Here is a 144,179-nt window from a genome sequence, read left to right on the forward strand (position 1 = left end):
CTAATGTACCTATCACCTTATGCTTAGTACAAGTGATACACGCTGCACTAATGTACCTATCTCCTTATGCTCAGTACAAGTGATACACGCTGCACTAATGTACCTATCTCCTTATGCTCAGTACTAGTGATACATGCTGCACTAATGTACCTTATGCTCAGTACTAGTGATACGCGCTGCACTAATGTACCTATCACCTTATGCTCAGTACAAGTTATACACGCTGCACTAATGTACCTATCACCTTATGCTCAGTACTAGTGATACAGGCTGCACTAATGTACCTATCACCTCATGCTCAGTACAAGTGATACACGCTGCACTAATATACCTATCACCTTATGCTCAGTACAATAGATACACACTGTACTAATGTACCTATCACCTCTTTTTCAGTATAAGTGATACACGCTGCACTAATTTACCTATCACCTTATGCTCAGTACAAGTGATACATGCTGCACTAATGTACCTATCACCTTATGCTCAGTACAAGTGATACGCGCTGCACTAATGTACCTATAACCTTATGCTCAGTACAAGTGATACACGCTGCACTAATGTACCTATCCCCTTATGCTCAGTACTAGTGATGCACGCTGTACTAATGTACCTATAACCTTTTGCTCAGTACAAGTGATACACGCTGCACTAATGTACCTATCACCTTATGCTCAGTACAAGTGATAAACGCTGCACTAATGTACATATCACCTTATGCTCAGTACAAGTGATACACACTACACTAATGTACCCATCACCTTATGCCCAGTACTAGTGATACACGCTGCACTAATGTACCTATCATCTTATGCTCAGTACAAGTGATACACGCTGCACTAATGTACCTATAACCTTATGCTCAGTACAAGTGTTACACGCTGCACTAATGTACCTATCACCTTAGTATCAGTACTAGTGATACAAGCTGCACTAATGTACCTATAACCTTATGCTCAGTACAAGTGTTACACGCTGCACTAATGTACCTATCACCTTATGCTCAGTACTAGTGATACACGCTGCACTAATGTACCTATCACCTTATGCTCAGTACTAGTGATACAAGCTGCACTAATGTACATATAACCTTATGCTCAGTACAAGTGATACACGCTGCACTAATGTACCTATTACCTTATGCTCAGTACTAGTGATACGCGCTGCACTAATGTACCTATCACCTTATGCTCAGTACTAGTGATACGCGCTGCACTAATGTACCTATCACCTTATGCTCAGTACAAATTATACACGCTGCTCTAATGTACTTACCACCTTATGCTCAGTACTAGTGATACACGCTGCACTAATGTACCTATCACCTTATGTTCAGTACTAGTGATACAAGCTGCACTAATGTACCTATCACCTTATGCTCAGTACTAGTGATACGCGCTGCACTAATGTACCTATCACCTTATGCTCAGTAGAAATTATACACGCTGCTCTAATGTACTTACCACCTTATGCTCAGTACTAGTGATACACGTTGCACTAATGTAGCTATCACCTTATGCCCAGTACAAGTGATACACGCTGCACTAATGTACCTATCACCTTATGCTCAGTACTAGTGATACAAGCTGCACTAATGTACCTATCACCTTATGCTCAGTACTAGTGATACAAGCTGCACTAATGTACCTATCACCTTATGCTCAGTACTAGTGATACACGCTGCACTAATGTACCTATCACCTTATGCTCAGTATTAGTAATACATGCTGCACTAATGTACCTATCACCTTATACTCAGTACAAGTGATACACGCTGCACTAATGTACCAATCACCTTATACTCAGTACAAGTGATAAACGCTGCACTAATGTACCTATCACCTTATGTTCAGTATAAGTGATACAAGCTGCACTAAGACACCTATCACCTTATGCTCAGTACAAGTGATACACGCTGCACTAATGTACCTATAACCTTTTGCTCAGTACAAGTGATACACACTGCACTAATGTACCAATCACCTTATACTCAGTACAAGTGATAAACGCTGCACTAATGTACCAATCACCTTATGCTCAGTACAAGTGATACACGCTGCACTAATGTACCTATCACCTTATGCTCAGTACAAATTATACACGCTGCACTAATGTACCAATCACCTTATGCTCAGTACAAGTGATACACGCTGCTCTAATGTACCTATCACCTTATGCTCAGTACTAGTGATACACGTTGCACTAATGTAGCTATCACCTTATGCTCAGTACAAGTGATACACGCTGCACTAATGTACCTATCACCTTATGCTCAGTACAAGTGATACACGCTGCACTAATGTACCTATCACCTTATGCTCAGTACTAGTGATACAAGCTGCACTAATGTACCTATCACCTTATGCTCAGTACTAGTGATACACGCTGCACTAATGTACCTATCACCTTATGCTCAGTATTAGTAATACATGCTGCACTAATGTACCTATCACCTTATACTCAGTACAAATGATACACGCTGCACTAATGTACCAATCACCTTATACTCAGTACAAGTGATAAACGCTGCACTAATGTACCTATCACCTTATGTTCAGTATAAGTGATACAAGCTGCACTAAGACACCTATCACCTTATGCTCAGTACAAGTGATACACGCTGCACTAAGTGTCATTGTTGATGAGGATAAGGCTGGAGACCACTCTGTCATGCTGATTGAGTTAGAATAACAAACTGGAAGCTTTAAGAGGAGGGTGGTGTTTGAAATCATTGTTCTTCCTCTGTTAACCATGGTTACCTGCAAGGAAAAAGCGTAACCATTTATCGAATCATCAAGAACTTCAAGGAGACAGCTTCAATTGTTGTGAAGAAGGCTTCAGGGCACCCAAGAAAGTCCAGCAAGTGACAGTACCATCTCCTAAAGTTGATTCAGCTGCGGGACCGGGGTGAAGTCATTTTCTCTGATGAATCCCCTTTCCAATTGTTTGGGCATCCGGAACAAAACTTGTCCAGAGAAGAAAAGGTGAGCGCTACCATCAGCCCTGTGTCATGCCAACATTAAAGCATCCTGAGACCATTCATGTGTGGGGTTGCTTATCAACCAAGGTAGTGGGCTCACTCCCAGTTTTGCCTAAGAACATAGTCATGTATAAAGAATGGTACAAAAACATCCTCCAAGAGCAACTTCTCCCAACCATCTAAGAACAGATGGTGACAAACAATGCCTTTTCCAGCATAATGGAACACCTTGCCACAAGGCAAAAGTTTAATCTATGTGACTTGTGGAACAAAACATCAAAATTTTGAGTCCATGGCCAGGAAACTCCCCAGACCTTAATCCCACCGAGAACTTGTGCTCAATCTTCAAGAGGCGGGTGAACAAAACCCACCTCCCCCAAATTCTGACAAACTCCAAGCATTGATTATGCAAAAATGGGCTGCCATCAGTCAAGATGTGGCCTAGAAGTTGATTGACAGCATGCCAGGATGAATTGCAGAGGTCTTGAAAAAGAAGGGTCAACACTGCAAATATTGACTCTGTGGGGCCAAATTATCATGCTCCGAATGGCTCGCCGGAAACAGCAGTTATGAAGCAGCAGTCTAAAAACCGCTGCTCCATAACTTGTCTGTCTGCTCTGAGTCAGTGGACATCAATCCACCCAATCCTATACGATCTGGCTGATTTACACCCCTGCTAGCAGCGGATTGGACGCAAATCTGCAGGGGGCAGCATTGCACAAGCAGTTCACAAGAACTGCTTGTGCAATGATAAATGCTGACATCGTATGCTGTCTGTGAGACTATCTTATAAACAGCAGCTTTATACAGGAGTCTGAGAGACTATCTTATAAACAGCAGCTTTATACAGGAGTCTGAGAGACTATCTTATAAACAGCAGCTTTATGCAGGAGTCTGAGAGACTATCTTATAAACAGCAGATTTATACAGGAGTCTGAGTGACTATCTTATAAACAGCAGCTTTATACAGGAGTCTGAGAGACTATCTTATAAACAGCAGCTTTATACTGGAGTCTGAGAGACTATCTTATAAACAGCAGATTTATACAGGAGTCTGAGTGACTATCTTATAAACAGCAGCTTTATACAGGAGTCTGAGAGACTATCTTATAAACAGCAGCTTTATACAGGAGTCTGAGAGACTATCTTATAAACAGCAGCTTTATACAGGAGTCTGAGAGACTATCTTATAAACAGCAGCTTTATACTGGAGTCTGAGAGACTATCTTATAAACAGCAGATTTATACAGGAGTCTGAGTGACTATCTTATAAACAGCAGCTTTATACAGGAGTCTGAGAGACTATCTTATAAACAGCAGCTTTATACAGGAGTCTGAGACTATCTTATAAACAGCAGCTTTATACAGGAGTCTGAGAGACTATCTTATAAACAGCAGCTTTATACGGAAGTCTGAGTGACTATCTTATAAACAGCAGCTTTATGCAGGAGTCTGAGAGACTATCTTATAAACAGCAGCTTTATACAGGAGTCTGAGAGACTATCTTATAAACAGCAGCTTTATACAGGAGTCTGAGAGACTATCTTATAAACAGCAGCTTTATACAGGAGTCTGAGAGACTATCTTATAAACAGCAGCTTTATACTGGAGTCTGAGAGACTATCTTATAAACAGCAGATTTATACAGGAGTCTGAGTGACTATCTTATAAACAGCAGCTTTATACAGGAGTCTGAGAGACTATCTTATAAACAGCAGCTTTATACAGGAGTCTGAGACTATCTTATAAACAGCAGCTTTATACAGGAGTCTGAGAGACTATCTTATAAACAGCAGCTTTATACGGAAGTCTGAGTGACTATCTTATAAACAGCAGCTTTATGCAGGAGTCTGAGAGACTATCTTATAAACAGCAGCTTTATACAGGAGTCTGAGAGACTATCTTATAAACAGCAGCTTTATACAGGAGTCTGAGAGACTATCTTATAAACAGCAGCTTTATACAGGAGTCTGAGTGACTATCTTTTAAACAGCAGCTTTATACAGGAGTCTGAATGACTATCTTATAAACAGCAGCTTTATACAGGAGTCTGAGTGACTATCTTATAAACAGCAGCCTTATACAGGATTCTGAGAGACTATCTTATAAACACTAGTGATGTTGCGAATAGTTCCCGGCGAACATAGCGTGTTCGTGTTCGCTGCGGTGAGCGAACATATGCGATGTTCGATCCGCCCCCTATTTGTCATCATTGAGTAAACTTTGACCCTGTATCTCACAGTCTGCAGACACATTTCAGCCAATCAGCAGCAGACACTCCCTCCCAGACCCTCCCAGTTCCTGGGCAGCAGCCATTTTAGATTCATTCTGATCCTGCATTCTTAGTGAGAGGAGGGATAGTGTAGCTGCTGCTGATTTTATAATGAAATTGATAGCTAGGCTAGTGTATTCAGTGTCCACTACAGTCCTGAAGGACTCATCAGATCTCTGCTGTAAGGACAGCACCCCAAAAAGCCCTTTTTAAGGCTAGAACATCAGTCTTTTTTTTTTATTATTCTTTGTAATCTAATTGCATTTGCCTGCCTGTCAGCATGTGTCAGGCTCACAGCATATACTGTGCCTACTTGCTCACTGCCACCACTCATATCTGGTGTAACATTAGTGTAAATTTAAAAAAAAAAATTTTTACATCAGTCTGCTAGTGTAATCTAATTTCAGTTGCCAGCAGGCCAGCCTGCCACTGCCAGCCTGTGTGTCAGGCTCACAGCATATACTGTGCCTACTTGCTCAGTGCCACCACCAGTCATATCTGGTGTAACAGTAGTGTAAATTTAAAAAAAAAAAAAACTTTTACATCAGTCTGCTAGTGTAATCTAATAGCAGTTGTCTGCCTGCAACTGCCAGCCTGTGTGTCAGGCTCACAGCATATACTGTGCCTACTCGCTCAGTGCCACCACTCATATCTGGTGTAACATTAGTGTAAATTTAAAAAAAAAAACTTTTACATCAGTCTGCTAGTGTAATCTAATTTCAGTTGCCAGAAGGCCAGCCTGCCACTGCCAGCCTGTGTGTCAGGCTCACAGCATATACTGTGCCTACTTGCTCAGTGCCACCACCAGTCATAGCTGGTGTAACAGTAGTGTAAATGTTAAAAAAAAAACTTTTACATCAGTCTGCTAGTAATTTTATGCAAATTAGGCTAACACTCGTAAAAATGAACTGCGATTTCATATGAAAATGTGACACGTAATTCAAAATTCATATATAAACCCATATATAAAGAGATGAATGTAATAGAATTATGATTTCCCATTGTTCTCTCCTCCAAGTATTGTTGATTGTTTTTAGAACAAATTTAAAGTAAATAAGCAAGTATAAAAAACAACTTTATACGGGAGTCTGAGTGACTATCTTATAAACAGCAGCTTTATACGGGAATCTGAGTGACTATCTTATAAACAGCAGCTTTATACAGGAGTCTGAGAGACTATCTTATAAACAGCAGCTTTATACAGGAGTCTGAGACTATCTTATAAACAGCAGCTTTATACAGGAGTCTGAGAGACTATCTTATAAACAGCAGCTTTATACGGAAGTCTGAGTGACTATCTTATAAACAGCAGCTTTATACAGGAGTCTGAGTAACTATCTTATAAACTGTAGCTTTATACAGGAGTCTGATTGATTGACAGCATGCCAGGACGAATTGCAGAGGTCTTGAAAAAGAAGGGTCAACACTGCAAATATTGACTCTGTGGGGCCAAATTATCAAGCTCCGAATGACTCGCCGGAAACTGCAGTTATGAAGCAGCAGTCTAACAACCGCTGCTCCATAACTTGTCCGTCTGCTCTGAGTCAGTGGACATCAATCCACCCGATCCTATATGATCTGGCTGATTGACACCCCTGCTAGCAGTGGATTGGACGCAAATCTGCAGGGGGCAGCATTGCACAAGCAGTTCACAAGAACTGCTTGTGCAATGATAAATGCCAACATCGTATGCTGTCTGTGAGACTATCTTATAAACAGCAGCTTTATACAGGAGTCTGAGAGACTATCTTATAAACAGCAGCTTTATGCAGGAGTCTGAGAGACTATCTTATAAACAGCAGCTTTATACAGGAGTCTGAGTAACTATCTTATAAACAGCAGCTTTATACAGGAGTCTGAGTAACTATCTTATAAACAGCATCTTTATACAGGAGTCTGAGAGACTATCTTATAAACAGCATCTTTATACAGGAGTCTGAGAGACTATCTTATAAACAGCATCTTTATACAAGAGTCTGAGAGACTATCTTATAAACAGTAGCTTTATACAGGAGTCTGAGAGACTATCTTATAAACAGCAGCCTTATACAGGAGTCTGAGAGACAATCTTATAAACAGCAGCTTTATACAGGAGTCTGAGCGACTATCTTATAAATATCAGCTTTATACAGGAGTCTGAGAGACTATCTTATAAACAGCAGCTTTATACGGAAGTCTGAGTGACTATCTTATAAACAGCAGCTTTATACAGGAGTCTGAGCGACTATCTTATAAATAACAGCTTTATACAGGAGTCTGAGAGACTATCTTATAAACAGCAGCTTTATACAGGAGTCTGAGAGACTATCTTATAAACAGCAGCTTTATACGGAAGTCTGAGTGACTATCTTATAAACAGCATCTTTATACAGGAGTCTGAGAGACTATCTTATAAACAACAGCTTTATACAGGAGTCTGAGTGACTATCTTATAAATACTACAGCAGCTTTATACAGGAGTCTGAGTAACTATCTTATAAACTGTAGCTTTATACAGGAGTCTGAGAGACTATTTTATAAACAGCATCTTTATACAGGAGTCTGAGAGACTATCTTATAAACAGCAGCCTTATACAGGAGTCTGAGAGACTATATTATAAACAGCAGCTTTATACAGGAGTCTGAGAGACTATCCTATAAACAGTAGCTTTATACAGGAGTCTGAGAGACTATCTTATAAATAGCATCTTTATACAGGAGTCTGAGAGACTATCTTATAAACAGCAGCCTTATACAGGAGTCTGAGAGACTATCTTATAAACAGCAGCTTTATACTGGAGTCTGAGAGACTATCTTATAAACAGCAGCTTTATGCAGGAGTCTGAGAGACTATCTTATAAACAGCATCTTTATACAGGAGTCTGAGAGACTATCTTATAAACAGCATCTTTATACAGGAGTCTGAGAGACTATCTTATAAACAGCAGCTTTATACAGGAGTCTGAGAGACTATCTTATAAACAGCATCTTTATACAGGAGTCTGAGAGACTATCTTATAAACAGCAGCTTTATACAGGAGTCTGAGAGACTATCTTATAAATAGTGATGTTGCGAACAGTTCGCCGGAGAACAGTTCCCGGCGAACATAGCAATGTTCGATCCGCCCCCTATTCGTCATCATTGAGTAAACTTTGACCCTGTATCTCACAGTCTGCAGACACATTTCAGCCAATCACAGCAGCAGACACTCCCTCCCAGACCCTCCCAGCTCCTGGGCAGCAGCCATTTTAGATTCATTCTGATCCTGTATTCTTAGTGAGAGGAGGGATAGTGCTGCTGCTGCTGATTTTATAGGGAAATCGATAGCTAGGCTAGTGTATCCAGTGTCCACTACAGTCCTGAAGGACTCATCTGATCTCTGCTGTAAGGACTGCACCCCAAAAAGCCCTTTTTAGGGCTAGAACATCAGTCTTTTTTTTTTTTCTTTCTTTGTAATCTAATTGCATTTGCCTGCCTGTCAGCCTGTGTGTCAGGCTCACAGCGTATAGTGTGCCCACTTGCTCAGTGCCACCACTCATATCTGGTGTAACATTAGTGTAAATTTAAAAAAAAAATACTTTTGCATCAGTCTGCTAGTGTAATCTAATTTCAGTTGCCAGGCCAGCCTGCCACTGCCAGCCTGTGTGTCAGGCTCACAGCATATACTGTGCCCACTTGCTCAGTGCCACCACTCATATCTGGTGTAACATTAGTGTAAATTTAAAAAAAAAATACTTTTGCATCAGTCTGCTAGTGTAATCTAATTTCAGTTGCCACGCCAGCCTGCCACTGCCAGCCTGTGTGTCAGGCTCACAGCATATACTGTGCCTACTTGCTCAGTGCCACCACTCATATCTGGTGTAACATTAGTGTAAATTTTTTTAAAAAAAAACTTTTACATCAGTCTGCTAGTGTAATCTAATTTCAGTTGCTAGCAGGCCAGCCTGCCACTGCCAGCCTGTGTGTCAGGCTCACAGCATATACTGTGCCTACTTGCTCAGTGCCACCACCAGTCATATCTGGTGTAACAGTAGTGTAAATTATTTTTTAAAAAACTTTTACATCAGTCTGCTAGTGTAATCTAATAGCAGTTGCCTGCCTGCCACTGCCAGCCTGTGTGTCAGGCTCACAGCATATACTGTGCCTACTTGCTCAGTGCCACCACTCATATCTGGTGTAACATTAGTGTAAATTTTTTTTAAAAAAACTTTTACATCAGTCTGCTAGTGTAATCTAATTTCAGTTGCCAGCAGGCCAGCCTGCCACTGCCAGCCTGTGTGTCAGGCTCACAGCATATACTGTGCCTACTTGCTCAGTGCCACCACCAGTCATATCTGGTGTAACAGTAGTGTAATTTTTTTTAAAAAAACTTTTACATCAGTCTGCTAGTGTAATCTAATAGCAGTTGCCTGGCTGCCACTGCCAGCCTGTGTGTCAGGCTCACAGCATAAACTGTGCCTACTTGCTCAGTGCCACCACTCATATCTGGTGTAACATTAGTGTAAATTTTAAAAAAAAACTTTTACATCAGTCTGCTAGTGTAATCTAATTTCAGCTGCCAGCAGGCCAGCCTGCCACTGCCAGCCTGTGTTTCAGGCTCACAGCATATACTGTGCCTTCTTTCTCAGTGCTGCCACCAGTCATATCTGGTGTAACAGTAGTGTAAATTTGAAAAAAAAAAACTTTTACATCAGTCTGCTAGTGTAATCTAATTGCAGTTGCCAGGCCAGCCTGCCACTGCCAGCGTGTGTGTCAGACTCACAGCGTATACTGTGCCCACTTGCCCAGTGCCACCACTCATATCTTGTTTAATAGTAGTGTAAGTGTACATTTAAAAATAAAAAAAATATTTTGACTGTGAAACATCAGTCTGTTTTTTGTGTCATACTCACAGCGTATACTGTGCCCACTCACAGTAGCTTGCACGCATAGTAGCACTAATTGAAAAAAAAATGAAAGGCAGAGGCAGGCCAACCCACAGGGGCCGTCATGGTCGTGGTGCTGTGATTCCCTTTGGCCATAGAATAATGCCCAGTGTTAGGCCACGTACCATGAACACGAACGTTCTGATGAAATAGTTGACTTTATAACACAGGACACCCAATCTTCTACAGCTTCCGCTCGTAACCTTGACGCACCATCCTCCTCCTCTAGCTTAGCTTCGGGCACCTCTCAACTTACCACTCGCCCGCCTGCCGCCACCACCGACACTAGCACCACAGCCGCCTCACTTGATCTGTCAGAGGAGTTATGTACACCTCAGTGTGAAGAAATGAGTGATGCGCAACCATCATTGACAGAGGATGTAGATAACTGTGATATGTCTCAGTCAGGCAGCATTACAGACATGGACGATGCACGGTGTGATGATGATGATGATGTTGTACCCGCGTTGCTTCTATGGTTGAGTTGTCAGATACAAGTGAAGGGGTTGATGATGACGATGCGTCCGTGGATGTCACGTGGGCGCCCTGTAGAAGAGAAGAAGAACAGGGGGAAAGTTCAGATGGGGAGACAGAGAGGAGCAGGAGGAGGAAACGAGTTGGAAGCAGGGGGAGGTCGTCGCAAGGAGCTAGTGGCACAGTCAGACAGCATGCATCGGCACCAGTGTTCCCTCTAAGGACAGTTTTGTGTGCAGCCCAGCAGTGAAACAGTTAACAAGAGAACCATGCCTTGCCATCTGCATTGTGCAGTGTTTGCTAATTACAGGGTGTGGTTACCTAATTAACTGTTTCACTGCTGGGCCGAACACAAAACTGGCCTTAGAGGGAACACTGATCGGCACTCGGGGTCAGCCAGACAGCACGCCAATCAAAGCATGCTGTTGCCACCACCAGAATGCCGTCATCGCAGAGCTCAGCAGTGTGGCATTTTTTTTATGTGTCTGCCCCTGACAACAGCAATGCCATTTGCAACCTGTGCCAAAAGAAACTGAGTCGTGGGAAATCCAACACCCACCTAGGTACAACTGCTTTGCGAAGGCACATGATCTCACATCACAAACGCCTATGGGATGAACACATGAGGACAAGCAGCACACAAACTCAAATCTGCCATCCTCCTCCTGGTCCAGCATCTTCAGCCATGTCAACCACTGCTGTGCTCCTTGCCCCCTCAACCATCCGCCAATCCGTCTCTCTTCCGGAGCAGTTCCTGCTCATCTGCCCACAGTCAGGTGTCTGTCAAGGACATGTTTGAGCGTAAGATGCCAATGTCACCAAGTCACCCCCTTGCCCGGCGTCTGACAGCTGGCTTGTCTGAACTCTTAGCCCGCCAGCTTTTACCATACAAGCTGGTGGAGTCTGAGGTGTTTAAAAAATTTGTAGCTATTGGGACACTGCAGTGGAAGGTAACCGGCCGAAATTTCTTTGTACAAAAGGCAATCCTCAACCTGTACTCGATTGTGCGAAAGGAAGTAATGGCATATCTGGCACACAGTGTTGGGGCAAGGGTCCATCTGACCACTGATAGCTGGTCTGCAAAGCAAGGTCAGGGCAGGTATATCACCTACACTGCGCATTGGGTAAACCTGCTGATGGCTGCCAAGCATGGACTGCCTGGCTCTGCAGAGGATGAGTTGGTGACACCGCCATGACTTGCAGGCAGGCCTGCTGCCACCTCCTCTACTCCTCCTACTCCATCCTATTCCATAACCTCCTCGGCTGAGTCCTCTTCTGCTGCTACGTCTTGCTCCACATCAACGGCACCCCCCAGCTCCCCAGGTACTATTCCACATCCCGGATACGGCAGTGTCGCGCCATCTTGGGGTTGACTTGCCTGAAAGCAGAGAGTCACACCGCAGCAGCATTCCTGTCCGCCCTGAACGCACAGGTGGATCAGTAGCTGACTCCACACCAACTGGAGATCGGCAAAGTGGTTTCTGACAACGGAAGTAATTTGGTGGCGGCATTGAAATTGGGCAAGTTGACACATGTGCCGTGCATGGCACATGTGTGTAATCTGATTGTACAATGCTTTGTGCATAAGTACCCAGGCTTACAGGACGTCCTGAAGCAGGCCAGGAAGGTGTGTGGCCATTTCAGGCGTTCCTACACTGCCATGGCGCACTTGTCAGATATCCAGCGGCGAAACAACCTGCCAGTGAGGCGCTTGATTTGCGGCAGCCCGACACGTTTGAATTCAACACTCCTAATGTTCGACCGCCTGCTCCAACAAGAAAAAGCCGTTAACGAGTATTTGTATGACCAGGGTGCTAGGACAGCCTCTGGGGAGCTGGGAATTTTTTTGCCACGTTACTGGACGCTCATGCGCAATGCCTGTAGGCTCATGCGTCCTTTTGAGGAGGTGACAAACCTAGTCAGTCGCACCAAAGGCACCATCAGCGACATCATACCATTTGTTTTCTTCCTGGAGCGTGCCCTGCGAAGAGTGCTGGATCAGGCCATAGATGAGCGTGAAGAGGAAGAGGAAGAGTTGTGGTCACCATCACCACCAGAAACAGCCTTATCAGCATCGCTTGCTGGACCAGCGGCAACGCAGGAAGAGGATTGTGAGGAAGAGGAGTCAGAGGAGGAATGTGGTTTTGAGGAGGAGGAGGAGGAAGACCAAGCACAACAGGCATCCCAGGGTGCTCGTTGTCACCTATCTGGTACCCGTGGTGTTGTATGTGGCTGGGGGGAAGAAGATACCTTCAGTGAGATCAGTGAGGATGAGGAACGGGACATGAGTAGCTCGGCATCCAACCTTGTGCAAATGGGGTCTTTCATGCTGTCGTGCCTGTTGAGGGACACTCGTATAAAAAAGCTGAAGGAGAACGAACTGTACTGGGTGTCCATGCTACTAGACCCCCGGTATAAGCATAAAGTGACTGAAATGTTACAGAATTCCCTCAAGTCAGAAAGGATGGAGCCGTTCAAAAATAAATTAAAAAGCATGCTTTACACAGCGTATAAGGGTGATGTCACAGCACAACGGGAAACTAACAGGGGAAGAGGTGAAACTAATCCTCCTCCTCCCACCACCACGCCGGCAAGGACAGGACGCTTTCCAGACGTGTTGTTGATGGAGGACATGCTGACCTTTTTAACTCCTATGCATCGCCACAGCCCTTCGGGATCCAGCGTCAGAGAACGATTCAACCGACAGGTAGCAGACTACCTCGCCTTAACTGCAGATCTCGACACTCTGAGGAGCGATGAACCCCTTGACTACTGGGTGTGCAGGCTTGACCTGTGGCCTGAGCTATCCCAATTTGCAATCAAACTTCTGGCCTGCCCCGCTTCAAGTGTCCTGTCAGAAAGGACCTTCAGTGCAGCAGGAGGTATTGTCACTGAGAAGAGAAGTTGCCTAGGTCAAAAAAGTCTTGATTACCTCACCTTTATTAAAATGAATGAGGGATGGATCCCAAAGGGACTGACATTGGGCGATACATTCGAGTAAAAAAGGACTGATGAGATGAGCTGCCTTGGGCTAAAAATAGTCCACACGCTGCTGTATTTTATCTTCGAATGCCAGATGACTTGCGTGACTTATCCGCCAACAACTAGGGTTCAAGCCGGTTCAAGCGCAATGTTTTAGGGTACTTTCTAACTGTCAAACAAATATCAATTTTTCTGGCCGCTGCTACAGCAGCGGCTGCAACAATACCTAATTTTTCAGGCATGTGTACATGCCAAATTTTTCTGGCCTCTGGTGCTGCACTGTGGCTCCAAAACCCAAACCAAAAAAAGGCACATAACAGGGATTAAACTGCTAAGAATAGTACTACTTAACACACCACTCATATCTGGTGGCACAGTAGATTGCACGCACAGTGCCCCAAATTTGAAGTAGGAGGACCGACCAAGCATCTTTTTCCATCTCCCAGTTCCTAAAATCATCTCCGGGTTCCTAAAATCGATGCCATACCTGTACTCGATTGTGCAAAAGTAAGTCATGGCATATGGGGTCTTTCAAACTGTCTGGCCTGTTGAGGGTCGAGGACCCTCGTATTAAAAGGCTGAAGGAGAACGACCTGTACTGGGTGTCCAAGCATCTTTTTCCATCTCCCGGTTCCTAAAAATTATCTCCGGGTTCCTAAAATCGATGCCATACCTGTACTCGATTGTGCAAAAGGAAGTCATGGCATATGGGGTCTTTCATGCTGTCGTGCCTGTTGAGGGTCGGGGACCCTCGTATAAAAAAGCTGAAGGAGAACGACCTGTACTGGGTGTCCAAGCATCTTTTTCAATCTCCCCTTTCTTAAAAATTATCCCCGGGTTCCTAAAATCGATGCCATACCTTAATATAGTTAATATATTATATATATTAACTATATTAACCCTATCTAACTCTAACACCCCTAACTTAATTATTATTAAAATAAATCTAAATAATATTAATAATATTAACTAAATTATTCCTATTTAAATCTAAATACTTACCTATAAAATAAACCCTAAGATAGCTACAATATAATTAATAATTACATTGTAGCTATTTTAGGGTTTATATTTATTTTACAGGTAACGGTATTTATTTTAACTACACATAATTGGCTGATTTGAATAGCCAATAGAATAAGAGCTACTGTAATTCTATTGGCTGATTAGAATAGCCAATAGAATTACTGTAGCTCTTATTCTATTGGCTATTCAAATCAGCCAATAGAATTAAAGTAGCTTGCATCTGATTAGCTGATTTGAATTTGAAGGCCTATTCAGTGTACGGCGGCAATCGTATGAAGAGGATCCTCCATGCTCCGGCTCCGGTCTTCAGTTCCAGCGGTCTTCAGTTCCAGCGTAGTCGATCTTCAGTTGCAGCATCGCCATTCTTCAGTTCCAGATGGACGGTCTTCAGCTCCGCGGTCATCGGTCTTCAACTCCTCCGCTCCGCGCCAGCTGGATCCTGGAAGAAGAAGAGGTCACCACCTGGAAGAAGACTTCTCCGTCTGGAACAGGACCTTCTCCGCCGGTCTTCAGGACAGGTAAGGAGCACTTGGGGGTTAGACTTAGGTTTTTTAAGGGGGGATTGGGTGGGTAAGAGTAGGGATATGTGGTTGGTGGGTTGTAATGGGGGGGTTGTTGTTTTTTTTACAGGTAAAAGAGCTGATTACTTTGGGGCAATGCCCCACAAAAGGCCCTTTTAAGGGCTGGTAATAGAGCTGATTACTTTTGTAATTTAGATTAGGGTAGGGAAATTTTTTTATTTTGGGGGGCTTTGTTATTTTATTAGGGGGCTTAGAATAGGTGTAATTAGCTTAAAAATCTTGTAATCTTTTTTTATTTTTTGTAATTTAGTGTTTGTTTGTTTTTGTAATTTAGTTTAGTTTATTTAATTGTATTTTAGTTTAGATATTTGTAGTTTATTTAATTAATTTATTGATAGTGTAGGTGTATTTGTAACTTAGGTTAGGATTTATTTTACAGGTAAATTGGTAATTATTTTAACTAGGTAGCTATTAAATAGTTATTAACTATTTAATAACTAGTGTACCTAGTTAAAATAAATACCAAGTTACCTGTAAAATAAATATAAACCCTAAAATAGCTACAATGTCATTATTAATTATATTGTAGCTATCTTAGGGTTTATTTTATAGGTAAGTATTTAGTTTTAAATAGGAATAATTTAGTTAATATTATTAATATTAATTAGATTTATTTTAATAATAATTAAGTTAGTGGTGTTAGAGTTAGATAGGGTTAATATAGTTAATATATATAATATAATAACTATATTAACTATATTAACCCTAATGTAATTAGGGCTAATATATTTAATATAGGTGGCGGCGGTGTAGGGGGATTAGATAAGGGGGTAATACATTTATTATAGGTGGCGGCGGTATAGGGGGATTAGATTAGGGGTTAATATATTTAATATAGGTGGCGGCGGTGTAGGGGGATTAGATTACATCACAGGCAAAAGAGCTGAATACTTTGTGACAATGCCCCGCAAAAAGCCCTTTTAAGGGCTGGTAAAAGATCTGGTTACTTTGGGGCAATGCCACGCAAAAGACCCTTTTCAGGGCTATTTGTAGGGTTAGACTTAGGTTTAATGGTAGGGATATTTTAGTATTTTAGGGGTTAATAAATTTAATATAGGTGGCGGCGGTATAGGGGGATTAGATTAGGGATTAATAAATTTAATATAGGTGGTGGCGGTATAGGGGGATTAGATTAGGGGTTAATAAATTTAATATAGGTGGGGGCGGTATAGGGGGATTAGATTAGGGGTTAATAATTTTAATATAGGTGGCGGCGGTGTAGGGGGATTAGATTGGGGGGTTATATAGTTTAAATAGGTGGTGGCGGTGTAGGGGGATCATATTAGGGGTAACATAGTTAATGTAGGTGGCGGTGGGGTAGGGGGCTCACATTACGGGGTAAAACATTTAACGTAGCTAGCAGCGGTGTAGGGGGCTCAGATTAGGGGGTAATATAGATATTGTAGCTGGCAACGGGGTCCAGGAGCGGCGGTTTAGGGGTTAATATATTTATTGTTAGGAGTGAGAGGGGGGATTGCGGATAGAGGGGTATACGTGTCGGGCTATGTTTAGGAGGCGTGTTAGACAGTAATGGGAGATTTAATAACTTAGTCATGTTTTTTATGCGGCGGCAGTTTCTAAAGTGTCGTAAGTCACTGGCGACTCCAGAAATTTGTACTTAAGCAGATTTCTGGACATCGCTAGTTTGTCAGACTTACTGCACTTTAGCATCTGACGGCGCCGTATATAAGATAGCTCGAGTTGCGAGCTCAAACTACGGGTGGCGCAGGTTTCCACACTTGCGCCAAAACCTGCGCCGTATATCGGATCGCGCCCCTGGTCGCTATCAATCAAATTAAATAAATTGCACTTGTTTTTTTCTCTACTTGTAATCTTTTCATTAATGGGACTTCAGATTCAGATAAGCCAAACAATTTAGACTTTCCAATTTACTTCATTGTTTTTGTATCATTTGTTAAAAAGCAGGTATTTAGGATCAGGAGCACTTTATGGCAGCAGTTTTGCCAGAATGCTACATTGTGTTAACACTTGTTGTAGCACTTTATGGCATTTTTTTTTTAACAATGTTATACATTTGCAAGAGCATTAAGCGGCAGCAGTGTTTGTTGCCATAAAGTGTTCCAAACACATGCACGGTACCTAGGTATTTGGTGTGTCATGTTTACTTTAATTAAATAACTTTTTTGTTATTAAGAAAGTGTGGAAATGTTATTTTATCTCTGATTTAGAAGGCCATTATAGTCAAAAAAGTACATGCACGTCACTTTAAGTATACAGACCCTGCAACACCGTGTGTAACCCCTTGAGTGGGGTTAAACACATAGTAGAAACACTGTTGGGACTCACGGTGCACTGCTGGACCTGAGCTGAACTTGCTGCTGAATGGATCAGTGGTGTTTTCTGCTGTGGACCAGCAGTTCACAGAGGGTCGAAAGTTTAAAATTGCACGCTCTAACGGTCGGATTAGAGCATATAATTGTTTAGCAATAATGGCCCTTTAACAATCTATCTAAATTTTAGAAATTAGGCAAAAATGTTTTGTCAGCACTATGCTTTCATTAAATAATGTCAGACAGTCATATATACAGTACTTTCATGGTTCACCAACATGCAAATACATAGTAATTTGTGTATACAGAATTGTAATGTGTGCTACGCTTGCTGTACACTTGCAAAGGAGAAAAATAAAATGCTTCCTGTTAGCTCAGCTACTCAAAATGAAAGTGAAAGGTTTTCTGATTCCTGGAAAAGACAAACTCAGTAGTTAACGCCACCCAGAGAGAGAGATCTCTTATTGTGAGACAGGCATAGGGCTCACAGAAAACTGCTCTGGGTATGGGAGATTCAGTGAATCAGTGAGACAAAGCAGCTGAGAGTGCACTGGAGTGGCAGAGACAGTTCAGAAGACAAACTAGAAGCAGCAGAGACAGCTGAAAGTGGAGAGTCACGACAGCAGAGGCAGCTGAGAGTGCACTGGAGTGGCAGAGACAGTTCAGAAGACAAACTGGAAGCAGCAGAGACAGCTGAGAGTGCAGTCAGAACAGCAGAGACAGATAACAGCAGAGTCAGAACAGCAGAGACAGATAAAAGCAGAGTCAGAACAGCAGAGACAGATCATAGCAGAGACAGCTGAGAGTGCAGAGTGAGAACAGCAGAGACAGATAACAGCAGAGACAGTTAACAGCAGAGACAGCTGAGAGTGCAGAGTGAGAACAGCAGTGACAGATAACAGCAGAGTCAGAACAGCAGAGACAGATAACAGCAGAGTCAGAACAGCAGAGACAGATAACAGCAGAGTCAGAACAGCAGAGACAGATCATAGCAGAGTCAGAACAGCAGAGACAGATAACAGCAGAGACAGCTGAGAGTGCAGAGTGAGAACAGCAGAGACAGATAACAGCAGAGTCAGAACAGCAGAGACAGATAACAGCAGAGTCAGAACAGCAGAGACAGATAACAGCAGAGACAGCTGAGAGTGCAGAGTGAGAACAGCAGAGACAGATAACAGCAGAACTTGTAACAGCAGAGACAGATAACAGCAGAGACAGCTGAGAGTGCAGAGTGAGAACAGCAGAGACAGATAACAGCAGAACTTGTAACAGCAGAGACAGATAACAGCAGAGACAGCTGAGAGTGCAGAGTGAGAACAGCAGAGACAGATAACAGCAGAACTTGTAACAGCAGAGACAGATAACAGCAGAGACAGCTGAGAGTGCAGAGTCAGAACAGCAGAGACAGATAACAGCAGAGACAGCTGAGAGTGCAGAGTCAGAACAGCAGAGACAGATAACAGCAGAGACAGCTGAGAGTGCAGAGTCAGAACAGCAGAGACAGATAACAGCAGAACTTGTAACAACAGAGAAAGATAATAGCAGAACAACAGAGAAAGATAATAGCAGAACAACAGAGAAAGATAATAGCAGAACAGCAGAGACAGATAACAGCAGAGACAGATAACACCAGAACTTGTAACAACAGAGAAAGATAATAGCAGAACAACAGAGAAAGATAATAGCAGAACAGCAGAGACAGATAACAGCAGAGACAGATAACAGCAGAGACAGCTGAGAGTGCAGAGTCAGAACAGCAGAGACAGATAACAGCAGAGACAGATAACAGCAGAGACAGCTGAGAGTGCAGAGTCAGAACAACAGAGAAAGATAATAGCAGAACAGCAGAGACAGATAACAGCAGAGACAGATAACAGCAGAGACAGCTGAGAGTGCAGAGTCAGAACAGCAGAGACAGATAACAGCAGAACTTGTAACAACAGAGAAAGATAATAGCAGAACAGCCGAGACAGATAACAGCAGGACTTGTAACAACAGAGAAAGATAATAGCAGAACAGCAGAGACAGATAAGAGCAGAGACAGCTGAGAGTGCAGAGTCAGAACAGCAGAGACAGATAACACCAGAGACAGCTGAGAGTGCATAGTCAGAACAGCAGAGACAGATAACAGCAGAGACAGCTGAGAGTGCAGAGTCAGAACAGCAGAGACAGATAAGAGCACAAAGTGTATGTGGCAGAGATATAACAGAAAACGTTGATTACAAAGTGAAAACAACAGAGGAAGCCGCTGGCACTAAGTGTGAGCAGAGGAAACAGAGTAACACTCCTGTGTAGGTGAAGCAAAGGCAGACCCCAATCACCTTAGTATTTAGCATTTGTTCATATTTTATAAGCTAAGCCATTGAATGATATACAGTGATCTGAAATAAATAGCACATAGAATGTCAGGCAATAGGGTGATTGTAACTGTGGGAGTTCAGCCGCTAGATCCGGTGAGATTGGAGGATACAAAACTTGTGCAAATGAAAGACAACAAGATCATCCTTCAGCTACCGGACCCATCTAAAGCTGTCGCTGGTAACACAACACATGAATTTACCTATGATTTCTGCTACTGGAGAGACCCTGGTGACCACTGCAAACAAAAAGAGATGCTCAGATCTCTTAATAAAGAAGTTCTGGATAATGTCTCCAAGGGTTACAACTCTTGTTTTCTGTCTTATGGGCATGGTGGATCAGAAACGTCTTCCTTGATGATGGGGACCAATGATCAGCCTGGTTTGCTACAAATAATCAGTTCAACTCTTTTGAGCAAACAGCTGGCTTATGCAAAAACCTTCCCAATAGAGTTCTCTTGTATGGAAATATCCAGTGAAGATGTAAGAGACCTTTTACAACCGAGAGAGAATCAGAAGAATCCTTTGATGAATTCTGGAATTAATAACTTGTCTCGCTATACCGTAAGTGATTATGAAGATATAAAGTTGCTCATTGAGAGGACAGACAAAGCAAGGTGTTTAGGTAACTCAAGGCCTAGAAAGTCTCATATTGTCTATATTTTCTCAGTAACAGCCAAACCATCTTCATCTGACCATGACTCAGAAAAACTGCTCAGTAAAATCATCTTGGTGGACCTGGCTATTAGCGGGACAGCTATACATTCCGGAGAATATCCAACAGAGCAAGACAACCATGAAACTCTACAGTCCATCATATATTCACTGACTGGAAAAACAGAACCAAAATGCAAGTGTCTTGAAGATTCACTTTTAGCAAAACTCCTCCAGACTACTTTTGGAGGTAACTGCAAACCTTACCTACTGGTCACACTCAGCCCAAGAGCAGAAAGATATAGGGAGACTCTGTCCCTGCTGAAACTGATTGACAGTGTGAAAAGTATAGAAATTCAAGTAGAGTCAAACCAAAAAAGCAAAGTTAAAAGAGATTTAAAAAGAAAGCTGCAAGATAATATTCAATGCTATACAGACCATCTTGCAGATATGTACATGAGCAGCAGAGAGAAAGTGCAAAAAACTAAACATTTTCTACTCGAAATTCAGGAGACTAACAAGATGGATCTGGTTAGCAGCCTACATAAACATGACCTAGAACCCCAAAGTCCTTCTCCTCAGCACCCCACAACCAGGTGAGTTCATCAGCACAATGTAACATTCTCTATCGCACTTGTTTTTTATTGAAATCTGGATAAATATTTTTTTGCTGTAAGGGGTTCAGATTTGTTCAAAATTTAGGAGCCAATGCCTCACTTTTTTAGGATAGTGGTGGAATTATATCGGCTTAGGGGTTAAAGTGGAGTTAAGAAGTAGAGTTGGGCATTTCTAGGGTTTTTATGGTCATTAAAGGGACATTCAATTTAAAATATAAATTCACATAGATAAATTACATCTTTAAATAGAAACATATTTGCAATATACATGTATTAGCTAGAGATGGGCGTATGTTTCTAAAAAATCTAAATTTTGATATATTCGTTCGTTTGAATCGAATTTAGAATGTTTATATATCATTAACATTCTATTCTCGAATTTTCGTTTTCAAATTTTTCAATAAAATTCAAAAATATTTGTTCAAATAATAGAATGTTTAGCTATGTATTAAATCTATATTCCTAATTTTTGCCACTGATAATGCTGTATATAAATATAGATAATATTGTAATCCTCCTTACTGGATTGTTGTTAATAGTTATAGGAGTTACTTATGTAGAATATAGATTTAACCTCATATGGTATTGAACTTTCAACATATGTTATAAGCACACCAAGGTGACAAGAATTAGTCACTCCTTAATTAAGAACGCTATTACAGCAATTTTAGTAAACTATACATCTATGTAAAGTAGCACCAATATCTGTGCTAACATCCAATAATATCGTACATTAACCCTTAATATAAAGGGAATTCCGTCTTGACTAGGGATTTTCCATCCTAGGTAAAGAGTTAACCCCTTCAGCAATTTTCTATACCCAGTACAAATACGTTGCAAACTATATCCTCATCAACATTTTGTGTTTTTAATAAGAATTTTTATGTTTGTTTATGGACAATTATTTTAATTTAATTCCTAATAAAGGTTAAATTTTAATTTGCTACGGTTTAGACCGTCGCCTCCCTGGAATGAATTGTTCTAACACACAAGCCACTTTCCCTTAGATGTGAGTGTTAAACAAGTGTACACCTCTTTCAATCTCAGAATGGAAATACTCTTCTCTTTTCAGAATAAACCAGTACACAGCACCTAACTCTGTCTACCACTGCAGGGTTGATATAACCTTTCTTTATTAATTACAGAGCATCTTAAGAACATTTCATAGTAGTGCCATTAGTTTTGGTTTTTCTCTTTTGATGTATTAATACTTGACTAGATTACGAGTTTTGTGGTAACAGGGGTGCGGTACTAACTGGCAGTTTATTCTCACCGCTCACTTACATACAGCGCTGGTATTACGGGTTTTTACAAGTCTGGCGTTAAAAGACAAGAAGTGAGCGTAGAGCAAAATTGTGCTCCACACTTCACTCCAATATCAGCGCTGCTTAAGTGAGCAGTGGGATGGTTGTACGTGCTCATGCACGATTTCCCCATAGGAATCAATGGGGAGAGCCGGCTGAAAAAAAGTCTAACACCTGCAAAAAAGCAGCGTTTAGCTGAGTAATGCAGCCCCATTGATTCCTATGGGGAAACTAAAGTTATGTTTACACCTAACACCCTAACATGAACCCCGAGTCTAAACACCCCTAATCTTACACTTATTAACCCCTAATCTGCCGCCCCTAACATCGCCGACACCTACATTATATTTATGAACCCCTAATCTGCTGCTTCGGACATCGCTGCCACTATAATAAACATATTAACCCCTAAACCACCGCACTCCCGCCTTGCAAACACTACTTAAACATTATTAACCCCTAATCTGCCATCCCTAACATCGCCGACACCTAACTACATTTATTAACCCCTAATCTGCTGCCCCCAACATCGCCGCCACTATACTAAACATATTAACCCCTAAACCGCCGCACTCCCTCCTCGCAAACATTAGTTAAATATTATTAACCCCTAATCTGCTGTCTTTAACATCGCCGCAACCTACATTATACTTATTAACCCCTAATCTGCCGCCCCCAACGTCGCCGCCACTATATTAAATGTATTATCCCCTAAATCTAAGTCTAACCCTAACACCCCCTAACTTAAATATAATTTAAATAAATCTAAATAAAACCAAATAATATCACCTAAATTATTCCTAGTTAAAACTAAATACTTACCTGTAAAATAAACCCTAAGATAGCTACAATATAACTAATAGTTATATTGTAGCTATCTTAGGGTTTATTTTTATTTTACAGGCAAGTTTGTATTTATTTAACTAGGTAGAATAGCTATTAAATAGTTATTAACTATTTAATAACTACCTAGTTAAAATAAATACAAATTGACCTGTAAAATTAAACCTAACCTAAGTTACACTAACACCTAACACTACACTACAATTAAATAAATTCCCTACATTAAATACAATTAAATAAATTAAATTAGCTAAATCACAAAAAAACACACTAAATTACAGAAAATAAAATACAAATTACAAGATAGTTAAACTAATTACACCTAATCTAATAGCCCTATCAAAATAAAAAAAGCCCACCCAGAATTATAAAACCAAATAATATGTGAGTATATGGCAGGGTTATAACTGAATATATTTAACAATCTTTCTTTAAACTAAACCCACAATCAAACATGCATATACTAATACAATACAATTAATATAAATACCTGAATTCTTTATTATTAGTAAATATCTATGAACACATTGAAATATATATATTTGTAAGAATCAGAATATGAGTCAATATTATTCGCGTTTAAAAACTCTATTCAAATATGCTATGCAAAATTCATAAAAGTCTACCCTTAAAATTATAGCAACTGTGACCTAGTCACAAACGAAGGGGTGGCGCTAAATGAGCAAAATACACAAAAATACAATAAGTACTAAAATATATATATAAATAATAAATGTAAAAAAGATTAGTAAGAATTAAGATGGCAATGAGTCCATGAAAAAATTATGTAAGAAATGTCTTTAAGGTGATATAGGTTTTGGTCCAGTGTTGGCCGCCTCCTCCTCACTGGCTGATCCAAGCGAAACTAAAAAAGGCGCCCCTCTGTTTTTCATCTCTTTACCCTTAAATTAGCCTTATTCACAGCAGCCTTTCATTCAATTAAAACAATGAGATTAAAGTATAAACCACTGAACATTTAGACTGATACAATTTTTAACAGTGCTTAGTAAACAATTGGACAATATATATATATATACTCAGCTATTTAGCTGTAATTGATTTTAATATAATTCTAATTAGGACACTAAAAATACCTATATTCTTAATGTGAACAGTTACTTAAATGTCTATTTATTTAAACTGGAATAAATTCTTATTTACTTATAATTAAAACCAATTCTAATATATATATATTATATATATGTATATTTATATATATATTCTATATTTTGCACAGATGAATTATTTAGCATGCAAGAGACACACTTAACTTTATATATAGGACTATTAACACAGTTAAAATACTGAGTGCACCTTTAAATCTCTTTACTATAAATTGACTATGTTTCTACCAATAACCTTTGTTTCAAATATAAAAAATTAGAACAATTATACTTCACAAATTTGAACCGATTCGTAGGGGTCTTTAAATCATCTCATTTGAAGGAAAGTTATCGCATAGATCAAGGATAAGTTTCCAGTTTCTTGCTTAAGTGAAATGTGTTCCCAGGTATGGCCGCCAAATATCAAATCACCAGTATCCAGCAAGTCACAAAAAAAACTGTTCCTGTTTGCATTTACTATTCCTTTTTATCTAATCATTGATGATCTTTTTCGTTCACGCCCAAGTGCTTGTCCCTTCTCATTGGATACTTTTGGGGAACGCTCCCCATTGGTTCAGTATATATTGTCGCTATGGAAACGCATCTTTTAACAGTTAAGTCCCTTGACTCTCATATTGGATTCTGGCCATCAGGGGCAGCAGAAAACACAAACAGATTCATTCTTAACATTTCTAGCATTTAAAAATATTTCTTTAAAATGTGTAATAAATGCCTTACATTAATTACTTACAATCCAAATTCCAGGCAAGATAGCCTCATGTTAATTTTCTGATTATTTTAATATGAAACATCATGTGTCTTTAACATTATATTATATTAAAGTAATTCTACTGCTAATTATTCCAGATTGATAGCATTTAAAATCCTGATATTGCATTCATGCAAATACAGCATGTTTCACATTTCTAACAAATTCTGAAAGCATGAATCTTGTTATCATACGTCTAAAAAAAATAAAAATAAAGAGATACAAGGGTTATTATTCCATACAGACAATCCTGTATTTAGTATCTTTTAGCCCCATCTGGAACACAGAAAACAACATGTTATGTATCATCCAAACATGGGACTATCACAATTGCTATTCAATCTATACAGATTTAAATGTATCTCCCAGATATATATTCAATACAGTCTGGGGCATACATTTAATATGTGTATCTGCAATATTATCAATGTATTTATTATTCAATACAGCCATTACCCATTTAATATAATATGTCCCAGTTCAACATATATATACATATATGGGTTATATGAATTATTTTCAGCACACATGAAAAACTGGCCTCATTCCTTTTTCACAATGTATTTATTTTTATGTTGTCTTTTAACAATGGTTCCAAGAGTACAATTTAAAACATGTGTCTCTGCCAGCCAATTTTTTACTTTCTCAATATACAAACAGAACTAATTAACAAGTCTATGCTAATCACTATGTAGTCAGAATTTTACCTGTTTATCTAGCTTATAAACCCAGGATGTTGTCTTCATAAACAGCAGGGATCATTTTACGAGTAGTTGTAAAAAGTCATAATTTCTTGAACCTGTTTGTAGTTTCAAACATACTCAGATGGATCGGCTACATCTTGGGCAGGAGATCCATATATGGGCATGTATCCTGATTTGGGCACCAGAATGTTGTTTTTGACACAGCAGGAGGTGAGCTTCAAAAGCTATGCTAACTTTCAATTCGGATAAACATGTCTTCACACAGCCAAAACCATCTGGCAAGGGGGGTTGGGATTTACAGTGGACTAGAAACTGTTGTCAATAACCTCATATTTAATTAATCCTGTGGTTTCATCAGCCATATACAGTATATAAAAAACTATACATATATATATATATATATATATATATATATATATATATATATATATAATTTTCATTTATAATATTCATATACTCTGGCATAAATCCCCCTTCCAACTTCAAATAGATGTAGGACACATGTATTTGAATTGGCTTGAAGTCAGTGGTATTTGGTGAGTGTGTTGACGTACACATCATGGACAGTCTTCTATATAGAAAGTCCGTCATTTTTTAGCCTTCATGTTTATCAGCTAGGCATCTTTAAACTACAGTATATTTTTAGTGCATTTGGGGGTATGGCACTTCATTCTCCCTCTATGACTTGTAGTTGGGACCTAGGATGACATGCTCACAACTGATTGATATGGACCCATTTATCTATGAAACTTTCATTTTTGGGGATCCATATTTTATAGGCCACTGGAGATATTTTGTCGGTAATGACAAAAGAACCCTTCCATGAGGGAAGAAATTTCTTCTCCCTAACCTGATCTCTTCCAAAGTTATAAAGATAAACTTTATCATTTATTTAATATTCCTTTTTGGACGTTTTGAGATCGTAATAGGTTTTAGTGGCAGTTGCAGCTTTCTCTAAATTCCTTTGAGCAAATGCAAAGGCATATTGCAGGTGCTTCCTTAGGTTCTCCACATATTGATGTGTATTGGCAGCGTTTATCGAGTTTTGGTCTGATGTACGGTACAGCAGATGCTGAGGTAGAACCATTCTCCTACCAGTCATCAGTTCAAAAGGTGACATCTTGGTAGCACTACTTGGAGTTGCTCTTAATGCCATTAAGACAAGAGGTAGTTTTACATCCCAGTCTTTACCCGTTTCACTCACAAACTTTTTTTAAGGATTTTAACAATGGTCTGGTTGTAACGCTCTACACCACCACTTGAGGTAGCTCTATATGCAATATGGAGCTTTCTTTTAACCCCTAGTATTTTCCACATTTTGGTCATCACTTTGCTAGTGAAGTGGGTTCCCCGATCTGATTCGATTCTTTGGGGCAAACCAAATCTGGAAAACACGTGGTTGATGAGCAATGCTGCGCATGTTTCAGCACTATTGTTAGGTGCACTGATGCATTATACCCATTTAGTGAACAGGCATGTCACGGTTAACATATATTTGTTACCTCTTGATGACCTTGTTACTGGCCCAATAAAATCAATTTGTATATCTGACAATGGCATTACCATCCCCCTTTTCTGCAATGGCGTGCTATGCGTTGGCGCAGTGGGTTGGAACTGTTGACAGATTAAACACCCTTGACAGTAGGTTTGAACATCTTTCAACATGTGTGGCCAAAAAGTGTAGTCATGCAATATTTCATATGTGAGTTTGGCACCACGATGACCAGATGTGGGAGCATCATGGGCATGTTGAAGCATTAGACCTCTGAACTTGGTGGGTACTACCCATTGCTGGATGCCAGTTTTGGAGGTACTAATTAACAAACCATCCTGTAACTTGAATTGTGTTCTGGATTTCATTAAGATTCTAATATCTTCTTTGCCAATACAATCATCTTTTGATATGGGGTTATTTTCAGGATCTTCTATGTGTTTATAGAAGGTGCCTACAACAGGGTCTTCTTTTTGACTAGTGATCAGGTCCTCACTAGGAGAATCCTGACTCCATTGTACCAAATTAGGCTCACTCTGTTGTTTTGCCTGGTTTCTGATAATGGCTTCTACCTGAATTGCACCCATTAAGTGGTCAATATTAAGGAGTTCTCCAGTTATGGCTCCTTGTTTGGCTAATGAATCCGCAAGATCATTGCCTTCCTTATCTGGGCCTAGAACCCTGGAATGACCCTTGGTCTTTTTCCAGTGTATGGTTAAATCATTGGATACCACCAGATTATCAATCTCGCAGAACAACTTGCTATGCTTGACTGGTTTGTTATTGCTTTTCTGCATGCCATTTCTTTTCCAAGTTGGCAGGTATTCAACAAAACTGTCACGCACATAATTTGAGTCAGTTATGATCACAAATTCATGAATACCATGTTCAATAGCCATTTCAATGGTTTTTAGAACAGCAGTGAGTTCTGCAACTTGACTGAATCTTGGTCCAATGCTAAAACCTATAGATATATTTGAGAATCCATTTGCCCAAGTTATACCAATGCCAGCGACTAATCTGCGCTCATTATCAATAGTGGCATGGTAAGAACAACCATCAACATACACCCAAGGTAATGTTTGACAATTGTCCTCATTGTACATTTTATATGGGGAAAGCAATTGTTCCTCCAGGAGATCATCTTCTGATAATTCTTCCCCAGGATCTTTAGCAGTACAGTCGTGGAGCTCAGCAAGCCCCTGTGCGACTGGATTCTTTTTATTCTGCTTGTAGCAAATTTCTAAAGGCCAGCCTTGTAAGGAAAGAGTCCACGCTGTTATGCGGCTATTTGACAAATTCCCATCTCTTATTCTTTCACTTTGCAAATATAGCAAAGGCTGGTGGGCCGTTTCTACAATAATTTTCTCACCCTGTATATAGCTGCGAAAATTTTGTAGAGCCCATACTGTACATAAGAGGACTTTTTCGCAATCGCTAAATTTTATTTCTACTGGGGATAGAGTTTTGCTCGCATAAGCAATGGATTTGCTTAAATTATCTTGCTTTTGGTATAAGACAGCACTCATGCTTACATCCGTGTAACCTGTCTCTAAGAAGAAAGGTTTACCCCCTTCAGGGTATGCTAAGCAAGGTGCTTGTGTGAGTTTTCTCTTCAGCTCTGTAATGGCTGTCTCTTGAGACTCACTCCAGTGCCATTTCACATCCTTCTTTAGAAGAAGTAGTAGTGGTTTAGCTAACTCTGCATAATTATCAATGAATTTGCGAGAATAATTCGTCATACCCAGGAATGATCTCAAATCCTTTAAGTTAGTTGGGTTTTTAGAATTTACTATAGCTTCCACCTTTTTCTTCTGAGGGTTTAGCCCTTCAGAAGTAACTTCATGTCCCAAGAAGTTTACCCGAGTGCGGCACCATTGAGCTTTTTGTAGGGATAATTTGACACCTGCCCTTTTAAGTTGGCTGAGGACATGTTTAAGCTCTGCAATGTGTTTTTCAAAGTCTGTGCTTTTGATTAAAACATCATCAACATAAGATAAGGTCCCCCTTTCCAGTGCATCAGTCATAGCCTTATGCATGAATACAGCAAATTCATGTCCAGAATTTATGTATCCAAAAGGGAATCTCTGAAATGCATATTGGACCTTTTGGAATGAGAATGCCAGCTTATACTTGTTGTCCTTGTGTACTTTTATGGTCCAATATCCCTGTGCACAATCAATGGCAGTGAATATTTTGGATCCATGCATCTGTGCTAGGCACTTGTCAATGTATGGTACAGGTCAGCCAGACATGTACACTCGTTTGTTTAGCTGTCTTAAGTCAGCACACAAATGCCATTGTCCATTGGGTTTGAGAACACCTCGAATAGGATTGTTGTAAGAGCTGTGCACCTTGTACTCCAACAGGAGTTCTCGCAGCTGTTGGCGTTTATCATCGCTGGAACAGCCATTAGCTAAGGATATTTGCTCTTCGACTATTTGCTGAAATCCTGGAAAGATTTCAGGCTGTCCTATTTCATAGGCTTCTTCCAATCTAGAGGTGAGATCCCCTTGATTATAATTTACATTGCCCCCATGACTCTGGGTATTGGGGTAATTTTGCTGTTTAATCGGCTGATCAAATACTAGAGAGGCTTCTTCAACTTTACAGATTCCTTCCTCTGAGCTGAAGGGATACATAGACTGAAGAGTAAATAGACCCTCTGGCATAGAGGCAAAGGATTGTTCTATTAATTGTTCTTCAGTTAAGTATCCTTCAGGTATTAGCCCAATTACATTATTATAATAACTTGATTCCAGCGCATATCATATGGTAGTCCCCTTGGATAAGTTTATATCCTGTGGGGTCATGTTATGCACATGTTATGCACTATAACATGTATTGGAATAGTTCCAATATTTACCAAAGGAGTGTAGGTCATTGTGACACCCAGATTTTGTATTCTATGCGAAAGGCAAATTAGTGTTTCGGAAGTTTTTAATTTCTGACCTCTCTTTACCTGTAAGGGTAAAAGGAATTTATCAGCTCCTGCAGGTATTATAACATCGCTAGACACCTGCATATTCACAGCATATGGCAATTGCTGGTTTGATTTCAGGGCTGCATTTTTATCCTGAAATACTTCAGGGTCCCCCCCTTAACCTGCTCCAGAGGCAAGAGTTATTCAAATCTATTTGTATGGCATATCTATGTAAGATATCATTGCCAATGTATATTTGATTATGGGGAGTATTTAAAACTAAAAACAGGTGTTTCACTGATTTCTTACCTATAGATATAGATAATAAGCATTTAGCTGTGATGTTATAGCTTTCAAACCTGTTATCCAGGTTGTGGACACAGTGTTCTTGGGGAGAAAGATATTTAATCACTTTAGTTTCAGCTATCTGTGCTAACAAGCCTTCGCTTATATAGCTAGCTTCCTGTTTTAAGTTCAATTTGGCATATTTTGTTGTACCAAGGTCATGCACTTGTATAGGGATAAATAGATCCTCTTTAACTCTCTCAATCCCTGCAAGGTATTGAGCGTGCCCCCCCCCCCTTTAGGGATTTTATGATCCCCCTTGTGGAGAGATATGGTTAATTCATCGCCGTCTAAGGAAATATTCGCTATATTTCCAGGCGAAATTTTAAAAGTATTACCATCAGAGCCACTTAAAGGAGTCTGATCATCTATTTGTAAAATAGTGATTTCAGGTACAGAGTTATTCCTGAAATTAATCTACACAGCATCTGGTTTCTCTTCCACCACGTGACAGTTATGTCAGGGGCGAGATATACCAGATTTCTCATAATTGATAGGCCTTTTAACTTATGACCAAATTACATTATTTATGCAATCAATTATAGTGCGTAATCGCTTCAGGAGATCACTACCAATAATTAAACGATCAGTTGGCAGATCCAGTATAATGACAGGGTGTCTTATGACCCTGTTCCCTAATTTAAATTTTATCCAGACCGTACCGTAGACATTTAGAGAGTCACCCCCAACATCTATTAGAGAACCATCAAATTCTTTTATTTTAGGTTTGTGGGGTGTTAGCTCTTTTAGCTGTGTGTAGTACCTGTGGGATAAGATAGTTGCCTGAAACCCAGTATCAATTAATCCCATGATAGGGTTGGAGACTAAATCTTGCAGCTCAGCTAATACATAATATCTCCCTGCAGATTCTACCATTTCACACATAAAATTGGCATTATCATACATCTGTGGGCTTCCGCACGTGTTACCTGAATCCGCCATGTTTTCCGATGCAGAAGGAACTTCATACCTATTGGTCCCCTCTTTGACAGGGTCGGCTGGATTCTGGTGTACTGCATCTGTGGAAATAAGGTTAAGAGAACGCTGCAAAGGAAGAATTTGGTTAATTTTTCCCGGCTGAGGTTGCTCATCATCCCAGCTAAATCGTCCATTTCCGGGCTGTGGGGAGAGAACATGATTAGTACCATTTTTGACAGTTATCATTTTATTTTGCATATCTCTCCCCTCCCTTTCAGGTGATACTGCAGTGTCTATGACTGTGCCTTTAGCCCACTGCTGGCCACTGACTGTACCCCTAAAAAAGTATTGTTCGGTTGCTGAGCCATACATTTTTGACTCATATTAGCAACTTGTTCACTCAACCAAATTAGCTGGGTACTAAGCTGATCTACTTGATTGTAAAAGTTACCTCTATTCCTGGGCCTATCTCTTGATGTCCCATAATAATGATTCTTGGACGATTGCTTCCCCTCAGAATCAGAGCGACTATTTCTATCCTGGCGTGGTTGCCCCTGGGATTCAATTTGTTCAGCATTAGTATTTTGGGTAGCATTATTTACTTGGGGTGTCTGGTTATCCTGAGAATATCTTCGCCATCTATTGTATCTACCTTTGCATGGGTACCAATTATTCTGTGGGTATTCTCTTTGGGAGTAATTATTCATCTGAGTATGTCCCCCGCTTTGGCTATAGTCGCTCTGCGCCTCAGGCCGTGTTGGGGGAGGGGTAGAGTTAAACCTCTGTGGAGATGGCCTGTTTTCTCTGGCCACTTCCGCGTAGGTTTTCTTTTTAGACTCCAAATTTAGGGGGCTAGGTGACACCCTAGTTTCAACCACTATTTTAGGATTGGGCTTTTTCTCCCTTTTATCCCCTTGTTCACTGGACTGCTGAATAGAGTATAACTTTGTACTCTCTTTGAGCAGCCATTCCAATGAGCAGTTCTCATCAAAATCTCTAGCTAAGTTAATTTTGATGGGTGCGGGCAGTGCTTCAAAAAATAGATTCACAAACTCTGAGTTCAAATATGGGATTATCTTCAGCCATACTGTACGCACTTTTCAGTATAGAAAGGAAGTCGATGGGGCTTTGAGTTGCACTCCATTTTAAACCATATACAGCTATTCTCTCCGCAGTTTTAGTGCGATGTTGCCCGAATTCCCTTATGCACTGTCGTTTTGTTTCACTCCAGAAATGAATATTCACATCCTTTAGTGAAGCAAAGAATTTGTGATGTTTACCTTCAAATACCCAGGGTAGAAATTCAATTTTTAACTGCTCACTTGTAACATTCATTATAGATAAAGCATTTTCAAAGGCCTCTAAATGTCAATTATGGAAGTGGCCCCCCCTTTGGAAAATGGGCGTACTGCATTCTTTAGGAATTTAATTATTGTAGGGGTGTCATACACTTTATTTGGTACGTTACTGGATTTCACTGGGGACTTATTGTTTGAGTTTGGGTGCCTTTCATCTGTCCTATCTTTATTTTGCTGAAATCTTACCCGTGTATTTCTATCTGGGCTGTCTGAGAATCTAGCCCCCCTTTTTGACCCGTTATAGTTACTGCCCTCTTCATCTGAGGCGTAATAATCTTCTGGTCCCCCAGAGTTAGGTAATTGCCTAGGGGAAAAAGTTACCTCTGGGCCTGAATTAGGGCTATAATTTGGGTATTTTTTGTCTATCCTCCCACCTGGTATCTTGAAACTCATTTCTGCCCCAGTCCTTATTACTGCTGATTTGTCTCTTTAATTTATTTATTGCCTGTTCATACCCTTTTTCAGCCTCACGATATCTAGCTTTTAAAGTTTTATTTTCATCTTGGCATTTTTCATATTCTTCTTCGAAAGCTTTAAATTCAGCCACTAATTCCTGATTATATTTATTTAAGTCAGAAACCTTTTTGTTAGCTTCGAAAACCTCTACCTTTCCTTGAATAAAAGCTTCTTCAAATTCTTTTAATGAATCATTTTCAACTCTTAGCCGTCCTAATTGTCTGTCCAAGTTTTGAAAATTAATTCACCACGCCCTCTAAATTCCGTGCATTCATTAAGTTGCAGTAACATTTGGTATAATTCCCCATCTTCAAACCACATATCTCTAACTAAAGCCTTAGCTTTTCACCCCTTAATATACATGGAGACATCGTCCCCAATATCAAGTCTAGTCATGATGTGGTTCATGGCTTCTAATTTGAGAGTTTTTTTCCTGGACCACTATATGGACAGAGGATCTTGGGGAGGGCACAATTTCATCTTGTACAGAAACGCTAGCATTACTTTTTGCTGAAGACATCGTTATTTTAGTGTTGTACACTAATACAATTTTGACCAATGAGAGAGAGGAAAAAAAATAATATTTTCAAAATATCAATATTAATTTTTAAATATGACAAAATTAATATTTTTATTAATTTTGAAATATGAAAAATCAATATTTTTATTAATTTTGAAATATGAAAAATTATTATTATGAATTTTGAAATATGAAAAATTAATATTTTTGATTAATTTTGAAATATGAAAAATTTATATTTTTATGAATTTTGAAATATGAAAAATGTATATTTTTAAGAATTTTGAAATATGAAAAATTTATATTTTTTATTAATTTTGAAATATGAAAAAGTAATATTTTTATCAATTTTTCAAAAATTAATTTTTAATAATATTTCTAAATATTAATATTAATCTTGAACATGAAAATCAATATTTTAATTTTTTTTAAAAACTATATCTTCAAAATATTAATTTCGAAATATGAAATTCCTTCTCTTCTAAAAGAATTTCTATTTACCACAAATATATTATATCAATATGATAAATATTTATAATATCTCATGCAATGCCTCCATATAATATGTCAGTATATTTATAAGAATTTTAGCAGTACTCTCCAAATAATATGTGAGTATATGGCAGGGTTATAACTGAATATATTTAACAATCTTTCTTTAAACTAAACCCACAATCAAATATGCATATACTAATATAATAAAATTAATATAAATACCTGAATTCTTTATTATTAGTAAATATCTATGAACACATTGAAATATATATATTTGTAAGAATCAGAATATGAGTCAATATTATACGCATTTAAAAACTATTTAAATATGCTATACAAAATTCATAAAAGTCTACCCTTAAAATTAGCCTTATTCACAGCAGCCTTTCATTCAATTAACACAATGAGATTAAAGTATAATCCACTTAACATTTAGACTGATACAATTTTTAACAGTGCTTAGTAAACAATAGGACAATATATATATACTCAGCTATTTAGCTCTAATTGATTCTAATATAATTCCAATTAGGACACTACAAATACCTATATTCTTAATGTGAACAGTTACTTAAATGTCTATTTATTTAAACTGGAATAAATTCTTATTTACTTATAATTAAAACCAATTCTAAGATATATATTATATATATGTATATTTATATATATATTCTATATTTTGCACAGATGAATTATTTAGCATGCAAGAGACACACTTAACTTTATATATAGGACTATTAACACAGTTAAAATACTGAGTGCACCTTTAAATCTCTTTACTATAAATTGACTATGTTTCTACCAATAACCTTTGTTTCAAATATTAAAAATTAGAACAATTATACTTTACCAATTTGAACAAATTCGTAGGGGTCTTTAAATCATCTCATTTGAAGGAAAGTTATCGCATAGATCAAGGGTAAGTTTCCAGTTTCTTGCTTAAAGGGACAGTCTACACCAGCATTTTTATTGTTTTAAAAGATAGATAATACCTTTATTACCCATTTCCCAGTTTTGCATAACCAACACAGTTATAATAATATACTTTTAACCTCTGTGATTATCTTGTATCTAAGCCTCTGCAAACTGCCCCTTTTTTCAGTTCTTTTGACAGACTTGCAGTCTAGCCAATCAGTGCCTGCTCCCAGATAACTTCTCGTGCACGAGCACAGTGTTATCTATATGAAATACGTGAACTAACACCCTCTAGTGGTGAAAAACTGTTAAAATGCAATCTGAAAGAGGTGGGCTTCAAGGTCTAAGAAATTAGCATATGAACCTCCTAGGTTAAGCTTTCAACTAAGAATACCAAGAGAACAAAGCAAAATTGGTGATAAAAGTAAATTGGAAAATTGTTTAAAATTACATGCTCTATCTGAATCATGAAAGTTTATTTTGGCCTAGACTGTCCCTTTAAGTGAAATGTGTTCCCAGGTATGGCCGCCAAATATCAAATCACCAGTATCCAGCAAGTCACAAAAAAAAACTGTTCCTGTTTGCATTTACTATTCCTTTTTATCTAATCATTGATGATATTTTTTGTTCACACCCACGTGCTTGTCCCTTCTCATTGGATACTTTTGGGGAACGCTCCCCATTGGTTCAGTATATATTGTCGCTATGGAAACGCATCTTTTAACAGTTAAGTCACTTGACTGTCATACTGGATTCTGGACATCGGGGGCAGCAGACAACACAAACAGATTCATTCTTAACATTTCTAGCATTTAAAAATATTTCTTTAAAATGTGTAATAAATGCCATAATTTCTTTACATTAATTACTTACAATCCGAATTCCAGGCAAGATAGCCTCATGTTAATTTTCTGATTATTTTAATATAAAACATCATGTGTCTTTAACATTATATTATATTAAAGTAATTCTACTGCTAATTATTCCAGATTGATAGCATTTAAAATCCTGATATTGCATTCATGCAAATACAGCATGTTTCACATTTCTAACAAATTCTGAAAGCATGAATCTTGTTATCATACGTCTAAAAAAAATAAATAAAGAGATACAAGGGTTATTATTCCATACAGACAATCCTGTATTTAGTATCTTTTAGCCCCATCTGGAACACAGAAAACAACATGTTATATATCATTCAAAATGGGACTATCACAATTGCTATTCAATCTATACAGATTTAAATTTATCTCCCAGATATATATTCAATACAGTCTGGGGCATACATTTGATATGTTTATCTGCAATATTATCAATGTAGTTATTATTCAATACAGCCATTATCCATTTAATATAATATGTCCCATTTCAACATATATATACATATATGGGTTATATGAATTATTTTCAGCACACATGAAAAACTGGCCTCATTCCTTTTTCATAATGTATTTATTTTTATGTTGTCTTTTAACAATGGTTCCAAGAGTACAATTTAAAAACAAAATTTATGCTTACCTGATAAATTTATTTCTCTTGTGGTGTATCCAGTCCACGGGTTCATCCATTACTTGTGGGATATTCTCCTTCCCAACAGGAAGCTGCAAGAGGACACCCACAGCAGAGCTGTCTATATAGCTCCTCCCCTTACTGCCACCCCCAGTCATTCGACCGAAGACAAGCAAGAAAAAAGGAGAAACTATAGGGTGCAGTGGTGACTGTAGTTAAAAAATAAAAAACACCTGCCTAAAAATGACAGGGCGAGCCATGGACTGGATACACCACAAGAGAAATAAATTTATCATGTAAGCATAAATTTTGTTTTCTCTTGTAAAGGTGTATCCAGTCCACAGGTTCATCCATTACTTGTGGGATACCAATACCAAAGCTTTAGGACACGGATGAAGGGAGGGACAAGGCAGGCCCTTAAACAGAAGGCACCACTGCCTGTAAGACCTTTCTCCCAAAAATAGCCTCCGAAGAAGCAAAAGTATCGAATTTGTAGAATTTAGAAAAGGTATGAAGCGAAGACCAAGTCGCCGCCTTACAAATCTGTTCAACAGAGGCCTCATTTTTAAAAGCCCATGTGGAAGCTACCGCTCTAGTGGAATGAGCTGTAATTCTTTCAGGAGGCTGCTGGCCAGCAGTCTCATAAGCTAAGCGTATTATACTTCTTAGCCAAAAAGATAGAGAAGTTGCCGAAGCCTTTTGGCCTCTCCTCTGTCCAGAGTAGACAACAAACAAAGCAGATGTTTTACGAAAATCCTTCGTAGCTTGTAAATAAAACTTTAAAGCATGAATTACATCAAGATTGTGTAAAAGACGTTCCTTTTTTGAGGAAGGATTAGGACATAATGAAGGAACAACAATCTCCTGATTGATGTTCTTATTAGATACTACCTTAGGAAGAAACCCAGGTTTGGTACGCAAAACTACCTTATCTGCATGGAAAATCAGATAAGGGGAATCACACTGTAAAGCAGATAACTCTGAAACTCTTCTAGCCGAGGCGATAGCTACTAGAAACAGAAATTTCCTAGATAAAAGTTTAATATCTATGGAATGCAGAGGTTCAAACGGAACCCCTTGAAGAACCTTAAGAACTAAATTTAAACTCCATGGCGGAGCAACAGGTTTAAACACAGGCTTAATTCTAACTAAAGCCTGACAAAATGCCTGAACGTCTGGAACCTCAGCCAGACGTTTGTGCAAAAGAATAGACAGAGCAGAGATCTGTCCCTTTAAGGAACTAGCAGACAATCCTTTCTCCAATCCCTCCTGGAGAAAAGATAATATTCTAGGAATCCTGACTTTACTCCATGAGTAACTCTTGGATTCACATCAATGAAGATATTTACACCATATCTTATGATAGATTTTCCTGGTGAAAGGCTTTCGAGCCTGAATTAAGGTATCAATGACTGACTCAGAAAAACCACGCTTTGATAGAATCAAGAGTTCAATCTCCAAGCAGTCAGACGCAGAGAAATTAGATTTGGATGTTTGAAAGGACCCTGAAGTAGAAGGTCCTGTCTCAGTGGCAGAGTCCATGGTGGAAAGGATGACATGTCCACCAGATCTGCATACCAAGTCCTGCATGGCCATGCAGGAGCTATCAAAATCACTGAAGCTCTCTCCTGCTTGATCTTGGCAATCAGACGAGTGAGCAGAGGAAACGGTGGAAACACATAAGCCAGGCTGAAGGACCAGGGCGCTGCTAGAGCATCTATCAGCACTGCCTTGGGATCCCTGGACCTGGACCCATAACAAGGAAGCTTGGCGTTCTGATGAGACGCCATGAGATCCAGTTCTGGTTTGCCCCATAGATGAATCAACTGGGCAAATACCTCCGGATGGAGTTCCCATTCCCCCGGATGAAAAGTCTGCCGACTTTAAAAATCCGCCTGCCAGTTCTCTACTCCTGGAATATGGATAGCTGAGAGATGGCAAGAATGAACCTCTGCCCATAGAATTATCTTTGAAACCTCCAACATCGCCAGGGGGCTCTTTGTACCTCCCTGATGGTTGATATAGGCTACAGTCGTGATGTTGTCTGACTGAAATCTGATGAACCTGACCGCAGCTAGCTGAGGCCAAGCCTGAAGAGCATTGAATATCGCTCTTAGTTCCAGAATGTTTATCGGAAGGAGGGCTTCCTCCTGAGTCCATGAACCCTGAGCCTTCACGGAATTCCAGACTGCGCCCCAGCCCAGAAGGCTGGCATCTGTCGTCACTATAGTCCAAACCTGAAAAACCGATGATGATCTCTGTGTATCGGAATGTGGAGATAAGCATCCTTTAAGTCCATGGTAGTCATATATTGACCCTCCTGGATCAAAGGTAGGATGGTTCGAATAGTCTCCATCTTGAAGGATGGGACCCTGAGAAATTTGATCTTGAGATCCAAGATTGGTCTGAAAGTTCCTTCTTTTTTGGGAACTATAAACAGATTTGAATAGAATCCTTGCCCCTGTTCCTCCCTTGGAACTGGGTGGATCACTCCCATGACCAGAAGGTCTTGAACACAACGTAAGAATGCCTCTCTCTTTATCTGGTTTGCAGATAATTGTGAGAGATGAAATCTCCCTTTTGGAGATGAGGCTTTGAAATCCAGAAGATATCCCTGGGAAACAATCTCCAGAGCCCAGGGATCCTGGACGTCTCTTGCCCAAGCCTGGGCGAAAAGAGAAAGTCTGCCCCCAACTAGATCCAGTCCCGGATCGGGGGCTACTCCTTCATGCTGTCTTAGAGGCAGCAGCAGGTTTTTTGGCCTGCTTTCCCTTGCTCCAAGCCTGGTTAGGTCTCCAGACTGGCTTGGACTAGGCAGAATTTCCTTCTTGTTTTGTAGTAGAGGAAGTTGAAGCTGCACCACTCTTGAAGTTCCGAAAGGAACGAAAATTAGTCTGTTTGGTCCTTAATTTGTTGGACCTATCCAGGGGAAGGGCGTGGCCTTTCCCTCCAGTAATATCAGAAATGATCTCCTTCAGTCCAGGCCCGAATAGGGTCTGCCCCTTGAAGGGAATGTTGAGAAGCTTAGACTTTGAAGTAACGTCAGCTGACCAGGATTTAAGCCATAGCGCCCTACGCGCCTGAATGGCAAAACCTGAATTCTTAGCCGTTAGCTTAGTTAAATGAAAAACGGCATCAGAAATAAATGAATTGGCTAACTTAAGAGCTTTAAGCCTGTCTAGGATATCATCCAACGGGGTCTCCACCTGAAGAGCCTCTTCAAGAGACTTGAACCAGAAAGCCGCTGCAGCAGTGACTGGGGCAATGCATGCAAGAGGCTGGAGAATAAAACCTTGTTGTATAAAGATTTTCTTAAGGAAACCCTCAAATTTGTTATCCATTGGATCTAGGAAAGCACAACTGTTGACGGGGATAGTTGTACGCTTAGCTAGGGTAGATACTGCTCCCTCCACCTTAGGGACCGTCTGCCACGAGTCCCGTGTAGCGGCATCTATGGGAAACATCCTTTTAAAAGCAGGAGGGGGAGAGAACGGTACACCTGGTCTATCCCATTCCTTCGTAATAATTTCTGAAAACCTCTTAGGGATTGGAAAAACATCAGTGTAAACAGGCACTGCAAAGTATTTGTCCATTTTACACAATTTCTCTGAGACTACAATGGTGTCACAGTCATCCAGAGTTGCTAAAACCTCCTTGAGCAACAAGTGGAGGTGTTCAAGATTAAATTTAAATGCTGTCATTTCAGAGTCAGACTGGAGTAATGCCTTCCCTGAATCAGAAATGTCACCCACAGATAGAAGCTCTCCTGCTTCGGCTTCTGTACATTGTGAGGGTATATCAGACATAGCTACTTAAGAGTCAGAAAGCTCTGTATTTGTCCTAGCCCCAGAGCTGTCTCGCTTTCCTTGTAACCCTGGCAGTTTGGACAATACCTCTGTGAGGGTATGATTCATAACTGCCGCCATGTCTTGTAAGGTAAACGCATTGGACGCACCAGATGTACTTGGCGTCACTTGCGCGGGAGATATAGGTTCTGACACATTGGGAGAGCTAGGTGGTTTAACCTCCCTTTTGTCAGTCTGAGAAACCTCTGGTGATAAATCCTTAAAACCCATAATATGGTCTTTATAACTTATAGAAAGGTCAGTGCATTTGGCACATATTCTAAGAGGGGGTTCCACAATGGCTTCTAAACATAATGAACAAGGAGTTTCCTCTATGTCAGACATGTTTAACAGACTAGTAATGAGACCATCAAGCTTGGAAAACACTTTAATAAATGTGAAAAAGCAATTAAATAAAAACGGTACTCTGCCTTTAAGAGAAAAAACTACCTCATAAACTGCAAAACAGTGATAAAAAGTAGTAAACTCTACTAAATTTTTACAGTGTGTATAAGAGACTAAAGCAGCATTGCACCCACTTGCAAATGGATGATTAACCCCATAGGCCCCAAAACGGATTAGAAAAACGGAAAAAACATTAAAAAACAGTCAAACACACTGCCACTGCTCTGCTGTGGCCCTACCTGCCCTTAAACATGATTTTTTTCAGGAAAAACACCCTCTATAGTGGTCCTAGATGCCAGAGGACTCCTTTAGGGAAGCTGTATGTCTCAGTCTGAAGATCAACTGCGCATAAAGTGCGCAAAAATAGGCCCCTCCCACCATGCACTGAATGTCAGGGGGCATTTTTTAGGAGTGATTTAACAAGCCATGTGGAAAACTAGGCCCCAAAATAAAGATTTATCACCCTCAGAGAAAAAACGTTTTTACTATAAAACATGCAAACGTTTTTACACTAAGTAATATGAGTATAACATGAATATTACCCTTTTTTGCAAGCATGATCCCAGTTGCTGTTAAATCACTGTATCAGGCTTACCTCAAATATACCAGGCACTGTCAGCATTTTCTAGACCTTATCATCTCTCTAGAAAAAAATATACTGAACATACCTCAAAGCAGGCAATCTGCAGACCATCCCCCCAACTGAAGTTTTCTTTCCATACTCTTCAGTTATGTGTGAGAACAGCAATGGACCTTAGTTACAAACCGCTAAGATCATCAAACCTCCAGGCAGAATTCTTCTTCCAATTTCTGCCTGAGAGTAAAAACAGTACAACGCCGGTACCTTTTAAAAATAACAAACTTTTGATTGAAGGTAAAAAACTACACTTATTCACCACATCTCTCTTGATACTTCCTTTCTTGTCGAGAGCTGCAAGAGAATGACTGAGGGTGGCAGTTAGGGGAGGAGCTATATAGACAGCTCTGTTGTGGGTGTCCTCTTGCAGCTTCCTGTTGGGAAGGAGAATATCCCACAAGTAATGGATGAACCCGTGGACTGGATACACCTTTACAAGAGAAACATGTGTCTCTGCCAGCCAATTTTTTACTGTCTCAATATGCAAACAGAACTAACTAACAAGTCTATGCTAATCACTATGTAGTCCGAATTTTACCTGTTTATCTAGCTTATAAACCCAGGATGTTGTCTTCATAAACAGCAGGGATCATTTTACTAGTAGTTGTAAAAAGTCATAATTTCTTGAACCTGTTTGTAGTTTCAAACATACTCAGACGGATCGGTTACATCTTGGGCAGGAAATCCATATATGGGCATGTATCCTGATTTGGGCACCAGAATGTTGTTTTTGACACAGCAGGAGATGAGCTTCCAAAGCTATGCTAACTTTCAATTAGGATAAACATGTCTTCACTCAGCCAAAACCATCTGGCAAGGGGGTTGGGATTTACAGTGGACTAGAAACTGTTGTCAATAACCTCATATTTAATTAATCCTGTGGTCTCATCAACCATATACATTATATAAAAACTATATATATATATATATATATATATAGATATATATATATACATATATAATTTTCATTTATAATATTCATATACTCTGACATAGTAACCCCTGAAGATCCACTTACTGTTCTGAAGACCGGACATCCATCCTCAAGGAAGGGGCAGAAGTCTTCATCCAATCGAGCCGAAGTCCTCAGCGAAGCCGGGAGAAGTCTTCATCGAAGCCGGGCGAGGTGGTCCTCCAGACGGGCAGAAGTCTTCATCCAGACTGCATCTTCTATCTTCATCCATCCGACGCGGAGTGGCTCCATCTTCAAGAGCATCCTCTTCATCCGGAGTCTTCTTACTGAATGAAGGTTCCTTTAAATGACGTCATCCAAGATGGCATCCCTTAGATTCCAATTGGCTGATAGAATTCTATCAGCAAATCGGAATTAAGGTTGAAAAAATACTATTGGCTAATGTAATCAGCCAATAGGATTGAAGTTCAATCCTATTGGCTGATCCAATCAGCCAATAGGATTGAGCTCGCATTCTATTGGCTGTTCCAATCAGCCAATAGAATGAAAGCTCAATCTTATTGGCTGATTGGACCAGCCAATAGGATTTTTTCTACCTTAATTCCGATTGGTTGATATAATTCTATCAGCCAATTGGAATTGAAGAGACGCCATCTTGGATGACGTCACTTAAAGGTACCGTCATTTAGTGTTATTCGTCAGAAGAAAGAGGATGCTCCGCGTCGGAGGGCTTGAAGATGGACCCGCTCCGCTCCGGATGGATGAAGATAGAAGATGCCGCCTGGATGAAGACTTCTGCCCGTCTGGAGGTCCTCTTCTGCCCGGGGGTTAGTGTTAGGTTTTATTAAAGGGGGATTGGGTGGGTTTTAGAGTAGGGTTGGGTGTGTGGGTGGTGGGTTTTAATGTTGGGGGTATTGTATTTTTTTTTACAGGTAAAAGAGCTGATTACTTTGGGGCAATGCCCCGCAAAAAGCCCTTTTAAGGGCTATTTGTAATTTAGTGTAGGGTAGGAATTTTTTTATTTTGGGGGGCTTTTTTATTTTATTAGGGAGATTAGATTAGGTGTAATTAGTTTAAAAAAATTGTAATTATTTTATTATTTTCTGTAATTTAGTGTTTTTTTTTTTTCGTACTTTTGTTTATTTAATTTAATTGTATTTAATTGTAGTTAATTTAGGTAATTATTTTAATTATAGTTTATTGTTAGGTGTTATTGTAACTTAGGTTTTATTTTACAGTTACATTTATACTTATTTTAACTAGGAAGTTATTAAATAGTTAATAACGATTTAATAACTATTGTACCTAGTTAAAATAAATACAAACTTGCCTGTAAATAAAAATAAACCCTAAGCTAGCTACAATGTAACTATTAGTTATATTGTATCTAGCTTAGGGTTTATTTTATAGGTAAGAATTTAGTTTTAAATAGGAATAATTTAGTTAATGATAGTAATTTTATTTAGATGTATTGTAATTATATTTAAGTTAGGGGGGTGTTAGGGTTAGACTTAGGTTTAGGGGTTAATACATTTAATATAGTGTCGGCAACGTTGGGGGTGGCAGATCAGGGGTTAATAAATGTAGGTAGGTGTCGGCAATGTTAGGGATGGCAGATTAGGGGTTAATAAAATGAAAGTAGTGTTTGCGAGGCGGGAGTGCGGCGGTTTAGGGGTTAATATATTTATTACAGTGGCGGCGATGTCCGGTCGTCAGATTAGGGGTTACAATTTATTTTTTAAGTGTTTGCAATGGGGGGGGGGGGGGCTTGGTTTAGGGGTTAATAGGTAGTTTATGGGTGTTAGTATACTTTATAGCACTTTAGTTAAGAGTTTTATGTTACGGCGTTAGCCCATAAAACTCTTAACTACTGATTTTTAAATGCGGTACCAGGCTTGACAGGAGAGGCTGTACCGCTCACTTTTTCCAAGACTTGTAATACATTAATAAATTAGGATACGCAATTGACGTAAGTGGATTTGCGGTATGTTCGAGTCGCTGAAAAAAAGTGAGCGGTACACCTGTACCTGCCAGACTCGTAATACCAGCGGGCGTTAAAAAGCAGCGTTGGGACCTCTCAACGCTGCTTTTTAAGGCTAACGCAAGACTCGTAATCTAGGCGTTTGTTTTTAACTCACCTGGTGCATAGCCAACTTAGCTTCAGTTTCTCACACCCTTCCCTCTCCCTTCTTTCCATATATACATGTGAAATATTATACTAAATATTTTTATACCCCTGTCCTCTACTCAGTCTGTGTCATGTGACATACTGTCCTCGCTCTACTCAGCCTTTCTGTTTTATATGTCACCTTGTCCTACAGTCCGTCTCTGTGTCATACTGTCCTCTGCTCATTTGCCTGTGTCATATGTCACACATTCCAGTACTCAGCTTGTCTGTCATGTGCCATTCTGTCTATAAGTCTGTCTAATATGTCACCCTGACCCTCTACTAAGTTGCTTGTACAGTTTCAGTTCCAGTGACAACGTTTCTGACAAAGGAACAAGTTTGGGAATCATCTGCTGGGACAGGAAAATCTCATGGCTGCTGGACGAGCTGAAACACTGCAGTGATAACATCAGAGAGAAATTCAAGAACGTAACGTATTTATGTGAGGCAAAGAAGGATGAATGGAAAACTGAAGCTGCAAAATTCTCCTCTATCATCTTTTTTCACTCTGTACGATCAGAGAAAAAGGTGGACGATTTGCAATGTTTTCTGAATCACTTTATCAGCCTACAAGGTATGAGACATGAACAGGGTATCTTACTGTGTGTAATGGTGATGCCTGACGTTGTCACCCGTGTTGTCTTTACATGGGATATTTCATTAAAGGGACAGTAAAGTCAAAAGTAAACTTACATGAATTGGACAAAGCATAATTATTATTATTATTATTATTTTTATCAGGTATTTGTAGAGCGCCAAAAGATTCCGCAGCGCTATAAACATAAGCAGTAAAGAAGATAACATTTATAGGGATCAAATGGGTAGAGGGCCCTGCCAAGAGTTGCACTGTTGTAGTCGGCTCTTATGAACGCGATCTACAAACAGCTGGGCTCATAGGCTTACTTTATAAGGGGTTCAAGGGCAAAGCAATCTGAGTTAGGAAAGGTTAGTGTAGGTTGTATGCATCCCTGAATAGTAGAGTCTTTAGGGAGTGCTTGAAGCTGTTAAAATTAGAGGGGAGCAGTGCAGTGGAGGGCTTTGCATGTCAGAGTGAGTATTTTGTGTTTAATCCTGGAGGCAAGAGGAAGTCAGTGAAGTGATTGGCAGAGAGGTGCAGCAGAGGTGCAGCAGATGAAGAGCGATGTGTAAGGAAGATGAGTCTGGCAGAGGCATTTATCATTGATTGTAAAGGAGCTAGGCGGCAGGTGGGGAGACCAGAGAGGACAGAGTTGCAATAGTCTAGGCGGAAAAGGATGAGAGAGTGGATTAAAATCTTACTTGTGTCATGTGTAAGGAAATGTATAATTTTAGAAAAGTTTTTAAGGTGGAAGCGGCAGACTTTAGCCAAGGGGGCCCATTTATCAAGCTCCGGATGGAGCTTGAGGGCCCGTGCTTCTGGTAAGCCTGCAGGCATGCCAGAAGCAGCATTTAGAAGCAGCAGTCTAAAACCGCTGCTCCATAACCTGTCCGCCTACTCTAAGCAGGCGGACAGACATCGCTGCAATTCAACCCGATCGAGTACAATTGGGTTGATTGACACCCCCTGCTGGCAGGGGGTGGCGTTGCACCAACAGCTCACAAGAGCTGCTGGTGCAATGCTGAATACAGAGAGCATATTGCTCTCCGCATTCATCAAGGTCTGTCGGACCTGATCCGCACTGTCGGATCAGGTCCGACAGACCTTGGTTAAATAGGCCACAAGGACTGAATATGAGGAGTGAAAGAAAGGTGTGAGTCAAGTGTGACCACAAGACATCGGACATGTAGGGTAGGGGTAATGATGGAATTATCAACAGATATAGAAAATTGGGGGGGTGGAGACATTGGAAGAAGGGGGAAAATAAGGAGCTAATTTTTGGAGAGATTTAGCTTAAGGTAGTGAGAGGACATCCAAGATGAGATATGAGAAAGACAGTTAGTGACATGGGTTAGTAAGGAAGGAGATAGGTCTGGTGAAGAGAGGTAGATTTGGGTGTCATCGGCATACAAATTGTATTGAAACCCATGGGACTTTATTAAGGAACCTAGTGATGATGTGTAGATTGAAAATAGAAGGGGACCGAGGACAGAACCTTGAGGTACCCCAACAAAAAGTGGTAACGGGGCAGAGAATGCTCCAGAGAAGGCTACAGTAAAGGTACGGTTAGATAGATAGGAAGAGAACCATGAGTGCTGTGTCACAAATGCCAAAGAGTTTGAGGGCTTGGAGCAAAAGAGGGTGGTCGACAGTATCAAAGGCTGCAGACAGATCTAGGAGGATAAGCAGAGAGAAGTAGTCTTGTAAAACCATAACATTTTAAACAACTTTTCAGTTTTCTTCTGTCATCAATTATGCTTTTGCAACTATGTATAACGTAACTATAAACATTGTTGCACACACTGCTGACAGATGGCTAATAAAATGTGCAAGCTCCTGATTTACGCAGAATTACTATTATTAACTAATAGTACCAAGATAACTCAGCAAAACCAACAATAGAAGTGCATTGGAAAGTTGTTTAAAATTGTATGCTCTGCCATAGTCATGCACATTAATTTTGATTTTACTGTCCCTTTAAGAGATTATGAATCTCACGGTGATGTAAACTGGCACTGTCTTTTTATGGTTTATTTTCCTGCCACACAGTTTAATCATTGTATAGTACATTTCATAAGACAAACCCAACCCCATAGATCCAACAGATTGCAGTGCATTGTGGATCCTGTCTAGGGAAATCACAACATGCATTTTATTCCTGCATCACAATCGTTGGAAATTTCTTATGACCTGTTCTGTTGGTATGCAAAAACCTGCATAAAAATAAAACACACTCTAGAATACTGCTCAGGACTCGCAGAGCACTGCTAGTCCCAAGACATAACTGCTGCTTATCTAATCAGAAGTACAATTCTCATGACTCACCTGTGCACCTAGCACTGCTGATTAGATAAGCAGGTATTTCCACGCAGGACCAGCAGTGCTCTGCAAGTCATGATTGGTTCTTCTACTGTATGTTCCACACAGTAGTGCAGGGTCACTAGTCTTAAAATTACAAGCTCTAACAAATTAGAGCATGTCATTGATTATGGCCATTTAAAAGGACATGGAACCCACATTTTTTCTTTCATGATTCTGATGGAACATTCATTTTTAAACACATTTACTATTTACTTCTATTATAAAATGAGCTTCATTCTCTTGGTATCTTTTAGTGAAAGATCAGCATTGCACTACTGGGAGCTAGCTGAATGCATTGGAAAGCCAATGACAAGAAGCTTATATGTGCCGCCATCATGTAACTATAGATACGCTGTCATATCCATGCAGTCCATCCAGGAATCAGTAGGTAAAGCCAAAGAGCCACTTGCATAAGATAGGATCAGTCTGGGCAGGAATCGGTTAACCACGGCTAACAAAGACAAAGAGCAGAAAGAACTGTAAAGACAGAGCTATGGTCTCAGTGAGGAGCTTGGTGTCTGTATTTGTCACATATGGGATATAACCACCCTCTAGGGAAACTGCTGGAAGCCAGAAGAAAACAAAACCGGTTTCACCAGTAACGGTTATACAGTTTATATTTATTAATACAGAGGATTTGTATTACCTGTTATTTTGTTTTACTTTAATCTTTAGGTCAAGAAAATGTGCACCTGGTGCTCAGTGACCTGAAAAACACAAAGTGTGCGAGGGAATTAAGAACAGAAATGGATGACAAAGGTTTCCCAAGGTGTGAAAAGACGTTCTTCACAGAGGCGGAATTGGACTCCATCTTTCCATCCCATAAACATCACAAGGCAGCAGAGGAAAGCATGAAAAACAAACTAGTCCTAATGTTCGATATCCTAATGTTAAGCAGACACACACCATATGACATGAGCCTTGCGTCCAATGAAAGAGGTAAGTAAAATAATAGGTATATAGGAGAGAGATAAATGAATACCGACTAGTGCAGCAAATACATTTCCCTGAATATTCAGAATCAAAATTTCTTCCAAAATGAAAATGTCTTGGCTGCACATCTCTGCTTTGTAATACACTTGCTAGCATTGTTTTGTGTGTGCTTTTATATCTCACAGTTATTAAACAGAACCAACCTTACCAACCACTATTATAGGAGTTTATAGATGAGATTAATTCTTATAACAATGCCAGTTTTTATTAAAATGGTGAGCCTCGTGCTACTATTAATTGGGTAAAGAAAACTAAATAAAGTTATTTTTAAAATGTATGCTTTCTAGCTATTTAAATGAATCAGATTTACTCCTAATGGTTATGTACACTGTAAGGTATCAATAAGGTTGTAGTATGTGAAATCATTGTATATCTATAAATATTTATATATTGTAAATAGTGAAAGGGGGTACAGAGATCAGACCATAGTTATTAATATATGATCAATCAAAGAGTGAAGTTGACCAGTCAGAAGGTCAGACCAGGGAAGGTGGATGAGGATTCTGGGAACACTGGTTGGAATCTCTGGGTGTGGTTTGAACATTACTGGCAGACAATTGTCAATTGTTTCATTTGTATTGTAGGAATGGTCTGTGCATTTTAATTTTTACGAATAATAATTTTACTCTACTCCATTTACTCCTTACCCTAGGGGGACGAATTATCATTGTGCGAGCGGACATGATCCGATATTGCGGTGCATGTCCGCTGCACATCGATAAATGCCGACAGCATACGCTCTCGGCATTTATCATTGCACCAGCAGTCCAATCGGCCGCTAGCAGGGGGTGTCAATCAACCCAATCGTATTCGATTGGGTTGATTTCTGTCGATTTCTGTCCGCCTCCTCAGAGCAGGCGGACAGGTTATGGAGCAGCGGTCTTTAGAAGGCTCGCCAGAAACACGGGGCATCAAGCTCCTTACGGAGCTTGATAAATCGGCCCCTTAGTGTTAAGGCAGAAAATGCAGAATGTCTGCAGAAAGAATGGGGCACATGTAGGAAATGTTAGCGCTTTTGTTTTGCAGCATTGCTCCGCATCAGGCGTATATATTAATAATGTGTTATACTGTGTATTTACTGTAAATATCTTACATTCCAATGTTCTTCACATATTCTTTGTATTTTTAAATATATATTCCTATATCTCAGTGTTTTTCAACCAGTGTGCCGTGAGAGATCCTCAGGTGTGCCACGGCAGACTGACAACAGTGTGACATATTTTTTAAACTTTGCTTGTTTTTTACTCCCAGTGCAGGGGTAGTTTGTAGGAGGCATGGCATAACAGCACAATACCTACAGTATGTGTGTGTTTGTGTGTATGTGTATATATATATGTGTGTGTTTGTGTGTATGTTTATATATATATGTGTGTGTATATATATATATGTGTGTTTGTGTGTATGTGTATATATATATGTGTGTGTATATATATATGTGTGTTTGTGTGTATGTGTATATATATATGTGTGTGTATATATATATATGTGTGTTTGTGTGTATGTGTATATATATATGTGTGTGTATATATATATATGTGTGTTTGTGTGTATGTGTATATATATATGTGTGTGTATATATATATATGTGTGTTTGTGTGTATGTGTATATATATATGTGTGTGTATATATATATGTGTGTTTGTGTGTATGTGTATATATATATGTGTGTGTATATATATATGTGTGTTTGTGTGTATGTTTATATATATATATGTGTGTGTATATATATATATGTGTGTTTGTGTGTATGTGTATATATATATGTGTGTGTATATATATATATGTGTGTTTGTGTGTATGTGTATATATATATGTGTGTGTATATATATATATGTGTGTTTGTGTGTATGTGTATATATATATGTGTGTGTATATATATATATGTGTGTTTGTGTGTATGTGTATATATATATGTGTGTGTATATATATATGTGTGTTTGTGTGTATGTGTATATATATATGTGTGTGTATATATATATATATGTGTGTTTGTGTGTATGTGTATATATATATGTGTGTGTATATATATATATGTGTGTTTGTGTGTATGTGTATATATATATGTGTGTGTATATATATATGTGTGTTTGTGTGTATGTGTATATATATATATGCTGTATTAGGCTACTACATACAGTATGTGTGTTTGTGTGTATGTGTATATATATATGCTGTATTAGGCTACAATGTGTGATTTTTTTTTAATTTTGGGATGGTGGTGTGCCACAGGATTTTTTAATGTAAAAAAGTGTGCCATGGCAAAAAAAAGGTTAAAAATCACTGCTATATCTATATATATGAATATATCTATACCTATATATAATCATATTGATATATAGGTATAGATATATATTTTAAAAGAAAACATCATATATATATATATATATATATATATATATATATATATATATATTTAAATAATAGAACATTTTCTATTGTATGAAGAACGTTGGGACATAAAATATGTATACCTACCTTCGGGTATAGTGCACTTGGTTAAACGAGGTGTCGGGTTAGCGCACAAGTGATAAGTGTTACGTTTTTTCCTTTAGTCCGCTCCATTGAAGTCTATGGGGAGAAGAAGTTAACGCGGTCGCAGTATCCGAATTCATGAAGTTTGCGCACACTAACTGCAAGCTTACTTCTATCTGTGTTTACACTTGAGTGGGAGCGCTAAATGCCGCTCCACTTGTAATCTAGCCCACTGTCAACATGAAAATGGGCTTTTATAACTCACCATGTACTATATGTTATGTAGCATTTTATACAGTGATTCACAGGAGTTACTATTAATTATTACTTTCCAAAACAATCTGTGCAAGAAACAGACAAAAGTTATTGGAGACTTATAAGATTCCAACTTCATTGGCTTTTCTGCTTTTGAAATGGATTTTATCTCAGATGGTAATTATATAGCAAGTTACCAGTTATACAGGCTGTCATTATATACCACATAATATCACTTGTAATACCAGTTATATGTTGTATGTAATATCCCATATTGGTGTCAGGCGTATACAATGTAATATTCCCTCCCAGGTGGCAGGTATATACCATATAACGCTGTATACAGTGGTAGATACAGTGGATATAAAAAGGGCTGTTTTTCTTCAGCTGGAACTGGGGCCTTAGTCAAGGTAGAGGGAATTATAAACAGTTCCAAATACCAGTCAATATTGGCACAAAAACGTCAGGCTTCTGCTAAAAAGCTGAACATGAAGAGGAACTTCATCTTTCAGTATGACAACGACCCAAGCATACATCCAAATCGACAAAGGAATGGCTTCACCAGAAGAAGATTAAAGTTTTGGAATGGCGCAGCCAGAGCCCAGACCTGAATCTGATCGAAAATATGTGGGGTGATCTGAAGAGGGCTGTGCACAGGAGATGCCCTCGCATTCTGACAGATTTAGAGTGTTTTTGCAAAGAAGAGTGGGCAAATTTTGCCAAGTCAAGATGTGCCATGCTGATATGCGCTCCGCAGCAGGTTGGAGCCCGGTTTTCCTCTCAGCGTGCAGTGAATGTCAGAGGGATGTGAAGAGAGTATTGCCTATTTGAATTCAATGATCTCCTTCTACGGGGTCTATTTCATAGGTTCTCTGTTATCGGTCGTAGAGATTCATCTCTCACCTCCCTTTTCAGATCGACGATATACTCTTATATATACCATTACCTCTACTGATTCTCGTTTCAGTACTGGTTTGGCTTTCTACAAACATGTAGATGAGTGTCCTGGGGTAAGTAAGTCTTATTTTCTGTGACACTCTAAGCTATGGTTGGGCACTTTTATATAAAGTTCTAAATATATGTGTTTAAACATTTATTTGCCTTGATTCAGGATGTTCAACGTTCCTTATTTTCAGACAGTCAGTTTCATATTTGGGATAATGCATATGAATAACTCAATTTTTTTCTTACCTTAAAATTTGACTTTTTTTCCTGTGGGCTGTTAGGCTCGCGGGGGCTGAAAATGCTTCATTTTATTGCGTCATTCTTGGCGCGGACTTTCTTGGCGCAAAAATTTTCTTGTCATTTCCGGCGTCATACGTGTCGCCGGAAGTTGCGTCATTTTTTTGACGTTTTTGCGCCAAAAAATGTCGGCGTTACCGGATGTGGCGCCATTTTTGGCACCAAAAGCATTTAGGAGCCAAATAATGTGGGCGGCTTTTTTGGCGCTAAAAAATTTGAGCGTCATTGTTGTCTCCACAATATTTAAGTCTCATTATTTATTGCTTCTGGTTGCTAGAAGCTTGTTCATTGGCATTTTTTTCCCATTCCTGAAACTGTCATTTAAGGAATTTGATCAATTTTGCTTTATATGTTGTTTTTTCTATTACATATTGCAAGATGTCTCAAATGGACTCTGAATCAGAAGCCACTTTTGGAAAAACGCTTAACTGAGTTTCAGTTCTACCAAAGCTAAGTTCATTTATTTTAAATGTTATAAATGTTTATCTTTAGCTATGGTTTGTAATAAGATATTATGTTATACTTTTACATGCGGAATCCATTAGTATTTATGCTTTATATATTTTCTTTTCTTACAAGAAATATTTAGAAGACTTATAAGAAATATTTTTCTGATTCTATGTTAAAGGCTTTGTCTGACTTCGTGCCTTCTAATAAAATTTTTAGGTCTTTTTCACTTCTTTTTTAATTATTGAAGTTTCAAATGACCAACAACATACTGATTTATCCTTCTCTGATGATGTTTTTTTCAGAAATTTTCTTCATCAGATATTGACACTAACAAATCTACTTTTTTATTTTTTTTCAATTATTAAAGTACATTTGTTCTTTGTTGAAAAGGTGTTGATTATTTTGGATATTAAGGTAACTAGTTCTTTAAGACTAGCTGACATTATTTCTGCCTATTTATTTCATTAGAGGTTTTCTTTCCAATTCCCTATACTAGGGAATGGAATAGGCTGAGAATTTTCTTTTATTCCTTCTTCAAAGGTTTTAAACTATATTCTTTGCCAGCAGTTAAACTCAATTTGGAGGGTTCTCCAATTTATTGGGGCTATCTCTAATTCTACTGATTATGCTATTGTTTCTATAGCAAAATAGTATTTATTTTCCTTTAGATAGTTGTATCTTATTTATGGAAAATTATTTAGTTTCAGGTACTTTTCTTGGTCCTGTGATTTATTTGGATATGATTCACTTACTCTTCAGGACATAGTTAGAGGATCTTCTTTTCTAAAGCTCTTGATTCCTCACACAAGGGTCACCTTTTTTTAGGTTTCCAGATAGTTTGTGTCACTGTCCTTGTCTCTATCAGACAAGGGATAATGTTATTGGGTTCCGTCTATCGGTACCTTTAGTCTCTATTATTTCCTTCAGTTGCTATATATGCATAGAAGTTTTAGGTCTTATGGCCACAGCATTGGATTCAATTCCCTTTGCTCATTTTCTCTAGAAAGAACCTTTCCAGTCTTTTATAAGTGTTGTTTCTTCAAGAACCTGGTTGGAGGATCAATTTACCAAAAAGTTTGTTTGATTCCTCAGACAAGGGTAACCTTTTTAGGTTTCCTGATAGATTCAGTGTTCTTGATTCTGTCTCTGACGGACAAGAGGCGTCTGAAATTGGTTTCAGCTTATCGAAACCTTCAGTCTCAATCATTCCCTTCGGTAGCCTTATGCATGGAAATTCTAGGTCTTATGACTGCTGCATTGGACGCGATTCCCTTTGCTCGTTTTCACATGCGACCTCTTCAGCTCTGTATGCTGAACCAGTGGTGCAGGGATTATACAAAGATATCTCAATTAATATCTTTAAAACCGATTGTTCGACACTCTCTGACGTGGTGGACAGATCACCATCGTTTAGTTCAGGGGGCTTCTTTTTGTTCCTCCAACCTAGACTGTGATCTCAACAGATGCAAATCTGACAGGTTGGGGAGCTGTATGCGGTTTCTGACAGCACAAGGGGTTTGGGAATCTCAGGAGGTGAGATTACCAATCAACATTTTTGGAACTCCGTGCAATTTTCAGAGCTCTTCAGTTGTGGCCTCTTCTAAAGAGAGAGTCATTCATTTGTTTCTAGACGGACGATGTCACAACCGTGGCATATGTCAATCATCAAGGAGGAACTCACAGTCCTCTGGCTATGAAAGAAGTCTCTCGAATACTTGTATGGGCGGAATCCAGCTCCTGTCTAATTTCTGCGGTTCATATCCCAGGTATAGACAATTGGGAAGCGGATTATCTCAGTCGCCAAACACTACATCCGGGCGAATGGTTTCTTCACCCAGAGGTATTTCTTCAGATTGTTCAAATATGGGGACTTCCAGAAATAGATCTGATGGCTTCTCATCTAAACAAGAAGCTTCCCAGGTATCTGTCCAGATCCAGGGATCCTCAGGCGGAAGCAGTGGATGCATTGTCACTTCCTTGGAAGTATCATCCTGCTTATATCTTTCCGCCTATAGTTCTTTTTCCAAGATTCTAAAGGAACGTTCGTTTATTCTGCTGGTGGCTCCAGCATGGCCTCACAGGTTTTGGTATGCGGATCTTGTCCGGATGGCCACTTGCCAACCGTGGACTCTTCCGTTAAGACCAGACCTTCTATCGCAAGGTCCTTTTTTTCCATCAGGTTCTCAAATCCTTAAATTTGAAGGTATGGAGATTGAACGCTTGATTCTCAATCATAGAGGTTTCTCTGACTCTGTGATTAATACTATGTTACAGGCTCGTAAAACTGTATCTAGGAAGATATATTATCGAATCTGGAAGATTTTCATTTCTTGGTGTTTTTCTCATCATTTTTCTTGGCATTCTTTTAGAATTCCTAGAATTTTACAGTTTCTTCAGGATGGTTTGGATAAGGTTTGTCTGCAAGTTCCTTGAAAGGTCAAATCTCTGCTCTTTCTGTTCTTTTTCACAGAAAGATTGCTAGTCTTCCTGATATTCATTGTTTTGTACAAGCTTTGGCTCGTATAAAACCTGTTATTAAGTCAATCTCTCCTCCTTGGAGTTTGAATTTGGTTCTGGGGGCTCTTCAAGCTCCTCCGTTTGAACCTATGCATTCGCTGGACATTAAATTACTTTCTTGGAAAGTTTTGTTTCTTTTGGCCATCTCTTCTGCTAGAAGAGTTTCTGAATTATCTGCTCTTTCTTGTGAGTCTCCTTTTCTGATTTTTCATCAGGATAAGGCGGTGTTGTGAACTTCTTTTAAATTTTTACCTAAGGTTGTGAATTCTAACAACATTAGTAGATAAATTGTGGTTCCTTCATTGTGTCCTAATCCTAAGAATTTTAAGGAAAACTCGTTGCATTCTTTGGATGTAGTTAGAGCTTTGAAATATTATGTTGAAGCTACTAAGGATTTCCGAAAGACTTCTGGTCTATTTGTTATCTTTTCCGGTTCTAGGAAAGGTTAGAAGGCTTCTGCCATTTCTTTGGCATCTTGGTTAAAATCTTTGTTTCATCATGCCTATGTCGAGTCGGGTAAAACTCCGCCTCAAAGGATTACAGCTCATTCTACTAGGTCAGTTTCTACTTCCTGGGCGTATAGGAATGAAGCTTCAGTTGATCAGATTTGCAAAGCAGCCACTTGGTCTTCTTTGCATACTTTTACTAAATTCTACCATTTTGATGTGTTTTCTTCTTCTGAAGCAGTTTTTGGTAGAAAAATACTTCAGGCAGCTGTTTCAATTTGATTCTTCTGCTTATAATTTCAGTTTTTTTCATTATAAGATTTAAACTTTATTTTGGGTGTGGATTATTTTCAGCGGAATTGGCTGTCTTTATTTTATCCCTCCCTCTCTAATGACTCTTGCGTGGAAGATCCACATCTTGGGTAGTCATTATCCCATACGTCACTAGCTTATGGACTCTTGCTAATTACATGAAAGAAAACATAATTTATGTAAGAACTTACCTGATAAATTCATTTCTTTCATATTAGCAAGAGTCCATGAGGCCCACCCTTTTGTGGTGGTTATGATTTTTTTGTATAAAGCACAATTATTCCAATTCCTTATTTTTTATGCTTTCGCACTTTTTTCTTATCACCCCACTTCTTGGCTATACGTTAAACTGATTTGTGGGTGTGGTGAGGGGTGTATTTATAGGCATTTTGAGGTTTGGGAAACTTTGCCCCTCCTGGTAGGAATGTATATCCCATACGTCACTAGCTCATGGACTCTTGCTAATATGAAAGAAATGAATTTATCAGGTAAGTTCTTACATAAATTATGTTTTTTTTTTTCCCCTTGAGCCAGCGCTGCAATTTCCACAAATAGTTTTCCCGGCTGCTTTTGCTTGTTTGTACTTTGCTCCTCTCTGCCCAATTTCACTATGAATGTTGTGGGCGTGCCGTGGGGCTTGCGAAGTTGCGCTGCTAGCCTAAACCTGCCTGCCTATCTGCGCTCACTACTCAGTGATGTGTGGAGCAGTGGAGTCACTCACTGCTGTGCTGTCTCTCTAAACGGGAACTGGGAAATCATGAGGGGGATGCCTGGCACCTGACCGAGTGTTTTTGTGTGTGTGTGTGTGAGTGCTTTTGTGTGTGTGTCTGAGTGTTTCTGTGTGTGTGCCTGAATGTTTTCGTGTGTGTATGTGTCTGAGTGCTTTTGTGTGTGTGTGTCTGAGTGTTTCTGTGTGTGTGCCTGAGTGTTTGTGTGTGTGTGTCTAAGTGTTTGTGTGTGTGCCTGAGTGTTTTTGTGTGTGTGTGTGTCAGAGTGTTTTTGTGTGTGTCTGAGTATGTTTCTAAGTGTGTCTGAGTGTATCGGAGTGTTTGTATGTGTGTGTGCCTGTGTTTTTGTGTTTGTGTGTTTCTGCTTTCTGGGGGGAAGGGGGGTGACACCATAGGTTACCGCACCGGGTGACACCAACCCTAGTGACGCCACTGTGTATGGATTCTTCGCTCCAAGTGACTCGCATATAACCAGTGAGATGCACTCACAGCAATTAGCACTTGCGCAACGGCTAATGTGCTATAACAGCTGTGTGCGTCTCACAGCCAATTTAAAGGCAAATCTTCCGATTTTATTTATGCAACTCCTTGCCCTCCAAAAAGTAGTAGCCTCTGATAGCTGTATATGAAGTCCCCTGCCGTTCCAGTTCTCAAGTTATAAAGACCATGCATTGTGCATGTGCACTTCAACATACTATGTCACACACCAATCCAGGAAAGAGTATCAAGTCCAAAAAAAAAATGAATTTGTTTGCAATGTTGACAAAACAGGATGCAAAAGCATATTCTAGGGGGAATCATGAAGAAAAATTAAGTTTATGTTCAGTGAAGACTGTTCCTTTAAACCTGATGCATGTCCTTACCTGTCCATCATTACCACTGTTCTGCATCAAGGAGCAGCAGACAACAGCATACTCTGGTGCGCTATAGACCCAGCTAGTCTACCTTATCCTATGTACTAAGGATTGATATAGTATGTGAGAACAGATACGACTCTGAGTTTGAGTGAAGCTTCTGCTGACTGATTAAAGCCAGTGGGAATTGCAAGGAAAAATCCAGCAATTCAGAGTGAAGTGTGAAATCTAGAGATGTACATTTGGCTTTGGGTGAATACAAATTTGTCACAATTTATGCCAATTTGGTGAGTCGTCGGATACACAAACAGACAAATATATTATGGGACGAAACAGATGAGGAACAAATAATTGCTTGACCAAATGAATGTCCATTCATTTGGTGCTAAAAAAGGTGCGGGAAGGGGGAGGAGTTATATTGTTTGGCTAATCAGCTCCTTTGTAATGATGTACAGGTGGTCTAACTATTCAGGTGCTAATTGTCTCCTGTCCAATCCTACCATAGTATTACTAATGATTGATGTTAGAGACAGCGAGTAAGGCGCTAAATATTAGATTTTAGTCATACAGGCTTGTCCAATCAAGCCCTAACCTAGCATTGGGTGGTGGGAGACAAGAGGAAGCTTAGACGCTTTATCATTTTTACTAGAGCTATTAGATCTTGCAGCTATATGAGTTCTGTGCCTCTGTGAGCTACTGATTAACTCAAGTTGAATGTACTGTTGACATTGAAAGATAGGTTATTTTAATTGTTGGAATTACATAATGTAAGATTTTTGTAAAACGTAGTTGTATATATTTGCTGTTTCTATTGGAAATAGCAGTAAAGAATCAGATCCAATATTTGGTTGAAACAAATGCCCACAAGAACGAAAATCAGTTAAACTGAACATTCTGAAAAAATCTGAAACAAATCTTTGAGACAAAACTAATTTTTAACCTGTGCACATCTCGAGTGACCTGAACCAATGTACACGGTGTAAAAACTTCAGGAAGCAGTGTCTTATAGGTCTGTGAGTACCAGGTCTGTCTTACAGGTCTGTGAGTACCAGGTCTGCTTTACAGGTCTGTAAGTACCAGGGGTGCCTTACAGGTCTGTGAGTACCAGGGTCTAGATTACATATACGGTGCAGGCTTCAGAGCAATTACTGAAACCCGCACCGCCCGTAATTTTACCTCGCACATCGGGTATTGCATAAACCCCGCCAGCAGTTCATAAAGTGCCGTAAGTCGGATAAACTAGCGATGTCCAGAAATGAGCGTAAATACAAATTTCTGGAGTCGCCAGTGACTTACGGCACTTTAGAAACTGCCGACACCTAAGAAAATAAAAAAAAGTCAAATCTCCTGTAAAAGTCTAACCCGCCTTCCAAAAATAAACCTGTCACGTAAAACACCTATATCCGCCATCAAACACACATCAGAACTAATAATAAAATAATTAACCCCCACAACACAATATGCCTAGTTAAACTATTAACCCCTAATCTGCCATTCACATAGATCGCCATCTACCTAATAAAAGTATTAACCCCTAAATACGCCATTAACCCACAACTCAATAAACCTAATAAAACTAATAACCCCTTATCCGACAATAACCCACATCGCAATAAATCTAATAAAGTATATTGACCCCTAATACACCATTAACCCACAATGCAATAAACCTAATAAAACTATTAACCCCCAATTCACCAAACCCCCACAACGCAATAATCCTAATAAATATATTACCCCTAATCCGCCAAACCCCCACAATGCAAATAACTAATTCAATTACTAAACCCCCTAACCTAACACCCCCTAAACTAACCCCAATTACCTAAATTAAAAAATACTAGGTTACAATTAAAATAAAAAAGCTAACTACTTAAAAATAAAAAAACTACATTTAAATTAATCTAAGATTACAAAAAATAAAAAAAGTCTAACATTACATAAAATAATAAACCAAATTATCAAAAATAAAAAAATTATACCTAATCCCTATGAAAATAAAAAGCCCCCCAAAATAAAAACACCCATAATCTTATACTAAACTACTAATAGCCCTTAGCGCGTAGGTGGGGGGTTTTACTGTTAGAGGTGGGGACTTAGTATTTTTTTTAGGAAAAGAGCCATTTAACTTAGGGCAATGCTCTACAAAAGACCCTTTTAAGGGCTATTGGTAGTTTAGTATTAGATTAGGGGGTGTTTTTATTTTGGGGGGGCTTTTTATTTTCATAGGGATTAGGTTTAATTTTTTAATTTTTGATAATTTGGTTTATTATTTTAGACTTTTTTTATTTTTTGTAATCTTAGATTAATTAAAATTTTTATTTTTTTGTGAATATAAATGGAAAAGAAGCACCTATAGAAGCACCCGCTTATAGAGAGTATTAGGAGGTAGGGACCCCTATCATTTAAAATATAAATTTTAATAACGATAAAGAAAATAAAACTCTGTAGGAGACGGATAACACAAACAACATATATTGTTAAAAACGGTCCAGATGGATACTAACAAGTAACAATCCAAGAAGTGATAATATCACTGATGGTTAACTACTGGAATATATATAGGACCCCCTAATATTATATGCGCATATATTAATCAATATTAAATGGATATTGTCCAGACAAGTGAGAGGGGTAAATCCCCCCGATAAGGGGTGCCTATATAAAGACCCTGAGTAACTGACCTACTCCGAATGTGGAACAATTTTCACACACACGGATATGTAAGTACAATTAAACCACTAAAAAAGAAGAAGGGACACAGTCCCAATTACATATAAAGCAAACAGGTCAGAGATATACACACAGACAGACCCAGTATGGTTAGCCTAATCCGAGTGTGGCACAAATTTCACACACCCAGATAATATTAATGTAATACTAAGTTATAGTTGAGGGAAAAGCCCACAGCAAGAAGTACCAAGTAATTAGTATTAAAGTTAGGCTAAGTAAGCAAATCTATGTGGAACATATTTCACACATAGGGATTGTGTATTGAAGGCAGCAGTTGCCTGACGTACATTTCGCCGTAGCTTTTTCAAAGGCGAACAGGATGTAGGGTTACCTACCCTTATATAGCAAATATTGACCAATCAGAATGGGGTATTGTGTATACACCCATATCTTAGCCTATCCGATAGTTATAAACCCATTGGTCCATTGAGTCACGTGATCATGTCACGTGAGTACAGAGGATAACATCAGTGAAGGGGCGTATATAATGCATGAATCATCAGCCGTCGGTGTGTTAGATTACCTGGTAAACATTAACCAAGCATAGTGAAATGCCTTATAACGATTTACAAATGCTTGGACAAGATAACATAGGTGTAAAATCATTCACATAATATATATGAGAACACGCAGCATAAATTACTGCCCTATGTATGCATTGTGCATGTAACTGATTATATGACATGGTATTAGTAGAAGTCACACATACATGGCTATGGCAAATAATTTATAGCTGTTTCCACAGTAGTGTGAAAGTTACTCCCTGCAAATTTTGGCAGGTATTATGACTGTACAGCATCTATTAAATGTATGTATTTATTCTGTGCAGGGAAACACAACATTATATACACGCCCAACAGTGTGGTAGTATCATGGATAGTTTTTCATAGGAAAGCTCCAAAACCATTATTTTTATTCATGCCATTAGGCGTCATAGAGTCGAGCCAAAATATCCATTGGCTTTCAGCCTGTAATAGCATTTGCTCAATATTACCACCCCGTATCCCTGTTTTAATAACCTGCAGGACAGTCAGTTTGACTGACGGTTTGGCGTTATGATATTTAAGAAAATGTCTGGCTACTGTTGTTAAGGTTTTCCCTTTCTTGCTATCCTCAGTGCTGTTTGTAATGTTGTTAATATGTTAACCCAACCGGGTGTGTACCTCCCTTGTTGTGATCCCCACATAGTACTTATTACAGTCACACTGCAGACAGTGGGGGCTAGTTATCAAGCCGTCTACTTTTCTGGCTTCGCCGGCCCAATACGTCCGCCTAAGCTCGCCTACCTTCGCCGCCGCGGACCTTGAATACGTTCGCCTAAGTTATCAAATAAAGCTGTCAAAAAGCCGCGGGGCGATGAGCAGCGGACTGTGACAGTTATCACTCATCCGATCTCGCTGCCCTTCGGCTTTTTCCCAGCTTTATTGCTAGCCTGTCACTAAGCACTCACACTAAACTGCACTGTTCTGCCCCCTATACCGGCGCCCCCGGAGCCCCCCGCAACTAAATAAAGTTACTAACCCCTAAACCGCCGCTCCTAGACCCCGCCGCAACTCTTATAAATGTATTAACCCCTAAACCGCCGCTCCTAGACCCCGCCGCAACTCTTATAAATGTATTAACCCCTAAACCGCCGCTCCCGGACACCGCTGCCACCTACATTATACCTAGTAACCCCTATCCTGCCCCCCCTATACCGTCGCCCTCTATTATAAAATTATTAACCCCTATCCTGCTGATCCCGCACCTCTCCGCAACTAAATAAATAGTTTAACCCCTAAACCGCCGCTCCATGAACCCGCCGCAACCTATAATAAATTTATTAACCCCTATCCTGCCCCCCACTACGCCGCCGCCACTGTAATAAAATGATTAACCCCTAAACCTAAGTCTAACCCTAACCATAACGCCCCCCTAACTTAAATATTAATTAAATAAATCTAAATAAATTAACTCTTATTAACTAAATGAATCCTATTTAAAACTAAATACTTACCTTTAAAATAAACCCTAATATAGCTACAATATAAATAATAATTATATTCTAGCTATCTTAGGATTTATTTTTATTTTACAGGTACCTTTCAATTTATTTTAACCATGTACAATAACTATTAAATAGTTATTAACTATTTAATAGCTTACCTAGCTAAAATAAAGAGAAATGTACCTGTGAAATAAATCCTAACCTAAGTTACAATTACACCTAACACTACACTATACTTTAATAAATTATTCCTATTTAAAAATAAATACTTACCTGTAAAATAAACCCTAAGATAGCTACAATATAATTAATAATTATATTATAGCTATCTTAGGATTTATATTTATTTTACAGGTTACTTTGTATTTATTTTAGCTAGTTAGAATAGTTATTAAATAGTTATTAACTATTTAATAACTACCTAGCTAAAAGAAATACAAAATTACCTGTAAAATAAATCCTAACTTAAGTTACAATTAAACCTAATACTACACTATCATTAAATTAACTAAATAAACTACCTACAAAGAACTACAATGAAATACAATTACATAAACTAACTAAAGTACAAAAAATAAAAAAAGCTAAGTTACAAAAAATAAAAAATTAAGTTACAAACATCTTAAAAATATTACAACAATTTTAAGCTACTTACACCTAATCTAAGCCCCCTAATAAAATAACAAACCCCCCCAAAATAAATAAAATCCCTACCCTATTCTAAATTACATAAATTTCAAAGCTCTTTTACCTTACCAGCCCTTAAAAGGGCCATTTGTGGGGGCATGCCCCAAAAAGTTCAGCTCTTTTGCCTGTAAAATAAAAATACAACCCCCCCCCAACATTAAAACCCACCACCCACATACCCCTAATCTAACCCAAACCCCCCTTACAAAAACCTAACACTAATCCCCTGAAGATCATCCTACCTTGAGTCGTCTTCACTCAGCCGAGCCACCGATGGAACTGAAGAGGACATCCGGAGCGGAAGAAGTTAATCCTCCAAGCGGCGCTGAAGAAATCTTCCATCCGATGAAGTCATCATCCAGGCGGCGCTGAAGAAGTCTTCGATCCGGCCGATGTCATCTTCAAAGAGGCGCTGAAGAGGTCTTCTATCCGGGCGAAGTCATCTTCCAAGCCGGGTCTTGAATCTTCCTTCCGCCGACGCGGAACCACCTTCTTCACCGACGGACTACGACGAATGACGGCTCCTTTAAGGGACGTCATCCAAGATGGCGTCCCCTCAATTCCGATTGGCTGATAGGATTCTATCAGCCAATCGGAATTAAGGTAGGAAAATCTGATTGGCTGATGGAATCAGCCAATCAGATTCAAGTTCAATCCGATTGGCTGATCCAATCAGCCAATCAGATTGAGCTCGCATTCTATTGGCTGATCGGAACAGCCAATAGAATGCGAGCTCAATCTGATTGGCTGATTCCATCAGCCAATCAGATTTTCCTACCTTAATTCCGATTGGCTGATAGAATCCTATCAGCCAATCGGAATTGAGGGGACGCCATCTTGGATGACGTCCCTTAAAGGAGCCGTCATTCGTCGTAGTCCGTCGGTGAAGAAGGTGGTTCCGCGTCGGCGGAAGGAAGATTCAAGACCCGGCTTGGAAGATGACTTCGCCCGGATAGAAGACCTCTTCAGCGCCTCTTTGAAGATGACATCGGCCGGATCGAAGACTTCTTCAGCGCCGCCTGGATGATGACTTCATCGGATGGAAGATTTCTTCAGCGCCGCTTGGAGGATTAACTTCTTCCGCTCCGGATGTCCTCTTCAGTTCCATCGGTGGCTCGGCTGAGTGAAGACGACTCAAGGTAGGATGATCTTCAGGGGATTAGTGTTAGGTTTTTGTAAGGGGGGTTTGGGTTAGATTAGGGGTATGTGGGTGGTGGGTTTTAATGTTGGGGGGGGGTTGTATTTTTATTTTACAGGCAAAAGAGCTGAACTTTTTGGGGCATGCCCCCACAAATGGCCCTTTTAAGGGCTGGTAAGGTAAAAGAGCTTTGAAATTTATGTAATTTAGAATAGGGTAGGGATTTTTTTTATTTTGGGGGGGTTTGTTATTTTATTAGGGGGCTTAGATTAGGTGTAAGTAGCTTAAAATTGTTGTAATATTTTTAACATGTTTGTAACTTAATTTTTTATTTTTTGTAACTTAGCTTTTTTTATTTTTTGTACTTTAGTTAGTTTATGTAATTGTATTTCATTGTAGTTCTTTGTAGGTAGTTTATTTAGTTAATTTAATGATAGTGTAGTATTAGGTTTAATTGTAACTTAGGTTAGGATTTATTTCACAGGTACATTTCTCTTTATTTTAGCTAGGTAAGCTATTAAATAGTTAATAACTATTTAATAGTTATTGTACATGGTTAAAATAAATTGAAAGGTACCTGTAAAATAAAAATAAATCCTAAGATAGCTAGAATATAATTATTATTTATATTGTAGCTATATTAGGGTTTATTTTAAAGGTAAGTATTTAGTTTTAAATAGGATTCATTTAGTTAATAAGAGTTAATTTATTTAGATTTATTGAATTAATATTTAAGTTAGGGGGCGTTAGGGTTAGGTTTAGGGGTTAATCATTTTATTACAGTGGCGGCGGCGTAGTGGGGGGCAGGATAGGGGTTAATAAATTTATTATAGGTGGCGACGGTGTAGGGGGGGCAGGATAGGGGTTAATACATTTAATATAGGTTGCGGCGGGTTCAGGGAGCGGCGGGTTAGGGGTTAATACATTTATTATAGTTGCGGTGGGCTCCGGGAGCGGCGGTTTAGGGGTTAATATGTATAGAGTAGCTTGCGGTGTGCTCCGGGAGCGGCGGTTTAGGGGGTAATATGTATAGAGTAGCTTGCGGTGGGCTCCGGGAGCGGCGGTTTAGGGGGTAATAACTTTATTTATTTGCGGCGGTGTAGGGGGGGTCAGATTAGTGGTGTTTAGACTCGGGGTACATGTTAGGGTGTTAGGTGTAGACAGCTCCCATAGAAATCAATGGGATGTCTGTCAGCAGCGAACTTGTACTTTCGCTATGGTCAGACTCCCATTGATTCCTATGGGATCCGCCACCTCCAGGCTGGCGCTTTGAAAACCAGGTACGCTGGGCCGTAAAAGTGCCGAGCGTACCTGCTAGTTTTTTGATAGCTAGCAAAAGTAGTGAGAATGTGCCGCACTTGTGTGCGGAACATCTGGAGTGACGTAAGAATCGATCTGTGTCGGACTGAGTCCGGCGGATCGAAGCTGACGTCACAAAATTCTACTTTTGCCGGTCTCGAGCCTTTGATAACTAAGGCGTATCAGCCTCGCCACAAATACGCTGCGGAATACGCAGCGTATTTGAGGTTGACGGCTTGATAACTACCCCCCAGTATATAGCATTCTTAGTTCTGCAGTTAGCAAAATCCGTAAAAAATGTTATACCTTTTGGGAACGTCTGTATTTCTTTGCGGTTATACCTGTGTTTGCAGAATGAGCAGCACCCACAGCCGTGGGTTCCTGAGAAAGCTTTTTCTGTTTTTTACGTGTGAAGTGACTTCTCACTAATTTGTTGCTAATAGTTGGAGCTCTTTTCCAACTAACTGCCACATATTTCCCAATCAGATCTCTATAGGAAACCCACGGCTACCAACTCTATACTTGAGTTTAGTAGTTGCCATTCGTAGCACACTAAAAAGGCGATACCTGTCGAGGAATTCCTGAGACTGAGGAGAAACTGCTCAGATCTCAATACATTTTTCTTATGATCCAAAGAACTAAGAGCCAGACTTAAAACCAGAGGTTACACTTGTAAGCTTATTAAAAAAGCGTTTCATAGAGTGCTACACACGAACAGAGGAAACCTACTGGTACTAAAAATAAAACCACTGGTTTTGATCAGAAAGTGAGGTTTATAACGACATAATGAAAAACACAAAGAAATCAGGAATATTTTGAATAAACATTCTGATATCCTCAGAACTGATGAGCACTTGAGAAATGTGATTGGGGAATATGTGGCAGTTAGTTGGAAAAGAGCTCCAATTATTAGCAACAAATTAGTGAGAAGTCACTTCACACGTAAAATCCAGAAAAAGCTTTCTCAGGAACTCACGGCTGTGTGTCCTACTCATTCTGCAAACACAGGTATAACCGCAAAGAAACACAGACGTTCCCAAAAGGTATAAAAAAAACTGACGGATTTTGCTAACTGCAGAACTAAGAATGCTATATACTGTCTGCAGTGTGACTGTAATACGTACTATGTGGGGATCACAACAAGGGAGGTACGCACCCGGTTGGGTGAACATATTAACAACATTAAAAACAGCACTGAGGATATCAAGAAAAGGAAAACTTTACAACAGTAGCCAGACATTTTCTTAAGTATCATAACGCCAAACCATCAGTCAAACTGACTGTCCTGCAGGTTATTAAAACAGGGATACAGGGTGATAATATTGAGCAAATGCTATTACAGGCTGAAAGCCGATGGATATTTTGGCTCAACTCTATGGGGCCCATTTATTAAAGGTCTTGCGGACCTGATCCAACAGTGCGGATGAGGTCCGCAAGACCTCGCTGAATGCGGAGAGCAATACGCTCTCCGCATTTAACATTGCACCAGCAGCTCAGAGCTCACAAGAGCTGCGGGTGCAACGCCGCCCCCTGCTGACTCGCAGCCAATCGGCCGCCAGCATGGAGGTGTCAATCAACCCGATCGTACTGGATCGGGTTGATTTCCGGGGATATTAGTGTTACATTAATATTATCCGTGTGTGTGAAATTTGTGCCACACTTGGGTTAGGCTAACCATACTGGGTCTGTCTCTATGTATATCTCTGACCTGTTTGCTTTATATGTAATTGGGACTGTGTCCCTTCTTCTTTTTAAGTGGTTTGATTGTACTTACATATCCATGTGTGAAAATTGTTCCACATTCGGATTAGGTCAGTTACTCAGGGTCTTTATATAGGCACCCCTTATTGGGGTATTTACCCCTCTCACATGTCTGGACAATATCCATTTAATATTGATTAATATATGCGCATATAATATAAGGGGGTCCTATATTTATTCCAGTAGTTAACTATCATCACTTCTTGGATTGTTACTTGTTGGTATCCATCTGGGCCGTTTTTAACAATATATGTTGTTTGTGTTATCCGTTTCCTACAGATTTTTATTTTCTTTATCGTTATTAAAAGTTATATTTTAAATGATTGGGGTCCCTACCTTCTAAAACTCTCTATAAGCGGGTGCTGCTATAGGTGCTTCTTTTCCATTTATATTCACTCATTACTTTTGGCACTCAGCACCCTCCATAAACTTCCTTTGTGGACTAATATAGGATACTTGTGTTACACACACTCTCCTTTTTCCCCTTTTTATTTTTAAGTAGTTAGCTTTCTTATTTTAATTGTAACTTAGTATTTTTTAATTTATGTAATTGGGGTTAATTTAGGCGGTGTTAGGTTAGAGGGCTTAGTAATTTAATTAGTTATTTGCATTGTGTGGGTTTGGCGGATTAGAGGTTAATATACTTTATTAGGTTTATTGCGATGTGGGTAAATGGCAGATTAGGGGTTAATATACTTTATTAGGTTTATTGTGTTGTGGGTTAATGGTGGATTAGAGGTTAATATACTTTATTAGGTTTATTGCGGTGGGGGATTGCGGTTGACAGGTAGATAGATATTGTGCATGCGTTAGGTGTTAGTTAATATTTTTAGGCAGTTACGGGAGTTACGGTGCTCACATACTCAGAGCAAGTCTTGCAGAGCCTGTCTATGTGTGGCGAGTAGAATTTCTCCATTTTCGCCGCGTAAGTCCTTGCGCTGAATACGTGATACCGATTTGCGACATGGTGAAATATACGTACCGCATTTATATGCGGCACTGTATATGTGATACCAAAATCGCACAAAAGCCGGCGACACGTAATCTTGCTCCAGGGGTGCCTTACAGGTCTGTGAGTATCAGGTGTGCCTTACAGGTCTATGAGTACTAGGGCTGCCTTACAGGTCTTTGAGTACCAGGTCTGCCTTACAGGTCTGTGAGTAACAGGTCTGCTTTACAGGTCTGTGAGTACCAGGTCAGTCTTACAGGTCTGTGAGTACCAGGTCAGCTTTACAGGTCTATGAGTACCAGGTCTTCTTTACAGGTCTGTGAGTACCAGGTGTGTCTTACAGGTCTGTGAGTACCAGGTCAGCCTTTCAGGTCTGTGAGTACCATGTCTGCTTTACAGGTTTGTGAGTACCAGGTCTGCCTTACAGGTCTGTGAGTACCAGGTCTGCCTTACAGGTCTGTGAATACCAGGTCTGCCTTACAGGTCTGTGAGTACCAGGTCTGCCTTACAGGTCTGTGAGAACCAGGTGTGCCTTACAGGTCTGTGAATACCATGTCTGCTTTATAGGTCTGTGAGTACCAGGTCTGCCTTACAGGTCTGTAAGTACCAAGTCTGCCTTACAGGCCTGTGAGTACCATGTCTGCTTTACAGGTCTGTGTCTGCCTTATAGGTCTGTGAGTACCAGGTGTGCTTTACAGGTCTGTGATTACGAGGTCTGCTTTACAGGTCTGTGAGAACCAGGTGTGCCTTACAGGTCTGTGAGTACCAGGTTTGCTTTACAGGTCTGTAAGTACCAAGTCAGCCTTACAGGTCTGTGAGTACCAAGGGCGAGATTACATATACGGAGCAGGCTTCAGCGCAAGCGCTGCAACCCATGCCGCCCGTAATTTCACCTTGCACATCGGGGTATTACATAAACCCCACACGGCAGTTCATAAAGTGCCGTAAGTCGGATAAACTAGCGATGTCCAGAAATGAGCGTAAATACAAATTTCTGGAGTTGCTAGTGACTTTCGGCACTTTAGAAATTGCCGGCGCCTAAGAAAAGTAAAGAAAATATCAAATCTCCCGTAACAGTCGAACACGCCTGCCAAAAATAAACCCGACACGTAAAAAACCCTATATCTCCAATTCCCCCTCTCACTACTAATAATAAATGTATTAACCCCTAAACTGACAACCCCCCACAACGCAATAAGCCTAATTAAACTATTAACCCCTATATCCGCCATCAAACCCACACCGCAAGAAATAACTAAATTATTAACCCCTAAGTCCGCCAACCCCAACATCGCAAACTACCTATTTAAACTATTAACCCCTAATCCATCATTAACCCACAACGCAAACTACCTATTAAAACTATTAACCCCTAAACCGCCAAAGCCCACAACACAATAAACCTATTAAAGTATTAGCCCCTAAACCGCCAAAGCCCACAACACAATAAACCTATTAAAGTATTAGCCCCTAAACCGCCAAAGGCCACAAAGCAATAAACCTAACCCCTAACCTAACACCCCCTAACCTAACACCCCCTAATTAAACCCAAATTACCTAATTTACAAAATACTAAAGTTACTATTAAATTAAAAAAAACTAACACTACTTTAAAAATAAAAATAAACTAAGTATAAATTAAAGGGACAGTCTAATCAAAGTTCTGGAGTAGACTGTCCCTTTAAAGCTACAATTACAGAAAATAAAAAAATCTAAGATTACATAAAATAAAAAAGAAAATGACCAAATTTTAAAAAATTATACCTATTCCCTATGAAAATAAAAAGCCCCCCCAAATAAAAACACCCCCTACTCTAATAAACTACCAGAAGCCCTCTTTTACAACAAAATACACAAAGCCCCCCCTAACAGTAAAACCCCCACTCACCAACCCCCCTAAAATAAAATAACCTAACACTAAAAACCCTAAACTACCCATTGCCCTGAAAGGGGCATTTGTTGGGCATTGCCTTTAAAAGGGCATTTAGCTCTTTTACTGCGCACCCTATCTAAATAAAATAAAACCCCTCCCAAAAACCCTTAAAAACTTAAAAGACTTAAAAGTCTAAGCCCCGGGTTGCTACTCACCGTTCCTGAAGTCCGGCGGAGAAGGTCCTGTTCCAGTCGGTGAATTCTTCTTCCAAGCGGCGACCTTTTCTTTCTTCTTCCTGGAACATCCTTCGCGGAGCGGAGCTGAAGACTGAAGACCGCAGAGCTGAAGACCGGCGACCCTGGAACTTAAGACCGGCGACCGCGGAGCCATGGAGCGTGGATGATCCTCTTCATAAGATCTTCGCCACACACTGGATTTAGAATTCAAGGGATGCAATTGAAAATGGCGTCCCTTGCATTCCTATTGACTGATTTGATTCTTCAAATTCAAATCAGCCAACAGGATGAGAGCTACTGAAATTCTATTGGCTGATTTGAATTGGCGGATTAAGGGTTAATAATTTTAATTGGTAGTTTGCGATGTTGGGGTTGGCGGATTTAGGGGTTAATAATTTAGTTATTACTTGCGGTGTGGGTTTGATGGCGGATATAGGGGTTAATACACTTTATTAGGTATTGCGGTGGGGGATTGCGGTTGACAGTTAAATAGACATTGCGCATGCGTTAGGTGTTTATTTTTGCAGGCATTTTCAGGAGTTACGGTGCTCCCATACTCAGTGCAAGGCTTGCTGCGGCTTCCTTTGTGTGGCAAGGTGAAAATGGAGTAAGATTTCTCCATTTTCACCTCGTAAGTCCTTGCGCTGAATATTGGATACCTATTGCGACGCAGTCCCATGTTAGCCTATGGGAGTAAAAATTGCGGGCGACGGGTGAATATACGTGCCGCATTTATATGCGGCGCTGTATATAGGATACCAAACCCGCGCAAAAACCAGCGTCGCCGGCTTTTGCGGGCGACGCCACATATGAAATGGGGCGCCAGGTCTGCCTTACAGGACTGTGAGTACAAAATAATTTCTTGCTGCAGTATGAATGTAAAAGCTAATTCTGCAGTCAGGTGACCGTCTACATGAAGGTGAGATCAACTTCTGCAGTTAGACAAGTGTTTTATTATGTGATTAAAGGGACACTGAACCCAAATTTTTTTTCTTTCATGATTCAGATAGAGCATCCAATTTTAAGCAACTTTCTTATTTACTCCTATTATAAATTTTTCATCGTTCTCTTGCTATCTTTATTTGAAAAAGTAGGCATCTAAGCTTTTTTATTGGTTCAGCACTCTGGACAGCACTTTTTTATTGGTGGGTGAATTTATCCACCAATCAGCAAGAACAACTCAGGTTGTTCATCAAAAATGGGCCGGCATCTAAACTTACATTCTTGCATTTCAAATAAAGATACCAAGAGAATGAAGAAAATTTGATAATAGGAGTAAATCAGAAAGTTGCTTAAAATTGCAAGCTCTATCTGAATCACAAAATAAAAAATGTGGGTTCAGTGTCCCTTTAAAATGATGTGTCCAATTTAATAATACTGATCTCTAGTCTGAAAACTTCATCTATTTGTGAATTTTATTTTTTGCAGATGACACTCCTTGGCACAAGACTTCCCCTCAGGTAAAAAAACAAACACACAAACACTGATAAAACCAGCTTGTTATTGGACGATTACAGCTGCAGTTGGGGATTTGCTACCACAATATTTAGGCTAATACCTGCTGAAATGATAATTACGTGTCAATAAATAAAAACAATTGATCAAATCTGCTATAAATTATATAGAAGAGATTATAATCCATGAGTATCACAGCATCGTCACACCTTATTTATGACAGGAGCAGCTCCCCGTAATGTCCAGTTCAGCCACAATTAATGCACTAAACTTGTACATACAAACACACATGATAAATAATTTAGTTATACAACTTACACCATTTGTTTTGAAAATATATTGACACCTCATCAATCCTCTGTTTATTCTTGGGCAGATATAACTTTATTAAAAGTCAGCAGCATTCTGTGGTTTAAATAAGCTTAAAACTTTACTAAGTGTAAAACAACTGCTGCAATGTTTTAAATCCTAATGCTGTAAACTATAAAAAGAGACTCTAGCTTGTTGTGAATTGTGCAATTTTAGATATTAATGGATTAAAACAACATCTCTGTGTAGGGTGTGATAGATAATAAGATAACATTTATTGTATGTGAATCATGTTGCATTAGTCTTTATATATGAAGGTTCTATGGGATTTGGTTTTTTTCATTAAAATTTATTTGAGCCCTCGTGTTAACACAGAATAAGAGGTGAATTCCTGTTCTATATTTCATAAATTTACCCTATGATTTTGTTGTATTTGAGTGTATTGCAGCGACACATTTTGTGATCATTAGCTGTTAATTAGTCAATATAAAATAAAATCAATTCTTTGTTCTATAATCACAGCATTTTTTTATATGCTACCCTTGTTGTCATCTTCTAGTTGTAACAGTGTTTAGGTCTCTTTATACAACAGAAAGGGAAACACAAGGTTGGAATCTTCACAAGGTGCGCAAGTGAACGTTACAACTGGTTGGAGACACTGCTGAAATCTGAGAAGTTCAGCGAGAATGTTCAGGACGTCAGATCTTATCACAGTCAGTTAACGGAGGACGTCTCACACTGCACATTTGGGATCCTGTATTACGCCGAAGACTATGGAAAGGTCAATATCACTCCAGAGCTGAAAAATCTGTCTGATAAACTGGGTAAGAGACACGAGTTTTATTCAGATGGATTTGTTCTTGTAACAAAAAATCTTTGTATACGGCATTGTAAATTATTTTATCTTTTACACATTCAGCTAGATTACAAGTGGAGCGCTAAATATCAAGTATTACAAGTAAATCACAATGTGAACGAAAGCTCCCGTTCGCATTGCTAGGAAGGATTGCGCTCATGAGAGTGTGCTTCCATAGGCTCCTATGGGAGTCCAATTCTGATACCATCAGAGATGGCATCAGAACCTCGCAAAGCGAAGGGGTAAAGTAGCGCAGCGATGGCAGCATTTGTATATAAGCATATAAATATATATTTACAGGGAACACACATTTCCCATAAATCGCAATGTGAAGGCACTTTTCAGTGCCGTTTTTTTTTCTAACACCTCACTGCCACCAACTTTAAAGAGACAGTCTACACCAGAGTTGTTATTGTTTAAAAAGATAGATAATCCCTTTGTTACCCATTCCCCAGTTTTTCATAACCACCCAGTTATATTAATATACTTTTTACCTCTGTGATTACCTTGTATCTAAGCCTCTGCAGACTGCCCCCTTATCTCAGTGCTTTTGACAGACATGCAGTTTATCCAGTCAGTGCAGACTCCTAAATAACTCCACGGGAGTGAGCACAATGTTATCTAATGAACTAGTACTGTCTAACTGTGAAAAACTTTCAAAATGCTCTGAGCTAAGAGGCGGTTTTCAACGGTTTAGAAATCAGTTCGAGCCTACCTATGTTTAGCTTTTGAAAAATACCACCAAGGGAACAAAGCAAATTTAATGATAAAAGTCAATTGGAAATTTGTTTAAAATGTCATGCCCTATCTGAATCATGAAAGTTTAATTTTGACTAGACTGTCCCTTTAAATCCCCAAAACTGCTAAGTGAAGTTATTTTTTATTTAGAAAAATGCTATATTTTATTTTTATATATAAAAAACTATGATGCCCTCTATTTTGAGGGCATTTGGGCACTTTGGTTAACTCTGGTTAATTTTCTGACTGCTAATTGCTAGTGCAAGCTTGCAGAAGCAATAACCATCCACTTGTAATCTCGATAATTTAGTGCTCCACTTGTAATCTAGCCCATTATCGTCTAGATTATGAGTGGTGTGCTAACTGTTACGTGAAAGATATAAGGGGTTTATCGCTTTGTTGCACACTTTATTATTTTATTTAAAAATGTCAATAAAAAGAAATAAAGGCTTAAAGATATGAGGTCTAAGGTGTAAGGGAAAAAAAAGAACTGCAAAGGGCTTTAAAGTGATGGTAAATTTCAGACTTTAAGAATGTTGCAATAAAAAACATATTTGTGTACAAGCAAAACCGCATAATTATTTTTTTTAAAAAAGTGTGTGTGTATATACTGTATATATTAATATTAGATTTATAATCCTACTAGGTATCTTCTGTTCCTCTGCCCTCTTCATTTCATATTTTGGGTGGGCTATGACATAAACAGCAGTCCCACCCACTCTCTACATAGGCTTCCTAAGGGCTGGACCTTAAGAATGTCATATGGCACATGCACTGATTGGATATTCATTGGAATTGTCATAAAATAATTTAAAAAAAAGTTCATCCCAGTGGGCCGGTAATAGAAGCATTAGTTGATGGGAGTTCTAGAGAAGAGGATAACAGAAGTAGAGTGGGAGTTCTAGAGAAGAGGATAACAGAAGTAGAGTGTGAGTTCTAAAAAAGAGGATAACAGAAGTAGAGTGTTAATTTCTATCATTTTAATTGGAAGAACTCTAATTCTAAAGCACTGGAAATCTAAAGAAACCTAATCTAAAAGAGTTTATACAGAACATAAAGAATCAATTGACAGTGGAGCAATTAGATGTATCTGTAAACTCACCAGCTAAATTTAAACTTTTTTTAATAAAAGGAAAATGCTTATTTTATCATATCCAAGAGATAGTTGATGGGAGTTCTAGAGAAGAGGATAACAGAAGTAGAGTGGGAGTACTAGAGAAGAGGATAACAGAAGTAAATTGGGAGTTCTAAAAAGGGGATAACAGAAGTAGAATGGGAGTTCTAGAGAAGAGAATAACAGAAGTAGAGTGGGAGTTCTATAGAAGAGGATAACAGAAGTAGAGTGGGAGTTCTATAGAAGAGGATAACAGAAGTAGAGTGGGAGTTCTAGAGAAGAGGATAACAGAAATAGAGTGGGAATTCTAGAGAAGAGGATAACAGAAGTAGAGTGGGAGTTCTAGAGAAGAGGATAACAGAAGTAGAGTGGGAGTTCTAGAGAAGAGGATAACAGAAGTAGAGTGTGAGTTTTAGAGAAGAGAATAACAGAAGTAAAGGATAACAGAAGTAGAGTGGGAGTTCTAGAGAAGAGGATAACAGAAGTAGAGTGTGAGTTCTAGAGAAGAGGATAACAGAAGTAGAGTGTGAGTTTTAGAGAAGAGAATAACAGAAGTAGAGTGGTAGTTCTAGAGAAGAGGATACCTAAAGTTGATGGGAGTTCTAGAGAAGAGAATAACAGAAGTAGAGTGGGAGTTCTAGAGAAGAGGATAACAGAAGTAGAGTGGAAGTTCTAGAGAAGAGTATAACAGAAGTAGAGTGGGAGTTCTAAAAAAGAGGATAACAGAAGTAGAGTGGGAGTTCTAGAGAAGAGGATAACAGAAGTAGACTGGGATTTCTAGAGAAGAGGATAACAGAAGTTAATGGGAGTTCTAGAGAAGATGATAACAGAAGCAGAGTGGAAGTTCTAGAGAAGAGGATAACAGAAGTAGAGTGGGAGTTCTAGAGAAGAAGATACCTGAAGTTGATGGGAGTTCTAGAGAAGAGGATAACAGAAGTAGAGTGGGAGTTCTAAAAAAGAGGATAACAGAAGTAGATTGGGATTTCTAGAGAAGAGGATAACATAAGTTGATGGGAGTTCTAAAAAAGAGGATAACAGAAGTAGATTGGGAGTTCTAGAGACGAGTATAACAGATGTAGAGTGGGAGTTATAGAGAAGAGGATACCAGAAGTAGAGTGGGAGTTCTAGAGAAGAGGTTAACAGAAGTCGAGTGGGAGTTCTAGAGAAGAGGATACCAGAAGTAGAGTGGGAGTTCTAAAAAAGAGGATAGCAGAAGTAGAGGGGGAGTTCTAGAGAAGAGGATAACAGAAGTAGAATGGGATTTCTAGAGAAGGGGATAACAGAAGGTGATGTGAGTTCTAGAGAAGATGATAACAGAAGCAGAGTGGAAGTTCTAGAGAAGAGGATAGCAGAAGTAGAGTGTGAGTTCTAGAGAAGATGATACCTGAAGTTGATGGGAGTTCTAGAGAAGAGGATAACAGAAGTAGAGTGGGATTTCTAGAGAAGAGGATAACAGAAGCAGAGTGGAAGTTCTAGAGAAGAGTATAGCAGAAGTAGAGTGGAAGTTCTAGAGAAGAGGATACATGAAGTTGATGGGAGTTCTAGAGAAGAGGATAACAGAAGCAGAGTGGAAGTTTTAGAGAAGAATATAGCAGAAGTAGAGTGGGAGTTCTAGAGAAGAGGATAACATAAGTAGAGTGGGAGTTCTAGAGAAGAGGATAACAAAAGTAGAGTGGGAGTTCTAGAGAATAGGATAACAGAACTAGAGTGGAAGTTCTATAGAAGAGGATAATAGAAGTAGAGTGGGAGTTCTAGAGAAGATGATAACAGAAGTTGATGGTAGTTCTAGAGAAGAGGATAACAGAAGTTGATGTTAGTTCTAGAGAAGAGGGTAACAGAAGTAGAGTGGGAGTTCTAGAGAAGAGGATAACAGAAGTAGAGTGGGAGTTCTAGAGAAGAGGATATAAAAAGTAGAGGATAATAGAAGTAGAGTGGGAGTTTGTAGAGAAGAGTATAACAGAAGTAGAGTGGGAGTTCTAGAGAAGAGTATAACAGAAGTAGAGTGGGAGTTCTAGAGAAGAGTATAACAGAAGTAGAGTGGGAGTTCTTGAGAAGAGTATAACAGAAGTAGAATGGGATTTCTAGAGAAGAGGAGAACAGAAGGTGATGGGAGTTCTAGAGAAGATGATAACAGAAGCAGAGTGGAAGTTCTAGAGAAGAGGATAGCAGAAGTAGAGTGGAAGTTCTAGAGAAGAGGATGCCTGAAGTTCATGGGAGTTCTAGAGAAGAGGATAACAGAAGTAGAGCGGGAGTTCTAGAGAAGAGGATAACAGAAGTAGAGTGGGAGTTCTAGAGAAGTGGATAACAGAAGTAGAGTGGGAGTTCTAGAGAAGAGGATAACAGAAGTAGAGTGGGAGTTCTAGAGAAGAGGATAATAAAAGTAGAGTTCGAGTTCTAGAGAAGAGGATAACAGAAGTTAATGGTAGTTCTAGAGAAGAGGATAACAGAAGTTGATGTTAGTTCTAGAGAAGAGGGTAACAGAAGTAGAGTGGGAGTTCTAGAGAAGAATATAACAGAAGTAGAGTGGGAGTTCTAGAGAAGAGGATATAAAAAGTAGAGTGGGAGTTCTAGAGAAGAGGATAATAGAAGTAGAGTGGGAGTTTGTAGAGAAGAGGATAACAGAAGTAGAGTGGGAGTTCTAGAGAAGAGGATAATAGAAGTAAAGTGGGAGTTCTAGAGAAGAGTATAGCAGAAGTAGAGTGGGAGTTCTAGAGAAGAGTATAACAGAAGTAGAGTGGGAGTTCTAGAGAAGAGTATAACAGAAGTAGAATGGAAGTTCTAGAGAAGAAGATAACAGAAGTTGATGGTAGTTCTAGAGAAGAGGATAACAGAACTAGAGTTGCAGTTCTAGAGAAGAGGATAATATAAGTAGAGTGGGAGTTCTAGAGAAGAGGATAACAGAAGAGAAGTGGGAGTCCTAGAGAAGAGGATAACAGAAGTTGATGGTCGTTGTAGAGAAGAGGATAACAGAAGTTTATGGTAGTTCTAGAGAAGAGGATAACAGAAGTTGATGGTAGTTCTAGAGAAGAGGGTAACAGAAGTAGAGTGGGAGTTCTATAGAAGAGGATAACAGAAGTTGATGGGAGTTCAGAGACCCGAGGGAGTCTTTTTTTTTTTTTAGCTATGGGCATTGCTATACATTCATGAGAATTATTTTTAAGCTGGTAAAATGTCAATATAGTGTCATATACTTCTTTGGATGATTTGCAATATATGTTAGGACACAAGAATTGATATTTAATTATGTTTTGAAACATTTTTTTGTAGGATTGATATATATTGAACCTGTTCCTTTTTTCTGTCTATTTGGTTTATGGTATCTAAGAGCGCTGATAAATAAACATTATAAAAAAAAATGTCTGCTCTTGAACTCTCCTTCACCTCATAGATGCAATAATAATATTACTAATATGTCTAGGCTAATTGACAAACTCTCCTCTCACACATCATGTTACCAAGAGCAGGGGGAGGACTGGTGTTAGGTTATACTTGTCATTTCAAACATACTGTCATTTTTTAGGGTTCTTTTTAACTTATTGGCAGTCACAATAGTTTAAATGTTTTATAGAAGTTTCCATATTATTTGTTTGATTCTTAGCAGAACTTGATTGGCAATCAGTTAATTAGTATTATTGTTTTGTCTCTCTTGGAGTATCTGATTCTCATACACATTTTTAAGTGACATTTTCATATTTACCTCTTGTCTTTGTCATAAATAAACAATGCTAAACCAGTGCATGAGTTTCTTTTTCTCAATATGTACACATTTAATGACCCACACAATGTATTTGTTTAATTTGGCATTTGAAAGCTATTTCTACAAAAGGACTAGTTATAGTCAAACAGCTATTAAACTACAGCTTAATACCTGCAGCTCACTAAATAATAGCCGTAACTGATTGCTCATCATTATTCCCAGCCTCCAGGAAGTTTATAACTCAAGTAATTGTTACACCAGTCCCTAAACTCAGAATTTAATTTTTTTTATTAATGTATTGGCTTCTATTTCCCATCTAGCGTGACATTAGTACATTAGTAATCTAGTTTGAGGTAAATGACAACTGTGTGAGCTTAATTCTAAAGAAGCGATAACGATAACTGACTCACAGCTCTGGGAACCCTCATAGTCACTTATTCTTAAGGTTAGTTCTTCTGCTGTCACTGATGAGGTTTCTATGATTTGTGCAGGGAAAACAAATGTGATAGTTGTGATTGATGACGTTAAGGACAGCAGCAAGGACAAGAAACAAAGGATCCTGGAAGAACAGCCCAGCATCAATGACCTGGCAAACGAGCTGCTTTTGTTTAATGAGGGAGAGGTGTCAGAGTATAAGATGTACCTCGCGTCTGTATGTGAAGTGGATGAAACGGAGCTTAAGAGGAAACTAGAGAAGATAAAAAAAGGTGCAGTAACCTCAGCAGGTCCTTGTCACTAATGTCCTTCATATGTTCCTTGTCTTATTATTTGCCGTTACTTTATCTACACAACTTATATTACACAGGAGAATTTAATCATCTATAAGCACCCAAGACAAACACGATTACTTTAGAGACCATCCTGGAGTCATTTGATGATTATCAAACTACTTTAGAAGTCATTTGCAAATCATCAGGCTTATAAAGTCATCAGCTAAGATAATACAATTTACCTTACTGATTACTACAGAATGATTAGCAGATTACTTTACTGATTACTACAGAATGATTAGCAGATTACCTTACTAATTACTACAGAATGGTCAGCAGATTACCTTATTGATTACTATAGAAATATTAGCATAATACCTCATTTATTACTACAGAAAGATTAGCAGATTACCTTACTGATTACTACAGAATGATCAGCAGATTAATTTATTTATACCCTACACAATAATTAGAAGATTACTTTACTGTTTACTTCAGAATGATTAGCAGATTAATTTACTGATTACTAAATAATGATTAGCAGATTACTTTACTGATTACTACAGAATGATTAGCAGATTACCTAACTGATTACTAAAGAACGATTAGCTGATTACCTTACTGATTACCACCAAAAGATTAGCAGATTACCTTACGATTACTACAGAATGATTAGCAGATAACCTTACTGATTACTACACAATGATGAGCAGATTACCTTACTGATTACTACAGAATAATTAGCAGATTACCATACTGATTACTTTAAAAGTATGAATAACCAGTGAATAACCATAGAGTCATCTAATTTACATATATTGGCCTGTGGGCTTACTTCATTATAGCTGCTGATGACTAGTCTAGAGTCATTGATTGGCTCCAGGAAGATCATCCTTTTTGAATAGGGCAGATACAGAGAGAGCAAACTACCCAACAGGAAACAATTTAACATGTAATTGATAGAAACAAAAATGATATCAGCATAAGGCATATGACCTGCATTTGGATTTTTCATGACACCCTCAAGGTTAGGTGCGCTCAACGGTGTAGAAAAAACAACAGCTTTACTGAGGTTTACAGTCATCTGAAGATTGAGATTGCCAGCCTGCTATATATGCACTAATCCATTAATGATATTACATATTGTCACCATTCTGGGTTTAAGCCTTGTAACTTTTGTGACTGAATTACGCTACAGGGGGTACCTTTGTACGTGTAAATTACAGATTCTGATCCTGTCATTTTCCAGAAGAGGAGCTGCCTATAGTGTGCAATATGGTCTACCATGACTGATACCACCTGGACATTAGTGTCATAGAACCAAATTATCAAAAGTTCTCTTTTCAGGAGAGATGATGTCAGTAATACAAATGTTATCATGAGAGATGTTTATATTGTTATGTAGTGAATGTTGTAGATGGGGTGCACTAAGCGCCTGCCTAAAAATGACCTTGGCTTCGGAAATTGACTCCTAGTAGTCAACAATTTAAATGAATTAGATAAGGTGGGTACCAAAGCGCCAAAAAAAGGCTGGGTCTGAACTATGAGAGCTAGAGCACAAATTGATAAAATAAAATTACACTTTATTTACAAACATGCATGGATCCATGTGTTATACAACTTAAATTCAATAAAACAATAAAACAGTTTCCCAGCTGTTCACTTATAATATGTTTTAAAATTGGGATTCGAAGTGTCCTTCGGCTATGTTGAAACTTTGTCAATTTGTTGAATGAGTTCAAGTTCGATGGCAACTATATATTAACAAATAGTAATCCTAAAAAACAATTTAGCGACAGAATATATCCACAATCCTACAGATGTATCTGTGTATAAATTCAGTGTATCAGTGTAAAAGTAGTTTGCACAACTAACCTGAAAAGCAATATGGTGATAGGTTATATCCACTATCCTACAGATGTATCTGTGTATAAATTAGATGTGTCAGTGTAGAAATAGTTTGTACAATTTGATATGACTGTGTATATCTTTGTGTTTCAGTATGTGCACAAATCAAGGACTAAAAATAACCTCGAGTGGGAAATAATGCAGTCCAAATACTGTCTATATAGGCGACTATCCTTAATTAGTGGAAAAATGCGCAAAAAAGCACAAATTAGGAGTGAAAAACGCGTCTGTGAGTGTCCAAACTAAATGTCAATATTCAAAATAATCCTAAATACAATAATATGGTCAAATGATAAAGCTACAGCATTCAAAATATAAGTAACATAAAATATCAAAACATATCAAAAATCTGTGTAACGTGAAAAAATATGTAGAAAAATCAACAGATAAAGTCAGCAGAAAAAATCAGTGGCCACTGTTTAAAAGATAAAAGTTATGCAAACAGTCAAATCCAACATACAGATCTTCCTAAAATGTAAGGCTCTCTTTGTAGAAAACGTTCCTGCATATATGTTTTGATATTTTATGTCACTTATATTTTGAATGCTGTAGCTTTCTCATTTGACCATATTATTGTATTTAGGATTATTTTGAATATTGACATTTAGTTTGGACACTCACAGACACGTTTTTCACTAGGATTACTATATGTTAATATATAGTTGCCATTGAACTTGAACTCATTCAACAAATTGACAAAGTTTCAACATAGCCGAAGGACACTTCGAATCCCAATTTTAAAACATATTATAAGTGAACAGCTGGGAAACCAGCAAATTTGGGTTCATCACACTAGTCATTGGGTAGAGGACAGTGTTTCTGATTTTAATATTTTATAATTTGTATACCATTGTTTTATTGTTTTATTGAATTTTATCGCCTAGATTTAGAATTTTGCAGCCAAAGGGGTGCGTTAGCTACGCGTGCTTTTTTTCCCCGCACCTTTTAAATACCACTGGTATTTAGAGTTCAAAGAATGGCTTGGTTTTCAGTGCGTTAGGCTCCAAAAAGGGAGCGTAGAGAATAATTTAATGCCACTGCAACTCTAGATACCAGCGGTGCTTATGGACGCGGCCAGCCTCAAAAACGTGCTCGTGCACGATTACCCCATAGGAAACAATGGGGCTGTTTGAGCTGGAAAAAAAACCTAACACCTGCAAAAAAGCTGCGTTCAGCTCCTAACGTAGCCCCATTGTTTCCTATGGGGAAACACTTCCTACATCTGCACCTAACACTCTAATATGTACCCCGAGTCTAAACACCCCTAACCTTACACTTATTAACCCCTAATCTGCCGCCCCCGCTATCGCTTGACCCCTGCATATTATTTTTAACCCCTAATCTGCCGCTCTGTACACCCCCGCCACCTACGTTATCCCTATGTACCCCTAATCTGCTGCCCCTAACATCGCCGACCCCTATATTATATTTATTAACCCCTAATCTGCTGCCCCCAACGTCGCCTCCACCTAACTACACTTATTAACCCCTAATCTGCCGACCAGACCTGAGCGCTACTATAATAAATGTATTAACCCCTAATCCGCCTCACTCCCGCCTCAATAACCCTATAAGAAATAGTATTAACCCCTAATCTGCCCTCCCTAACATTGCCGACACCTAACTTCAAGTATTAACCCCTAATCTAATTCTAACCCTAACCCTAACACCCCCCTAAATTAAATATAATTTTATTCTAACAAAATAAATTAACTCTTATTAAATAACTTATTCCTATTTAAAGCTAAATAATTACCTGTAAAATAAACCCTAATTTAGCTACAATATAACGAATAATTATATTGTAGCTATTTTAGGATTTATATTTATTTTACAGGCAACTTTGTATTTATTTTAACCAGGTACAATAGCTATTAAATAGTTAATAACTATTTAATAGTTACCTAGTTAAAATAATAACAAAATTACCTGTAAAATAAATCCTAACCTAAGTTACAATAAAACCTAACACTACACTATCAATAAATTAATTAAATAAAATACCTACAATTACCTACAATTAAACCTAACACTACACTATCAATAAATTAATTAAATACAATACCTACAAATAAATACATTTAAATACACTAACTAAAGTACAAAAAATAAAAAAGAACTAAGTTACAAAAAATAAAAAAATATTTACAAACAAGAAAAATCTTACAATAATTTTAAACTAATTACACCTACTCTAAGCCCCCTAATAAAATAACAAAGCCCCCCAAAATAAAAAACTGCCCTACCCTATTCTAAATTAAAAAAGTTCAAAGCTCTTTTACCTTACCAGCCCTGAAAAGGGCCATTTGCGGGGCATGCCCCAAAGAATTCAGCTCTTTTGCCTGTAAAAAAAACATACAATAACCCCCCCCCCCCCAATATTAAAACCCACCACCCACATATCCCTAATCTAACCCAAACCCCCCTTAAATAAACCTAACACTAAGCCCCTGAAGATCTTCCTACCTTATCTTCACCTCGCCGGGTATCACCGATCGGTCCTGGCTCCGAAATCTTCATCCAACCCAAGCGGGGGCTGGCGATCCATCATCCGGCGGCTGAAGAGGTCCAGAAGAGGCTCCAAAGTCTTCATCCTATCCGGGAAGAAGAGGCGATCCGGACCGGCAACCATCTTGATCCAAGCGGCATCTTCTATCTTCATCCGATGACGACCGGCTCCATCTTGAAGACCTCCACCGCGGACCCATCTTCTTCTTCTGACGACTTCCCGAGGAATGATGTTTCCTTTAAGGGACGTCATCCAAGATGGCGTCCCTCGAATTCCGATTGGCTGATAGGATTCTATCAGCCAATCGGAATTAGGGTAGGAAAATTCTGATTGGCTGATGGAATCAGCCAATCAGAATCAAGTTCAATCCGATTGGCTGATCCAATCAGCCAATCAGATTGAGCTCGCATTCTATTGGCTGATAGAATCGGATTGAACTTGATTCTGATTGGCTGATTCCATCAGCCAATCAGAATTTTCCTACCTTAATTCTGATTGGCTGATAGAATCCTATCAGCCAATCGGAATTCGAGGGACGCCATCTTGGATGACGTCCCTTAAAGGAACCGTCATTCGTCGGGAAGTCGTCGGAAGAAGAAGATGGGTCCGCGGTGGAGGTCTTCAAGATGGAGCCGGTCGTCATCAGATGAAGATAGAAGATGCCGCTTGGATCAAGATGGTTGCCGGTCCGGATCGCCTCTTCTTCCCGGATAGGATGAAGACTTTGGAGCCTCTTCTGGACCTCTTCAGCCGCCGGATGATGGATCGCCAGCCCCCGCTTGGGTTGGATGAAGATTTCGGAGCCAGGACCGATCGGTGATACCCGGCGAGGTGAAGATAAGGTAGGAAGATCTTCAGGGGCTTAGTGTTAGGTTTATTTAAGGGGGGTTTGGGTTAGATTAGGGGTATGTGGGTGGTGGGTTTTAATGTTGGGGGGGGGTATTGTATGTTTTTTTTACAGGCAAAAGAGCTGAATTCTTTGGGGCATGCCCCGCAAAGGGCCCTTTTAAGGGCTGGTAAGGTAAAAGAGCTTTGAACTTTTGTAATTTAGAATAGGGTAGGGCATTTTTTTATTTTGGGGGTCTTTGTTATTTTATTAGGGGGCTTAGAGTAGGTGTAATTAGTTTAAAATTGTTTTGTACTTTAGTTAGTTTATTTAATTGTATTTATTTGTAGGAATTGTATTTAATTTATTTATTGATATTGTAGTGTTAGGTTTAATTGTAGATAATTGTAGGTAGTTTATTTAATTTGTTTATTGATAGTGTACTGTTAGGTTTAATTGTAACTTAGGTTAGGATTTATTTTACAGGTCATTTTGTAATTATTTTAACTAGGTAACTATTAAATAGTTATTAACTATTTAATAGCTATTGTACCTGGTTAAAATAAATACAAAGTTGCCTGTAAAATAAATATTAATCCTAAAATAGCTACAATATAATTATAATTTATATTGTAGCTATATTAGGATTTATTTTACAGGTAAGTATTTAGCTTTAAATAGGAATAATTTATTTAATAAGAGTTAAATTATTTTGTTAGAATAAAATTATATGTAACTTAGGGGGGTGTTAGGGTTAGGGTTAGAATTAGCTTTAGGGGTTAAAAAATGTATTAGAATAGCGGTGAGCTCCGGTCGGCAGATTAGGGGTTAATGTTTGAAGTTAGTTGTCGGCGATGTTAGGGAGGGCAGATTAGGGGTTAATACTATTTATTATAGGGTTATTGAGGCGGGAGTGAGGCGGATTAGGGGTTAATAACTTTATTATAGTAGTGGTGCGGTCCGCTCGGCAGATTAGGGGTTAATAAGTGTAGGTAGGTGGCGGCGACGTTGTGGGGGGCAGATTAGAGGTTAATAAATATAATATAGGGGTCAGCGGTGTTAGGGGCAGCAGATTAGGGGTACATAAGGATAACGTAGGTGGCGGCGCTTTGCGGTCGGCAGATTAGTGGTTAATTATTGTAGGTAGCTGGCGGCGACGTTGTGGGGGGCAGATTAGGGGTTAATAAATATAATATAGGGGTCGGCGGTGTTAGGGGCAGCAGATTAGGGGTACATAAGGATAACGTAGGTGGCGGTAGGCAGATTAGGGGTTAAAAAATTTTAATAGAGTGGCGGCGATGTGGGGGGACCTAGGTTTAGGGGTACATAGGTAGTTTATGGGTGTTAGTGTACTTTAGAGCACAGTAGTTAAGAGCTTTATAAACCGGCGTTAGCCCAGAAAGCTCTTAACTACTGACTTTTTTCTGCGGCTGGAGTTTGGTCGTTAGATTTCTAACGCTCACTCCAGCCACGACTCTAAATACCGGCGTTAGAAAGATCCCATTGAAAAGATAGGATACGCAATTGATGTAAGGGGATCTGCGATATGGAAAAGTCGCGGCTGGAAAGTGAGCGTTAGACCCTTTAATGACTGACTCCAAATACCAGAGGGCGGTAAGAACCAGCGTTAGGAGCCTCTAACGCTGGTTTTCACGACTACCGCCCAACTCTAAATCTAGGCCTAAGTTTCTATATCACATGGATCCATGCATGTTTGTAAATAAAGTGTAATTTTATTTTATCAATTTGTGCTCTAGCTCTCATAGTTCAGACCCAGCCTTTTTGGCGCTTTGGTACCCACCTTATCTAATTGTTATGTAGTGATCTTTATGTAAAGGTGTCTACTACATTATAATATAACTAGTACTAAAGCCTGTGTACACGGGCCATTTTTTTCAGAACAGCGGTCCCACCCCTTGCTCTCTCCCCCCTTTCTTTTGCTCTCTCTTCCCCCCTCTCTTTGCTTTCTTTCCCCCCTCTCTTTTGCTTTATCTCCCCCCTCTCCTTTGTTCTCTCTCTCCCCTCTTTTGCTCTCTCTCTTCCCTCTTTGGCTCTCTCCATCCTTTCTTTTGCTCTCTCCGCCCCCCCCTTTGGCTCTCCCCCCCCCCCCTTTGGCTCTCCCCCCCCCCTCTTTGGCTCCCCCCCCCCCTCTTTGGCTCTCCCCCCCCCCCTCTTTGGCTCTCTCCCCTCTTTTGCTCTCTCTCCTCTTTGGCTCTCTCTCTCCCCTCTTTGGCTCCCCCCCCTTTGGCTCTCTCTCCCCCCTCTTTGGCTCTCTCTCCCCCCTCTTTGGCTCTCTCTCCCCCCTCTTTGGCTCTCTCTCCTCTTTGGCTCTCTCTCCTCTTTGGCTCTCTCTCTCCCCCCTCTTTGGCTCTCCCCTCCCCTTTGGCTCCCCCCTCCCCTTTGGCTCCCCCCCTCTTTGGCTCTCCCCCCCCCTCTTTTGCTCTCCCCTCCCCTCTTTGGCTCTCTCCCCCCTCTTTTGTTCTCTCCCCCCTCTTTGGCGCTCTCCCCCCCTCTTTGGCTCTCTCCCCCCTCTTTGGCTCTCCCCCCCCCTCTTTGGCTCTGCCCCCCCTCTTTGGCTCTCTCTCCCCCCTCTTTGTCTCTCTCCCCTCTTTTGCTCTCCTCTTTGGCTCTCTTTCCTCTTTGGCTCTCTCTCTCCCCCCTCTTTGGCTCTCCCCCCCCTTTAGCTCTCTCCCCCCCCCTTTGGCTCCCTCCCCCCCCCTCTTTGGCTCTCTCTCCCCCCTCTTTGGCTCTCTCTCCCCCCTCTTTGGCTCTCTCTCCTTTTTGGCTCTTTTTCCTCTTTGGCTCTCTCTCTCCCCCCTCTTTGGCTCTCCCCCCCTTCTCTTTGGCTCTCCCCCCCTTCTCTTTGGCTCTCTTCCCCCCTTCTCTTTGGCTCTCTCTCCCCCCCCTTCTCTTTGGCTCTCTCTCCCCCCCTTCTCTTTGGCTCTCTGCCCCCCCCCTTCTCTTTGGCTCTCTGCCCCCCCTCTCTTTGGCTCTCTGCCCCCCACTTCTCTTTGGCTCTCTGCCCCCCCTTCTCTTTGGCTCTCTGCCCCCCCCTTCTCTTTGGCTCTCTGCCCCCCCCCCTTCTCTTTGGCTCTCTGCCCCCCCTTCTCTTGGCTCTCTGCCCCCCCCTTCTCTTTGGCTCTCTGCCCCCCCCTTCTCTTTGGCTCTCTGCCCCCCCTTCTCTTTGGCTCTCTGCCCCCCCCGCCTTCTCTTTGGCTCTCTGCCCCCCCGCCTTCTCTTTGGCTCTCTGCCCCCCCCCTTCTCTTTGGCTCTCTGCCCCCCCTTCTCTTTGGCTCTCTGCCCCCCCCCCTTCTCTTTGGCTCTCTGCCCCCCCCTTCTCTTTGGCTCTCTGCCCCCCCCCCCTTCTCTTTGGCTCTCTGCCCCCCACTTCTCTTTGGCTCTCTGCCCCCCCCCTTCTCTTTGGCTCTCTGCCCCCCCTTCTCTTTGGCTCTCTGCCCCCCCCCTTCTCTTTGGCTCTCTGCCCCCCCCTTCTCTTTGGCTCTCTGCCCCCCCCTACTCTTTGGCTCTCTGCCCCCCCTTCTCTTTGGCTCTCTGCCCCCCCTTCTCTTTGGCTCTCTGCCCCCCCCCTTCTCTTTGGCTCTCTGCCCCCCCTTCTCTTTGGCTCTCTGCCCCCCCTTCTCTTTGGCTCTCTGCCCCCCCCCTTCTCTTTGGCTCTCTGCCCCCCCCCCCTTCTCTTTGGCTCTCTGCCCCCCTTCTCTTTGGCTCTCTGCCCCCCCCTTCTCTTTGGCTCTCTGCCCCCCCCTTCTCTTTGGCTCTCTGCCCCCCCTTCTCTTTGGCTCTCTGCCCCCCCCCCTTCTCTTTGGCTCTCTGCCCCCCCCCCCTTCTCTTTGGCTCTCTGCCCCCCCCTTCTCTTTGGCTCTCTGCCCCCCCTTCTCTTTGGCTCTCTGCCCCCCCCCTTCTCTTTGGCTCTCTGCCCCCCCCCTTCTCTTTGGCTCTCTGCCCCCCCCCCTCCTGCTCCCTCTCTGGCTCTGTCTTCGCGGGACCCCGCCCGGCCACGCCCCATCGCGGCAACACCCGCCTGGCCACGCCCCTCGCGACGCCCGGCCACGCCCCTCGCGACGCTCCCGTCGGCCACAAACAGCTGTGAGGTCTGGGGAGCGCGTTGCCGCTTCTCACGCAGCAGACCTCACAGCTGTTGAGTAGCTCGCGCTCCCTATCTCACAGCTGCTTGTATGCTGTGTACCTCGCGCTCCCATTCTGTCAGCTGTCAGCTATGCAGAGGTGCGCGAGAATAGAATCTAAGGCCAAGTGTTTGTCTGTACTGCGCATGACGGCTTCAGACAAACACTTGTCTTTTATAATATAGGATGGGGGATATCTATCAAGCCGTTAACCGCAAATACGCTGAAATTCCGAAGCGTAATTGTGGTGAGTTTGATTCAATCTAGTTATCAAACCCTACAGACTGGCAAAAGTTGAAATCTGTGACATAACATACGATCCGCCTGTCTCAATCCGACACAGATCGATGCTTACGTCATTACAGATGTTCGGAATACACATTCGGCACTATTTGCCACTTTTTAAAAGTTATCAAATAGTTAACCAGTACGCTCATGGCTATTCCGGCCCAGTGTACCTGGTTTTCAATCCGCCACCCTGGAGGCCGCAGATGCCATAGGAATCAATGGGAGTCTGAAACAGCGAAAGCTTATGTTCAATGCTGCCAGATATCCCATTGATTTCTATGATAGAAAACCAGTAACTTTTACACTTAACACCCTAACATAAGCCCTGAGTCTAAAAAAAACCCTATCACGTCGCTCCCCGACCCCACCGCAACTAAATACATTTATTAACCCCTATCCCCCCACTCCCGGACCCCACCGCAACTAAATAAAGTTATTAACCCCTATACCGCTGCTCCCGGACCCCACCGCAACTAAATAAATGTATTAACCCCTATCCCGCCGCTCCCGGACCCCACCACTACTAAATAAATGTATTAACCCCTATCTCGCCGCTCCCGAACCCCACCGCAACTAAATAAACGTATTAACCCCTAAACCTCGGGTCTCCCACATCACTACCACTAACTAAACCTATTTACCCCTAAACCGCCAGCCCCCAAGATCACCATAAAGTAAATTAAGCTATTAACACCTAAAACTAACAACCCGCTAACTTTACATTAAAATTACAACATCCCTATCTTATAATAAATTAAAACTTACCTGTAGAATTAAATTAAACTATATTAAACTATTAATTAACCTACCCTAACTATTATACTAAAATTACATTAAACTACCAATTAAATTAACTATATTACATATTTAAAAAAACTAACCCTACTCAAATTATTTAAATCTACAATTAAAAATTACTAAACTACAAAACAAAACGCTGTTACAAAAAATAAAAAACACTAAATTACGGGGAATAAAAACACTGCATCAAAAATAAAAAAGAATTACACCTAATCTAATAGCCCTTTCAAAATAAAAAAGCCCCCCAAAATAAAAAAACCCTAGCCTACAATAAACTACCAATGGCCCTTAAAAGGGCCTTTTGCGGGGCATTGCCCCAAAGAAATTAGCTCTTTTACCTGTAAAGAAAAATACAAACACCCCCCAACAGTAAAACCCACCACCCACACAACCAACCCTCCCCAATAAAAACCCTATCTAAAAAAACCTAAGCTCCCCATTGCCCTGAAAAGGGCATTTGTATGGGCATTGCCCTTAAAAGGGCATTTAGCTCTTTTACATGCCCAGACCCTAATCTAAAAATAAAACCAACCCAAAAAACCCTTAAATAAACCTAACACTAACCCCTGACGATCCACTTACAGTTTTTGATGTTCCGCTTGAAGGATCCATCCAGCCGGCAAGAAGTCTTCATCCGGACGGCCTCTTCCATCTTCATCCAGCTGGCGAAGTCTTCATCCATGTGGCCTCTTCTATCTTCATCCATCCGGCGTGGAGCGGGTCCATCCTGAAGACATCCGGTGCGGAGCGGGTCCATCCTGAAGACATCGGACGAGGAGCTCCTCTTCAATCAGCCAATAGGATGAGAGTTCAATCCTATTGGCTGATTGGAACAGCCAATAGAATGAGAGCTGCTCAAATCCTATTGGCTGATTGGAACAGCCAATAGGATTTTAGCGGCTCTAATCCTTTTGACTGATTGGAACCTTTCAGCCAATAGGAATGCAAGGGGCACCATCTTGGATGACGTCACTTGCATTCAATATCCAGTTTACGGTGGAGACCGTATTGAAGAGGAGCTCTTTGTCAGAAGTCTTCAGGATGGACCCGTTACACGCCGGATGTCTTCAGGATGGACCCGCTCCGCACCGGATGGATGAAGATAGAAGAGGCCACATGGATGAAGACTTCGCCGGCTGGATGAAGATGGAAGAGGCCGCCCGGATGAAGACTTCTTGCTGGCTGTATGGATCCTTCAAGCGGAACGGAGTAGGGTCTGGGCATGTAAAAGAGCTAAATGCCCTTTTAAGGGCAATGCCCATACAAATGCCCTTTTCAGGGCAATGGGGAGCTTAGGTTTTTTGGATAGGGTTTTTATTTGGGGGGGATGGTTGTGTGGGTGGTGGGTTTTACTGTTGGGGGTGTTTGTATTTTTCTTTACAGGTAAAAGAGCTGATTTTTTTGGAGCAATGCCCCGCAAAAGGCCCTTTTAAGGGCCATTGGTAGTTTATTGTAGGCTAGTGTTTTTTTTATTTTGGGGGTCTTTTTTATTTTGATAGGGCTATTAGATTAGGTGTAATTCTTTATTATTTTTGATACAGTGTTTTTTTTCTCGGTAATTTAGTGTTTTTTATTTTTTGGAACAGCGTTTTGTTTTGTAGTTTAGTAATTTTTAATTGTAGATTTAAATAATTTGAGTAGGGTTAGTTTTTTTATGTAATATAGTTAATTTAATTGGTAGTTTAATGTAATTTTAGTATAATAGTTAGGGTAGGTTAATTAATAGTTTAATATAGTTTAATTTAATTCTACAGGTAAGTTTTAATTTATTATAAGATAGGGATGTTGTAATTTTAATGTAAAGTTAGCAAGTTGTTTAGGGGTTAATAGCTTGTTTATGGTGATGTGGTGGGCTGGAGGTTTAGGAGTTAATAGGTTTAGTTAGTGGTAGTAATATGGGAGGCCAGGGGTTTAGGGGTTAATACGTTTATTTAGTTGCGGTGGGGTCCGGTACCGGCAGAATAGGGGTTAATACTTTTATTTAGTTGTGGGGGGGTCAGGTAGCGGCGGGATAGGGGTTAATACTTTTATTTAGTTTCGGGGGGGGTCTGGGAGCAGCGAGATAGGGGTTAATACTTTTATTTAGTTGTGATGGGGTCCGGGAGCGGGGGGATAGGGGTTAATACTTTTATTTATTTGCTGTGGGGTCTGGGAGCGGCGGGATAGGGGTTATAACTTTTATTTAGTTGTGGTGGGGTCCGGGAGCGGAGGGATAGGGGTTAAACATTTTAGTAAAGTGGCAGCGTTTAGTGACAGGGTATAAATAAAGTTAGTAAAAAGCCGAATTGTAGCGAGATCGATGACTGTTAGTTAACAACAGTCCGCTGCTCATCGCCCTGTACTGGGTGCGCAGCTTTTTGACGGCTTTTTTTATAAATATGGAGATCGTATTCAGGTCCGCGGACGCGATTTTAGGCGAGCGTATTGGTGCCGTTGAATGCAACAAAGTTGACGGCTTGATAGATATCCCCCAAAGTCTGAAAAGATTTTGTGTAATTTCTCTCTATGCTGGCAAGTTGTGTTCATTGCGCCTAATGTCTGTACTGTAACATTTTATAGCACTATGTGGGATCATTTCACATATAACTCTCTGTCTGTAGAACCAAACATTTATGTGTTAGAAGACTGAGACTTTATCCTATACATTTATGTTTTGCAGTACTTGAAAATGAAATTTTGATACCTAAAGTTGCAGAAAAGGTAAGAAGCATAAAGCTCTTGGTGCTCATTTCAAAACCTTCATTATTCATCTGTTTGTTTTTGTTTTTTAGTTTTTTGTTTTCTTAAAAGTGTAAATTGCTTGCTGGTTAACACCCCTTAAGTAAATTGTACAACTAATAACTAAAACACTCATATGTGTGCTTGTTTGTCTAACACTCATATGTGTGCTTGTTTGTCTAACACTCATATGTATGCTTGTTTGTCTAACACTCATATGTGTGCTTGTTTGTCTAACACTCATATGTATGCTTGTTTGTCTAACACTCATATGTGTGCTTGTTTCTCTAACACTCATATGTGTGCTTGTTTGTCTAACACTCATATGTGTGCTTGTTTGTCTAACACTCATATGTATGCTTGTTTGTCTAACACTCATATGTGTGCTTGTTTGTCTAACACTCATATGTATGCTTGTTTGTCTAACACTCATATGTGTGCTTGTTTCTCTAACACTCATATGTGTGCTTGTTTGTCTAACACTCATATGTGTGCTTGTTTGTCTAACATTCATATGTGTGCTTGTTTCTCTAACACTCATATGTGTGCTTGTTTGTCTAACACTCATATGTGTGCTTGTTTGTCTAACACTCATATGTGTGCTTGTTTGTCTAACACTCATATGTGTGCTTGTTTGTCTAACACTCATATGTATGCTTGTTTGTCTAACACTCATATGTGTGCTTGTTTGTCTAACACTTATATGTGTGCTTGTTTGTCTAACACTCATATGTGTGCTTGTTTGTCTAACACTCATATGTGTGCTTGTTTGTCTAACACTCATATGTGTGCTTGTTTGTCTAACACTCATATGTGTGCTTGTTTGTCTAACACTTATATGTGTGCTTGTTTGTCTAACACTCATATGTGTGCTTGTTTGTCTAACACTCATATGTATGCTTGTTTGTCTAACACTCATATGTGTGCTTGTTTGTCTAACACTCATATGTGTGCTTGTTTGTCTAACACTCATATGTGTGCTTGTTTGTCTAACACTCATATGTGTGCTTGTTTGTCTAACACTCATATGTATGCTTGTTTGTCTAACACTCATATGTGTGCTTGTTTGTCTAACACTCATATGTGTGCTTGTTTGTCTAACACTCATATGTGTGCTTGTTTGTCTAACACTCATATGTGTGCTTGTTTGTCTAACACTCATATGTGCGCTTGTTTGTCTAACACACATATGTGTGCTTGTTTGTCTAACACTCATATGTATGCTTGTTTGTCTAACACACATATGTGTGCTTGTTTGTCTAACACACATATAAGCGCTTGTTTGTCTAACACTCACATGTGTGCTTATTTGTCTAACACTCATATGTGTGCTTGTTTGTCTAACACTCATATGTGCTTGCTCATATGTGTGCTTGTTTGTCTAACACTCATATGTGTGCTTGTTTGTCTAACACTCATATGTGTGCTTGTTTGTCTAACACTCATATGTGTGCTTGTTTGTCTAACACTCATATGTGTGCTTGTTTGTCTAACACTCATATGTGTGCTTGTTTGTCTAACACTCATATGTGTGCTTGCTTGTCTAACAATCATATGTGTGCTTGTTTGTCTAACACTCATATGTGTGCTTGTTTGTCTAACACTCACATGTGTGCTTGTTTGTCTAACACTCATATGTGTGCTTGTTTGTCAAACACTCATATGTGTGCTTGTTTGTCTAACACACATATGTGTGCTTGTTTGTCTAACACTCATATGTATGCTTGTTTGTCTATCACTCATATGTGTGCTTGTTTGTCTAACACTCATATGTGTACTTGTTTGTCTAACACTCACATGTGTGCTTGTTTGTCTAACACACATATGTGTGCTTGTTTGTCTAACACTCATATGTGCGCTTGTTTGTCTAACACTCATATGTTTGCTTGTTTGTCTAACAATCATATGTGTGCTTGCTTGTCTAACAATCATATGTGTGCTTGCTTGTCTAACACTCATATGTGTGCTTTTTTGTCTAACACTCATGTGTGCTCAGGGCCGCCATCAGGGGGTGACAGGGGTGACTCCTGTCAGGGGCCCAATGGGCCAGGGGGGCCCCATGAGGCAAGAACTAAAAAAAAAAAAAAAATTATTTTTTTTTTACAAATTTTGGCAGCCACCAGTGGGTACTACAGCAGAGTGCTAATTGAGCATGGGAAATGTTATTACAAGGAGTAAAGTATTAACATTTGAGAGGATTTCTGAGTGTGCACTAAAAACTATGCACAGTGTGAGACAGACTTGGCACTTTGTCTCTGTGAGGGTGTGTGTATGTTTGTCTTTGTGCATTTTCTCTGGATGCCTATGTGAGGGTGGGTGTGTATGTCTGTGTTTTCTGTGTATGTCTCTGTGAGGGTGTGTGTGTGTATGTATGCATGTCTGTGTTTTCTGTGGATGTCTCTGTGAGGGTGTGTGTTTTCTGTGGGTGTCTCTCTCTCTGTGTGTGTGTGTGTGTGTGTGTATGTCTTTGTGTGTTTTCTGAGGCTGTCTCTGTCGGTGTTTCCTTGAGTGTATGTGCAAATTTGTGTGTGTGTGTGTCCATTGTCTGTTCCTTTTAGGACATTTTGACCTTACTACTGATTATTCACATCTTTCTACAGGCTTTGAGACTGAGACCTTTTCCGGAAGTCACCAATCCAATTTAATCTTTAAATTATTGTTTGGGCAGTTCAGGACCCTTCCTTTCAGCCACTGCATGCTGTTGTCATCATTTAGTTGGCATCTTCCTTTACAAAAAGATAATCAGAACTCCATATTTTATTTTCTAAATCTCCTTTTTTTACAAAACTGTAGTGTACCTCATTACTTGTCAGGTCAATGTAAACAAGTGCTGAGTGTCTGTTTGGGTGTCTGTGTCTGAGTGTGTTTTTTTTGCGTGTCTGCTAGAGTGTCTATATGTGAATCCTTATGTGTGTGAGTGTGTGTGTGTGTGTTTCAGTGTATGAGTGTGTCTGTGTGTTTGTGTGTATGTTACTACCTTTACAACATTTCCAAGTTTAAATAGACACTTAAAGGAGGAGGGGGGGGCCCTGATCAATAGTTAAGTCAGGGGCCCCAAAATTTCTAGTGGCGGCCCTGTGTGTGCTTGTTTGTCTAACACTCATATGTGTGCTTGTTTGTCTAACACTCATATGTGTGCTTGTTTGTCTAACACTCATATGTGTGCTTGTTTGTCTAACACTCATATGTGTGCTTGTTTGTCTAACACTCATATGTGTGCTTGTTTGTCTAACAATCATATGTGTGCTTGCTTGTCTAACACTCATATGTGTGCTTGTTGGCTAACACTCACATGTGTGCTTGTTTGTCTAACACTCATATGTGTGCTTGTTTGTCTAACAATCATATGTGTGCTTGCTTGTCTAACAATCATATGTGTGCTTGTTTGTCTAACACTCATATGTGTGCTTGTTTGTCTAACACTCATATGTGTGCTTGTTTGTCTAACACTCATATGTGTGCTTGTTTGTCTAACACTCATATGTGTGCTTGTTTGTCTAACAATCATATGTGTGCTTGTTTGTCTAACACTCATATGTGTGCTTGTTTGTCTAACAATCATATGTGTGCTTGTTTGTCTAACACTCATATGTGTGCTTGTTTGTCTAACACTCATATGTGTGCTTGTTTGTCTAACACTCATATGTGTGCTCGTTTGTCTAACACTCACGTGTGCTTGTTTGTCTAACACTCATATGTGTGCTTGTTTGTCTAACACTCACATGTGTGCTTGTTTGTCTAACACTCACATGTGTGCTTGTTTGTCTAACACTTATATGTGTGCTTGTTTGTCTAACACTCATATGTGTGCTTGTTTGTCTAACACTCATATGTGTGCTTGTTTGTCTAACACTCATATGTGTTCTTGTTTGTCTAACAATCATATGTGTGCTTGCTTGTCTAACACTCATATGTGTTCTTGTTTGTCTAACAATCATATGTGTGCTTGTTTGTCTAACACTCATATGTGTTCTTGTTTGTCTAACAATCATATGTGTGCTTGTTTGTCTAACACTCATATGTGTGCTTGTTTGTCTAACACTCATATGTGTGCTTGTTTGTCTAACACTCATATGTGTGCTTGTTTGTCTAACACTCATATGTGTGCTTGTTTGTCTAACACTCATATGTGTTCTTGTTTGTCTAACACACATAAAAACTGTCCCCAGCCCAAAGTCCCCAGATAAAACAGCATTCCTACAATATTTCAGGAGTAATGGTGGGGAGTGCATTAAATAGACATGAAACCCCACATTTTTATTTTCTGATTAAGATAGAACATACAATTGTAAACAATTTTGCAATTTACTTCTATTATTAAATTTGTTTTATTCTCTCAGTATCCTTTGCTGAAGGAGCAGGCGTGCACTACTGGAAGCTAGCAAAACACATTAGGTGAGCCAATGACAAGATGCTTATATGTGCAGCTATCAATCAGCAGCTAACTTCAGGTTGTGCATTGGTGCTCCTGATCCTACCTAGGTTTGCTTTTCAGCAAAGGAAAGTTGTTTAAAATGTCATGTTCTATCTGAATCATAAAAGCGTCATTTTGACTTTACTGTCTCTTTAACTTCTTAGAGTGTTAGACCGGGGTGGAGCAGTAGATAATGATATAATGTAAATAGATTTCACTGTCCCACATAGTAAACTAATTCATAAACTGTATTGCCTTAGTCTAGGTTCACAAACTGTTAAAGGGACATAATACTCATATGCTAAATCACTTGAAACTGATGCAGTATAACTGTAAAAAGCTGACAGGAAAATATCACCTGAGCATCTCTATGTAAAAAAGAAAGATATTTTACCTCACAATTTCCTCAGCTCACCAGAGTAAGTGCTGTGTAACAAGTTATACTTCAGCTGCTGCCCAGCTACAGGTAAAAAAAGAAAAAAGAAAAAGAAGAGGAAATTAACAGCAGCCAATCAGAATAAACAGAGCTGAGGTCATGAACTTTTTTACTGTGATCTCCTGAGATTTCACTTAACTCTCATGAGATTTCATAGTAAACTCCCTTAAACTGAATAGTGAAATAACATGAGTGTGCATGAGGCTCACTCCCTTGCCTGTCCCGGGACAGACATACTGATTTGCTGCTTAAATTCCTTAACAATGGGGTGTGAACACAGGTAGCCCTCAGTTTACGCCGGGGTTAGGTTCCAGAAGGAACCGTTGTAAATTGAAACCCAGTTTATAATGTAAGTCAATGGGAAGTGAGGGAGTTACTCTCAAAATTGTCATAAGTAACACCTAATACATTATTTTTAAAGGTTTGAAATGAAGACTTTAAATGCTAAACAGCATTATAAACCTAATTAAATAATCACACAACACATAATATATAATTAAACTAAGTTAAATGAACAAAAACATTTGCTAAAACAGCATTATAAACCTAATAAAATAATCACACAACACAGACTTTACTTGCATTTTTTTTTAAACAGTTCTTTTTATGCATTCCAATCTGGACTGATTTATAGACAGGAAGATCTTGTTTCTTTGAAAGCTGCTCAATAGCTCAGGTCTAGCTAGCTACACTGATTCATTTCAGCCTGCTTGTGTGCTTGGCTTGCATATCTTTGCTGCAACACAAGCAGACAGCTCCACCTACTGGCTATTTTAATCAATGCACTGCTTCTTAATGCTTTTCAATAGCAGTCACATGACTGAAAAAAAGGTTGTTATTCTGAAACGGCGCAAATTGAGCCGTTGTAAACCGGGGGCCACCTGTACTTAGGACATTTTGAAGTGTAAACATAAATTTTGTTTCCCCATAGGAATCAATGGGGCTGCGTTACTGAGTTTTACGCTGCTTTATTGCAGGTGTTAGACTTTTTCTCCGCCGGCTCTCCCCATTGATTCCTATGGGAAAATCGTGCACGAGCACGTTACACCAGCTCACCGCTGACTTAAGCAGCTTGTTTGTCTAACACTCATATGTGTGCTTGCTTGTCTAACAATCATATGTGTGCTTGTTTGTCTAACACTCATATGTGTGCTTGTTTGTCTAACACTCATATGTGTGCTTGTTTGTCTAACACTCATATGTGTGCTTGTTTGTCTAACACTCATATGTGTTCTTGTTTGTCTAACACTCATATGTGTGCTTGTTTGTCTAACACTCATATGTGTGCTTGCTTGTCTAACAATCATATGTGTGCTTGTTTGTCTAACACTCATATGTGTGCTTGTTTGTCTAACACTCATATGTGTGCTTGTTTGTCTAACACTCATATGTGTGCTTGCTTGTCTAACACTCATATGTGTGCTTGTTTGCCTAACACTCACATGTGTGCTTGTTTGTCTAACACTCACATGTGTGCTTGTTTGTCTAACACTCATATGTATGCTTGTTTGTCTAACGCTCACACGTGTGTTTGTTTGTCTAACACTCATATGTGTGCTTGTTTGTCTAACACTCACATGTGTGCTTGTTTGTCTAACGCTCACACGTGTGCTTGTTTGTCTAACCCTCATATGTATGCTTGTTTGTCTAACGCTCACACGTGTGCTTGTTTGTCTAACACTCATATGTATGCTTGTTTGTCTAACGCTCACACGTGTGCTTGTTTGCCTAACACTCATATGTGTGCTTGTTTGTCTAACACTCACATGTGTGCTTGTTTGTCTAACACTCATATGTATGCTTGTTTGTCTAACGCTCACACGTGTGCTTGTTTGTCTAACACTCATATGTGTGCTTGTTTGTCTAACACTCATATGTGTGCTTGTTTGTCTAACACTCATATGTATGCTTGTTTGTCTAACACTCATATGTGTGCTTGTTTGTCTAACACTCATATGTGTGCTTGCTTGTCTAACGCTCACACGTGTGCTTGTTTGTCTAACACTCATATGTGTGCTTGTTTGTCTAACACTCATATGTGTGCTTGTTTGTCTAACACACATAAAAACTGTCCCCAGCCCAAAAAACAGCTTTTCTACAATATTTCAGGAGTGTATTAAATAGACATGAAACCCCACATTTTTATTTCATGATTAACATAAAACATACAATTATAAACAATTTTCCAATTTACTTCTATTATTAAATTTGTTTTATTCTCTCAGTATCCTTTGCTGAAGGAGCAGGCGTGCACTACTGGAAGCTAGCAAAACACATTAAGTGAGTCAATGACAAGATGCTTATATGTGCAGCTACCAATCAGCAGCTAGCTTCAGGTTGTGCATTGGTGCTCCTGATCCTACCTAGGTTTGCATTTCAGCAAAGGAAAGTTGTTTAAAATGTCATGTTCTATCTGAATCATAAAAGGGTCATTTTGACTTTACTGTCTCTTTAACTTCTTAGAGTGTTAGACCGGGGTGGAGCAGTAGATAATGATGTAACTTAAATAGATTTCACTGTCCCACATAATAAACTAATTCATAAACTGTATTGCCTTAGTCTAGGTTCACAAACTGTTAAAGGGACATAATACTCATATGCTAAATCACTTGAAACTGATGCAGTATAACTGTAAAAAGCTGACAGGAAAATATCACCTGAGCATCTCTATGTAAAAAAGAAAGATATTTTACATCACAATTTCCTCAGCTCACCAGAGTAAGTGCTGTGCAACAAGTTATACTTCAGCTGCTGCCCAGCTACAGGTAAAAAAAGAAAAAAGAAAAGGAAATTAACAGCAGCAAATCAGAATAAACAGAGCTGAGGTCATGAACTTTTTTACAGTGATCTCCTGACATTTCACTTAACTCTCATGAGATTTCATAGTAAACTCCCTTAAACAGAATAGTGAAATAACATGAGTGTGCACGAGGCTCACTCCCTTGTCTGTCCCGAGACAGACATACTGATTTGCTGCTTAAATTCCTTAACAATGGGGTGTGAACACAGGTAGCCCTCAGTTTACGCCGGGGTTAGGTTCCAGAAGGAACCGTTGTAAATTGAAACCCAGTTTATAAGTCAATGGGAAGTGAGGGAGTTACTCTCAAAATTGTCATAAGTAACACCTAATACATTATTTTTAAAGGTTTGAAATGAAGACTTTAAATGCTAAACAGCATTATAAACCTAATTAAATAATCACACAACACATAATATATAATTAAACTAAGTTATATGAACAAAAACATTGGCTAAAACAGCATTATAAACCTAATAAAATAATCACACAACACAGACTTTACTTGCATTTTTTTGCAAACAGTTCTTTTTATGCATTCCAATCTGGACTGATTTATAGACAGGAAGATCTTGTTTCTTTGAAAGCTGCTCGATAGCTCAGGTCTAGTTAGCTACACTGATTCATTTCAGCCTGCTTGTGTGCTTGGCTTGCATATCTTTGCTGCAACACAAGCAGACAGCTCCACCTACTGGCTATTTTAATCAATGCACTGCTTCTTAATGCTTTTCAATAGCAGTCACATGACTGAAAAAAAAGGTTGTTATTCTGAAACGGCACAAATTGAACCGTTGTAAACCGGGGGCCACCTGTACTTAGGACATTTTGAGGTAAAATATCTTTCTTTTTTACATAGAAATGATCAGGTGATATTTTATATTCAGCTTTTTACAGCTATGCTGCATCACTTTCAAGTGTTTCAACTAACACCCATAAATCGGAATCTAAGGGACGCCATCTTGGATGACGTCACTTAAAGGAACCTTCATTCGTCGGGTAGCTGTCGGAAGAAGAGGATGCTCTGTGTCGGATGTCTTGAATATGGACCCGCTCCGCGCCTGATGGATGAAGATAGAAGATGCCATCTGGATGAAGACTTCTGACCATCTGGAGGACCACTTCTCCCGGCTTGGATGAAGACTTCTCCCGGCTTTGATGAGGACTTCTTGCCGCTTCGCTGATGACTTCTCCTGGCTTCGTTGAGGATGGATGTCGGCTCTTCAAAACTGTAAGTGGATCTTCAGGGGTTAGTGTTAGGTTTTTTTAAGGGTTTATTGGGTGAGTTTTATTTGTAGGTTAGGGCTTTGGGCTGCAATAGAGCTAACTGCCCTTTTAAGGGCAATGCCCATCCAAATGCCCTTTTTAGGGCAATGGAGAGCTTAGGTTTTTTTAGTTAGGGTTTTATTTGGGGGGTTGGTTGTGTGGGTGGGGGGTTTTACTGTTGGGGGGTTGTTTGTATTTTTTTACAGGTAAAAGAGCTGATTTCATTGGGGCAATGCCCCGCAAAAGGCTCTTTTAAGGGCCATTGGTAGTTTAGTTTAGGCTAGGGTTTTTTTTTATTTTGGGGGGCTTTTATATTTTGATAGGGCTATTAGATTAGGTGTAATTAGTTTAAATATCTTGTAATTTGTTTTTTATTTTGTGTAATTTAGTGGGGGGTTTTTTTGTAATTTAGGTAATTGTATTTAATTAATTAATTGTATTTAATTTAGGTAATTTATTTAATTGTAGTGTAAGGTTAGGTGTTAGTGTAAGACAGATTAGGTTTTATTTTACAGGTACATTTGTATTTATTTTAGCTAGGTAGTTAGTAAATAGTTAATAACTATTTACTAACTATTCTACCTAGTTAAAATAAATACAAACTTTCCTGTAAAATAAAAATAAACCCTAAGCTAGATACAATGTAACTATTAGTTATATTGTAGCTAGCTTAGGGTTTATTTTATAGGTATTTTAGTATTTAGTTTTAAATATGAATTATTTAGTTATTAATAGTAGGTTTGATTTAGATTTAATTTAATTATATATAATTTAGGGGGTGTTAGGGTCAGACTTAGATTTAGGGGTTAATAAATATAATATAGGGGCAGCGACGTTGGAGGCAGCAGATTAGGGGCTATTAATTGTAGGTAGGTGGCGGCGATGTTAGGGACAGCAGATTAGGGGTTAATAATATTTAACTAGTGTTTACGAGGCGGGAGTGCGGCGGTTTAGGGGTTAATATGTTTATTATAGTGGCAGCAATGTCCGGAGCGGCAGATTAGGGGTCAATAAGTATAATGTAGGTGTCGGCGCTGTTGGGGGCGGTAGATTAGGAGTTAATAAGTGTAAGATTAGGGGTGTTTAGACTCGGGGTTCATGTTAGGGTGTTAAATGTATAGTAAGAGCAGGTGAGATTCGCACACACTTCCAATAGGAAAAACTATTTTTCTGTGTCTGAGGAAAGGTTTAAAAACCAGTGTTCTATACTGACTGACGGAGTTATTATAAAAAAATGTAAATAGATTTTATTCAGGTTCATTTCAAGGCACACAACATTATAAGAATAGTTCCTATTAAAATGTCAGGTTTACATTGGATATATACAACAAAATGGAATAATGAAAAATATAGTTAGGGGAATACAATTATCATGTGAACAATAGAGAACGAGCATTCCAACCCATCTAAAGACCGCCCAGATGACGCAAAAGGACACTCTCTAACCTCCAAAAATAGCAGAAAATGTTAAAGCTACAGGGGTCATATGAGAGTAAGGAGACCACTCTTGGGTCTCAAATAACAAACCTCTTTTTTTAATATTGAGAATTAACATCACTTGTTTTTGTAGATGAAAGGTTAAGTTAAACCAAAATAGATTTAACAAGTAAGTATAAGCTCCATCATTTTATATGATTACCTGGCATCCCATAATAGGCTAGGAAAGAGAGGCGTTAAGAATATCGAAGGTTTTGCTATATCTTACATCAACCATGAAGTTTTACACCAGCTATAAAGGTCAGCAATTAACAACAAGAAATCCAGGATAAAAACAAACATATTTCTGAGAATGAGAATACAAATTGCAATATAAATCAAGATATATATAGGGAAATGGTTTGGTGCTTGCAATATACTGTAATGCTATAGATCGGAAGTCTGCTCTTTTAAGTAATGTGTAGTGCAAGAGGGGGTAATAGTCTGAGGCCCCAGGTATTAATTTAGTAAAGCAACATCTGTTGTACAAAGAACAATAGCCTCATTGCAATTATAGTTATTAATATGTTGCCCCCAGAGGTTCAGTATTTATTTTTAGAAACTGTGTAGATAACAATAAAAGTGCACAAGCTGACGAAATAAGATAGACAGCATAACAAGCTCTCTGCCTGCCAGGAGCTCCGTGATATAGTGAGTGATCTGCCAGGGTCCTCCATCGATGCCTACGCATCTATTGATAAGCTGGCTGTGCTTCATATAATGATCCTCAAGTAATAGACATACAGAGGGATATTTATCAAGCCGTCAACCGCAAATACGCAGGAATTCTGCAGCGTAATTGTGGCGAGCCTGATTCGACCCATTTATCAAAGCCTACAGACCGGCAAAAGTTGAAATTTGTGACGTAACATACGATCGGTCTCAATGGACACAGATCGATGCTTACATCATTACAGATGTGCCGAATAAAAATGTTGCCATTTATCAAACTTCTAACAGGTACGCTCGCCACTATTCTGGCCCAGCGTACCTGGTTTTCAATCCCCCCACCCTGGAGACCGTGGATGCCATAGGAATCAATGGGAGTCTGAAAGCAGTGAAAGCTCATGTTCGATGCTGCCAGATATCCCATTAATTCCTATGGGAGAATAAAAGTTATGTTTACACCTAACACCCTAACATAAGCCCCGAGTGTAAACACCCCTAATCTGCCGCCCCCTACACCGCTGCCACCTACATTATACTTATTAACCCCTAATCTGCCACCCTCTACATCGCCGCCACCTACATTATACTTATTAACCCCTAATCTGCCATCCCGACACCGCTGACACCTACATAAAGTTATTAACTGCTACCCTGCCGCTCCCGGAGCCCACCGCAACTAAATAAATGTATTAACCCCTATCCCTCTGCTCCCAGAGCCCACCGCAACTCTAATAAAGTTATTAACCCCTATCCCGCCACTCCCAGACCCCTCCGCAACTAAATACATGTATTAACCCCTAAACCCCTGGTCTCTCACATCACTACCACTTACTAAACCTATTAACCCCTAAACCGCCAGCCCCCCACATCGCCATAAACTAAATTAGGCTATTAACCCCTAAACCTAACAACCCGCTAACTTTATATTAAATATTAACTCATCCCTATCTTATAATAAATTTAAACTTACCTTTAGAATTAAAATATATATTAAACTACTAATTAACCTACCCTAAATATTATACTAAAATTACATTAAACTAACAATTATATTAACTATATTACATATTTAAAAACCTAACCCTACTCAAGTTATTTAAATCTACTATTAAAAATTACTAAGTTACAAAAAAAATAACTACTAAGTTACACAAAATAAAAAACACTGTTACACAAAATAAAAAACACTGTTACACAAAATAAATAAATTATTAAATATTTAAACTAATTACACCTAATCTAATAGCCCTATCAAAATAAAAAAGCCTCCCAAAAAATAAAAATAAAAACCTAGCCTACACTAAACTACCAATGGCCCTTAAAAGGGCCTTTTTCGGGGCATTGCCCCAAAGAAATCAGCTCTTTTACCTGTTAAAAAAAAATACAAATACCCCCCAACAGTAAAACCCACCACCCACACAACCAACACCCCCAAATAAAAACCTATCTAAAAAACCTAAGCTCCCTATTGCCCTGAAAAGGGCATTTGTATGGACATTGCCCTTAAAAGGGCATTCAGCTCTTTTACTGCCCAAAGTCCCTAACCTAAAATTAAAACCCACCCAATAAACCCTTAAAAAAACCTAACACTAACCCCGAAGATCCACTTACAGTTTTCAAAGACCGGACATTCGTCCTCATTCAAGCGGCAGAGGTCCTCAGCGAAGCCGGCAGAAGTCTTCATCCAAGCGGACCAAAGTCTTCATCCAAGTGGGCAGAAGTCTTCATCCAGACGGCATCTTCTATCTTCAACCAATAGGATTGAGCTTTCATCCTATTGGCTGATTCAATCAGCCAATAGGATTGAGCTTACATTCTATTGGCTGATTGGAATAGCCAAAAGAATGCAAGCTCAATCCTATTGGCTGATTGGATCAGCCAATAGGATGAAAGCTCAATCCTATTGGCTGATTGCAACAGCCAATAGGATTGTTTCCCCTTTAATTCTGATTGGCTGATAGAATTTTATCAGCCAATCGGAATGTAAGAGATGCCATCTTGGATGACGTCATTTAAAGGAAACTTCATTCTTCAAGAGACATCGTAAGAAGAGGATGCTCCGCGCCGGATGTCTTGAAGATAGAAGATGCCGTCTGGATGAAGACTTCTGCCCGCTTGGATGAAGAATTCTGCCGGCTTCGCTGAGGACTTCTGCCGCTTGAATGAGGATGGATGTCCGGTCTTCGAAAACTGTAAGTGGATCTTCGGGGGTTAGTGTTAGGTTTTTTTAAGGGTTTATTGGGTGGGTTTTATTTTTTAGATTAGGGGTTGGGCAGAAAAAGAGCTAAATGCCCATACAAATGCCCTTTTCAGGGCAATGGGGGCAATGGGGAGCTTAGGTTTTTTAGGTAGGTTTTTATTTGGGGGGGTTTGGTTGTGTGGGTGGTGGGTTTTACTGTTGGGTGGGTGTTTGTATTTTGTTTTTACAGGTAATCTTATTTTCAAAATTTGGAGATCTCAAAACATACCACTTATAGAAAACTAGTCCTAAAGCCCGTGTACACAGGACATTTTCTGCAGTGCAGTGGTCCCACCCGGCCCTGCCTACTCCAGCAGGTCATGCCCCACCATGCCCGCTCTGCTAACCACGCCCCTCGCCATGTCCACTCCCCGTTCATTCCTGCCGCTCCCACCCACCCTCTCTACTGTCTGTTCCTCACGGCCTTGACTGATCCTTCCTTCTGACCAGGTATGTTTGTCTCATGCTGCAGTCTCTACTGCGCATGACTGCATCGGACAAACATACCTGGCCTTTTATAATATAGGATATTAAAAATAAATGATTTAATATTATTATATTTGAACAATATGATTAAGATATTCATTAAGTCAGTGGTTAGAAGATTACTTTTCACATGGGAGTATTTTACTAAATATTACCCAGTGAGGATACAAAAATAAATACTAAGAGGCATATTTAAGAAATGTCTTGCGGACCTGATCCGACAGTGCGGATCAGGTCCGCAAGACATCGCTGAATGCGGAGAGCAATACGCTCTCCGCATTTAACATTGCACCAGCAGCTCACAAGAGCTGCTGGTGCAACGCTGCCCCCTGCAGACTCGCGGCCACTGGGCCGCCAGCAGGAAGGTGTCAATCGTACTCGATCGGGTTGAATTGTTGCGATTGCTGTCCGCCTGCTCAGAGCAGGCGGACAGGGTTGTGGAACAGCGGTCTTAGTGACCGCTGCTTCATAACTGCTGTTTCTGGCGAGTCTGAAGACTCGCCAGAAACACGGGCCATCAAGCTCCTTTCGGAGCTTGATAGATAGGCCCCTAAGTCAATTTAGAAATTCATCGGTTTTGTCAGAAGACCCGTTTAGTCACAAATGGTCAGAAATTGTATGAATGGCGGGGTATCAGGGGAGAAGAGGGAAAGGGAAATCTTTGTGGTGTGTGTGGGGGGGGGGGTTTGGGGAGGGAAGGGAAACAAATTAAACAGACACAGGAGAAGTGAGAGTTGATTAGGGTCTGATAGCAAACTGAATATGAGAAACTTGTACATCATTATATTGCGAATTTTAAGAGAATAAATAGGATTAAAGCAATTTTTGTTTTATCTGAAAGTTTTATGTGACATGATTAACAGATAAGATATGTACTAGATATTTAATCCTATAATATTTTATAATGTCAATGCTAGTTGATTACTGTACACATATTCATACTCTTATTCTAGAATTATTGTTATTGTGCTATAGCTGATATTATTTACATGTATAGAAAGCAATACTTAATGACAGAAACTGCAAGAATTATTTTACTAATTATTTCAGTTTTTATTTTTGAAAGTGATTGTAAGTTTCTTACAGTATTGTTCTTTCTCTCTTTTTCTGATTGTCTATACAAATATATATATGTATTTGTGTCTCTAAATAAAATAAAATAAAAAAATAAATAAAAAAACAGGGGTATGGAGATGCCCTAGACCCATGAGCAGAAACAAAGGCTCATAAAATAAAGAATCCTTATCAATATTGTGTACTGGGGACAGAGATAAATACAAACCCTTTATGTATCTGAACAATGTTGTATATAATTTGTTTTCCATTTAAAATCTGCATTGCTAGAACCTTTAATAATCTTTAAAGCTCATTTCATACAAAACATAAGGTACTTCAGTCTAAAAATATTCTGGTAATTAGGTACCAAGAATTTGTTTACTTTATTCTTCCTCTGCTGTTAATCATATTCTATGAGACTTACAATCTGTAACATTAGTCCTATAACAACATTATATTCATGATAAAACATTGTGGTCTCTTTGTGCAGAAAATCATCAGACACACTATAGGGATATTTACGCGGGCAGGAAACGAAAGTTTTGCATGGCTTCAGAATTTGCTGTCATCTAAGAACTTCAGAAGCTGCATTCAGGAAGTCAGAACCTTTAACATCTCGAACACTAATCGCTATCAGTTCATACAGGAGCTTTCTCAGTGCACGTTTGGGATTCTATATCACACCAAAAATCATGGGAGGCTCAATATTACTGATGTCACAGACTCCATGTATGACACAGAACTGAGAAGAATGTCTACTCAACTTGGTAAGTAATAACCAGTATGTTTTCTTGACTTGATCAGTATGATGTGCGCTACAGAATGACCCTTGATATAAAGGATGACATTGTCTTAACTGCTCCTCAATCCTTTTGTTCCGGGTCTAATCCTTAGATTACAAGTGGAGCTCTAATTAGCGCTAACACTGCAGAATTAAGCTTTTTGCACGCATCGGATTGCGCACGTATTAGAAGTTGAAAGTTAAAACTTTGTGCACATGGGAAACCCAACGCACACTAACAGCTTGAATATTTTCTGCCATGTAGTTCTCCAGGTACTACCTAGGTATCTCTTCAACACACAGACACTATTATTCACAGCAGCAGAATAAATAATGATTGTATATTACAATAACGTTATACTTTTAGTTATGACGAATGTTATGTATTGATAATGTGTTACCTTTCATGGTCCTTTAAATGCTTAGCTAGTGATGGTGACAAAACAAAGTCATTTTGCATTAAAATTCTGTGATAAATATTATCTGTTATGTAAAACTTATTCAAAGATGGTAAAGTGATCAAGTTCTGTGTCAGGAATTAGCACCACAATATACAGAGCACAATCTGAAGGGTGAAGGTAGAGAAGAGTAGAAGTAATATGACTGACATTACATACAGGCGCACCTCGGAGATATTGCGGGCTCGGTTCCAGACCACCGCATTAAAGCAAATATAGCAATATAGTGAGTCACGCTCATTTTTTTGTTTCCCAGTGTATATAAAAGTTATATTTAAACTATAATTTAGTCTATTAAAGGGATAGTAATGTCCAAATTAAACTGTCATGACTTAGATAGGGTATGTAATTTTAAACACTTTTCTAATTTACTTTTATCATCAAATTTGCTTTGTTCTCTTGTTATTCTTAATTGAAATCTAAACCTAGGAAGGCTCATATGGTAATTTCTGAGCCCTTGAAGGCCGCCTCTTATCTGAATGCATTTGGCAGTTTTCACAGCTAGATGGCGTTAGTTCATATGTTTCATATAGATAACATTGTGCTCATGTGCGTGAAGTTATTTAAGAGTCAGTCAAAAGATCTGAGATAAGGAGGCAGTCTGCAGAATCTTAGATACAAGGTAATTACAGAGGTATAAAGTATATTTCTATAACAGTGTTGGTTATGCAAAACTGGAGAATGGTAAATAAAGTGATTATCTATCTTTTTAAACAATAGCATTTTTGGTGTTTACTATCCCATTAAGTGTGCAATAGCATTAGGTCCAAAAAAATCAATATACATTCCTTAATTTAAAAATACTTTATTGATAAAAAAGTGCTAACCATCATCTGAGCCTTCAGTGAGTTATGATCGTTTTGCTGGTGGTGTGTATGTATATATATATATATATATATATATATATATATATATATATATATATATATATATATATATATATATATATATATATATATGTGTGTGTGTTTATATGTGTATATATGTGTTTATATGTGTATTTATGTGTATATGTGTTTATATGTGTGTATATGTGTTTATATGTGTATATATGTGTTTATATGTTTATATGTGTATATATGTGTTTTTATATGTTTATATGTGTATATATGTGTTTATATATGTGTTTATATGTGTATATATGTGTTTATATGTGTATTTATGTGTATATGTGTTTATATGTGTGTATATGTGTTTATATGTGTATATATGTGTTTATATGTTTATATGTGTATATATGTGTTTTTATATGTTTATATGTGTATATATGTGTTTATATATGTGTTTATATGTGTATATATGTGTTTATATGTGTATTTATGTGTATATATGTGTATATATGTGTATATATGTGTTTATATGTGTATATATGTGTTTATATGTGTATTTATGTGTTTATATGTGTATATATGTGTTTATATGTGTATATATGTGTTTATATGTGTATTTATGTGTTTATATGTGTATATGTTGGTAAAATGGAGCTGTTGGACTTGCTTGACACAGGCTTGCCACAAACTTTCAATATCTGCGAAGCGCAATAAAGTGAAGCACAATAAAACAAATTATGCCTGTTTAATAAAAGGGATTAATAAGGGAGCACCAATACAGATATTTTACTATAAGTGCAATAATTATTTGCAATCAGTTAATGCACTTATAGGGGGATATGTATCAAGTGTCAACCTTAAAATATGCCGCTCTGGCAGCATCGAACATAAGCTTTCGCTGCTTTCAGACTTTCATTGATTTTTATGGCATCCGCGGCCTCCAGGGTGGCGGATTGAAAACCAGGTACACTGGGCCGGAATAGCCGCGAGCGTACCTGTTAGAAGTTTGATAAATGGGAAAAAGTGTCAAATAGAGCCGAATGTGTATTCGGAACATCTGTAATGACGTAAGCATCGATAGGATCCTAGTTTAATTTATTTGTAGTATAATAGTTAGGGTAGGTTAATTAATAATTTAATAGTTTTAAGGGCCATTGGTAGTTTATTGTAGGCTAGGGTTTTTTTCTTAATTTGGGGGGGGGGCTTTTTTATTTTGATAGGGCTATTAGTTTAGGTGTAATTCTTTTTTATTTTTAATAATGTGTTTTTTTATTTTTCGTAATTTAGTATTTGTTTTTTTTTGTAACTTAGTGTTTGTTTTTTTCAGTAATTTAGTACTTGTAATAATGTTTAATTGTATATTTAAATAATTTGAGTAGGGTTAGGTTTCTTTAATATGTAATTAACTTTATTTAATTGGTATTTTAATTTAATTGTAGGATAATAGTTAGGGTAGGTTAATTAATAGTTTAAAATAGTTTATTTTAATTCTACAGGTAAGTTTTAATTTATTTGAAGATAGGGATGTTGTAATTTTAATTTAAAGTTAGAGGGTTGTTAGTTTTAGGGGTTAATAGCTTAACTTAGTTTTTGGCGATGTGGGGGACTGACGGTTTAGGGGTTAATAGGTTTAGTTAGTGGTAGTGATGTGGCAGACCAGAGGTTTAGGGGTTAATACATTTATTTAGTGGTGGCAGTGTCGGGGAGCAGCGGGATAGGGGTTAATAACATTATGTAGGTGCGACGATGTCGGGGAGCAGCGGGATAGCGGTTAATAACTTTATTTAGGTTGTGGCGGAGTTGGGGAGTGGCGGGATAGTGGTTAATAACTTTAGTTATGTTGCGGAAATGTCGGGGATCAGCGGAATAGGGGTTAAACATTTTAGTATAGTGGCAGTGTTTAGTGACAGGGTATAAATAAAGTTGGGAAAAATCCAAATAGATACGAGATCGATGACTGTTAGTTAACGACAGTCCGGTGTTCATCGCCCCATACCTGGTGCGCGTCTTTTTGACGCTTTTTTTATAAATAAGGAGAGCATATTGAGATACGCGGCCACAATGTTAGGCGATGTTAGGGGAGCGTATTGACCCCCGCGAATGCAACAAAGTTGACGGCTTAATAGATATCCCCCATAGAGGGGTAGTCTCGCTATTTTATGAGTTGCAAAGGTAGGCAACAGTAAAAGAGTGCTAACCCCTCTTCAATTTGAAAATCAATACATAAAGGAATAAGATGTATTTAAAACCGGGTGAATTGAATATAGTTATTCATAACTTTACTTTATTTAACAGAATTAAGACACATTCATACTTATAAACACTTTAGGCCCGATTTATGAAAGTGCGAGCGGACATGATACGATGTAGCGTATCATGTCCACCGCACATTGCTAAATGCAAACAGCATACGAGGTCGGCATTTATCATTGCACAAGCAGTTCTTGTGAACTGCTTGTGCAATGTCGCCCCCTGCAGATTCACGGCCAATTGGCCACCAGCGTGGGGTGTCAATCAGCCCGATCGTATAGGATCGGTGGATTTCTGTCCCCTGCCTCAGAGCAGGCCGACAAGTTATGGAGCAGCGGTCTTTAGACCGCTGCTTATAACTTCTGTTTTCAGCGAGCTTGAAGGCTCGTGCGGGAACAGGGGCATTAAACTCAATTCGGAGCTTGATAATTTGGCCCCTTAAACTCTAACGCTAAATGAATAAAGTGCTGTGTGATAATATATGTGTCTGGTAAGATGAAATAGATCTACACAAGAACAAGCTGGCTTAATACAGCATATATAGGGTTAAGGAAACTGATATTATTGCTAGAGCTGGGGTCTGATACTATAATAAGTTTCATAATTATTAAGAGAGTCTGATATGGCTTTTATGTAGTTCAAGATAATAGCAAGATGCTTATGTATAAATAATTAAACGCCATATTAGATAGGTTTACTTAGCATATACAGGGACAGTCAACACCAGAATTTTTGCTGTTTTAAAAGAGAGATAATCCCTTAATTACCCATTCCCAACATATTTATAATAATACACGTTTTACCTCTGTAATTACCTTGTATCTAAGCCTCTGCATACTGCCCCCTTATTTCAGTTCTTTTGATAGACTTGCATATTAGCCAATCAGTGCTCACTCATCTGTAAATTCACGTGCATGAGCTCAATGTTATCTATATGAAACACATGAACTAACTCCCTCTAGTGAAAAACTGTCAAAATGCATTTAGATTAGAGGCGGCCTTCAAGGTCTAAGAAATTAGCATATGATCCTCCTAGGTTTAGCGTTCAACTAAGAATATTAAGAGAACAAAGCAAAATTGGTGATAAAAGTAAATTCGAAAGTTGTTTAAAATGACATGCCCAATCTGAATCATGAAAGGTTTTTTTGGACTTGACTGTCCCTTTAAGCATATCACACACTGATTCCTGCAGTTTCGTCTCACATAAACTTCTGATGTATATAACAATATTGAGTACTGTGCTTGTAAAACAGAGAATCTATTGAGGCTTAAGGATAGTAATGCAATCTTTGTGTTTTGCGAATAAATATCATATTTGTCCAGTTAGTTAAGCATATCAATCAAATATACAGGGAGACAGTCACACACTATTCCCTGCAGTTACGTTTTAAATAAACTCCTTCTATAGCGGAAGTTATATTAAATATTATCTTGCCCTATGCTTGTTATTTATTTCATATACTTAGACAGACAATATCAAGTAGCCAAATGCTGGCGATAGCATACAAAATTCTTCACACACACTAGCGTATATCTGAATAGCGGTTAGAGTAAGCTAATTAAAACTGAGAGACAGAGCTCTCTGAAGCCGGTCCCCTGCCATGTGTTTCACTGTCACGCTTCCTCATAGGGGATACGCGCCGGCCGTTGGTTTGGTCTTTTTATCAGTTCACAGGTCACTCCCCTTCAAAATCATTGGTTACATGAGGGGATGGTTTACTGCTAGATAGGTTGAAAAGAGCATCAATCAAGTATAGACAGCCAGTGACAATTGTATCAATTTAAATTTCTGTTCGGTCATACTTTGGGATATTCGCTACATTTTTACATATATTGTGGTTAATTGACATGCTTTGAAAACATCTATGTATATGGTCTGTGTTTAGTGGGCAGTGTTTTTATGTTACAGATCTAAAAAGCTATGCCTCTACCTGATAATGCAATTATGTATTTATTTTGCTTCAAACAGGCAAAGATAATGTTATTGTGGTGCTGGATGACCTGAGTGATAGCAGCACAGTGGAGAAATTGAGAATCCTGGACACACAGCCCAAGATCAAGTCCCTAACTAAAGATCTGATCCTTGTCAGTGAGAGAGAGAAAAAATGGAATAAACAGCCGATAGAGCATAAACTAACGGAAGTTATAAAAACAGTAACTGTATCAGAAACAGATTATCCAGCCTCACCTTCAAGCAATCTAAATCACACTACTCCCCCATACCCTGACTCGTATGGTTCTCCTCCTTCCCTGACACACACTGCTCCCTCCTTACCCTGACACACACTGCCCCCCTTACCCAGACACACACTGCTCCCTCCTTCCCTGACACACAGTGCCCCCCTTACTGTGACACACACTGCCCCCCTTACCCTGACACACACTGCTCCCCCCTTACCCTGACACACACTGCTCCCTCCTTACCCTGACACACACTGCCCCCCTTACCCTGACTCACACTACTCCCCCTTACCCAGACACACACTGCTCCCCCTTACCCAGACACAAACTGCTCCCCCCTTACCCAGACACACACTGCTCCCCCCTTACCCTGACACACACTGCTCCCCCCTTACCCTGACACACACTGCTCCCCCCTTACCCTGACACACACTGCTCCCCCTTACCCAGACACACACTGCTCCCCCCTTACCCAGACACACACTGATCCCCCCTTACCCTGACACACACTGCTCCCCCTTACCCAGACACACACTGCTCCCCCCTTACCCAGACACACACTGCTCCCCCTAACCCTGACACACACTGCTCCCCCCTTACCCTGACACATACTGCTCCCCACTTACCCTGACACACACTGCTCCCCCTTACCCAGACACACACTGCTCCCCCTTACCCTGACACACACTGCCCCCCTTACCCTGACACACACTGCTCCCTCCTTACCCTGACACACACTGCTCCCCCTTACCCTGACACACACTGCCCCCCTTACCCTGACACACACTGCTCCCCCTTACCCTGACACACACTGCTCCCTCCTTACCCCTGACACACACTGCTCCCCCCTTACCCTGACACACACTGCTCCAACTTACCCTGACACAAACTGCTCCCTCTTACCCTGACACACACTGCTCCCCCCTTACCCAGACACACACTGCTCCCCCCTTACCCTGGCACACACTGCTGCCCCCTTACCCTGACACACACTGCTCCCCCTTACCTTGACACACACTGCTCCCCCCTTACCCTGACACACACTGCTCCCCCTTACCCTGACACACACTGCTATTGATTATCTGGCTTTGTAAATTATTCAGCAGATATTTGATTTTTATTGCAATGAACCTTGTTTTATCGTATGAAGCACAGCAAAGTGAAAAATAAAAACAATTAAAACATTTTTCAAGCTATATTTTATTACAGAATCTTTTCCAAGAGATAAGTAATTATATTCTTGGTATAAGAGATGAAGTATAAATTTCACGTATCTGATTTTGTTTATTACATAACTTGTGTCAAAGGGACAAAGGTGTGGGATAAATATAAAGGAGAAAAGACAATAAAACAAAGTTATTAAACTCATAAGTCATAAGGAAATAATGTGCAGGGAAATGTTACATTAAAGTGATGGCAAATACAAATGTTTGTGAAACGCTAGGATTTACCAGTGCAACAAATAAAGGGGACTTTCAGAAGTATAATAGTGCGCAAACGTTAGCGCTCCACTCATAATCTAACGCTTAGACACTTATAGTACTTATATTAGGGTGCATACAGCCATTAAACAATTGCAACTGGTGGCAAAGAGTCCAATAAAATAACTGCTGTTGGAATTCCTCAGAGAAAGATAAAAACGTCATAGTGTTATACTGTGGTTTATTTCAAGCAATTAGGAACTCACATACTCCAGATCTGTATTCCAGCTCTGGCATTAAGCGCTTGATACAAACTCCAATGGCAGAAGCAGGAATACTTATACAATCTTCTATTTATTACAATATAAAAATATGTAACATTACAACAAAGATAAAACCAATCTAAGGCATCAAAGTCACTCTGGGTGTAGCACAAATAAGGGAAGACTAGAATTGCAATCGGATGCTCACCACAGTCCTTGGTAAACACTCCGCTTAACATCACAATCGTTTCACCACTCATTTGTGGCTTTTTTCGAGGAGAACACCTGAAAAAGCCACATATTAGTGATGAAACGACCGTTGGAGTAAGCGGAGAGACTGAGCAGCTCACTGGTTGAGGTATTTACCGTCATTTGAGAGGTGTAATTAAGTGTTTATCTAGGACTGTTGTAAGTTTGGAACAACCATTGGCAATTCTATTCTGCGATTATTTCATATTGCAAGAATGTTTTCTTAACAGAATATGTTCTATTCTATTTCTAAATAAATATTTCTCTATATATGAGATCATTTTTTGACAGTTATATATCTATTTATAGCGAGATAGGTATATGAATATTTATGTCAAGATATCTTGAGATATATATATCTCTTTGAAAATCCATCTGAGATATTGTTTAATGTGCATAAGATTGTAATGTGATTTTTTTCATTATCTCCATAGTTAAACCTATATCTATACATATAAATGCATGTTTCTCTATGTATGTGTATGCATGTCAATGTAAAATCCCTGCGGCGGCTTTTTTTTTCTAACATCCGAGATCTTATATCTTTCAGCCCTTATAACTTTTGTGTGCAATATTTTTTTTAATACATTTTATAAGATGGTGTTAATAGGAGTGTAACTGTACTTTGTAATGTATGTTTGAAGTTGAAAAGTATTTTTGTGTAAAAGGCGCGTGCAATCGCGATTTAGTAATATCTGCGCAATGAAAAAAGACCATATAGTGCGTGGAAAACTCATACCATGCAACTTGTAATCTGCCCTTAGAGGTTTATATAGCAGCATATCCTCTGATACTTTTCCTCCCTCATTAGGTATCAAAAGGCTCTGTCTGGGGTCCCTTGCTATTTTTTATCTATACATCCTCCCTTGTAAAACGTATATCATCCTATGGCTGTCAGTACCACTTTTATGCTGATGATAACCAAATCTCTTTCCTTTCCTGATATATCTCCTTTACTCAACCAGATTACTAGCTGTCTCTCTAAAAATTTCCTCTTCACACTACCTCCAACTCAATGTTTCTAAATCTGGTCTGCTTGTTATTACTGACATTTATCTTACTATAGGAGACTTTAAGCATCTCATCCCAGGTCCACTGTTTTGGTGTCACCCTGGACTCTGAACTTACTTTAACTCCACATATGCAAATGCTCAGCAATTCCTGGCATGCAAATCTATGCAGCATTTCTAGAATTCATCCTTTCCTTACCCAAGAAATAGCAAAAATAATAAATTAATTCACTAATTTTTCTTTCCATATTGACAACTGCAACCTTCTCCTAAATGGCCTTCCCAAAACCTGACTCTTCCCCCGCCAGTCAATCATGAATTCTTCAGCTGAACTCATACATCTAAATAGCTGATTTACATCAACTGTCAGTGCCTACACTGGCTACCTATTGTTAGGATCCTCAGATATTTTGCTATCAAGCCAATCCTGGCCAGTAGTCTTGTTATCCCAAAGTCAAGTGGAGTGATAAGTCAAGGCAGAGTCGACAGGCCAGAGGTCAAACCAAATGGTAACAGGAAATAGAATCAGAGTCCAAAAGCTTAGTCAGGAAAATCCAAGGTCAGAACCAATGAACATACAGAAGTAAGTGTATAATAATAAACAGAGGTTACAGCAGGGGGTGCAAGTAAAGGTACAGAAGTGTATAATAATAAATCTTGATTACTGCAAGGGGGGGGTCAAGTGAAGGTACAGAAGTAAGTATATAAAAATAAAAAGAGGTTACTTCAGGGGGGTGAAGGTACAGAAGTAAATGTATAATAATAAACAAATGTTATACGGGGGGCGTCAGGTGAGGGTACAGAAGTAAGTGTATAATAATAAACAGAGGTTACTGCAGGGGGCAGGTGAAGGTACAGAAGTAAGTATATAAAAATAAACAGAGGTTACTGCAGGGGGGGGAAGGTACAGAAGTAAATGTATAATAATAAAAAAAGGTTATACGGGGGGGGTCAGGTGAGGGTACAGATGTAAGTGTGTAATAATAAACAGGTTACTGCAGGGGGGATCAAGTGAAGATACAGAAGTAAGTGTATAATTATAAACAGAGTTTACTACGGGGGGGTCAGGTGAGGGTACAGACGTAAGTGTATAATTATAAATAGAGGTTACTGCAGGGGGGCAGGTAAAGGTACAGAAGTAAGTGTATATTAATAAACAGAGGTTACTATGGGGGGTCAGGTGAGGGTACAGACGTAAGTGTATAATTATAAATAGAGGTTACTGCAGGGGGGCAGGTAAAGGTACAGAAGTAAGTGTATAATAATAAACCTTGGTTACTGCAGGGGGGGCAGGTGAAGGTACAGAAGTAAGTGTATATTAATAAATAGAGGTTACTACGGGGGGGGGGGTCAGGTGAGGGTACAGACGTAAGTGTATAATTATAAATAGAGGTTACTGCAGGGGGGGGGGCAGGTGAAGGTACAGAAGTAAGTGAATAATAATAAACCGAGGTTACTGCAGGTGGGGTCAGGTGAAGGTGTATAATAATAAACATTGGTTACTGAAGGGGTGGCAAGTGAAGGTTAATAAGTGTATAATAATAAACAGAGGTTACTGCAGAGAGGGGCCAAGTGAAGGTACAGAAGTAAGTGTATAATAATTAACAGAGGCTTCTGTGGGGGGGGGGGGGGGGCAAGTTAAGGTACAAAAGAAAGTGTGTGATAATAAACAGAGGTTACTGCAGGGGGCAGTTGAAGGTACAGAAGTAAGTGTATAATAATAAACAGAGGTTACTGCAGGGGCAGGTGAAGGTACAGAAGTAAGTGTATAATAATAAACAGAGGTTACTGCAGGGGGGCAGGTGAAGGTACAGAAGTAAGTGTATAATAATAAACAGAGGTTTTGCAGGGGGGGGGGCAGGTGAAGGTACAGAAGTAAGTGTATAATAATAAACCTTGGTTACTGCAGGGGGGGCAGGTGAAGGTACAGAAGTAAGTGTATATTAATAAATAGAGGTTACTACGGGGGGGGGGTCAGGTGAGGGTACAGACGTAAGTGTATAATTATAAATAGAGGTTACTGCAGGGGGGGGGCAGGTGAAGGTACAGAAGTAAGTGAATAATAATAAACCGAGGTTACTGCAGGTGGGGTCAGGTGAAGGTGTATAATAATAAACATTGGTTACTGAAGGGGGGGCAAGTGAAGGTTAATAAGTGTATAATAATAAACAGAGGTTACTGCAGAGAGGGGCCAAGTGAAGGTACAGAAGTAAGTGTATAATAATTAACAGAGGCTTCTGTGGGGGGGGCCAAGTTAAGGTACAAAAGAAAGTGTGTGATAATAAACAGAGGTTACTGCAGGGGGCAGGTGAAGGTACAGAAGTAAGTGTATAATAATAAACAGAGGTTACTGCAGGGGGCAGGTGAAGGTACAGAAGTAAGTGTATAATAATAAACAGAGGTTACTGCAGGGGGGCAGGTGAAGGTACAGAAGTAAGTGTATAATAATAAACAGAGGTTACTGCAGGGGGGGCAGGTGAAGGTACAGAAGTGTATAATAATAATAAACAGAGGTTATTGCAGGGGCAGGTGAAGGTACAGAATTGTGTAATAATAAACAGAGGATACTGCAGGGGGCAGGTGAAGGTACAGAAGTGTGTAATAATAAACAGAGGTTACTGCAGGGGGCAGGTGAAGGTACAGAAGTAAGTGTATAATAATAAACAGAGGTTACTGCAGGGGGGCAGGTGAAGGTACAGAAGTAAGTGTATAATAATAAACAGAGGTTACTGCAGGGGGGGCAGGTGAAGGTACAGAAGTGTATAATAATAATAAACAGAGGTTAATGCAGGGGCAGGTGAAGGTACAGAATTGTGTAATAATAAACAGAGGATACTGCAGGGGGCAGGTGAAGGTACAGAAGTGTGTAATAATAAACAGAGGTTACTGCAGGGGGCAGGTGAAGGTACAGAAGTAAGTGTATAATAATAAACAGAGGTTACTGTAGGGGGGGCAGGTGAAGGTGCAGAAGTGTGTAATAATAAACAGAGGTTACTGCAGGGGGGGCAGGTGAAGGTACAGAAGTGTGTAATAATAAACAGAGGTTACTGTGAGGGGGCAGGTGAAGGTACAGAAGTGTGTAATAATAAACAGAGGTTACTGGGGGGGGCAGGTGAAGGTACAGAAGTGTGTAATAATAAACAGAGGTTACTGTGAGGGGGCAGGTGAAGGTACAGAAGTGTGTAATAATAAACAGAGGTTACTGCAGGGGGGGCAGGTGAAGGTACAGAACTGTGTAATAATAAACAGAGGTTACTGTGAGGGGGCAGGGGAAGGTACAGAAGTGTGTAATAATAAACAGAGGTTACTGCAGGGGGGGCAGGTGAAGGTACAGAAGTGTGTAATAATAAACAGAGGTTACTGTGAGGGGGCAGGTGAAGGTACAGAACTGTGTAATAATAAACAGAGGTTACTGTGAGGGGGCAGGGGAAGGTACAGAAGTGTGTAATAATAAACAGAGGTTACTGTGAGGGGGGCAGGTGAAGGTACAGAAGTGTGTAATAATAAACAGAGGTTACTGTGAGGGGGCAGGTGAAGGTACAGAAGTGTGTAATAATAAACAGAGGTTACTGCAGGGGGGGCAGGTGAAGGTACAGAACTGTGTAATAATAAACAGAGGTTACTGTGAGGGGGCAGGGGAAGGTACAGAAGTGTGTAATAATAAACAGAGGTTACTGCAGGGGGGGCAGGTGAAGGTACAGAAGTGTGTAATAATAAACAGAGGTTACTGTGAGGGGGCAGGTGAAGGTACAGAACTGTGTAATAATAAACAGAGGTTACTGTGAGGGGGCAGGGGAAGGTACAGAAGTGTGTAATAATAAACAGAGGTTACTGTGAGGGGGGCAGGTGAAGGTACAGAAGTGTGTAATAATAAACAGAGGTTACTGCAGGGGGGACAGGTGAAGGTACAGAAGTGTGTAATAATAAACAGAGGTTACTGCAGGGGGGGCAGGTGAAGATACAGAAGTGTGTAATAATAAACAGAGGTTACTGCAGGGGGGGCAGGTGAAGGTACAGAAGTGTGTAATAATAAACAGAGGTTACTGCAGTGGGGACAGGTGAAGGTGCAGAAGTGTGTAATAATAAACAGAGGTTACTGCAGGGGGGGGCAGGTGAAGGTGCAGAAGTGTGTAATAATAAACAGAGGTTACTGCAGGGGGGCAGGTGAAGGTGCAGAAGTGTGTAATAATAAACAGAGGTTACTGCAGGGGGGGCAGGTGAAGGTACAGAAGTGTGTAATAATAAACAGAGGTTACTGCAGGGGGGCAGGTGAAGGTACAGAAGTATGTAATAATAAACAGAGGTTACTGCAGGGGGGGGCAGGTGAAGGTACAGAAGTGTGTAATAATAAACAGAGGTTACTGTGAGGGGGCAGGTGAAGGTACAGAACTGTGTAATAATAAACAGAGGTTACTGCAGGGGGGGCAGGTGAAGGTACAGAACTGTGTAATAATAAACAGAGGTTACTGTGAGGGGGCAGGGGAAGGTACAGAAGTGTGTAATAATAAACAGAGGTTACTGTGAGGGGGCAGGGGAAGGTACAGAAGTGTGTAATAATAAACAGAGGTTACTGTGAGGGGACAGGTGAAGGTACAGAAGTGTGTAATAATAAACAGAGGTTACTGTGAGGGGGCAGGTGAAGGTACAGAACTGTGTAATAATAAACAGAGGTTACTGCAGGGGGCAGGTGAAGGTACAGAAGTAAGTGTATAATAATAAACAGAGGTTACTGCAGGGGGGGGCAGGTGAAGGTACAGAAGTGTATAATAATAATAAACAGAGGTTTCTGTGAGGGGGCAGGTGAAGGTACAGAAGTGTGTAATAGTAAACAGAGGTTACTGTGAGGTGGCAGGTGAAGGTACAGAACTGTGTAATAATAAACAGAGGTTACTGCAGGGGGCAGGTGAAGGTACAGAAGTAAGTGTATAATAATAAACAGAGGTTACTGCAGGGGGGGGCAGGTGAAGGTACAGAAGTGTATAATAATAATAAACAGAGGTTACTGCAGGGGGGCAGGTGAAGGTACAGAAGTATGTAATAATAAACAGAGGTTACTGCAGGGGGGCAGGTGAAGGTACAGAAGTATGTAATAATAAACAGAGGTTACTGCAGGGGGGCAGGTGAAGGTACAGAAGTATGTAATAATAAACAGAGGTTACTGCAGGGGGGGGGGGCAGGTGAAGGTACAGAAGTATGTAATAATAAACAGAGGTTACTGCAGGGGGCAGGTGAAGGTACAGAAGTGTGTAATAATAAACAGAGGTTACTGCAGGGGGGGCAGGTGAAGGTGCAGAAGTGTGTAATAATAAACAGAGGTTACTGTGAGGGGGCAGGTGAAGGTACAGAAGTGTGTAATAATAAACAGAGGTTACTGTGAGGGGGCAGGTGAAGGTACAGAAGTGTGTAATAATAAACAGAGGTTACTGTGAGGGGACAGGTGAAGGTACAGAAGTGTGTAATAATAAACAGAGGTTACTGTGAGGGGACAGGTGAAGGTACAGAAGTGTGTAATATTAAACAGAGGTTACTGCAGGGGGGACAGGTGAAGGTGCAGAAGTGTGTAATAATAAACAGAGGTTACTGTGAGGGGACAGGTGAAGGTACAGAAGTGTGTAATAATAAACAGAGGTTACTGTGAGGGGGCAGGTGAAGGTACAGAAGTGTGTAATATTAAACAGAGGTTACTGCAGGGGGGACAGGTGAAGGTGCAGAAGTGTGTAATAATAAACAGAGGTTACTGCAGGGGGGGCAGGTGAAGGTACAGAAGTGTGTAATAATAAACAGAGGTTACTGCAGGGGGGGCAGGTGAAGGTACAGAAGTATGTAATAATAAACAGAGGTTACTGTGAGGGGACAGGTGAAGGTACAGAAGTATGTAATAATAAACAGAGGTTACTGCAGGGGGGACAGGTGAAGGTACAGAAGTGTGTAATAATAAACAGAGGTTACTGCAAGGGGGGCAGGTGAAGGTACAGAAGTGTGTAATAATAAACAGAGGTTACTGCAGGGGGGGCAGGTGAAGGTACAGAAGTATGTAATAATAAACAGAGGTTACTGTGAGGGGACAGGTGAAGGTACAGAAGTGTGTAATAATAAACAGAGGTTGCTCTTAGTTGCAGAAGAGGACTATGATGTTATCAGTATAACTGAAACTTGGTGGGATGATTCACATGACTGGGCAGTTAACTTAGAGGGGTATACTTTATTTAGGAGGGACAGGAATAATAAAAGGGGTGGAGGAATCTGCATGTATATTAAACCTAACCTTAAACCTACAATAAGGGAAGATATTTATGATACAAGTGACAATGTAGAGACCCTGTGGGTTGAAATAAAGAGTGGGAGGAAAAAAACCTAAAAAAAATATTACCAGGAACATGCTACAAGCCCCCCAACATTAGTGACCTGGATGAAACTCAACTACTAATACAAATAGGTAAGGCTGCTAATAACAGTGCTGTAATTATGGGAGATTTTAACTACCCTGATATCAACTGGGCCAATTAAACTAGTAATTCAGCTAAGGGGATAGATTTTTAAATGTTCTCAGGGATAACTTCTTGTCACAATTAATAGAGGAGCCAACTCGGAGTAACGCTATATTGGATTTAGTGCTATCAAATAATACAGATATAATATCAAACATAGAAGCCAAAGAACATTTGGGTAACAGTGATCATAACATGGTCACATTTGAAATCTCTTTTCATATGCAGTGTCTTAAAGGTTTAACTAAGACTTTTAATTTCAAGAAAGCAAAATTCAACGATTTAAGGAAATCATTAAATAATATAAATTGGGACAATGTATTCTCTAATAAAAATAAAGAGGATAAATGGTTAATATTTAAAAATGTGTTAAATAAATATACATATCAACAAATACCATATGGTTATAAAAATAAAAATAAAAAATCAAAGCCGTTATGGCTAAATAAAAATGTGTTAAGAGAAATTAGGAAAAAACGTAGGGCATTTAAATTATGAAAAGAAAATAGTAGACTCAACATACAATATTTATAAGGAATGTAACAAAACATGCAAAAAAGCAATCAAATTAGCCAAAATTGAAAATGAAAAATTAATTGCCAAGGATTCTAAGTCTAACCCTAAAAGGTTCTTTAAGTACATAAATAGCAAAAAAACTAAGAAGGATAATACAGGTTCATTAAAATGCATGGAGGGTAGCATGATAAATAATGACAGGGAGAAGGCTGAGGTACTAAACCAGTTTTTTTCTTCAGTATACACAAGAGAGGAACCATTGGATGATACTTTGGAACAAAATAGAACATGCCAGTCCATATCATTAACTGGGTTATGTTTAGAGGATATCTGGAAAAAATTGGATAATATTAAGGTAAAAAAAACTCCAGGCCCAGATGGAATACACCGAAGGGTGTTAAGGGAACTTAGCACTGTTATAGACAAACCTCTACTCTTAATTTTTCAAGACTCATTATCCTCAGGCATGGTACCCCAGGATTGGCGTAAAGCTGATGTGGTGCCACTCTTCCAAAAGGGAAGCAGGGATGATCCAGGAAGCTATAGACCAGTTAGTCTGACATCAATAGTGGGGAAGATATTTGAAGGGATTATAAGGGATTATATTGATGAGCATATTTGTGTAAACAAGATTATGAGTTCTAATCAGCATGGCTTTAGGAGAAATAGATCATGTCAAACTAATCTAATTAGATTCTACGAGGAAGTAAGTAAAAATATAGATAAAGGGGAATCAGTTGATGTGATATACTTAGATTTTGCAAAGGCATTTGATACAGTGCCACATGAGAGATTAATGCACAAAATTAAGGAACTGGGAATAGCTGAAAATGTTAGCTCATGGATAAATAACTGGATAAAAGATAGGGAGCAACGAGTAGTAGTAAATGGATCATACTCAGATTGGACAAAGTTAATCAGTGGCGTCCCCCAGGGATCAGTACTGGGCCCTGTTCTTTTTAATATTTTTATAAATGACTTGGAGCAAGGATTAAATAGCGACATCTCTATTTTTGCAGATGATACTAAGTTAAGTAAGGTCATTAGGTCAGAGCAGGACGAACTCTCATTACAAAGGGATTTTCAAAAATTAGAACTATGGGCAAGTAAATGGAAAATAAGATTTAATACGGAAAAATGCAAGGTTCTACATTTTGGAAGTAAAAATAAGCAGGCAACGTATTTTTTAAATGGGTCAAGACTTAGCCAAACACAGGAGGAAAGGGATTTAGGAGTAGTAATAGATAACAAGCTAAAGATGAGTGCACAATGCAGGGCAGCGGCTTCAAAGGCTAATAAGATACTAGCATGTATTAAAAGAGGCATTGATTCAAGGGAGGAAAGCATAATTCTGTCACTATATAAAGCCCTGGTAAGACCTCACCTTGAGTTTGGAGTGCAGTTCTGGGGACCGATCGCTAAAAAAGATATTGCAGAACTAGAAAAAGTTCAGAGAAGGGCCATCAAAGCTAATAAGGGGATTGGAGAAATTAACCTATGAGGAGAGGCTAGCCAAACTGGGTCTGTTTTCTTTAGAAAAAAGGTGCTTGAGAGGTGACATGATTACTTTTTATAAATATATTCAAGGCCCATATACAGAGATGGCAGAAGCTCTGTTTATTCCAAGAAAATTTTTCTGACAAGAGGTCAAAATTTAAGGTTGGATGAAAGGAGATTTAATCTCCTGCAACGGAAACGTTTTTTCACTGTAAGAGCAATAAAATTGTGGAACTCATTACCAAAGGAGGTAGTGTATGTCAATACCATAGATACATTTAAAAATAGTCTGGATACATTTCTGTATATAAATAAAATTCACGGATATGATTGATAGTATTAAATGGGTCACCTTTTAGTGGGGTTATTTATGCTTAAATAACGTTATTTCACCCCCCTATAGCGCTGGTATTACAATTTTCAAAAAGCGGGCGATATGGTTGCGTTGAGCTCCATACCACACCAAAAACAAGCGCTGCTTTGACATGCTCGTGCACGATTTCCCCATAGACATCAATGGGGAGAGCCGGCAAAAAATAAAGCTAACACCATCGTGGAATGAAAAGCTCCGTAATGCAGCCCCATTGATGTCTATGGGGAAATAAAAAGTTATGTTTAAACCTAACACCCTTACATAAACCCCAAGTCTAAACACCCCTAATCTGCTGCCCCTAACATTGCCGCCACCTACATACACTTATTAACCCCTAATCTGCCTCTCCCAACATCGCCGCCACCTACATTACAGTTATTAACCCCTAATCTGGCGCTCCCAATGTCCCCGCCACTATACTAAAGTTATTAACCCCTAAACCTCTGGCCTCCCACATCACTAACACTAAATAAATATATTAACCCCTAACCCTAACGTAACCCTAACCCTAAGCCTAACACCCTCTAACTTTAACATATTTTAAATACAGCTAAATTAAAGTTACAATTATTAACTAAATAATAACTATTTAAAACTAAACACAAACTTACCTGCAAAATAAAACCTAAGCTTACTACAATATAACTAATAGTTATATTGTAGCTACCTTAGGTTTTATTTTTATTTCACAGTAAGTTTGTATTTATTTTAACTAGGTAGATTAGTTAGTATAGTTATTAACTATTTATTAACTACCTAGTTAAAATAAAAACAAACTTACCTGTGAAATAAAACCTAACCTTCCTTACACTAAAACCTAACATTACAAAAAAAAAAAAAAAAAAATTACTAAAATAAAAAACTAATTAAATTAAAAAATAAAAAACATAATTATCAAAATAAAAAACGAATTACACCTAATCTAATAGCCCTATCAAAATACCCCCCCCCCCAAATAACCCTACCCCTAGACTACACTAAACTGCCAAAGCCCTTAAAAGGGCCTTTTGTGGGGCATTGCCCCAAAGATATCAGCTCTTTTACTTGTAAATAGGATTGAGCCAATAGAATGAGAGCTCAATCCTATTGGCTGATTGGAACAGCCAATAGGATGAAAGCTCAATCCTATTGGCTGATTGCAACAGCTAATAGGATTTTTGCAAGGGACGCCATCTTTGATGATGTCACTTGCATTGAAGCTTCAGTTTACGGCGGCGGCCATATGAAGAGGATGCTCTGCGCCGGATGTCTTCAAGATGGACACGCTCTTCAAGATGGACTTCGCCGGCTGGATGGATCCTTCAAGCGGGAACTTCAATAACTGGGTAAGTGGATCGTCAGGGGTTAGTGTTAGTTTTTTTTAAGGGCTATTGGCAGTTTAGTGTAGGCTAGGGTTTTTTATTTTGGGGGGGGGCTTTTTTATTTGGATAGGGCTATTAGATTAGGAGTAATTTGTTTTTATTTTTGATCATTTGTTTCTTATTTTTCATAATTTAGTGTTTTTTATTTTTTGTAATTCAGTTATTTTATTATTTTTTGTAATTAGTTACTTAGAAATTTTTAGAGTAGTGTTAGGATTTTTTTAATGTGTAGTTTAGTTTTTTTTAAATTGGTAGTTAGCTTAATTGTAGTTTAATAATTATATTAGTTTAATTGTTAGTTTAAAATTATTTTTTTAAATTTGATAGGTAAGTTATAATTTAATTTAAGATAGGGAAATTGTCATTTTAATATAAAGTTAGGGGTGCATTAGGTTTAGGGGTTAATAGTTTAAATTAGTTTATTTCATTGTTGGGGCTTTCGGTTTAGGGGTTAATAGTTAATTATACTATATTTCGTTGTGGGGGGCTTGTGGTTTAGTGGTTAATAAGTTGATTATGGCGGCGGTGTGGGTGGACAGCAGATTAGGGGTTAATAATATTTAAATAGGGTTTGCGATGCGGGAGGGCAGCAGTTTAGGGTTAATAGGTTTATTATAGTGGCAGTGATGTCCGGAGCAGCAGATTAGGGGTTAATAATTTTATTTTATTGTTTGCAATGTGGGAGGGCCTCGGTTTAGGGGTTAATAGGTAGTTTATGGGTGTTAGTGTACTTTTTAACACTTTAGTTATGAGTTTTATGTTACAGCTTTGTAACGTAAAACTCATAACTACTGACTTTCAGATGGTGGTACAGATCTCGTCGTTATAGGGTGTACCGCTCACTTTTTAGCCTCCCAGGCAAACTCGTAATACGGGCGCTATGAAAAAAAGTGCGGTACTGACGTTGCGTGACAGGCTAAAAGGTGTGTGGTACACCTATACCGACAAGATCTGTAATAACAGCGTTAGGGAAAAAGCAGCTTTATGAGCCATAACGCTGCTATTTCACTTATAACGCAAAACTCGTAATCTAGGTGATAGTGTTGACTCCCGTGGAGTTGTGACTGACACTGCACTTATTGGCCAAAATGCAAGTCAATAGATAATAAATAGTCATGTTATAAGTGAGGTGTCAGAAGAGTCTTAGGGGTATATTTATTAAAGTGCGGACGGACATGATACGATGTAGCGTATCATGTCCGACGCATATCGATAAATGCCAACAGCATATGCTGTCAGCATTTATCATTGCACCCGCAGTTCTTGTGAACTGCTGGTGCAATACCGCCCCCTGCAGATTTGCAGCCAATCGGCCGCTAGCAGGGGCTGTCAATCAACCCGATCGTATTGGATCGGGTCGATTTCTGTCCGCCACCTCAGAGCAGGTGGAAAAATTATGGAGCAGCGGTCTTTAGACCGCTGCTTCATAACTCCTGTTTCCGGGCGATCCTTCAGGCTTGCCGGAAAACAGGCGCATAAAGCTCCATACGGAGCTTGATAAATATGCCCCTCAGATACAAGGTAATCACAGAGGGAAAAGTATTTTAATAACTGTGTTGGCTGTGAAAAACTGGGAATGGTAAATAAAGGGATTATCTTATCTATCTTTTAAAACAAATACCATTTGGGAGTAGACTGTCCCTTTAAGTGAGAACCACTTCAAAACTCAGGTGTGTTTACCTTACCTGTCTTGATTGTGACCTGTTAGGGTAAACTGTAAATATTAAAGAGTTACATGTCCTATTATCTGCCAGGTTAAACATTACCTTATGAACAACACACATCCTCATACACATATACACACATACACACACTCATACATACAGACACACACACATCCTCATACATACAGACACACACACACACACACATCCTCATACATACAAACACACACACCCTCATACATACAGACACACATACATCCTCATACACACAAACACACACACACACATCCTCATACACACAGACACACACACACACCCTCATACATACAGACACACACACATCCTCATACACACACACACACATCCTCATACACACACACACACACATCCTCATACACACAAACACACACACACACACCCTCATACATACAGACACACACACATCCTGATACACACAAACACACACACACATCCTCATACATACACACACACACTCATACATACAGACACACACACATCCTCATACACACAAACACACACACACACACACATCCTCATACATACAGACACACACACATCCTCATACATACAAACACACACACATCTTCATACACACAAACACACACACACATCCTCATACACACAAACACACACACACACACATCCTCATACACACATCCTCATACACACAAACACACAAATCCTCATACACACAAACACACACAAATCCTCATACACACAAGCACACACACATCCTCATACACACACACACACATCCTCATACACATAAACACACATCCTCATACACACAAACACACACACACATCCTCATACACACAAACACACACACATCCTCATACACACAAACACACACACACAAATCCTCATACACACAAACACACACATCCTCATACACACAAACACACACACATCCTCATACACACACACATCCTCATACACACAAACACACACACACACATCCTCATACACACAAACACACACACACACACACAGACACATCCTCATACACACAAACACACACACATCATCATACACACAAGCACACACACATCCTCATACACACAAACACACACACATCCTCATACACACACACACACACACATCCTCATACACACAAACACATCCTCATACACACACAAACACATCCTCATACACACAAACACACACATCCTCATACACACAAACACACACACGCACACCCTCATACACACAAACACACACACATCCTCATACACACAAACACACACATCCTCATACACACAAACACACACATCCTCATACTCACAAACACACATCCTCATACACACAAACACACACACATCCTCATACACACAAACAGACACACATCCTCATACACACAAACACACACACACACACATCCTCATACACACAAACACACACACATCCTCATACACCCAAACACGCACATCCTCATACACCCAAACACACACACACACATCCTCATACACACAAACACACACAAATCCTCATACACACAAGCACACACACATCCTCATACACACAAACACACACATCCTCATACACACACACACACATCCTCATACACACAAACACACACAAACACACATCCTCATACACACAAATCCTCATACACACAAACACACACACATCCTCATACACACAAACACACACAAATCCTCATACACACAAACACACACATCCTCATACACACAAACACACACACATCCTCATACACACACACACACACACACACATCCTCATACACACAAACACACACAAATCCTCATACACACAAACACACACATCCTCATACACACAAACACACACACATCCTCATACACACACACACACACATCCTCATACACACAAACAGACACACATCCTCATACACACAAACACACACACACACACATCCTCATACACACAAGCACACACACACACATCCTCATACACACAAACACACACACATCCTCATACACACAAGCACACAAACATCCTCATACACACAAACACACACACATCCTCATACACACACACACACATCCTCATACACACAAGCACACATCCTCATACACACACAAACACACACACACACATCCATCCTCATACACACAAACACACACATCCTCATACACACAAACACACACACGCACACCCTCATACACACATCCTCATACACACAAACACACACACATCCTCATACACACAAACACACACACGCACACCCTCATACACACAAACACACACACGCACACCCTCATACACACAAACATCCTCATACACACATACACACACAAACACACATCCTCATACACACAAACATACACACATCCTCATACACACAAACACACACACATCCTCATACACACAAACACATCCTCATACACACAAACACACACACACACACATCCTCATACACACAAACACACACACATCTTCATACACACACACACACATCCTCATACACATAAACACACACACATCTTCATACACACACACATCATCATACACACAAACACACACACATCCTCGTACACACAAACACACACACATCCTCATACACACAAGCACACACACACACACACATCATCATACACACAAACACCTTTACTAATACCAACACATAAACCACACAAATTCCCAGACACACATGCTCATACACACACAAAAACACAGACACACACACACACACATACTGTTACACATACACACACATATACTGACACAGATATATATACTGTTACACATACACACACATATACTGATACACATATATATATATACTGGTACACATACATACACACACTGATACACTCACACAACATATACTGGTATACACAAACCCATATACTGTAGCCGTATTGTGCACTTCAGTTTAGCGAACACAATACAGAGCGAGAACCATACGTTTTTACAGCGGCTTTATTGCTCTGTATAGTTCCTGAGAGCTTTTATATTTGTTATATAACTTGTAAACTGCGCAAGACACTGCAGAAATGTAATTCTTCTGCATTCTACTGTACGCTCATTCAAAGTGCAAGGTACAGCCGTCAAGCCAGCAACATTACATCACTGATGCGTGAAAGTGCCCTGATGTTGTCGCTGGATACAACGATATATATGTACCAATATTGCCGAGCCCAGTATAAAAATGCAGAGTTTTACTAACTGGTTTCTTTAGGGCTAGATTACGAGTGGAGAGTAAAATTGGCTTTTCGCGAGCGATGATATTTGCGCTCCACTCGTAATACCAGCGCAAGCAAATGTGCGCTTCCATAGGTTTTAATGGGAACTTCATTCTTATGCTGATAGTCATGTCAGAGAACCTAGCGCAGTGCAGGGGGTAAGTTTCGCAGTGTTGGGCAGCAAATTACAAATATCTATGTATGTGAATATATACACAGAAATATATATGTACTGTATATAAGCATATACATTTATATATATATCAAGTGATAATACAGTCCCCATAGACCGCAATGTAAATAGGCACTTTTCAGTGACGTTTTTTTTCTAACACCCCACATCTGCTCACTTTAACCCCTTATAAATGCTTTGTGAAGTTATAATTTTTTTTAAAAATGCTCATATATTTTATTATTAAAGAAAGCGCAATACACGTTATTTTGGGGGAAATTAGGGGACATTTTTTTAATTAACCAGAGGTTTGACCACTGGTTAATGAACTTCAGTGCAAATTGCCAGGAGATTGCCATAGCATTAACCAGCCACTTGTAATGTCTGGTTAATTAACGCATGGGCGGAGCTACCATTGGCGCAGCAGGTGCTGTGGCACCAGGGTAAGGATAATTACAATGTCTGCAGAAAACTGCAGGCTGGTAATTTTGTACAGCTGTGCTGCCCAAGAGCAGAATAATGTGTATAAAATCTGTCTTATGTAAAGAACTCTATAGGTAATGCTAAGTATATTATTTGTGTTATATAAAGACCTGATTCATTTTGCAAATTATATTTAATAGATATTTAAAAACAATACAAAATATAAAAAGCTTAAGGGATTTAAAGGTTCAATGTTGTGCGGGTGTGGCAACTACCTTACGTACTTAACTATAACCATTAATAAAGACAAGACAACAATATGGAGGTAAGATCGTATAGGTCAATTTTATTAATAAGAGGCACTCCATGTATGATTTAATTTAAAGCATCAAGGCCTTCTCCAAACTCTTAACTTTTTCATTTACCTAAGTACGGTAAATGACTATAACTCTTTTAACTTTAATTAAACAGTTGAGCGGCAATGTCTAAACCTATATAACCCATACGAAGTGAAAAGCAGCCCCCCAGGCAAACAGAGACAAAGCGGAGCCCGGCTACAACGCGGTACCAGATAGAAGGTTACATACTCGAGCTGTTCGGCCCTCCGCAACCCAGGAGGTGCTTTCCCCAAGCACGCGCCTGGGTACGTCACGCCCCTGCAATGGCCGTCACTCCTCCCCACTTTCTATCTGCCACCTGGGATGCTACCTGCTACCGCCTGCCTTTAGGGTGTACCAACGCTCAAATCTTATGGGACCCTCAGCCCATCCAGGCGAACACCAAGACGAAACTGGGGGGAGCTGAAAATTAGTACGTGCCCTGGGCTTACCCGAAGACGATAGGTTGACTAACCCTGTCCGCCCCCAGGTGAGCTAACTCATAATTAATTACTACTATCTAATTGCCGCGGAAAAAAGGGGCTAAGTGGGTGGGTGAAGATTCCAGATGTTTCTGAACAGAAAGAGGGCCTCAAACTCCCAGAATCCCCTTCTTATCTGTGAGTAGAGACCCCTCCCTTAGATCTGCAACATTGTTGCAATCTAACCCATAGCTCCACACACACTCCTCCTCCCTGCAACCTTAACCCTTAAGACGTTCCAGGCTGATCTAGAGCTCTGCACTTACCTAATCACAAAATACTGTGCACAGTATAAACATTATCTAGTGATTACATCAATATCACATAAAAACACATCAAACACAGACCCATATCCATCTGGGCATTACATTAAAGGGCCATAATACCAAAATGTTGAAACACTTGAAAGTGATGCAGTATAGCTGTAAAAAGCTGACTAGAAAATATCTCCTGAACATCTCTATGTAAAAAAGAAAGATATTTTACATCAAAAGTTCCTCAGTAGCCACATCCCATTGTAAAGGATTTCTAAGCAGCATTTTAGTGTGTCTGTCCTAGGACAGCTTAGGGGATGAGCCTCGTGCACTCTCATATTATTTCACCAATCAGGTAAAGGAAGCTTACTATGAAATCTCATGAGAGTTAAGTCAAATCTCATGAGATCACAGTAAAAGAGTTCATGACCTCAGCACTGCTGATGCTGATTGGTTGCTGTTCATTTCTTCATTTTTTTTTATTTTTTTACCTGCAGCTGGGAGCAGGTGAGTATAACTTTTTACACAGAACTTACTCTGCTGAGCTGAGGAGATTGTGAGGTAAAATATCTTCCTTTTTTACATAGAGATGCTCAGGTGATATTTTACTGTCAGCTTTTTACAGTTATACTGCATCAGTTTCAAGTGATTTAGCATATGCGTATTATGTCCCTTTAAAATAAATAATAGTGTATCAACAATTTGCAAGCAAAGTCCGCTTTTAAAAGCGAAAGGAAAGTCTTTTTTAAGCAGCTGTAATTAGTTGGTTAATTGTAAGTTATAGCTGGTATAGACAAAACTCGTCTTTGGCAAAAGTTGGCAGTGGTTAGAAAAAGCTGTGAGGCTGCAACGTATGGGTGATAAAAAGGACAGAGGAATCCTTTAAAGAATATATATTTTACCAAAAGGCAAGGTTTACATTTATACTTACACCGGTTGCCGTATGCTGTTCTTCTGGAAGTGTATCTGGATCTATGATCCTCCCTCTTCGTTCAGTAAACTCTCACAGCGTCAGTGCGCTATATCTACAGAAGTTCAAGTGTCTTAAAAATAGAGCAACGCGTTTCGGCTGCGAACAGCCTTTGTCAAGCTGTGGAACCACGGCCCAAGAGCTGGGGGGGCCCATAGCAGCTCGTCTTTACATAGGGGTGTGCATAATGTGTGCAATCTTAAATCAATATATTTTTTATTAGTGCAGGTTGTAGCTTGCAGGTCCATCTTATCTACACTGTACATCTATACTCAAAATCATTTTGCATATGTATATCATTACTATTGCTTATAACTGAGATACCTTTTGGGGGGGCAAAACATTTTATTGCACCAGGGCCCTCAGTGGAGTAGGTCTTCTACTGAATTAACGTGCACACACAAACAGGCAAATTTGCCCGTTTTATGGGTGCCCATTAAATTAGTGCTCCACTTGTAATCGAGCCCTTAATGGGTTAAAATAAAAGAGGTTTTTAGTGATATACTCTCTGTACATATGCCTATCCTTAGCTCACATTAGTTTCATGTTTACATCATTATATTAAATGAATGCACTCCCTTGGGGTATAACGGGGGTATATACAAATATATCAGGGCTGTTGTATGCATGGCAAGAGTATGTAGAGGTGACCCAGAGCAAACAATAAAAAACTAATTGTATACAGAGCTCAGACTATACCTGCGGTCGAGTTACGATCCCCTGCACCTTACTGCAAATAACATTTTATATAACCACATCAGACATCAGATCATAAAAACACCCCTGTAACCCTTAATATATGGAGATCAGACCTCAGATCATAAGTACACCCCTGTAACCCTTAATATACGGAGATCAGACCTCAGATCGTATGTACACCCCTGTAACCCTTAATATATAGAGATCCAACCTCAGATCATAAGTACACCCCTGTAACCCTTAATATATGGAGATCAGACCTCAGATCATATGTACACCCCTGTAACACTTAATATACGGAGATCAGACCTCAGATCATACGTAAACCCCTGTAACCCTTAATATACAGAGATCAGACCTCAGATCATACGTACACCTTTGTAACCCTTAATATACGGATATCAGACCTCAGATCGTACGTACACTCCTTTAACCCTTAATATATGAAGATCAGACCTCAGATCATAAGTACACCTTTGTAACCATTAATATACGGAGATCAGACCTCAGATCATATGTACACCCTTGTAACCCTTAATATACGGAGATCAGACCTAAAATCATAAGTACACCCCTGTAACTCTTAATATACGGAGATCAGACATCAGATCATAAGTACACCCCTGTAACGCTTAATACCCACAGACACCCCTGTAACCCTTAATATACAGACATCAGACCTCAGATCATAAGTACACCCCTGTAACCCTTAATATACGGACATCAGACCTCAGATCATACGTACACCCCTGTAACCCTTAATATATGGAGAGCAGAACTCAGATCATACGTACACCCCTGTAACCCTTAATAAACGGTGATCAAACCTCAGATCATAAGTACACACCTGTAACCCTTAATATATGGAGATCAGACCTCAGATCATACGTACACCCCTGTAACCCTTAATATACAGACATCAGACCTCAGATCATAAGTACACACCTGTAACCCTTAATATATGGAGATCAGACCTCAGATCATACGTACACCCCTGTAACCCTTAATATACAGACATCAGACCTAAGATCATAAGTACACCCCTGTAAACCTTAATATACAGAGATCAGACCTCAGATAATAAGTACAACCCTGTAACCCTTAATATACGGACATCAGACCTCAGATCATAAGTACACCCCTGTGACCCTTAATATACGGACATCAGACCTCAGATCATAAGTACACCCCTGTAACCCTTAATATAGGGACATCAGACCTCAGATAATAAGTACAACCCTGTAACCCTTAATATACGGACATCAGACCTCAGATCATACGTACACCCCTGTAACCCTTAATATACAGACATCAGACCTCAGATCATACGTACACCCCTGTAACCTTTAATATATGGAGATCAGACCTCAGATCATTAGTACACCCCTGTAACCCTTAATATACGGACCTCAGACCTCAGATCATACGTGCACCCCTGTAACCCTTAAAATATGGAGATCAGACCTCAGATCATACGTACACCCCAGTAACCCTTAATATATACGGAGATCAGACCTCAGATCATACGTACACCCCTGTAACCTTTAAAATACAGAGATCAGACCACAGATCATAAGTACACCCCTGTAACCCAAAATATACAGAGATCAGAACTCAGATCATAAGTACACTCCTGTAACCCTTAATATACGGAGATCAGACCTCAGATCATAAGTACACCCCTGTAACCCTTAATATACAGACATCAGCCCTCAGATCATATGTACACCCCTGTAACCCTTAATATACAGAGATCAGACCTCAGATCATAAGTAAACCCCTGTAACCCTTATTTTACGGAGATCAGACATCAGATCATATGTACACCCCTGTAACCAAAAATATACAGAGATCAGAACTCAGATCATAAGTACACTCCTGTAACCCTTAATATATGGAGATCAGACCTCAGATCATAAGTACACCCCGTAACCCTTAATATACAGACATCAGCCCTCAGATCATATGTACACCCCTGTAATGCTTAATATACAGAAATCAGACCTCAGATCGTAAGTAAACCCCTGTAACCCTTATTATACGAAGATCAGACCTCAGATCATAAGTAAACCCCTGTAACCCTTAATATACGGAGATCAGACTTCAGATCATAAGTACACCCCTGTAACCCTTAATATATAAAGATCAGACCTCAGATCATACGTACATCCCTTTAACCCTTAATATACGGAGATCAGACCTCAGATCATACGTACATCCCTGTAACCCTTAATATACGGAGATCAGACCTCAGATCATAAGTACACCCCTGTAACCCTTAATATACGGAGATCAGACCTCAGGTCATACGTACACACCTGTAACCCTTAAAATAGGGACATCAGACCTCAGATCATAGGTACACCCCTGTAACCCTTAATATACGGAGATCAGACCTCAGATCATACGTACACACCTGTAACCCTTAAAATAGGGACATCAGACCTCAGATCATACGTACATCCCTGTAACCCTTAATATACGGAGATCAGACCTCAGTTCATAAGTACACCCCTGTAACCCTTAATATACGGACATCAGACCTCAGATCATACGTACACCCCTGTAACCCTTAATATACAGACATCAGACCTCAGATCATAAGTACACCCCTGTAACCCTTAATATACAGACATCAGACCTCAGATCATACGTACACCCCTGTAACCCTTAATATACAGACAACAGACCTCAGATCATAAGTACACCCCTGTAACCCTTAATATATGGAGATCAGACCTCAGATCATAAGTACACCCCTGTAACCCTTAAAATACGGAGATCAGACCTCAGATCATACGTACACCACTGTAACCCTTAATATACGGACATCAGACCTCAGATCATACGTACACCCCTGTAACCCTTAATATACAGACATCAGACCTCAGATCATACGTACACCCCTGTAACCTTTAATATATGGAGATCAGACCTCAGATCATTAGTACACCCCTGTAACCCTTAATATACGGACCTCAGACCTCAGATCATACGTGCACCCCTGTAACCCTTAAAATATGGAGATCAGACCTCAGATCATACGTACACCCCAGTAACCCTTAATATATACGGAGATCAGACCTCAGATCATACGTACACCCCTGTAACCTTTAAAATACAGAGATCAGACCACAGATCATAAGTACACCCCTGTAACCCAAAATATACAGAGATCAGAACTCAGATCATAAGTACACTCCTGTAACCCTTAATATACGGAGATCAGACCTCAGATCATAAGTACACCCCTGTAACCCTTAATATACAGACATCAGCCCTCAGATCATATGTACACCCCTGTAACCCTTAATATACAGAGATCAGACCTCAGATCATAAGTAAACCCCTGTAACCCTTATTTTACGGAGATCAGACATCAGATCATATGTACACCCCTGTAACCAAAAATATACAGAGATCAGAACTCAGATCATAAGTACACTCCTGTAACCCTTAATATACGGAGATCAGACCTCAGATCATAAGTACACCCCGTAACCCTTAATATACAGACATCAGCCCTCAGATCATATGTACACCCCTGTAATGCTTAATATACAGAAATCAGACCTCAGATCGTAAGTAAACCCCTGTAACCCTTATTATACGAAGATCAGACCTCAGATCATAAGTAAACCCCTGTAACCCTTAATATACGGAGATCAGACTTCAGATCATAAGTACACCCCTGTAACCCTTAATATATAAAGATCAGACCTCAGATCATACGTACATCCCTTTAACCCTTAATATACGGAGATCAGACCTCAGATCATACGTACATCCCTGTAACCCTTAATATACGGAGATCAGACCTCAGATCATAAGTACACCCCTGTAACCCTTAATATACGGAGATCAGACCTCAGATCATACGTACACACCTGTAACCCTTAAAATAGGGACATCAGACCTCAGATCATAGGTACACCCCTGTAACCCTTAATTGTCAGGGTTTCCTCTCATATTACTTGTCAGTAATCACTATCCCTTTAATTCTCTGCTCACCTTATCCTCTCCACCCTATTTAAGGTTGCCTCCCACTTCACAAAGTGCTTAGTATTGAAGTTATACCTCTCATACACTACAAGCCAACTTCTGCTCTGTACTGAGTTTCCTAACAGACGGATTCACGCAACTAGATCAATCTACCAAAGTGAAGACTGTTCACATTTCCTACGATTCAGCATTTGGTAAAACTATATTATGTTATTTATCCACAGCGCCTTTTAACACTTTGTCATTTTCTTTTGCTCCGGATTACACTGCTTCGGCAGTCAGCTGGGATACAATTACGCTCATGCAAGCCACGAGGCTGTGACGTCACACGCCAACTTCAGCACAGTCGGACTACACAGCGCTCTATAACGATACATTGTATCACTCAGCTATCTCAAACGAATAGTTTCTCCGGTAAGCCTAATCTTCATAATTAATTCTGCTGTGGTATGCTGCAACAATATTTCAGTCCTATTCAGTTCCTAAGCTAATTGGACAATATTCAACATTGATATATTCCTATAATACTCTATTTTTATTTTTTCCAATCACACCTCATTTAATTAATTGTTGCACTAACTATTGAATATTCTTTATTGTTGTTGTGCATCATATTCTATTTTTGTTTTTTCCTATTTTTTCTTTATTCTGACCTCTGGGGTGTAAAACCGATTTCCCTGCTGCATTCCTCAGTGCATTCCTCTGCACATGAGGCAGCTATAGGGTAATACTATTTACACCACCATTATAGAAATCACAGCTTGGTGTTACAATTGAAGATACATCCTATCATTGTATTTTTCAGTAACTTTCTGCTACACTAATATACATCTATTTTGTCTCGGCAATTGAGGTCTAACCATTTATACTAAAAAATTATTTCCTTTTCTTCAGATTTGCATACGGGTGTGACAGAATACTAAGCCCTAAAGTAATATGGACCCAGCTGAGACCAACCCACACATAATTGCCCTTCAACAAAGGGTTGATTTATTAACTGATGGTCTCAATTCCCTTAAAACAGAGAATGAGACTATAAAAGCTTATATTAGGGATGTGGTTGACAAAAGAATTTCTGGCTCTGAGCCCCAAGTTAGTCCCCCAGAAAAATTCCATGGGGATAGATCCCAGTATAGAGAATTCAAAAACGCATGTTTGCTTATGTTTGCATTAAAACCTCATACCTATCCTACTGATAGGGTGAGGGTTCTTACTACGATATCATACTTAAGGGGTGAACCCCGTACTTGGGCGAATACATTCTTTGAGAACAATGAAGAAATCTTAAACTCATTAGAGAATTTCTTCACTGCTATGGGTCAGCTGTATGAGGACCCATACAAACAGCTTACTGCAGAAACAGCCATGAGAGGATTAAGACAGAAAAAGAGGGTTGTAGAAGACTACATCACCGAATTCAAGAAATGGGCAAAAGATTCACAGTGGAACAACTTATCATTGCGGAACCAGTTTAGATTGGGTTTGTCTGACCCTATTAAAGATGAACTTTCACGAATAGATCTACCTTCTACACTAGAAGATTTGATGACCCTGTCCATCACCATAGATAGACGCCTCCGGGAAAGGCAGCAAGAGAGGTCTTCACATGATTTCTCTTACAAAAAACAAGTCACTACCTCACATACTACTTCCTCTACTAAAATCTTGGCTGAACCTATGGATATAGGATTCGTAAAAGGTCCTCTTTCTCCCCAAGAGAAACTCAGACGATGCAACTTAAATCTCTGCCTATATTGTGCTTCTGACGATCACACAGTAAAAGATTGTCCATCCCTTCTCAGACAGAACAAGGGTAAGATTTCATACCAGCCATTTTGTTGTACTACCCAGGTACAAACTCATTCTTATTTAACACTGTCTCTTCTCTTACAGTGGGAACAACAGCGGGCCAGCGCATCCGCGATAGTTGATTCTGGAGCCACTGCTTCATACATAGATAAGGAGTATGTCACTGTAAATAAAATACCGCTAACCCAGAAAAAGTCTCCTGTTTTTCTTAGGGGAATAGATGGTAGAGAAATCACCACTGGTCCTGTGGTTTATGAAACTGTACCCCTCCTGGTGAGTACCACTGACCACCATAGAGAATTTATTACTTTTGATGTAATCTGTTCACCTGTTTCCCCTGTGGTTCTGGGTATTCAATGGCTTAAAACTCACAATCCAACTATAAACTGGTTTAACAACTCACTGACTTTCTCTTCTCCTTACTGTATTAACAACTGTTTTCCGGTCACTATACTACAGACAACCGAAGTGTCACCTGAAAACCTTGTACCTGATGTGTACAAAGAGTACATTGATGTTTTTAGTAAGACAGAAAGTGAAAACCTACCCCCTCATCGTAAATACGATTGTCCCATTGATATCATCCCAGGATCTGAAATACCTTGTGGGCATATATTCCCTCTGTCGAACCCTGAACTTCTACATTTAAAAACTTACATCCATGAAAATCTAAAAAAAGGCTTCATTCGCCCCTCTACTTCTCCCGCAGGTGCGGGGATATTTTTTGTGAAAAATAAAGACGGTTCACTAAGACCCATAATCGACTATAGAAAATTAAATCAGATTACCATAAAAAATAGGTACCCTTTACCGTTGATTCCGGAGCTCATAGAGAGACTTGAAGGGGCCAAATACTTCACTAAATTAGACCTAAGGGGGGCTTACAACCTAATCCGAATAAGATCTGGGGATGAATGGTTGACGGCGTTTCGAACTCGTTATGGATTGTTCGAATACGTCGTCATGCCATTTGGGTTATGTAATGCCCCTGCTACTTTTCAGCATCTTATCAACGACGTATTCAGAGATATCCTGGATGTTTACATCGTCATCTACCTGGATGATATACTGGTATACTCCAAGTCCTTATCTGAACATATTACTCACGTTAAACAAGTTCTCTCCAGACTTAGAAGTAACCATCTATACGCAAAGGCTGAAAAATGTATATTCAATTCGCAGTCTATCTCATTCCTAGGTTACGAAATTTCCCCAGCAGGCATTCGTATGGAGGACAACAAAATCAATACAATTCTACAGTGGCCCATCCCTAAAACAAAAAAACAAGTACAAAGTTTTATGGGATTTGCCAACTTTTATCGAAAGTTTATAAAAAATTTCTCCAAGCTCACAGTTCCACTTACTTCATTAACAAAATCTAATAGTACTTTCAAATGGTCCTCTGATGCTCAAAAAGCATTTGACTTCCTCAAGGAAAAATTTACCACTGCTCCCATCCTCCGCTTCCCTGACCCAAAGTATCAATTTGTCCTGGAAGTCGATGCATCCAACTATGCAGTAGGCGCAATCTTGTCTCAGAGGGAAGATTTGAAAAAACCCCTACACCCTGTCGCCTACTACTCACGAACCCTGAATTTGGCTGAACAAAACTATCCCATCGGGGATAAAGAGTTACTTGCTATAAAGCTATCTTTGGAACATTGGCGACACCTGTTGGAAGGGACTGCTATTCCTATTCTAATTTATACCGACCATAGGAATTTACAGTACCTAAAATCTACTAGGACCTTATCTGCTAGACAAGTCCGCTGGAATCTATTCCTATCAAGGTTTAATTACCTAATTACTTTTCGCCCATCTGGAAAAAATCAGAAGGCGGATGCCCTCTCTCGTATGCCAGTGGACAAACCTTTACCATCCCTTCAACAATCTCTTATCCCACCTCAAAATTTTCTTTGTTTCACCACAAACTCCATGCCTATCCTAAAAAACTGAACAAAGAAAGGATAAAACAAAGGCGAAGCTTGATCTTATCATCAAACCCGATGGCTGTTACTATTTCAACTCTAAATTATACATCCCACCTACTCTCAGATCTACGCTCCTCCATTCTGTACATGACTCTGTACTCGCTGGGCATCCTGGCATTACTAAGACTTTAGAATTAGTTAACAGAAACTATTGGTGGCCTCATATGACCACTGACATAAAAAACCATGTTCAAACTTGTGGTACATGTATAGTTTCAAAAAAGGAAAAACAGCCCCCCTATGGTTTGCTACTTTCTCTACCTACACCAAACAGGCCATGGTCTGACATTGCACTTGATTTTATTGTTGACCTGCCTCTTTCCTCAAAAAATACCACCATTCTTGTTGTTGTGGATTTGTTCACAAAAATGTGTCATTTTATTCCATATAACAAACTACCTACTGCTATGGAGACTATCCGTTTACTTATTTCCAATGTGATCAAATACCATGGTATACCCTCTACTATCCTTTCCGATCGAGGCACACAATTCTCCAGCAAGTTATGGTCGCAATTCTGTAAAATATTCAACATTGACAGAAAACTTACTACTGCGTATCATCCACAAACAAATGGACAGACGGAAAGATGTAATCAGTGGCTTGAGCAATTCTTGAGAGCATTCTGTTCTACACAACAAGATCATTGGTCTGAACTTTTACCTTATGCCGAATTCTGTTATAATAATACGTTACATGCCTCTACCAATCAAACCCCGTTCTTTGCAAACTATGGTTTTCACCCTTCTTTTCAGTTGTTACCTACCTCACAGTCTCTCTCTCCCAGCATTTCAGAATTATCTGACTCCATCTCCTCTAATTTCAAATCTATCGAATCCTCCATAAAACGGGCCAAAGACATACAAAAACATTACTATGACAAACACAGAAGAACTCCTCCAGTCTACCAAATAGGCGATTTAGTATGGCTTT

General features: G+C 39.5%; 1 protein-coding gene across 3 annotated transcripts; it reads left to right on the top strand.

The window, feature by feature from the left end:
* Positions 1-17,967: 17,967 nt before the first annotated feature.
* Positions 17,968-115,223, top strand: LOC128642361 (kinesin-like protein Klp68D). 3 transcript variants are annotated; one of them, XM_053695111.1, is made up of 9 exons: positions 17,968-21,118; positions 45,060-45,334; positions 48,374-48,637; positions 72,059-72,090; positions 72,987-73,218; positions 79,291-79,506; positions 92,643-92,683; positions 108,028-108,304; positions 113,826-115,223. In XM_053695111.1, exons 1-9 carry the CDS (start codon positions 19,914-19,916, stop codon positions 114,134-114,136), a joined length of 2,853 nt encoding a protein of 950 aa, XP_053551086.1. In that variant the 5' UTR covers positions 17,968-19,913; the 3' UTR covers positions 114,137-115,223. The 3 variants fall into 3 exon arrangements, with proteins under 3 accessions (XP_053551086.1, XP_053551088.1, XP_053551089.1); XM_053695113.1 differs by having other exon boundaries at positions 45,066-45,334; XM_053695114.1 differs by lacking the exons at positions 108,028-108,304; positions 113,826-115,223 and adding an exon at positions 97,042-97,096.
* The last annotated feature ends 28,956 nt before the right edge of the window (positions 115,224-144,179 follow it).

The sequence above is a fragment of the Bombina bombina genome, chromosome 11, assembly GCF_027579735.1.
Source record: "Bombina bombina isolate aBomBom1 chromosome 11, aBomBom1.pri, whole genome shotgun sequence".
Classification (NCBI taxonomy): Eukaryota; Metazoa; Chordata; class Amphibia; order Anura; family Bombinatoridae; genus Bombina; species Bombina bombina.

Coding starts and splice junctions, on each gene's coding strand:
- LOC128642361 (XM_053695111.1), top strand. CDS start 19,914: ATGTCAGGCAATAGGGTGATTGTAACTGTGGGAGTTCAGCCGCTAGAT. Junction 48,638..72,058: donor CCTTGCGTCCAATGAAAGAG/GTAAGTAAAATA, acceptor TATTTTTTGCAG/ATGACACTCCTTGGCACAAG. Junction 73,219..79,290: donor AAATCTGTCTGATAAACTGG/GTAAGAGACACG, acceptor TGATTTGTGCAG/GGAAAACAAATGTGATAGTT.